At 45.0% G+C, this 144179-nt stretch overlaps 1 protein-coding gene and 1 long non-coding RNA gene across 7 annotated transcripts; one reads left to right on the top strand and one right to left on the bottom strand.

Annotated features, from left to right (window-relative positions):
* Positions 1-36203: 36203 nt before the first annotated feature.
* On the bottom strand, positions 36204-108064 carry mtss1lb (MTSS I-BAR domain containing 2b). 4 transcript variants are annotated; one of them, XM_052480440.1, is made up of 15 exons: positions 107514-108064; positions 94680-94741; positions 94400-94473; positions 52044-52128; positions 50226-50317; positions 49799-49873; positions 47849-48006; positions 47287-47394; positions 46785-46882; positions 45006-45138; positions 44020-44094; positions 43413-43562; positions 42755-42931; positions 42174-42339; positions 36204-41932 (listed from the first exon to the last, which is right to left on the bottom strand). In XM_052480440.1, the coding sequence occupies exons 1-15, from the start codon at positions 107580-107582 to the stop codon at positions 41157-41159; spliced, it is 2298 nt and encodes a 765-aa protein (XP_052336400.1). In that variant the 5' UTR covers positions 107583-108064; the 3' UTR covers positions 36204-41156. The 4 variants fall into 4 exon arrangements, with proteins under 4 accessions (XP_052336400.1, XP_052336395.1, XP_052336404.1 ...); XM_052480435.1 differs by having other exon boundaries at positions 45006-45225; XM_052480444.1 differs by lacking the exon at positions 43413-43562.
* LOC127912026 (uncharacterized) lies at positions 81548-82352 on the top strand. 3 transcript variants are annotated; one of them, XR_008080167.1, is made up of 4 exons: positions 81548-81622; positions 81884-81929; positions 82202-82247; positions 82311-82352. It is a non-coding gene; the product is annotated as an uncharacterized LOC127912026 (long non-coding RNA). The 3 variants fall into 3 exon arrangements; XR_008080169.1 differs by lacking the exon at positions 81884-81929 and adding an exon at positions 81969-82014; XR_008080166.1 differs by lacking the exon at positions 82311-82352 and adding an exon at positions 81969-82014 and having other exon boundaries at positions 82202-82267.
* Positions 108065-144179: the final 36115 nt, after the last annotated feature.

Raw genomic sequence — 144179 nt, forward strand, 5'->3', positions numbered from 1 at the left:
TGTTGTACTTTCATCTTTATTAAAGATGCGCAAAACTAACCACGTTGCATTTTGGTCTGCCTCTTTCCCCAGAAAACCATTACCTGTCTTCCCAATTTCATACCACAAAGCTATTTTAAGAAACTAGATTCAATAGTAACTCCATTTTTATGGGATAACAAGGCAGCCAGAATTTCAAAGAAGCATTTATGCAAGTACAAAATAGAGGGGGGCTTTGGCCTTCCTCACTTTAAACTGTATTATTGGGCTGCTAATATGGACATTGTGTCTTTCTGGAGGGAAAGCTTACCTACGATGAGACAGAAGGATATGCCTGCATGGCTTTTGATTGACCAGGCCTCCTGTCAACGTTCCTCACTCCCTGCACTTGTTAATAGCCCATCATATGTGAAGAAATCCACTTATGACTCTAACCCAGTCATTTGTCATACGCTTAGGATCTGGAAACATATGAGGTATTTTCTTAACATACCCACTGTATACATTGACAGCCCGATTTGCCTGAATCATGCTTTCCACCCCGCATTGGATGATGTGGTGTTTTCACAGTGGAGGGAGAAGGGGCTCACAACAATTGGTAATCTATACATAGATGGTCAGTTAGCTTCATTTCAACAATTACAGGGAAAGTTCAACATGCCAACAACACATTTTTTCAGGTACCTCCAAATCAGGAATTTCGTAAGGACACATATCCCACAGTATGACATTAAGCCAAATAGTCCTACATTAGATAGCTTGATCCTTGTCAAACCCCATTCAAAAGGGTCGGTCTCTAGACTGTATGATGTGCTACAGGCCCACATATAGGTATCCAGAGACACCATTAAAAGGGCTTGGGAACATCAGAAATCTCATGAGGACTGGGTAGAAGCTCTCAGGAATATAAACCACAGTTCAGTGAATGCCAGACACAACCTTGTACAGTTTAAGGTGATACACAGGTTACATTACTCAAAAGTAAAACTACATAAAATATTCCCGGACACCTCACCACTGTGTGAGAGGTGCAAGCAGGATGAGGGGACGTTGACCCACTTATTCTGGACATGTCCTAAGTTACATGTTTACTGGGCTCTCATTTTTTATTTCTTATCTAGAGCCTTTGATAGAGTTCTAGCCCCAGACCCATTGACCGCTCTGTTTGGTACAGTTGATGGGAATAACCACGAAGGGAAAGCTGTCTCTCTTTGTACTCTATTAGCCAAAAGGCTCATATTGCAATTTTGGAAACTGGAGACTGTACCTACCTTTGAAATGTGGTTACGGGATTTAGGGAATGTAATACATATGGAAAAGATTCGATACAATACCTCCAATAGAAGTCCAATGTTTTACAAAATATGGCAGCCAATACTGGATAAATGGTCTAGTCCCGCTTCATAACTGGGTTGACGATCTGCTGCTACTCTGTGCTGTACTCCACTCAATATTCATTTTTGGCTTAACTACACTGCTTGTAATGACTATATGCTGTCTTTTTATACATGTACCACCTAATAGGATTTAGTTTTATTTTGTGTATGTGTGAGTTAAGATTTGTTTTGTCCTCTAAATTGGCCATCCCATTCAACAGTACAATGAATGTCATTGTTAGTATTGCTGTCTTTTTTATTTTATTTTTTATTGTAAAATAATAAACATATTATATTAAAAAATAAGAAGAAGAGACTTGCTTGGGCCAAGAAACATGAGCAATGGACATTAGACCGGTGGAAATCTGTCCTTTGGTCTGACGAAGAGTAGGTGAACGGATGATCTCTGCATGTGTGGTTCCCACCATGAAGCATGGAGGAGGAGGTGTGATGGTGATCCAGAACGCCGCAGCCCGTCTGGTGTTCAACCTTCCCAAGTTCTCTCACGTCACCCCGCTCCTCCGCTCTCTCCACTGGCTTCCAGTTGAAGCTCGCATCCGCTACAAGACCATGGTGCTTGCCTACGGAGCTGTGAGGGGAACGGCACCTCAGTACCTCCAGGCTCTGATCAGGCCCTACACCCAAACAAGGGCACTGCGTTCATCCACCTCTGGCCTGCTCGCCTCCCTACCACTGAGGAAGTACAGTTCCCGCTCAGCCCAGTCAAAACTGTTCGCTGCTCTGGCTCCCCAATGGTGGAACACACTCCCTCACGACGCCAGGACAGCGGAGTCAATCACCACCTTCCGGAGACACCTGAAACCCCACCTCTTTAAGGAATACCTAGGATAGGATAAAGTAATCCTTCTCACCCCCCTTAAAAGATTTAGATGCACTATCGTAAAGTGGCTGTTCCACTGGATGTCATAAGGTGAATGCACCAATTTGTAAGTCGCTCTGGATAAGAGCGTCTGCTAAATGACTTAAATGTAAATGTAATGGTGTGGGGGTGCTTTGCTAGCGACACTGTCAGTGATTTGTTCGCTACACTCGCATTAACATCTACTAACCATATGTTTGTGACCAATAAAATTAGATTTTATTTGAGTGAAGGGCAAGAAAGGTCTCGTGACTCTGTGGTCGAGAAACTGCTCTCTTTGAGTGACAGGGCTTGGTATGGGAAGAGGCATGCATGCAGCAGGAGGTGAGGGAGAAAGACGACTCCAGTAGCAAATGGAGTAAATAATAAAAATGGACATCACACGTGCCAGAGTTGAGTATTTCATTTGACAGTCCAAACGTTGAAATACCGTTATAGAAGGTAAAGCAAAAATCCAAACCGGTCCGTGCATCAATACCGGTATACAGCAAAATAAGGTATACAGTCTCGCCCTAAACATGTCGTACCGTAAGGGCATTATCATATTTCTTTCACAATTTTCACAGTATTATTCTAACCTCATAGTGTGGATATATATATAAAATAATATATAACACAAGAAAATCAAGTTTTGACAGCACTGGGCCTTTAAGTGTTCTGTGAAAAATGACTGTCACAAACCAAACACAGAATTTTATTTGATTTATTATCAAGAAACTGAAAGCAGCACGCAATATCTTCATAAAACAAACAGAAACTGGCGCATAACCTCTCATAATGTGCAATGCTAATGCAAATGGCTAATGGCTACAACATGCAGAATTTCAGTACCACAGAATTTGGCTAAACACAAATGCATCAAACGTGAGCAAAACTGGGTTCAGTCCTATTAGCGTTATCGTACCAATTTCAACAACTTAGATTATAATTGAAGGTGGTGTACTGCTGTCCAAGTATCTGGAAACCTTTCATGCATTTACAGCATTAGTGGCAAAATTGGTCAATTCAGCCAGGGGTGTCTAACATCTGCAGTGTCTCTGATTTTAGAATAAACACACAAACAGATCAGAGAGATTTTAGATAGGAAATGAAATGAATGTGCTGTCAGCACTTCAGCAAGCTTGTGTCTGTGTGTGTGTGACGGGGGGTGGAGATGGGGGCAGGGGCGTGTGTGTGTGTAGAATTTGACTTATTGTGATTACGTGAGTACCAACCCTACCCACGTAATGCTGAATCTCTACTTTTCTCTAATCTTCACTCCTAGTTTATGCTGAGGTGGTGCATATACACATCAATCATCAAACGCAAACACACACATACGTCTGTGATGCATAGATAAAAAATAAACAGCTTAAATTCATTAATTATCTCAATAGTCAGAAGGCACAACTCTCTGTAAATACCCAACATGAGTAGAAAGGGCTGGATCTTGAATGGTTATCCTAGAAACACAGATCCTTTATGGTAAAGATATGTCAAACTCATTCCATGGAGGGCCGAGATGGGCGGCTCTGGCGGCTCCGGACAGGAGGGAGACTCTGGCGGCTCCGGACAGGAGGGAGACTCTGGCGGCTCCGGACAGGAGGGAGACTCTGGCGGCTCCGGACAGGAGGGAGACTCTGGCGGCTCCGGACAGGAGGGAGACTCTGGCGGCTCCGGACAGGAGGGAGAACCTGGAGGGAAGAGACGGAGAGACAGCCTGGTACGTGGGCCTGCCACAGGAGACCTACAGGAGGCCTGGTGCGTGGAGGAGGCACCGGATGGACCGGATTGTGGGGGAGCACTGGAGCTCTAGTGCGGAGCCTTGGCACTACTCCTCCAGGCTGGATGACCACTTTAGCCCGGACCCTCCAGAGTGCAGGCACAGGTTGAACCGGGCTGTGGGTGAGCACTGGAGATCTGGTGCATACCACTCACACCTCTCCCTTAGGCTCAATGCCCACATTCGCCCGGCACGGGCGGAGTGCAGGCATAGGGCGCACTACACCCTCCCAGCACCCCGGAGACACAGCACGCAGAGCCGGCGCAGGATACCCTGGGCCGAAACGGCGTACCGGAGACCAAACACGCTGAGCCGGCACAATACGCCCTGGCTGGATGCTCACTCTCGCATGGCACTTGCTGGGGGCTGGTCTATAGCGCACCAGGCTATGAGCGTGTACTGGCGACACCGTGGGCTTGACCGGATAACGCGGTGCCTGACCAGTACTGCGCTTCTTCCGGTAAGCACATGATATTGGCTCAGGTCTATGCCTGACTCCGCCAATCTCCCCCTGTGCCTCCCCCCAAAATAATTTTGGGGGCTGCCTCTCGTGCCTGTTGCGCTGCCTTACCTCATATCGCCGCCACTCAGCTTTCGCTGCCTGTAGTTCTTCCTTGGGGCGGCGATATTCCCCAGCCTGTGCCCAGGGTCCCTTGCCGTCCAATAGCTCCTCCCATGTCCATTTCTCCAGATATCGCTGCCTCTCGTTACCACGCTGCTTGGTCCTTTCTTGGTGGGTAGTTCTGTAACGATTGTCGTCGGGAGAAGGAGAAGAGGACCAAAGTGCAGCGTGGTACGTATTCATAATAATTTTAATAAAGATGAATACTGAACAAAAACAACAAACCGAAAAAAACAAACAGTTCTGTAAGGTGCAACAAAAACAATATACAGAAAATAACTACCTACAACCCATAGTGGGAGAACAGGCTGCCTAAGAATGGTTCTCAATCAGAGACAACGATTGCCAGCTGTCTCTGATTGGGAACCATACCAGGCCAAACACATAGAAATAGAAAACATAGAACACAAAACATAGAATGCCCACCCCAACTGACGCCCTGACCAAACTACAATAGAGACATAAAGAAGGAACTAAGGTCAGGACGTGACAAACAGTCACTAGTGACCAGGCCCTCCATGGAATGAGTTTGACATACTTGCTTTAAGACATGTTGGAAATCGAATTTAGTCACAAAGAAACCCATCTCATGAAGACATAAAGAAATGGGGCTTCTCTAAACAGAAAGGAAGCTTTCACCGTTTTGTACCTCCTGCATTACATCAATCTAAAACATTACATCAATTTAATATTCTCTGTGATATGGTCCAATAACAGAACTTTTACAGTTCTATGATAAAGTGAGGATGGAGGGACTTGTGGTGAGAACTTCTCGCAGGACAACTCTATGCATTGTATTGGGCACTATGTCCTTTTTGTTGTTGTTGTCCACTATGTTTTTATCTATGTGCAGATCTACAATAACTGTCGCTCTGTCATGAAACAACAGTTGGTGTTATTAAGAGAAAATACAAAGAGTGAAAAAGAAAAGCTAGACATTAATTTGATCAAAGTGGCTCTATCTGACAAAGTCAGAAACAAATTCTTCAACCTTGGCTTTCTCTGAGAGTGCATCTCACAAGGACACAGCCAGGGGAGCCTTCTGCAAGCAACTAAAGATGTAAACCCCAAGAAATAAATGACAAACCATACTCAATGGAATACCTCCTATCCAAAAGCCAATGAACCCAGAGAAAAGCTTTGGCTCTGTGCTATCATTCATTTGATCTCCAATGAGAAATCTCTTTGAAAACAGACACTCTTAACTCAAGGAGAGATTTGCACATTTCAAAAAGGATTTTAAAAAATTGAGGTTAGTCAGTTTAAATAATTTATAATATTATGTTTTTACTTTACTTATATTTATATATTTTTTACAGTACAAGTCACATGTTTGGACACACCTACACATTCCTGTCACTGATTCCCCTGGTACTGCTGCTCATTCCGTTCACCATCAGGAGGTCTAGTTCACCGGCCTTCTAGGCGACACTGAACTGGATCGTCACCAAAAACCCCAGCTGTTTTGTCTCATTAAGCACACCCCGGTTCCCATTCCCCCTGATTGTTTATTATTGTTCCATGTCTGTTGGTCTTGTGAGTATCTGTGCTCTGTTGTATCGGCTTGTGTGTTACCATGTTAGTGCGCTATTGTTATTATGTGTATTGTTATTACGGGTCTCGTCCCGTGTAATTACAGAGGTTTACACCTCGCTCTTTGTTTGGGTTACAGCCCTGTATTATATATATATATATATATACATATATATATACATATATATATATACACACGTGTTTGCTTTGGGCTTTGTCCCCATCATGTTCATGACGTACGCTATTTTGGGTAGAGAAATAAAATAAAAACATTTAGTATTCCTGCGCCTGTCTCCTATCATTACACAACGTGTCAATTCCAGATTTTTTCTTTATTTTGACTATTTTCTACATTGTAAAATAATAATGAAGACATCAAAACTATGTAATAACACACATGAAATCATGTATTAACCAAAAAAGTGTTAAACAAATATAAATATATTTTATGTTCTTCAAAGTACACCTTGATGACACTTGTGTGCCTTGTTAAAAGTTAATTTGTGTAATGTATTTCCATCGTAATGCATTTGAGCCAATCAGTTGTGTTGTGACATGGTAGGTGTGGTATACAGAACATAGCCTTATTTGGTAAAAGACCAAGTCCATATTATGGCAAGAACAGCACAAATAAGCAAAGAGAAACAACATTCCATCATTACTTTAAGACATGAAGGTCAGTCAGTGCGGAACATTTCAAGAACATTTCAAGAACTTTATGATGAAACTGGCTCTCATGAGGACCGTCACAAGAAAGGAAGACCCAGAGTTTCCTCTGCTGCAGAGGATAAGTTAATTAGAGTTACTAGCCTCAGAAATTGCAGCCCAAATAAATGCTTCAAAGAGGTCAAGTAACAGACACATCTCAACATCAACTGTTCAGAGGAGACTGCGTGAATCAGACCTTCGTGGCCGAATTGCTGCAAAGAAACCCCTACTTAAGGACACCAATAAGAAGAAGAGACTTGCTTGGGCCAAGAAACATGAGCAATGGACATTAGACCGGTGGAAATCTGTCCTTTGGTCTGATGATTCCAAATTCAAGATTTTTGGTTCCAACCGCCACGACTTTGTGAGATGCAGAATAGCATCTCTAGCGCCTGGTCACACCTCCATCCCTAGCGCCTGGTCACACCTCCATCCCTAGCGCCTGGTCACACCTCCATCCCTAGCGCCTGGTCACACCTCCATCCCTAGCGCCTGGTCACACCCCCATCCCTAGCGCCTGGCCACACCCCCATCCCTAGCGCCTGGTCACACCTCCATCCCTAGCGCCTGGTCACACCTCCATCCCTAGCGCCTGGTCACCCCCCCATCCCTAGCGCCTGGCCACACCCCCATCCCTAGCACCTGGTCACACCCCCATCCCTAGCGCCTGGCCACACCCCCATCCCTAGCGCCTGGCCACACCCCCATCCCTAGCGCCTGCATTATTGTTTGCCGCTTGGTCTTAAATTGTATCAATTTGTTTTTCTCATTTACACATGCTATTTCAAAATTCAAATTCATTGTGTCAGTAATGGCGGATTGATTAACTTCCAAGATTTTAGTATAAGTAAGTCAGTCAGTTTAATTGGAATCAAACTGTGGAATGTGGTGCTGAGTGTGCTGATGAAGTGAACATTCTGAGTAAATAGACGATTTGCAATCTTCATTTCAATGTCATTCGTTAAACCGTTTCACCATGATCACGGTTTTTCTTTTTGTTGGCATGGATGTAACATTCCTTCATATTTACTGTTGAGGCTGGGGTAGCTGAGAGGAGAGTAGACTAGGATGGAGAAGAAGAGAGGTATTTAGTGGGTGTTTTGTTCTCATTGTGTGCCCTGTCAGAAAAAAAACATTGACATATCCAATTAAACCCAAGGACGAGGGGACACCGTGAGCCACTATGATAAGAAAGTCTAGACAAGGTCATCCACAGTACCTCTGCTCTGCATAGCAAGGTACAGGCATAAACACCAGTGGAGGCTGCTGACGGGAGGACGGCTCATAATAAGGGTTGGAATAGAGTCAATGGAAGGGCATCAAACACATGGTTGTGTTCGATACCATTCCATTGACTTCAATCCAGCCTTATTATGAGCCGTCCTCCCGTCAGCAGCCTCCACTGATAAAGACCCATCCCAAATACAGGGGAGAGAGTAAGATGTATCACAATGTATCACACATCATGATCTGTGATACATTGGGGTATTGGGGTGGAGAGTTTGACTGGATGGCGGTTGAATATGTGGTTTAATGTGGCCAAGGAAGCAACTGGGACCTTTAGTTGGTGTCTCCAGCTCTGGGGGGCATCTGTTCTCTAATTAGCCCAATTAGGCAGACCCATTGACCATTAGCATGCTGCCGCTGTAGAGCCTACCGGAGCCTGCCTGCTTTCGGTTGGAGCAGCAAACACACCCAGAGATCTTCCTCCCTCTCCAGGCCCCATCCTCCCACCCTCTTTACCACTGCTGCCTCAAGTGAGGTTCTGATCCACCACCGGAGGTCATCATTATGAACCCGGCTCAAACGCTGCCAGGAAGCCAGCGAGCAACCACCCTGCATGTCTATTTATCATGGTCATCTATCTCTCTCTGTACCTCTCTCTCTCTCTCTCTATCCCTCACTATCCCCTCTCTCACTCTCTCTCTATCCCCTCTCTATCTCTCTTTATCTATCTCACTCTCTCCCTCACTGTAAACAGATTCCCTATTTGCTGACGAGACTGAGTGAGCATCACATCTGTGCACTGAACATCAAAGCGCACTTGTGATATGTAAATAGGGCAGAACTAAACGTCAGAAGTATTGTTGAATTATTTATTCCATCTATAGGTCTCTCTGAAGATGTGTGTATGGATCAAATGGGAACATAAATACAGCCGATAAACATACTGTCATATAAATTACTATTCTGATAATGCACAGCCTGCTCCTTTATGCAACTTACCACTGACACCTTTAATAATACTCTTTGAAGGAAGAAAGTGGGGCATTAGTGCGCACACACAATATGTCCAAGGTTTAGTTGTGAGCTGGCGTGTGTTGTGGCTGATGAAGCGTGCTGAGTTAGTGTATTCGCATCATTGAGACTGACACACACTGACTCACTCTGGAAATGAGCACTGGAATGGCTTCTCACGTGTGTCTTCAGCCCCTCAGCTCTGTGATCAAGTATAGTCCTGCTCACAGTCCCCATGGCTCCCTTTTAAAGATTGTGTGTGTACACAGACACACACACACACACACACACACACACACACACACACACACACACACACACATACACACACACACACACACACACACACACACACACACACACACACAACACACACACACACACACACAGACACACACACAAATATGAAATGCAGTATATGAGGGGCAGCAGTGGCTCGCGGGTCTACATACCCACATCCATACACACACATGCAGTCAGAGCAGACCCTAGCCTTCTAGGGGCCCTAAGTGAAACATTTTATTGGTCCCCCTCTTGACAGCAGAGAGAAAACACTTACATTTTAGAGTTAATTTCCTGCAATTCTACACATTTTGCCATGGGGCATAGAGAATATGTTGCAGTTTAAAAATAACTTTTCTGCAATTCTACACATTTGGCCATGGGACAGAGAGAAGATTAAGCAATATAACAAATGTCATCCAATTCTAATCATTTTGCCATAAAGTGGAGAGAAATCTTATGTCACGTTCTTACCTTTATTTCCTTTGTTTTGTATTTATTTAGTATGGTCAGGGCGTGAGTTGGGTGGGCAGTCTGTTTGTTTTTCTATGTTTTGGGGTATTTCTATGTTTCGGCCTAGTATGGTTCTCAATCAGAGGCAGGTTTTCATTAGTTGTCTCTGATTGAGAATCATACTTAGGTAGCCTGGATTGCACTGTTTGTTTGTGGGTGATTATCTATGTTGATGGCTTGTTTCAGCACAGCTCGCATTAGCTTCACGGTTGTTATTTTGTTTACTGTTTTTGTATAGTGTTTCAGTGTTCAGTTCTTTCTTTAATTAAACATTCAACATGAACACATATCACGCTGCATTTTGGTCCTCCGATCCTTCTCGCCTCTCCTCTTCAGATGAAGAGGAGGACGACCGTGACATCTTAGTAGTTTTTAATCTGGTATCTGAGTGAGAGTGACTAACAAAATCAAAGGGGCCACCCGGTCGGTAATTCGACCATGAAAGCTAAATTTAGATAGCTGGCTAGATTGGTAAATTAATCTAAAAAGTGTTAGCTGACTTGGCTAATTGTGTGGCTGTCAGTAACAGACGTAACAAATTAAATTAATTTATATAGCCCTTCTTACATCAGCTGATATCTCAAAGTGCTGTATAGAAACCCAGCCTAAAACCCCAAACAGCAAGCAATGCAGGTGTAGAAGCACGGTGGCTCGGAAACTCCATAGAAAGGCCAAAACCTAGGAAGAAACCTAGAGAAGAACCAGGCTGAGGTGGCCAGTCCTCTTCTGGCTGTGCCGGGTGGAGATTATAACAGAACATGACCAAGATGTTCATAAATAATAATCACAGTAGTTGTCGAGGATGCAACAAGTCAGCACATCAGGAGTAAAATGTCAGTTGGCTTTTCATAGCCGATCATTAAGAGTATCTACCACTCCTGCGGTCGCTAGAGAGTTGAAAACGGCAGGTCTGCGACAGGTAGCATGTCCGGTGAACAGGTCAGGGTTCCATAGTCACAGGCAGAACAGTTGAAACTGGAGCAGCAGCACGGCCAGGTGGACTGGGGACAGCAAGGAGTCATGATGCCAGGTAGTCCTGAGGCATGTTTCAAGGGCTCAGGTCCTCCGAAAGAGAGAATTAGAGCGAGCAATCTTAAATTCACACAGGACACCGGATAAGACAGTACTCCAGATTTAGCAGACTGACCCTAGCCCCTCGACACAAACTACTGCAGCATAAATACTGGAGGCTGAGACAGGAGGGGTCAGGAGACAGGGCCAAAGTACCCCAGACAGTACCCCCGGACAGGGCCAAACAGGTAGGATATAACCCCACCCACTTTGCCAAAGCACAGCCCCCACACCACTAGAGGGATATCTTCAACCACCAATTTACCATCCTGAGACAAGGCCGAGTATTGCCCACAAAGATCTCCGCCACGGCACAACCCAAGGGGGGCGCCAACAGGCAAAAAACTGCTGATGCACAACCAAATTTAGAAATTGCACCTTGTGTATTCTACTATTCTAACTCTCAACAGTAGGTTGAGACAGTGACTGAGTTTCTAAAAATTGTATTTTTTTTAATCACCAGGGACCTACAACAGGGGAGCCCTGCATTAAGGGATTGTATACACACCACGCACACTCTCTCACACACAACACACCATAACACAAACAACACAGCCTGCAGGCACACACACAGAGATGCCCGTGAGCACACACACACACAGCCACCCCCACTGTTATCAGTGCTACACTGACTAGCTGACTGCTCCTTTGTGTGACTCAATGTAAAATCAGAGAGATTAGACTGTTTAAAAAATGTCCAAGCACTGAGGCATGCAGGATCAAAACCTCAGAGCTTCACAAAAGCTCTCTCCACAAATATAAATACACACACACACACAACATTTTCATTCTTCGACATCTATGTCGAATCCCCTGCCGCCAGGAGTGATGAAAGCTCTGCCTATAATAACCCAACAATCAAACCGTCTCAGATAGAATGAGGCTACAGAATGAGGTGTTGAATTCCATTTAATCTCACCTGACAGAAAACATACCCCCCCATCCCTCCCTCCATCCATCCCATCTCTACCATCCTCCCTCTGCCCTCCCTCCTCCCCCATTCCATACACCTGTCCTTACTCACTTCACATCCACATTTTGTACCGTCTCTTCTTGCAACTTTCAACCCACCCCATGCTTTGTGGTACCTTTCATATCAGTAGTCTCTCCTTGGTCTTCCTTCCCAGTCTTTCTCCTTGGATACCCATGTCCCTCTAGTGTGCAGGCTCTGGGAATTGAGCTGCTCTTCCTGCTATTGAAAATCAAATAGCCTGAGATCACTTTTGTCAGATCGTATAGAAAGGAAAGAGGAGAATTCCATCACCAGGGATTCCAGGGACCTACAGCTGTTTCCATTGATCATCCAGTCCACCTGTGGTAAATTCAGTTGATTTGACATGATTTGGAAAGTCACGCAGCTGTCAATTTAAGGTATTACAGTTGGCAGTGCATGTCAGAGAAAAAAACAAGCCATGAGGTCGAAGGAATTGTCTGTAGAGCTCAGAGACCGGATTGTGTCCAGGCACAGATCTGGGGAAGGGTACCAAAAAATGTCTGCAGCATTGAAGGTCTCCAATAACACAGTGGCCTCCATCATTCTTAAATGGAAGAAGTTTGAAGTCACTCTTGACACTGCTCTAAAGTTCCTCTGAGGAGATGGGAGAACCTTCCAGAAGGACAACCATCTCTGCAGCACTCCAACAATCAGGCCTTTATGGCAGAGTGGCCAGACGGAAGCCACTCCTGAGTAAAAGGCACATGACAGCCCTTTTGGAGTTTGCCAAAAGGCACCTTCTTTGGTCTGATGAAACCAAGATTGAACTCTTTATCTTGAATGCCAAGCGGCAGGTCTGGAGGAAACCTGGCACCATCCATACGGTGAAGCATGGTGGTGGCAGCATCATGCTGTGGGGATGTTTTTCAGCGGCAGGGACTGAGAGACTAGTTAGGATCGAGGAAAAATATTAACAGAGCAAAGTACAGAGAGATCCTTGATGAAAACCTGCTCAGGAGTGCACAAGACCTCAGACTGGGTCTTCTAACAGGAAAAGGATCCTAAGCACACAGCCAAGACAACGCAGGAGTGGCTTCGGGACAAGTCTCTGAATGTCCTTGAGTGACCCAGCCAGAACCCGGACTTGAACCCGATCAAACATCACTGGAGAGACCTGAAAATAACTGTGCAGCGATGCTCCCCATCCAACCTGACAGAGCTTGAGCGGATCTGCAGAGAAGAATAGGATAAACTCCTCAAATACAGGTGTGCCAAGCTTGTAGCGTCATACCCAAGAAGACTCGAGGCTACCAAAAGGTGCTTCAATAAAGTACTGAGTAAAGGGTCTGAATACTTAGTTTTCTATTTTTGCTTTGTCATTATGGGGTATTGTGTGTATATTTATGAGGAAAAATTGAAAACATTGTAGAATAAGGCTGTCATGTAACAAAATGTGGAAAAAGTCAAGTGGTCTGAACACTTTCCGAATGCGCTGTATACCCTTTCATACATAGGACGCCACTACAGTAATGGGTCGATAACGACAATTGATAACCTTTCTATAAGGACAAAAGGCAAGACATAAAAGCAGATGCAGGAAGCAGATGGTTGAGCTCCGATATTTATTAATCCACCAAGGGGTAGGCAAAAGGTTGGTCGGGGACATGCAGAGTCCAAAACAGTACCAGTCTCGAGGTCAAGCCAGGCAGGGGTTCAGTAACCAGATCCCAGTCCAAACAGTACAAGGGGATAGGCAGACTTGAAGACAGGACAGGCAGAGTGGTCAGGCAGGCGGGTTCGGAGTCAGGACAGGCAGAGTGGTCAGGCAGGCGGGTTCGGAGTCAGGACAGGCAGAGTGGTCAGGCAGGCGGGTTCGGAGTCAGGACAGGCAGAGTGGTCAGGCAGGCGGGTTCGGAGTCAGGACAGGCAGAGTGGTCAGGCAGGCGGGTTCGGAGTCAGGACAGGCAGAGTGGTCAGGCAGGCAGGTTCGGAGTCAGGACAGGCAGAGTGGTCAGGCAGGCGGGTTCGGAGTCAGGACAGGCAGAGTGGTCAGGCAGGCGGGTTCGGAGTCAGGACAGGCAGAGTGGTCAGGCAGGCGGATTCGGAGTCAGGACAGGCAGAGTGGTCAGGCAGGCGGGTTCGGAGTCAGGACAGGCAGAGTGGTCAGGCAGGCGGGTTCGGAGTCAGGACAGGCAGAGTGGTCAGGCAGGCGGGTTCGGAGTCAGGACAGGCAAGGGTCGAAACCAGGAGGACAATGGAGACAATCACAAGGACAGGTGAAACAGATCAGGATGTAACACTTTCAGACAATTAGAAAATAAAAAGTGTGTTATCAGAAGCGTCTGTACCCTTTTCAGACAGTAGGATTGTGCTCCGGCATAGAATATTTAGTATTGCTTCCCTGACAAAAATAAACGTTATTGATGTGCTTTTTTATGGTAGGGTAGGTAGATGTGTTTTTTATGGTAGGGTAGGTAGATGTGTTTTTTTATGGTAGGGTAGGTAGATGTGTTTTTTTATGGTAGGGTAGGTAGATGTGTTTTTTTCTTCTACTAAATGTATTGGTAAGTCATTGTATTTAACAAACTTCAAAGTATTTTAGTTTGGAGTGAAGGGTCTGTGCGCAGACAGCAGGTAGGCAGGCTGTGTGCAGGCAGCTTGAGATCATTTGATTGACAGTTCTGGTTGGCTAGTGATGGACGCTAGTCCCGCTTCAGAAGCAGCATTGCTTACAGACAAGTTAAATGCCCGTTCTGTCGCTCTTCGAAACTCCAGAGTAGGTTACGTGGCGCATTTAAAAAAACATAGTGTACCCTTTCAGACATACAAATAGTAGTCCGAGTGCTTTCAAGGCGCCATATGTTTGAAAGGGGCAATAGACTGAACAGGTGAATCCAGGTGAAAGCTATGATCCCTTATTGATGTCTCTTGTTAAATCCACTTCAATCAGTTTAGATGAAGAGGAGGAGACAGGTTAAAGAAGGACTTTTAAGCCTTGAGACAATTGAGACATGGATTGTGTATGGGTGCCATTCAGAGAGTGAATGGGAAAGACAAAATATTGAAATGCCTTTGAACGGTAGTAGGTGCCAGGCGCACTGGTTTGTGAGTCAAGTATTGCCACACTGCTGGGTTTTTCACACTTAACAGTTTCCTCTGTGTATCAAGAATGTTCCACCACCCAAAGGACATCCAGCAACTTTACACAACTGTGGGAAGTATAGGAGTCAACATGGGCCAGAATCCCTGTGGAATGATTTGGGCACCTTGTAGAGTCCTTGCCCCAATGAATTGAGACTATTCTGAGGGCAAAAGGCGGTGTAACTCAATATTAGGAATGTGTTCCTAATGTTTTGTACACTTAGTGTAGACCCTAAAGTTAACTTACAAGACAAAGCATCAATCGTGGTGTGTGGGTAAAATCACTGGGTTAGCCAATCCAGAAACAAAAAACTATATTACAACCTGTGTTGTGATAATTATACTGTTTGCTCTATAACCTGTTCGTTCATATGCCTTGGCACCGTGAAATATGGGCCTAAGGCCGAGACAATAAGACACAGTGGAAGAATAAATTCAACCACACATTTGTTTCATCACAAAACCGAAGAGCATCATCTGTCCGGTGAACTACACAAAGCATATGGAGTGTAACTGCTGCATAGTCAATCAAAGTAAGGATTCCAACTTATTCCTACTGAACAGCTATTGATTTAGAAACGCGGAGAGGTACCGCAAGTCGCAAAGAAAACATGAGCCTCACTCCACTACCTTTTTTTACGCATACAAAGCTGCATATTCAAACTGACCCCATTTCATAGGAAACAAGCAGTCATTAAGATCAAGTTTGGCCAATTAGTGTGCACGGCCAACACACCTGAACACACTTAATTAACAAGATAAAGGATAGAGTTTTTTTGATGCAGGAATGTATACGTTTCAAAAATACATTCTTAGAATGTTTTCTGAATGTTTCGAAAGTTTTCTTGTGATTTTTATAGATGATTTTCTTATAGTCCTAACAACGGAATGTACATTTTTAAATAAGACTCTTAGAATGTTCTCTGAACATTACTAAAAAAATGTTGTGTTTTTTTATGGAATGTTTTCTTAACATTCTCTGAATCATTTGAGAACATGAGGAAACCTGTAGGACACGTTATGCTGAAGTAATGAAATTCTAACAGAGGAATGTTGTTTCTTAACGTTCTCTGAACTATTTGAGAACATTCCCAATGTCAAACCAGTGGAAGAGCTTTCCTAGAACATTGCCAAAATTAAAATGAAATGTAACCATGTTTGAGCTTTTCGGAAACTTTCTGTTAATAAAGTAATGAACGTTTTTTTTTGTCAAGTTCCTTAAATGTGCTGAGAATGTTCCAAAGTCAAACAATTATCCTGCACCATTTCCAGAAAGTCGTGAGAAGGTTTTTATGCCAAATAAGCATGGGACAACCACGCTCTCACCAAGCTCTAATAAGCATAAGGTTCTCAGAACATTATGTGCTACTGTAGCTAGGTCCAGTTTTTGGTTGGGTGGATATTACAGTAGTATTTACTGTAGTATTCTACAACATTATACAGTATGTACTACACATGATCGAAGGACACTACACTGTGTGATATAGTATATTACAGTTTACTATGGAATTCTATAGTAAGTACTGTACTATTCTATAGTAAACTGTACTATTTGTTCATGTGGGGCACTAGGCCTATACTGTATGATGTGGTCCATTCTCGTCTTATTGAATAAAAATACATTTTTACTTTATAACATGAATCACACAGCTTCCTTTACTTAGATGAAAGCTACTGTATCTCTGCCATTTAAACTGTAACCTACTTCTCAATCTCTGGTCAAAGACACATCTACCTTGCTTTGGTGAAGATTTACTTGCCTTACAAGAGGAGAGTAACCAATCACACAAATAAATGAAACTGAGGAGAATTACTAGCTCATCAGAACGACAATCCCTTGATCATTCACTCAATAAAGTGAGCCCACGGTGGGAGGGGATGGACTTTATAGGAGAGTGGTGCATCAGGCTAGAAGGTACTGCAGTATTGCTGTGATCTTGACTATATGAAGGAAGGATGAGGGGTTGTTGCTGCTATAGATTGAGGTCTCTGACTCAGTGTGAGAGGGTAATGATTGCCTGATAATTCAGCATCGACTTCAAAAGCCTGTATCGGATGAAGTGTTTCAATCTATGGATTCCAGGCATCACTATGCCATAAAAGTTCCACCCGTGAAGAGTAAGTAATCCAGGATTCAAAGTAACGGATGAATTACCCCAGTATTAAGCACAACATTGTGTCAAAGGAAACAAGTCGGATATCGGTTTCCAAAGGCCACGCTTTCTACTCCATAGATATTATTCTCTCTTCCCTCTGTCAGATTCGTTCCCATTTTACTAACGTCCTCATCTCAAATAGGTAACAGCCCTTTGTTTGATTAATCCCCTTTATGATTAGCATTATCAAATGAGAGAACATGATTGTACAGACTCTCATTAATTGTGAATGTGACCCCATTAGAAGTAGAGGCAGTGGCCAACAAGGGCTGAAAAGATGAACTTTGGGTCTGAGATGGGGCTGGACTCTTTTGAACAGAATGATTAATAAAGAGTTGAAAAGTGGGACTCCAGATGTTTCTCTTGTTCCAATGTCTTCTGGCTCCATCTTCCAAGGGCTGGAATCTATTCAATTATGTTCATAAATATAATATAATCTCACAGTTGACAAATATAGAATGGATTTGTATTATTTAAATGCAACCTGGGAGAAATGTGTTGAATAAAATTACAGCGAGAATATGCAAATTGGCTAAGAAGATTAAAAAGATCAGCGGAGGCTCCTGTAAAGTGGCATAGAGGGCTTTACACCAAAGAGAGTAGGCGGAGAGGAAGAGGAAGAGGAAACGAGAGGGATGAGGTGGGTGGAGCGAAATAAGGCAAGAGCAGGGAGAAAACAAGGTGGAGAATAAGAATGAGAGGAGAGAAAAAAGGATAAATGGGAGGAAAGAAAATAGGAGCAGGATTATTGTTTCAGGGAAAGAAAGAGGATAAGAATGATAAGACTGTAAAGGGGTATGATGCTGATTTCATCTCTGGCTCCATTGTCCACACTTCACCTAAACTTAATGAGGTCTTACCAAGTTGAACTTTCTCCCAATTAATTGTAATTAATCACAAACTTTCACTCCTCAAGAAACAATGATATTCCATAAATATTCTATAAATAAAACATAGCAAACTGTCAGTGAAAACATGCCTAATTCTCTAATCAGCTTCTCAATATCATTTCACTATTTCAACAATTCTTTTTGTGGCCATTTGAGGCGACTAAATGTCACTTTTTCATGGCAACTGTTAATAAAGTTCCCTATCTTGTCTGAGCATGGCTTCTCATTACCGTGATAACAATTATCCTAGCAGTCTGCTCCCTATCAGAGTGACAGATCGGATGGGATGATATCTGTTCAAAGCTTTCCCCAAAACAGAAAAATAACAGACGATCAGGCAAAGGGTGAAAATGATAAAGGAAATATTTATAAAAAAGACCAGCTATGATATTTAAAACGAGTTGTTCTAAGCCTAAAAGTTGCTATCACAACTATCACAGATATGGGATATTTTACTGAGATTTCCATAAAATGGTTGATTACAGAGTTGTTTGGGGGCCCTTAAACTTTGTCTAAGTTAAGGGTTCAGAGACTTGAGCTGCAGTTTAAATACTAGAGACATAACCTCCATTAACTTTAGGTTAAGAAAATTATACTTTGAAAGCGTTTCGGTAACACGTAATGGTAAGGAGCCCTTATTACACTGCAATTACATGTGTAATTACACTGTAACAAGCAGTGTAGTTAATTCTAATAATTCAGTTACATTGTAATAACAACATGTGACTGGTGGTAATTGCAATCTGTAATTACAGATGTGTAACAACAGCCATGTTTGTTACAAAATGGGCAAGATTCCACTACATTCACCAATTTAGTGTTTTGATTCTTCTCAGCTGGATCCGATTCAGTAATAACTATCACAAGGTTGTAATAATGGCGCCGGAGGAAATGGCTGCCGTTTTACGGTTCGCTAACCAATTGTGCTATTATGTGTGTTTTTTTGTGCTATTTGTAACTTATTTTCTACATAGTGTTTCTGCCACCATCTCTTATGACCAAACAGAGCTTGTAGATATCAGAACAGCGATTACTCACCCCGTACTATCTCTTATGACCATGACCAAACAGAGCTTGTAGATATAAGAATAGCGATTACTCACCCCGTACTGGAAGAAGATTTCTTCTTTAACGTGTCGGACGTGAAGGATTTACTCCATTCACCCGACAAGGCCCTCATCCCTGTCATTTGCAGGAGAAAGAGACTGAGATATCGGAGACGTAGGTCTGGGTGCCTTGTAAGGATTCGATTGCGAGTGGGTAATCTGCCTTTACCATCGGGTCCTATTAGCCAACGTACAATCACTGGATAATAAAATAGACAAACTACGATCACGTATACCCTACCAATGGGACATTAAAAACTGTAATATCTTATGTTTCACCGAGTCGTGGCTGAACGACGACTGAATAACATACAAATGGCGGGTTTTACGCTTTTTTGTCAGGATAGAACAGCAGCCTCTGGTAAGACAAGGGATGGAGGTCTATGTATATTTGTAAACAACAGCTGGTGCACGAAATCTAAGGAGGTCTCGAGGTTTTGCTCACCTGAGGTAGAATATCTCATGACAAGCTGTAGACCACACTATTTATCAAGAGAGTTTTCATCTATATTCTTCATAGCTGTCTATTTACCACTACATACCGATACTGGTGCTAAGACCGTACTCCTAGTGGCCGGAGACTTTGATGTAGGGAAACTTAAATCCATTTGAACTCATTTCTAGATTCCGGATCTCTAGCAGGACTCAGAAGTTTATATGAAATCCCGCTATGCCCTACGACAAACCATCAAATAGGCAAAGCGTCAATACAGAACTAAGATTGAAACGTACTACAATGGCTCCAACACTCATCGGATATGACAGGGCTTGCAAACTATTACAGACTACAAAAGCACAGCCGAGAGCTGCCCAGTTACACAAGCCTACTAGACGAGCTAAATTACTTCTATGCTAGCTTCAAGACAAGTAACACTGAAACATGCATGAGAGCATCAGTTGTTCCGGACGACTGTGTGATCACGCTCTCCGTAGCCAATATTAGTAGGACCTTTAAACAGGTCCAGATTCACAAGGCCGCAGGGCCAGATGATTTACCAGGACGTGTACTCCGAGCATGCGCTGACCAATTGTCCCTGACTGAGTCTGTAATACCAACATGTTTCAAGCAGACCACCTTAGTCCCTGTACCCAACTCAGGTAACCTGCCTAAATGTCTACCAACCCATAGCACTCACATCTGTAGCCATGAAGTGCTTTGAAAGTCTGGTCATGGCTCACATCAACACCATTATTCCAGAAACCCGAGATCCACTCCAATTTGCATACCGCCACAACAGATCCATAGCAGATGCAATCTCTATTGCACTCCACACCACTCCTGGACAAAAGGAACACCTATGTGACAATGCTATTCATTGACTACAGCTCAGCGTTCAACACCAAGGTGCCTAAAGCTCATCACTAAGCTAAGGACCCTGGGACTAAACACCTCCCTCTGCAACTGGATCCTGGACTTCCTGACGGGCTGCACCCAGATGGTAAGGGTAGGTAACAACACATCCGCTACGCTAATCCTCAACACGGGGGCCCCTCAGGTGTGCTTGCTCAGTCCCCTCCTGTACTCCCTGTTCACTCATGACTGCTGGGCCAGGCACAACTCAAACACCATCATTGAGTTTGCTGATGACACAACAGTGGTAGCCCTGATCACTGACAATAAGACAGCCTATAGGGAGGAGTTCAAAGACCAGGACAACAACCTCTCCCTCAACGTGATCAAGACAAAGGAGATGATTGTGAACTACAGGAAAAATAGATGTGGCCAAAAACATTTTTTGCGTGTGGCAAATAACATTTGATCTTATCTGTTGTGGCCAGATGCGCTGGGTTTCCCAAGATTACGTAGGCTCTTATTACCTACCCGTGAATGCACACTTCAACATTTCCACATCAATGTTGTTGCTAGCACTTCCCCCCCCAAAAGATACCATTTGATTGAGATAAGATAAGATGTAGGTCAACCTCACTGACGGGGGTCTACCATACGGGTGTCGTCCGCATGTGGATGTCACCCTCAAGTGGGAGGCACACCCTAGAGTTACATGTAAACTCTGCATAAGTAGAATCTAATTACTAGGTGTTAACACAGGATTTAGCTAGGTCAAATTATGTGTCTCTTGAGGGGTACATACGTGTAATTAAAGTGAGCTCATGTAGTACATTGTCCATCCTGACAACCTGGCCCTAATTGTAAAGCTTCTAGAAGCACCATCCAAGTCAGACCATAAACACGCTAGTACACCAGAGTACATGTAATATCTGCATAAATACATTATAATTACTAGGTGTTACACAGGATTTAGCTAGTTAAAATGAAGCGCATCTTGAGGGGTAGTTACTTGTAATTATTGTGTACCTACAAAGTATGTTACCCATCCTGACAATATAAGCTTCAGCTTCAGAAAACGCCATCCAAGTGAGAAAATATACACACTAGTACACCACAGAGTACTTATAGTGGGGAGAAGAAGTATTTGATACACTGCCGATTTTACAGGTTTTCCTACTTACAAAGATCTGTCATTTTTATTTTTATTTATAGGTACACTTCAACTGTGAGAGACGGAATCTAAAACAAAAATCCAGAAAATCACATTGTATGATTTTTAAGTAATTAATTTGCATGTTATTGCATGACATAAGTATTTGATCACCTACCAACCAGTAAGAATTCCGACTCTCACAGACCTGTTAGTTTTTCTTTAAGAATCCCTCCTGTTCTCCACTCATTACCTGTGTAAACTGCACCTGCTTGAACTCCTAACCTGTAATTAGGTTAGGTGTAGTGTACACCCAGCCTTAGTCAACTTTATTTCAACGGGAAAATACCTAATATTTTTTGCAAAATTACAATGATTTTTATTATTAGAATAATAATTGAATTAATTGGACTCAACAAATATATAGGCCTACATAATAACATAAAATAACTATTCTAGTGGTGTTGGGTAGTCATCTACAGTTGAAGTTGGAAGTTTACATACACCTTAGCCAATTCCCAATCCTGACATTTAATCCTAGTAAAAATTCCCTGTTTTAGGTCAGTTAGGATCACCACTGTATTATAAGAATGTGAAATATCAGAAAAATATTAGAGAGAATGATTTATTTCAGCTTTTATTTCTTTCATCACATTCCCGGTGGGTCAGAAGATTACATACACTCAATTAGTATTTGGTAGCATTGCCTTTAAATTGTTTAACTTGGGTGAAACGTATCAGGTAGCCTTACACAGGCTTCCCACAATAAGTTGGGTGAATTTTGGGCCATTCCTCCTGACAGAGCTGGTGTAACTGAGTCAGATTGGTAGGCCTCCTTGCTCGCACATGCTTTTTCAGTTCTGCCCACATATTTTCTATAGGATTGAGCTCAGTGGTTTGTGATGACCACTCCAATACCTTGACTTTGCTGTCCTTAAGCCATTATCCACAACTTTGAAAGTATGCTTGGGGTCAATGTCCATTTGGAAGACCCATTTGCGACCAAGCTTTAACTTCCTGACTGATGTCTTGAGATGTTGCTTCAATATATCTACATCATTTTCCTCCCTCATGGTGCCATCTATTTTGTGAAGTGCACCAGTCCCTCCTGCAGCAAAGCACCCCCCACCACATGATGCTGCCACCCCTGTGCTTCACGGTTGGGATGGTGTTCTTCAGCTTGCAAGCCTACCCCTTCTCCCCCAAACATAACGATGGTCATTATGGCCAAACAGTTCTATTCTCATTTCATCAGACTAGAGGACATTTCTCCAAAAAGTATGATTTTTGTCCTCATGTGCATTTGCAAACCGTAGTCTGATTTTTATATGGTGGTTTTGAAGCAGTGCCTTCTTCCTTGCTGAGTGGCCTTTAGGTTATTTCAATATAGGACTCGTTTTACTGTGGATATAGATACTTTTGTACCTGTTTCCTCCAGCATCTTCACAAGGTCCTTTGCTGTTGTTCTGGGATTGATTTGCACTTTTCTCACCAAAGTACGTTCATCTCTAGGAGACAGAATGCGTCTCCTTCCTGAGCGGAATGATGGCTCTGTGGTCCCATGGTGTTTATACTTGTGTACTACTGTTTGTTTAGATGAACGTAGTACCTTCAGTCATTTGGAATTACTCCCAAGGATGAACCAGACTTGTGGAGGTCTATAAAAAAATGATGCGGTCTTGGCTGATTTCTTTTGATTTTCCCATGATACCAAGCAAAGAGGCTCTGAGTTTGAAGGTAGGCCTTGAAATACATCCACAGGTACACCTCCAATTAATCTAACCTAAAAAAAAAAGAAAAGCCAGGAAAATAAAACTGTTGCCGGCCAAAATGCCTGGGAGAAAAAACATATTTAAAGAACTAATGCTTTAAAAAAATATATATATTTTTCTCCCCAATTTCGTGGTATCCAATTGTTAGTGTACTATCTTGTCTCATCGCTACAACTCGGGAGAGACGAAGGTCGAAATTCATGCGTCCTCCAATACACAACCCCACCAACTGCACATTGGTGCGGCTGGTATCCAGCTCGGAAGCCAGCACCAATGTGTCGGAGGAAACACCGTGCACTTGGCGACCTGGTTAGCGTGCACTGCGCCCGGCCCGCCACAGGAGTCGCTGGTGCGCGATGAGACTAGGATATCCCTACCGGGAAACCCTCCCTAACCTGGACGACGCTAGGCCAATTGTGTGTCGCCCCACGGACCTCCCAGTCGCGGCCAGTTGCGACAGAGCCTGAGCGCGAACCCAGAGCCTGGGCGCAAACCTAGAGTCTGAGCGCGAACCCAGAGCCTGGGCGCGAACCCAGTCTCTGCAGCTAGCACTGCAAAGTGCCCTAGACCACTGCGCTACCCGGGAGGCCCAGAAATTATGCTTTTTAATCATTGATAGAAATACCAGTTGATAGAAATACATTTGACTGTCATGCTTATTGGGATATATTTTAATTTGCATAATTTAATGCGATTAAATTGGCATTTCGTTAGTCATCGTATCTTATTTATCCAACTGTCACACGGGCACAGCATACAGAGCCTATTTTAAGCGGGGTTACTCCTGCAGCTCCTCAGCTGGTTGCTGCTGGAGGAAAATGTGTGTTTATAAGACAATTCATTGCGAGACAATTTTAAATGTCTTCCCAATTCTAAATGTCTTTCAATGGGCGTTTTAGTGTTATTATTGCATTTACAAAACCACTAAATACTTCGTCATTTTATTTCAAGTCTGTAATTGAAGTCGCCAACTTTCACACTTCTGAGACTTGAAAAACGACACATAATTGCAGTGCACACAACTTAAACATAAATCCAATTAGCTACGTTACCTACTTGTAAAGTAAACGGTGTCCAAATAAACACTTCTTAATTACACTCAGAAAACAAGTCTTGGATGAGATAAGAGGCTAATTCATTCAGTTTTTCATTATGTTCTCCCAGTAAATCAGAACTAAAAGAATGATAGGTCCTATCCTTCTGCCAGACAAGAGGTCAGCCTCTGTAGTCGAGTGGCTTGGCAGTCCTTTCTCCAGTTTGGATAGATACCAGTGGATAATGTAACGTCACTCCAGCAACACCCTACATTCCTCAAGAGGGCAATGAGAGCCCATTGGCCTCAGTCTCCCAGCATTCACTGGAGCCTTGTGAAAACATTGCTCACCCAATGAGAAGTCTCCCACTGCTCGTCAGCTTTAGAGAGGCTGAGGCCTCAGATCCACTCATCTCATAATCGGACTGTAACAGCGGCTGTGGCCACACTCAACCACTAACCCCATGGCTAGGGTATAGAGCAGAACACCACTCACAGACTGAGAGACTGATCAGCTGCAGCCTTTCGGCATTGGCTCGGTGCTATTGACAGTGGGCTCTCCACGAGGGAGACGGCGTCACATAGCCAATGTAGCATGCTCTATATGAAATCAATGTTTCAAGAAATATTAAAAGCCCATGTGTAGTCACTGACAATATCCCTTCATTACGGTCTTCAATACCAGTGCTGAACCAACCAAACAAAGAAAATACGCACAGGAATGGAATATAAACAGGGAGAAAGTGGAAAATGAAGAGTTAAAGATGAATTTAATCTAATTAAAGGCGCTTGGGTGTCACAACACTTGGGTTCCTCTTCCTCATTGAGAGCTGAGAGGTGAGCTGCGCTAGCTGCATAGTGACCAGGGACACACGGTATGGTGTGGACAGGACAGGGAGGGAGTATTGATATGCAAATGATGCTCCTCATTAGCTACAATTAATTAGAGGCAAGCTGCTGTGGGCCGCTGTGCTAGCAGTCAGACCAGCCAAGCTGTTTATCTGGAAACAAGAGATGCACATGAAACCATGTATTCTGGAACTGATGAAGGGAGGGGAAAGAGAAAAAACACTGGAAACGAGACGGAATGAAAGGAAGCGAGACGGCAAAGAAAGAGAATGAGATGGATACAGAGACAGAGAGCGAGAGAGACAGAGAGCGAGAGAGCGAGAGAGCGAGAGAGCGAGAGAGAGAGAGAGAAAGAGACAGAGAGAGACAGAGAGAGAGAGAGAGTGAGATAGATACAGAGACAGAGACAGAGAGAGAGAGAGAGAGAGAGAGAGAGAGAGAGAGAGACAGAGAGAGAGAGAGAGTGAGATAGATACAGAGACAGAGAGCTAGAGTGAGAGAGAGAGAGAGAGAGAGATACAGAGAGTGAGAGCGAGACAGAGACAGAGAGAGAGAGAGAGACAGAGATGTGGATAAGGATGGAAGGAATTGTGTAGCAAGGCGAGAAAGGGAGGATAAGGTTGAACACGAGTGTATTGCCTGTGGACAATAGGGAGAGGTGAGAAGAGAGATGTTTTGACTGCTCAGTCCAGAGGTGGTGGCATGTCACACCTGAGAGATCTGACCAGCTGACAATGACTTCCTTCCTAGGCAATACTCTCGGTAAGATGGTGTGACAAGAGGTCAGAGTAACACACACACAGAGAGCAACTTGAAAAAGAGATGCCCACCAGACACAGAGCAAGGGTATTATTGTGGACCACATAATAACAAAGTGACAAGCCAGTCAGACCCTGATATAGGGGCTGGGTTATGGTGTGAACTATATCGAGCAGGGCAGAAGTTACAGTATATTGCTCTTATAGATTTCCAAAAGACACAAAAAACGTTTTTTTTTCCATTCCGAGCCTCATGACAGCTGAAGCCAGCAAAGCAGAGAGAGGAAGGTGATGATGGGATGTCAGCGCACTCATTTCTCTGTCTTCAGACTGGCCGCCATAGCTTTGCACTGGGGGATTCCTCCGCTGTCTGACTACAACCTTTCTCTTCCTCTTGCTCTCTTTCCTCTCTACTTCCATCCTTATCTAAACCGCTCCACCTTTCACATACTAGCCTACATTCTCTCCCTATATAATTCAGTCACTCTCCCTGTGATGCACAACCTATGTGCACAGTGCACACCATTTCTTCTTCCTGTCCCCATGCTTCTCTTTTAGACTCTCAGTAAGATAAGGCATATTGCTAGTTTCACAGTGAGCCAATATATTCCATTGTTCTGTATTAATATTTTAAGGACTTGCAGGGAAAACAGCCACCAATCTCTGCTAGCATGACAACTGTGTTGTGACAAACAGAAAAGGCAGAAAAGTGCCTGACATTTTTCTGTCATCTTTTCCGATTCCCACACTCAAGGTTTCCTTTCATCTCTCAACCTTGCTTTCTCTATCTTTTCTTCTTCAATAATGTATACATTTAAACATGATTTTATCCTGAACCATTATAATAAGTCCCGATGCACCATGTCATTTTGTGGCCTTGTGGCTGGGCCAGTTGTTATTCATTTTGTCAGGATGATAAAAGTGTCTGTCTGTGTGTGTCTCAAATGGGCTGAAATAAAGTGTTTTAATGGAGAATGTGAGAGACATACCATACAGATAAAACTGCCTTCTACATCAGAGAGACGGGCAGACACTGAAAGAACTGACAACAACTTAGACAGCTTTGAGAGCCAACTGCTATTTAAGAGAAACTGGGAGTTTAATTATGCCTCTTATCATTCCATAGCCAGAGCCGCCTGTAGGGCAGGGTGTTATTATGAAGAGATGCTATATTGTCATGAAGAGATGCTATATCTGGTTTATGATCTTTTTAATGTCTGTCTGGAGCTCAGAGACATATATGTAGCAACAGTGTGGAGAGGTTAGGTATGCGTATGCCTACAAGACATCTGAACCATTATCTCAAGTAAGAAACTGTTGTTACTGCTCTGTACTTATGAGACATTGATCCAAAGTAGGAACACCATCAGTTGAAGTTAAAAAACAAAATAGTATTTCTCAATGTAGATAACCTCACAGTTGGCAATGTAGCATATGAATTAAGTTAATCAGAAAAACACCTGGGGCCTCATTTATAAAAACTGACTTTTGAGCGATTTTGATTTTAAGTATGACTTACGCAGAAAACCACGTATAAGTAGTTATTTATAAAACCTTACTTTGACGTGGAAATGATGTTATCTCTACGCAAAGTCTAGACTTATTTTCTAGCTGGCTATGTAGGGGTATTGCAGTTTGGGGCGCCTACGTGTCCAGGCCTGTGGTGAACTATGCATTAGCTTTATGAACAGTTTGTTAGGAATTATCAATTAAAGGTGTGATTAATTCATTGGCAGACAAAAAGTGTTTTTGAATTAAAAACAGAATGCGATGTTCTATAAATCTGAAATATCCAAGATGGCGTAGCAGTAAGTCGTCCTGTCGTATCGTCTCTCTGTATATATAGTCTCTTTTTCGTTTTACATATTTTTCTTTGCATATCTTTAAAAACATTTTGCTAAACCTAAGCTTCCAAATACTCTCCTGCAACCCGCCTCACCCAATGTAGCTACTTTTTCCTAAAGTATTTATATTTACTTCGGAACCGGAACCCCTCAACTGAAGCTAGCCAGCTAACCACCAGCTATGCTAGCGGTCTTCAGCTAACCGGTCATCAGCTAACCTTTAGCTCGGAAAGCTCTCGCCAGTTCGAACAACGCGACTCTAACCAGAGCATAACGGACCTATTTATTTTTTATCCCCGGATTCCCACTGCAAACAGAACATTTTTCAGCTGGATCTTCACAACTAGCTATTGAGCTAAACCGCAACCCTGGTTGATTACTCCTGGCTAGCGTTTCCACCCACGTAGCTTGAAGATAGCCCGGCCAGAGCCCCTGTGCTGCCACCGTAGCATACTCCTGGGCTACAATACCCGGACCCACGACCGGTCTATCGATGTCACCGCATGAAGAGGAATAAACGGACTCACCCCATCGTGACGTCCCCCAAAGGCTAACTCTCTAGCCCTCGCTATCTCCTTGCATGCTAATTCGGCCTGCTAACTGCTAGCTTGTTTAGCCCAGGTCCGCTAACTGCTACCTTGTTTACCCCGGCCTGCTAACTGTTAGCTTGTTAGCACAGGCCTGCTAACCGTCTGCATCGCCGCGTCCCAAACACTCAGTGGCCCATATGTACTTTCTATCTCTTCCCGATTTAAGTATTTTTTTGTTTATACCTTCCGGAAACCTGCCTCACCCAATGTGATACGGAAACGTTATTATTTTTATAACACACTCAAGAACCTCCAGAAGCTAACCAGCTAACTAGCTACAAGCTATTTAGTCATTGTTAGTTTTTTAACCTGGATAACACTCGCCAGTCCAGCTCCCCTGCCCCATCCACCGCTGCCCCCTGGACACTGATCACTTGGCTACATAGCTGATGCACGCTGGACTGTCCATTAATCACGGTACTCCATTCTGCTTGTTTGTTTTATGTCGGCCCCGTTGCCTAGTCAACGCCATTTTACCTGCTGTTGTTGTGCTAGCTGATTAGCTGTTGTCTCACCTACTGTTTTAGCTAGCTTCCCCAATTCAACACCTGTGATTACTGTATGCCTCGCTGTATGTCTCTCTCAAATGTCAATATGCCTTGTATACTGTTGCTCAGGTTAGTTATCATTGTTTTAGTTCACAATGGAGCCCCTAGTCCCACTCCTCATACCCCTGATACATCCTTTGTCCCACCTCCCACATATGCGGTGACCTCACCCATTACAACCAGCATGTCCAGAGATACAACCTCTCTCATCATCACCCAGTGCCTGGGCTGACCTCCGCTGTACCCGCACCCCACCATACCCCTGTCTGCGCATTATGCCCTGAATATATTCTACCATGCCCAGAAACCTGCTCCTCTTATTCTCTGTCCCCAGCGCTCTAGGCGACCAGTTTTGATAGCCTTTAGCCGCACCCTCATAACCCTGATGTCCTTGCCGTGTCTGAATCCTGGCTCAGGAAGGCCACCAAAAATACAGAGATTTCCATACCTAACTATAACATCTTCCGTCAAGATAGAACTGCCAAAGGGGGAGGAGTTGCAGTCTATTGCAGAGATAGCCTGCAAAGTAATGTCATACTTTCCAGGTCCATACCCAAACAGTTCGAACTACGAATTCTGAAAATTACTCTCTCCAGAAATTAGTCTCTCACTGTTGCCGCCTGCTACCGACCACCCTCAGCTCCCAGCTGTGCCCTGGAAACCATTTGTGAATTGATTGCCCCCCATCTAGCTTCAGAGTTTGTTCTGTTAGGTGACCTAAACTGGGATATGCTTAACACCCCGGCAGTCCTACAATCTAAGCGAGATGCCCTCAATCTCACACAAATCATCAAGGAACCCACCAGGTACAACCCTAACTCTGTAAGCAAGGGAACCCTCATAGATATCATCCTAACCAACTGGCCCTCCAAATACACCTCCGCTGTCTTCAACCAGGATCTCAGCGATCACTGCCTCATTGCCTGTATCCGCTACGGTGCCGCAGTCAAACGACCACCCCTCATCACTGTCAAACGCTCCCCTAAAACACTTCTGTGAGCAGGCCTTTCTAATCGACCTGGCCCGGGTATCCTGGAAGGACATTGACCTCATCCCGTCAGTTGAGGATGCCTGGTCATTCTTTAAGAGTAACTTCCTCACCATTTTAGATAAGCATGCTCCGTTCAAAAAATGCAGAACTAAGAACAGATACAGCCCTTGGTTCACTCCAGACCTGACTGCCCTCGACCAGCACAAAAACATCCTGTGGCGGACTGCAATAGCATCGAATAGTCCCCGCGATATGCAACTGTTCAGGGAAGTCAGGAACCAATACACGCAGTCAGTCAGGAAAGCTAAGGCCAGCTTCTTCAGGCAGAAGTTTGCATCCTGTAGCTCCGACTCCAAAAAGTTCTGGGACACTGTGAAGTCCATGGAGAACAAGAGCACCTCCTCCCAGCTGCCCACTGCACTGAGGCTAGGGAACACGGTCACCACCGATAAATCCATGATTATCGAAAACTTCAACAAGCATTTCTCAACGGCTGGCCATGCCTTCCGCCTGGCTACTCCTACCTCGGCCAACAGCTCCGCCCTCCCCGCAGCTCCTTGCCCAAGCCTCTCCAGGTTCTCCTTTACCCAAATCCAGATAGCAGATGTTCTGAAAGAGCTGCAAAACCTGGACCCGTATAAATCAGCTGGGCTTGACAATCTGGACCCTCTATTTCCTCATGCCTTTTGCACACATTGTATATAGACTCCCCATTTTTTTCTACTGTGTTATTGACTTGTAATTGTTTACTCCATGTGTAACTCTGTGTTGTCTGTTCACACTGCTATGCTTTATCTTGGCCAGGTCGCAGTTGCAAATGAGAACTTGTTCTCAACTAGCCTACCTGGTTAAATAAAGGTGAAATAAAAAAAATCTAAAATAAAAATAGTGTGTCAAATTAGAAAAAAAAGTAACCATGGCTGTTCTTGTGTTATTGGAAGACATTGAGAAAACCTTTTTTGAGAACGGAGAGTTTTCAGAGACCGGAATTACTTTTTTTGCACATGATGATCCAGGGGTCTCCCAAGAAATGTTCTGTTAGATTTGTGCGCAGATTTAGCACCTAATCTGGAAAGGAAGACATGCTGTAATCAGGTATATCATTCAGCCGCATCCTGCCACAAGTGATCGAGCCGATTCTACAAGTATTGTCCACGAGATACATTAGCTTCCCATTTACAGCGTATTGTGCATGTAGCACGAGATACATTTGTTTCCCATTTACAGCTGATGAACAGGTACATAAAACCAAGTTTGTCCGCTCATTTAATTTCCCAGGGGTCATAGGTGAAGTTGACTGCGCGCACATTGCCTTACGCGCACCGTCTGTAGATGAACATGTACAGTACACTACCGTTCAAAGTTTGGGGTCACTTAGAAATGTTCTTGTTTTTGAAAGAAAAGCACATTTTAGGTCAATTAAAATAACATCAAATTGATCAGAAATACAGTGTAGACATTGTTAATGTTGTAGATTAATTGTAGTTGGAAACAGCAGATTTTTTATGGTATATCTACATAAGCGCACAGAGGCCCATTATTAGCAACCATCACTCCTGCGTTCCAATGGCACATTGTGTTAGCTAATCCAAGTTTATAATTTTAAAAGACTAATTGATCATTAGAAAACCCTTTTGCAATTATGTTAGCACAGCTGAAAACTTGTACTGATTAAAGAAGCAATAAAACTGGCCTTCTTTAGACTAGTTGAGTATCTGGAGCATCAACATTTGTGGATTTCATTTCAGGCTCAAAATGGCCAGAAACAAAGACCTTTCTTCTGAAACTCGTCAGTCGATTCTTGTTCTGAGAAATGAAGGCAATTCCATGCGAGAAATTGCCAAGAAACTGAAGATCTCGTATACCGCTGTGTACTACTCCCTTCACAGAACAGTGCAAACTGGCCCTAACCAGAATAGAAAGAGGTGTGGGAGGCGCCGGTGCTCAACTGAGCAAGAGGACAAGTACATTAGAGTGTCTAGTTTGAGAAATAGAAGCCTCACAAGTCCTCAACTGGCAGCTTCATTAAATAGTACCCGATAACACCAGCCTCAACAGTGAAGAGGCAACTGGCATGCTGGCCTTTTCCAATAATCAATTAGCCTTTTAAAATGATAAACTTAGATTAGCTAACACAACATGCCATTGGAACACAAGGGATGGTGGCTGATAAAGGGCCTCTGTTGATATTCCATAAAAATCTGCCACTTCCAACTACAATAGTCATTTACAACATTAACAATGTCTACACTGCATTTGATCAATTTTATCAAAATATGCTTTTCTTTCAAAAACAAAGACATTTCTAAGTGACCCCAAACTTTTGAACAGTAGTGTATATGTTAAGTGTTCAGATCTGCGATGCCCATGTGCAACTAACTACTCAATGTATGCTCCACGCACGACTTGTTCATTCTGCGCCACAGCAGAGTAGGCCCACAGCAGAGCAGGCCTACAGCAGAGTAGGCCCACAGCAGAGCAGGCCCACAGCAGAGTAGGCCCACAGCAGAGCAGGCCTACAGCAGAGCAGGCCTACAGCAGAGTAGGCCCACAGCAGAGCAGGCCCACAGCAGAGTAGGCCCACAGCAGAGCAGGCCCACAGCAGAGTAGGCCCACAGCAGAGCAGGCCCACAGCAGAGCAGGCCCACAGCAGAGCAGGCCTACAGCAGAGTAGGCCCACAGCAGAGCAGGCCTACAGCAGAGCAGGCCCACAGCAGAGTAGGCCCACAGCAGAGTAGGCCCACAGCAGAGCAGGCCTACAGCAGAGCAGGCCTACAGCAGAGCAGGCCCACAGCAGAGCAGGCCTACAGCAGAGCAGGCCCACAGCAGAGCAAGATTGGTTGTAGTACACACCAGACTGCTGAATGACAGGTGTCATTGCCTAGAGGCATCAGGTGGACAACTTCTCTACAAGCCAGAAGGTAACTTCATTTAATAAAAATAGAAAAAAAAAGTTGACTTGCAACATACCAACATTTTATTGAAATTGCACACCAAGGTTCTGGCCAAATAGTTAACTTGGCCCTACAGTTACTGAGATGTCACCTTGAAGCTTAAGTTTTGTAGCAATGCTAGTGTACACTAATGGAATCAGCTAAGTCCTATCATTGCCCGTAACATTGCAACGAAACGTGAACAGATTAAGGGGACATCTCAGTAACTGTAGTGCAAGTTTGACAAGAACATTAGAGTGTGCAATTTCAAACATAAAAAAGGTTTGCCTGTTTAATGAATGGTTTCCCTCCCCAGTCAAAGGTGACACGCATAATACTGGCATGTGGTGTGAGCCACAACATAGCCCTAAGGCATGGAGAGTAGAAGAGACACCCAAGAGCCTCATAACCCACCACCCAATGGAGCACCTGCCCCAGCTGATGCAGTGAGAAGGAGATAGATAGCTCAGAGATTTGAGATAAGAAACAGAATGCCAGACAATATACAAAGCATAGTTTTTTTTTTATTAACGTAGAGGAAAACAGTCATCAATTGCATTATGTAAATGAAGTAAAACCCTGTGTATTCTTCCAACTTCAGTCACAATCTGCCCAACCAATGCGTTCAAAACTTCCTGGGTTTGCAGGACTGAGGTGGTCAACACACAAACTGTAGACGTGGACAGACCCTCAACCCCTGTGGCCAAACATTCCCTCACTCATGGCATCTGCGATGCTTGGGAACCGGGGCCTCACGGATTGGGAACCGGCACACAGACAGTTTGAGAGTTGGAAGCAGACATTACAGATGCAGTCGTAGGGGATTCGCGTGCCGACTTCACCGTTTCCGATGTTACTGCTACACGATGTAAAAGTTGGGATTAAACCATATGACAAATAAAGCAGAAGAGCTCAAATAGAAGAAACACCTTTAAAAAAACTTTATTTTTATTTTTTTTACTGTCGCCATCGGGGTATGTGCCAGTGTATGCGCTTTAACCAATGAGTGCCCCGATGCACTCGTCCATTTGGGAGAGCTCCGGCGTGCCAGGCCACCCTCCCGTTGCCTTAATGCTGCGGTTATGTATGGCTATTATTTTTCCCCCCTTGCAGTTTAAGGTCAGACCATTTCTCTTTCACATCAGCCACAGTTCTGTCTTGCTTCCCCACCTCGTTCACTGCAGCGGCGACACAAGATACCCGTTTGGCTTCGTCAACCCTCTATTAAATCCACCGAATAATACGTGTTGCCGGTCTTCAATCTCCTACCACCGCCCTGATCGCGAAGTCCAAAAGGTTAGCTTTTCTCTTTTGGTCCATGGCTATTCCTGACTAAACCCTCATTTGTGCTAGCATTCTATAAGAGGGAATCGCTGATTGTAAGGCACGTTCAGGTGCCATCAATTCTAAGTCAATTTGAGATTTATAGATCACAGGTGCGTAAGTTACAAATGGCTTCTTAGAACCTGCGTAAGCAAGGTAGTTTATGCTCAGTATATTTTATGAATCGAATGTAAGCACGCCGTGAAATGATCTTACGACAAAGTTCAAGTATAAATCTAAGACGTTGTTTTATGAGACCACAGAAGATTTTTAAAAAAGTAAACAAAGTGTCTCGCTTGATCAGGTTTGGTTATGAAAGACGTCAACTTGCAGGGTGTGGGCTGTATTACTGATATGCATGACACAATGCAGCATTGATTCCTCAAGTTGTGATATTTGAAGTAGTAGGCGAGACGTAAGTTTGAAGTCTGGCAAAAAGCCTGTTGTCGCGAACTTTGAATGTAGTTGTAAAATATATTTTTTGACAAAGCATCCCACAATTACTCCCCCTCTCATGGTCTTCAACTACAACAACGAAATACCTCATTCAATATCTCCTCCACCAGCTTGCTATTAGTGAAGCTCAACTTGTACCTTTAAACATTTAATTAGTTTCAACAAAATGGGAAGCAAAGAACAGCAGACATGAAACCCCATAGTCTCACTCAGGCGGAGGCCCCCAAGTCCCCATGAGTTTCAAAGTCGGGCGTTCTCAGCTTAATTGTGCCCCACTTATTTTTAATTAAAGTTCCCTTTGTGTGGTTTAAATGGTGGCTAGGGAGATGACATTAAGTAAAGGGGATTCGTCCTTGTTCCGTCAGTGGTTTAATGAAGACAGACTGTTTTTTTCCATGTACTGACGTCACAAACGCATGTGGAGTCCAGGATTTTTTTATTCATTCATTATTTTACCAGGTATGCTGACTGAGAACACGTTCTCATTTGCAGCAACGACCTGGGGAATAGTTACAGGGGAGAGGGGGGATGAATGAGACAATTGTAAACTGGGGATTATTAGGTGATGGTCAGATGGTGTGATGGTCAGATTGGGAATTTAGCCAGGACACCGGTGTTAACTCCCTTATTCTTACGGTAAAGTGCCATGGGATCTTTAATGACCTCAAAGTCAGGACACCTGTTTAACGTCCCATCCGAAAGATGGCACCCTACACAGAGCAGTGTCTCTAATCACTGCCCTGGGGCTTTGTTTTAGACCACAGTGAGTGCCTCCTACTGGCCCTCCAACACCACTTCCAGTATCATCTAGTCTGACCAGGACCAACCTTGCTTAGCTTCAGAAGCAAGCCAGCAGTGGTATGCTGCTGGTGATGAGCTTCTGCATGATCTCCTAGCAGTAACACTGGGGTGACATATATACCAAATAAACCAGACAGACCAACACTTCAGTATTCTGTCCCTCTGGTCATTCTGTTATTTCAAGCTACACTGAGCATCGTGTTGGCACAGGAGGCTAGACTTACTGCTGAACTTAATTGAAGTTTTGGGTGACATACACGCATCAATTGGCGCTACCGACAGACATCCCTCTCCTGTAATCAGAATCTGTCTTGCTGAGTTCTAAAGCATCCTCAGTGTTAGTCCTAGCAGATCTCTGGCGCCCCCTGTCGACCAAACACGGAACAAAGGCTTGGCTCCACCTATCAACCTCTAACAGTTTTATTTTACCTTTAGGCAAGTCAGTTAAGAACAAATTCTTATTTTCAATGACGGCCTAGGAACAGTGCCTGTTCAGGGGCAGAACGACAGATTTGAACCTTGTCAGCTCGAAGATTTGAACTTGCAACCTTCCGGTTACTAGTCCAATGCTCTAACCACTAGGCCACCCTGCCGCCCCTAACAGCGAGAGCTGTTTATTCCGCTAAAACACATTTTTAAATACCAAATGAAGGACTCGTCTCTCAAACTCGTGCACAGTTTAAGTACATATTTTATTAATACTGGAATCATCACAGTGCGTTTTGTTACATTAGCAGTGACTAAACCAAATTGAAAGGATGAATAATATAAAAAGAAAAACTTATCAGCGAAAGAGGCAAAACAGCCTCGGAGAAAAGGGCACAATAAATTAGAGAAGAGGAGAGAAATTAGAAGACAGAAAACAGCACCTGTAGCGTTACGTGACTCCATTGGAGGGGGTTTTGTACAAAAAAAACATATGCGCACATATCTCTTCACAATACCGTAATGAAAATAATGACTTCATAAAAACTGTGGCAAGGGTCATGTTCATAGATGCATTGGTTTAGCTTTAATATTGGATTGGGCTCTGGGAAGAGGAAGAGCGAAGAAACCACAGAGAATCCACAAGTGATAAGACATTCAGTTCTGTTACCATGGCACCTGGAAACGCGAGTCGTCACCTCCCTGCCTGACTACATCTCAGGAGCTGACAGAGTTGAGTTAACGGATGGTGACATCGTTGTGGGGTGACTTGGTTGGTCTTTTTAAATAGATGGGGACAGGCTGTGTGTGGGTGGGAGAGTGGGCGTGTAGCCACCTTGTGTCGAGGCAGAGTCCGTTTCTCCATCAGTGTCAGAGATCCTCAACATACGTCAGGGCAGACTTCACGAGCACGAAGACACACCAACGCAACACCTGTAGACAATGTAAACACACTACTCCTAGACCACGTACAGTATAACCTCCATACATGACCTACACCCCACAGCTACCCAGCTTGATTCAATCTTTGCCCTGACATATGCTTGAACATATGAATTATAAGCTAGTTAAAGGAAGAGGAGCTTGGGCTGTTTGGCTACCTTACAACGGCATAAAGTGATTTGCAAGGTCACACTGGTCGGACACTAACACCAGCCTAGACTATAAAGGCATACAGTCATCCACTTTCTAATGTTATTACAGTAATAAGACTGATTAACCAAGCTCTTATCCAGGATTAAGAGGGGAGGACAGGTTGACCTGTGTTAGGCAAAGCATCATGGAGACCCAATGAGACCTATAGACTGCTGTTACATATCCAGTATCCTACATTATGAATGAGTTCCATTGTTATTTCTATATAGCTTAGCGGGGGGAGTATTAAATCACACACAGTGAAACTCACAAGGCAATGAAAGCACATTTTCTCTATTATTGAAATTGTGAAAGTGATCTGCATAAGTATGCAAAAAGCTATTTAAATAAGTGTCATTTGCGACCGAGGCTGTTTTGCAGAGACACGGAAGTGAAAAATACATCTCTACACAGCACTGTGCAAACCTCACTCGACATGAAGAGAAAAGTGTATTATGCTGAAACACTCCCGTCAACCCATTTGCTCCATTCCCCTCACGACAGCGCTAACACTATGGACACACCGCCCGTGGTAAGCGCAGCAGGATACACAGACAAACAACTCACCCGATTTGAGAGAGAGAGAGAAGTCACATGGGCACTTATCGCAAATTAACACTCACTTAGAGTGAAGCTAAGGTTTAATTTAAATGATTTCATTAGCTATAATCCAGCCAGCATGAGACATCATATCATGTTCTCATGGAAGTGTTGTTCTTCTAATGTGAAACTAGCATTTTATGTTACGACACAGTTATTCCCTGTCCTTGCATTATTAGCACCCAGCGGGAAAGTGTTTCAGTCAATGTCCTGTTGGGAGTTTGGGTTTGGCTCTGGCTTAAGAGCTGATGCTGAGGCAAACTATGGGGTGAGTTGCTAGTAGAAGTTGGGGTTGTGGTGGATAAGAGGTTAAAAAGAAACACGTTCATTTATTGAGAGTATAAGTGGGGGTAGCCCACTGGGCAAAATCTGGTTAAATCAACGTTGTTTCCACGTCATTCCAACCCCCCAAAAAACGATGCGTTGACGTTGAATCAACTTTGAAAACTAATTGGACGTGCAAAAAGTCATCAACGCCAGGCCATCCGTCTTTTTCGCACCCAACTTTTAACATACATTTTTTTATTTGATTTAATGTTGAATTATTGTTAGATGAAAACTCAACCAAATGTAAATCGAAACTAGACGTTAAACTGACATCTCTGCCCAGTGTGAGGATGGCGAGAAGCAAGTGATGGTGAGGAAAGAGGGAGAGACCTTCACATACCCAGAGACAGCCCAGCTGTGGGGGTGTGAGGGAGTGAGGTGACTGCTAGTCATCCACCATGGGGTCTTGGAGAGTGTCACCTCATCCCAGGCAGAGAGACAACCAAGACTGACATCCCTGTAGTTCCTCTGTAGGGGTCCTCTCAGTCTAACACACACTAGCAAACGGCCCAGTCTCACTCGGTCTGTCTGTCTCTGTGCCACATCCTGTCTTTCTCTCGCTCTAATGCTCGGATAGAAGTGATGGTTACATAGTTGGGGTCTCGGGAACGGTAAGGAGCATCACACACAATCAGAATGAAGCAGAGTAATTCAAGCATGACAAGAAATTGGAACAGAATAATTGCCAGAGTTAAGTCTGCACAGTTAAAGACAGTAAACATTTCTTCAGTAATGTGAAGTAAAGTGAGTTAAACTTTTTTTTTTAATTCTAGCAATTTGACCTGTACAATTAGTGTTCAACTTCTTAAACAGTATATGTATGTATATATGTATATATAAATATACATCGTTCTGACCTGTGCTTTGCAGACATTCTCTGGATGAGCATCCTCTGGTCGAGAATGCACTGTGACACGGGAGGTCACATCCACCCTGGGCCACGCCCACCAGACTGCTGGTCTCTCCCCTTCCTCCGCGTCACACCCACACCCACCCTCTTACAGAGCCCCTTGCGGAAGTACTATTTCAGCACTCCAGCAGATGAGCGATATTCTACAATACCAGGTGTTTCTCTCATCTTCTCAAAGCAGACCCTCGCTTTAAAACAGCCACAGGAATTTCTAAAACAGTGCTCTATTTAAGCAAAATAAATTAAAACATTTTTTTTAACAAAATAAGCATCGAGATACATTTTGCAATGGTCATTGTCGTCAAGGTGAGGACATCAACATTCACTGCTAGGGAGCATTGGGCAGACATCCATGAAGTTCATCACTACCCTACAGTACAAAGGTCAGAATAATGCTCTCTCTGCCTGCTCAGATCCTATATCACTGTGATTCATTGTTCTCTGGAATTATTATTTTTTTCATTGACAAAAGTAAGACTACAGCATAACATTATTGCAAAAATATGGCAACATAATTTTATGAAGGGTTACTATATATTCATACAGTTTCTAGTCTTGACTTCCACCTGTGCGTCTGACTCTTGACTCTTGAACGAACAGGCAGTGAAATGCTCATTCCATCTCTCTGCGCTGCAGCAACTCTCTTCCAGCTAACTCTGTAAACATAAATATCCGCCTTCTTCTTCTGGCAACCCCTTACATTATCCAAACTGTTTCTCTCTGGCTATAGTCACTTTCATTCTAATGTCTTTAGCAAAGCCAGCTCCCGAGTAAGGCTGCACATGAGCTATGGATCTCATGTTTGAGACTCACAACAGGTAATGACTAGTACAGCAGCTTACCATCCCACTCTTTACATAAATGTTATGATCTACATTATAAATCAGTTTTTTTTTTGGAATTCAACCTTTTCAGCATGGAACCATTGTACATAACCATATCTCCAATGGCGTAACCTTCCGTTCCCATTTCCCACATTTCTTCATCACTTCCTTTTTCGATCTTCCTATTCTCTCACCAATTGAACTGCTTCACTCACTGGTCTGTGGCACGCACTCAGCACACCGCATGACAACCAACTGTCTCACTCCCCCAGCACCCTCGTCTCATCACATAGCGTGACCACACTGACTCCTAGTGGTCACACTAGAAACTAACCTTCAAAGTGCTTCAGTTTTCTAGGATTTTTCTGTTTTTTTTTTAACACATCAGGCCAGGACTTGAGAAAAGCCAATGGCCAGAGTTAGACAGCCACTGTCATGTGTACTTAAGCATGCCTGATGATGCCTGAAGAGAACCTAAACCTAAGATAACAGCTTCTGTTTCTCCTCCACTCCGCAAGCAGAAAATAAAACACATTTATTGCTCCATTTCTTATTAACATGTTCTCTCTGGATTTAGAAAATATATACGCCTGGCTTCATTTTGTAGCTTCTCATACAGTGGGAACAGGAAATCAAATATCACAATAAAAACAGTCCACTGGGCACAAACGTCAATTCAACGTCTATTCCACGTCGGTCCAACGTCATTTCATTCAAATGATGTGGAAACGACGTTGATTTAGCCAGTGTGTGCCCCGTGTGAGGGTAACAACAAATGACACAGAGGAGAGAAGCCCCACCCTCAAATACAACCGGCTGACCTGCAGCAGAACTCTGCCCACCTCTTACACGCGTGCACACACACACACACACACACACACACGGTTAGCCATGGTTTAAAGCTAACAGTGCATTGTCAGAGCCTTGTGGCCCAAGCTAAAGGGAGAGATGGGACCCCCTATTGACCCCACTTTTCATCTGTCTCTCCGCCACCTGCTTCCCTCTGTTTTACTCTAGAATGGGGAGGGGGTTGTGGGAGGAGGTGGAGAGGGTGGCTGGAAGTCCAGGTCCCTATAAACAGTCTCTCTCTCGGCAGTCAGTCCAGACAGAGTCTCTATATACAGTCTGAGGATCCCATGGTGATGGTGGTGCTAATTAAACAAACATGCGCCCAGACACGACAGAGTTATAGTGGCCAGAGCCTGTCATTATTATTCATCCTTTACTTTTTCATTATCAGCATTATTATTGTTATTTGTCATTTACTTCTAATTAAAACTTTTTTTTTTTTTTTGTAATCTTCTGTTGTCATATTCACTTCTTTACTACAGTGTCAGTACTGTATGTAGTGGTTGGGGCACCACGGTGGGTGCAGGCTGCGCTCCCTCCGCTCCGCTGTGGACCATCACAAAATCCTGGGCGCTGACCTGTCGTTGGAGACGGTCTTGCGGAGCCGCACACCCCTGCGGATGGACACCAGCACGTCGGTGCCTGACCCGGTGGCCTGGAGGTCGTGCTGGGGGGCCGGGCCAGGTGGGGGGTCATCAGGAAGGTTAGGGAAAGGGAACTGTCCCTCCCCAAGGGCATGGGCACTGGCCACCAGCTCTCCTATCTTCTCCACCAGGCTGTGGCGGTTAGCGGCTATCATCTGGTCCTCCTCAGAGCCGTGCTGGACATACACACTCATCTCCATCGCTCCCCCAGACCCCCACGCTGTGTTGGGCAGGCTCAGACGCTTGGGAGAGGCCTTCACATACTCCAACGTGTTGGGGGAGGAGTCATCCGCCACGTAGAACACACACTCCTCACTGCCCACACGTACCGGAGGCCCGGGGTACCCCCCAGGAGCATCAGGCACAGTGGGTGTCTTCACTGGCACTATGGGGGGGCGGATGGGGATGGGGCCCGCGTTGGACAGGGTGCGCCTCACACCCGGCTTGGTGGATGGGGTTCGGCGGATGGTGGCAGTCCCAGGGGTCCCAATGCCCCCTCCCCCTCCAGGCACTCCGCCCTGGGCCCCACTGGGCAGACCAGCGGTGCTGGCCGGCCTCTTGGTCTGGATCATGCGGCGGTAGTTCTGGCCGATGTTGCTGTGGCGGGGGATGGTGGAGGACTTGTCAAAGTCAGTTGACGCCTCACCTTCGGCATCTCCATTCACAGAGTAGCAGTCATAATCCGACCCTGGGGGAGAGAGAAAGACGGGAGGGATGTGGTGTGCTATTCAGAGTGTTGCATCTCGGTGGAGAGCTACCAAGTAAAGGGATGTGTGTACTCTTTAAGTTGTGAGTGGGTATAGTACATGTCTGTTACCTTGAGAGAGGACAGTGAGTGCATTCTCTGTTGGTTAATGTAAGTGAGGTTGACTTCTGTATGTATTGGTGTTTACTCTACGAGAGAAGAAGTGTACGTGTCAGAGTGGTACCCTGAGAGGGGATAGTGTCCTCGGAGCAGGAGGGCGTGGTGGTCTGGGTGCTGTAGCCACTAGAGTACTGCAGGGAGTCCCTGTTGCTCTTCTGCTGCTCCATGCTGAGACCACGGGTCAGGACCATGGCCAGGTCACTGGCTGCTGGAGACACCTCTTCGCCGTGCTGGGAGGAAGCAACAACGCATTGTCATTTAGCAGACGCTCTTATCCAGAGCAACTTAGAGCGCGTACATCAGAGTACTTTTCTTCATACAGGTCCCTCATAGGAATTGAACGCACAACCCTTCCTCTGAAAGCTTCATGCTCTACCAACTGAGCTACACGTGACTAGTGGACTAACGCATGATTAGGATGATAAATAAGTTCAAGGTTTCCAGAATCGTTTTGCAATCTAGGATCTAACCCTATCGCAATCAATTGCCTTAGAAAACACATCATACGGTAGGAGCACGGGACCACTACCAAGCACAACGGACAGACTATAACCACCAAAATCCAATTTGGGGTTAAAATACAACAGTTGTGATATAGCTGAATGTGTCTTGTATTCACACCATTGTGAGGTAAATCTCTGTTACCTTGGCAGCGATGGTGGCGGGGGTCATTCGGGGCCTCTGGACATCGTCTGGGTGAGCACCAGCATATCCCTGGGAGCCCGGGGATACCTCGCTCTCCCTCAGCCTATCCAGGGGCTCCTTCCGCCGCTGAAGCGTGGCAGCCAATGGCTGCTCATAAGAACCTGCCTTGGACCAATCCTGAAGAGGTGGGGGTGGTTAATAAGAAGCAGTGAAAAGCAACAGAGTGAACTCTGTAATGAGAGAGACCCGTCCACTATCCAGCAGTTTGACGCCTTTCATCTGGGTACAGTGTGGGGGCGGGAGATTCCTCATTGTGTGCGAGTGAGTGTTTGGTATTGGGCCAAGTTGATGAGTGGGTTTATTGGTTTGAAGCCTTTTGAGTTTGTGAGACTTCGAAAGGTGAAATGGGTTCCACCCATGGCCTGCTCAGTTTAGTAAATCATCACACATGAGATTTGACACCAGGGGGTGAGACTGTTGGCCAACGACAACACAAAAGGCACACAGGTTAGGGAGCAAAGTAATGAAGTCATGAATGAGTTAAGCAGATGGTGAAATGAAAAGAAAAATCTGGTGAATAAGCGTTAACTCAAGAAACACAAACCAAAAAAATAAATAACCAAAAATTGCAAAGTAAAGTGTGCAGATGAAAACAAACCTTCCAGCAAGGAACCTTTGATGTGGGAGAGGTAGTGTTGGATCCAGGGGAGCAGTTATAGGGTGGGGACGCAGGAAGTATGACAGAGAGAGGCCTGATGGAGCCAGTGTGAGAGAGAGCAGGACGGAAGGTAGCGAAGGACGAGCCAAACTGCGGAACGGAGAGACAAGATCGTGATCGTCAGAGCGTCCATCAACGCCAAAGGCTTATGGGAGGAGCCTTTGTGATGTGACCTCTGGGTCATACCGTACATACATACACACACAAACACACAGGTGCATGCACGCAAGTACGTGCATCTGCAGTCCCAAACACACACAAAGTGTATGAGTAGCAGAAGAGGGCAAAGACGAGAAATCAGCGGTGACAGAGCAGATGACCACAAGTTCCCCTGGGCTGATGAAGTACACATACTTAGGGAGAGAATCCAGCTGGTCAGTTTTACCAGCTTCTCTCATACACCGTATACGGCAAAACATTACAGTACGCAAAACCCAGACAACTAAAATGAGCACGGCTATAGTGTATTCGTTAATCGTGTGACAGAATGAAAGAAACGGGAGATCCACACATTGCGACAGGAGAGCGAGGGAGCCGTTGTACTTACCGTTGTGGGAGAGCTGCACTCACTGACTGACTGGCAGGTCTCGGATGCCTCGGAGGATGCGGAGCTTGATGACTTCTGCAGAAAGGGAGAGAGGTCAAGAAGGAGAATGAATGCAAAACCAAGAGACGTCGGGCAGAAGAGTGGAGGAAATAAAACCAAGGAGGGGGCGGAGCTACGTTTCAGCACTGCAGCGACGGCAGTCACACCATACATATCCGTGGCGGCAGTCACACCATACATATCCGTGGCGGCAGTCACACCATACATATCCGTGGCGGCAGTCACACCATACATATCCGTGGCGGCAGTCACACCATACATATCCGTGGCGGCAGTCACACCATACATATCCGTGGCGGCAGTCACACCATACATATCCGTGGCGGCAGTCACACCATACATATCCGTGGCGGCAGTCACACCATACATATCCGTGGCGGCAGTCACACCATGCATATCCGTGGCGGCAGTCACACCATACATATCCGTGGCGGCAGTCACACCATACATATCCGTGGCGGCAGTCACACCATACATATCCGTGGCGGCAGTCACACCATACATATCCGTGGCGGCAGTCATATCCGTGGCGGCACCACCACATATCCGTGGCGGCAGTCGCACCATACATATCCGTGGCGGCAGTACCATACATATCCGTGGCGGCAGTCGCACCATACATATCCGTGGCGGTGGCGGCAGTCGCACCATACATATCCGTGGCGCACCATACATAGTCACACCATACATATCCGTGGCGGCAGTCACACCATACATATCCGTGGCGGCAGTCACACCATACATATCCGTGGCGGCAGTCACACCATACATATCCGTGGCGGCAGTCACACCATACATATCCGTGGCGGCAGTCACACCATACATATCCGTGGCGGCAGTCACACCATACATATCCGTGACGGCAGTCACACCATACATATCCGTGACGGCAGTCACACCATACATATCTGTGACGGCAGTCATACCTGGCTGGTGATGTCAGAGGGCATGGGCGAGGGAGGCTTGGAGTAGACGTTGGCGTCCTGTGATATGAAGCCGGAGTCGTGGGAGGAGACGCTGCTGAGGCGGTGAGCGTTCCCTGGTGGCGGCTGGGCCAGGCTGCGGTAGCGATAGGACGAACTGGGTGAGTGAGTCTGAGAGCCTCCGGAGGAGCGAGAGGCGCTACTGTGGGCGCTGTTCACACTGCTGCAGGGGGGTGGGGCCAGGGTGAGAGGGTGGTGAGGGGGCAGGGAAGAGGGTCAGGCAGGGTGAAGGGAAGTGTTTAAGGTATGGGGATATCATATAAACCACATTTATGAAGTAAGAGGTGGAGAAGGTAGGAAATTGAATGATGGTGTGTAGAGATGGATATGGGGAGAGTGTGATGAAGTGAGACGGAAAGGGGAAAAGAAGGGAGATTGATGGTAGTGAGGTACAGTGATGTATCGGCCAGAGGAGCAGAGCAAGCAGTGGGTAGAGTTCATATGAGAGAGACGGGTGGTTTATATGATGGGTAGAGTTCATATGAGAGAGACGGGTAGTTTATATGATGGGTAGAGTTCATATGAGAGAGACGGGTAGTTTATATGATGGGTAGAGTTCATATGAGAGAGACGGGTGGTTTATATGATGGGTAGAGTTCATATGAGAGAGCCGGGTAGTTTATATGATGAGTAGAGTTCATATGAGAGAGCCGGGTTGTTTATATGATGGTCAGAGGTTAAGATGAGGACATTTCCAAGTTGAAGTTGAAAGTAGAAAGCAGCAGCAGTGAAATAGGGGAACCCAACCAGAATAGGGGGGAAGGAAGCACAGAGTGGAGAAGCCAAACACACAGGAAGAGAGAGAGGCCGTGCAAATACAGAGGAATAGGAAGTGATCAAACCACAGGAAATAGAGAAGAGGCCAAACACACAGAACACCAAGGGTAAGTGTGAATGTGGAGTGGAGAGATTGGGAGACACGCATGCAGGGATGGGGATAGACATGTTGAGGGTGGAGGAGGGGGTCAGAGGTAGAGGGTTGGGAAGGGAGGAGGAAACATTGAAAGACAAGTTAAGAACATGTGAGAACCAAGCATGGGTAGATTAGACACACAGGGTACAGGGCAGAGTTGCTGGCATGCCCAAAGACATGGCCTCCCAGACAGTGACACAAGCGACACATCAGAGCACTATCGTGACAAGCCTGAGAGATACTTCTTCAGAATAGAAGACACCACTTCAGACCTAATAAGTGTCCCACTTCACACATGGAAACAGGGATTATTTTGAAAAAATCTCTAAAATCTATCATAAATGTTATGTGCTATTCGTTATCATCAAACAAGTCTGTTTTAAGTTGTAATTTTCACCACTAAGAGAAGAAAAAGAGACTTTTTTTAGTGCACTGAGTGTTGCAAGCCATATGGTGCCATCTGTGATTAAACTGTGAGGACAGAGGACACAGTAGGACAACAGACACATGGACCAGCAGACAGACGCTCAGTAGACTCTCATACAGACAGACGTGTGTAGCCATGCAGGGGCGCCTCTTTTGCTAAGACACGACACATATCTGATCGCCACCTCTCACTGACACTTTCCCTGTCGCCTTTTATTGTCAGATATACTGCATGATCACACTCACATAGCCTACAACATATCATCCACACACCTTGGATCAAAACAAAGAACCCCCCGTTTGTTGATCAAATCAAATGAATCCAGGTCAATACAAATGTCTGTATTTCTAGTCCATGTGTCCTGTCTCCCTCTGGTTCGTACCTGCACATGCTGCTCTTCCTGGAGCCAGAACTGCTGGGGGAGGAGGGAGGGGTCTGGTAGGACCAGCTGTAGTCTGAACCCTTCAGGTCTTTAATCACCTGGGAGAGAGCGAGGACAAACCAGTCAGCACCATATAAGACTTATACCCCTGAAAGGCGGGAAATATGAGAACGATTCACACGGACACATTAGCATTAGCTTAAGTTGTAATGCATGAGCTGGTAAACTGCATGCTTCCCCTATTGGAATTCCTAGGCATTACTAATCAAACTCTGTACAAACAGACATTTTTATCACATTCAGATAAATGAATAGCATATTGCTTGCTGGTACACATTATGATGCTATTATTGATATGGCACATTTCACTCTATCACACAAGCACTGTTCCACCGAGCATTTCATGACCTCTGTCTAGACAGTGGGACTGAGAGATGGTGCATTATACTAAAATACTAGACTAAAAATAATACAAATATATCTTAGAAGAGAGCGTCGGCACCTGCTCGCTGGCGGGGGGCAGTTTGTGGGGATCAGTGGTGAGCACAGTGAGGTCATCAATAATGGCCTGGAGGTGAGTGATCTCTCCCAGCATGGCAATCTCTCCATTCTGATCAAAACAACGAGACTCACTTCAGTCAGTTAGTGTTATTATTTATGGCAATAGCGCTGGCCTTATGTGAATGACTACAACTGTTCAGCTTTGACTCAACACTAGAGGGCAATGTCAATATATTTTAGCTGGTGGCTTATTGACTCCCCCCAAGCCCCTGACAAGTCTCCCCTCCTCCCGTTTCATATTCACTCTTGACCAATCCCAAATCGTCCCCTAAACACATGATAGGATTTGATTGGTATGATCAACCTGGTAATAGCTCCACCTCACCCTCTGATAGGCTCGATGGAAGTTTTACCATATTGCTTGCACCAATCAAAACCTCTCAGATCTCCACAAGTGCATAAAGCGTAGGGATGACGGGACGATTAGGGATTGGTCCTATGTCTCACCCCAGCTCCCTGGTGTTTCCCTCCCCATACGGCCCCCGCCTCCCCTCCAGTCTTACCACTACAGGCTGCAGGAAGCCGATGAAGGTGCAGAAGCGTCCCCTCTCCTCCACCAGAGCGCGGCGCACCGCCTGCTTCTCTGTCTCCTCCATCAGCAGGTACATGTCATTCACATCATGCATGGCACTATCCAGCTGGGGCTGCAGGTCCCCTCGGCCTGGGAAGCCAGGAGGAAGAGCACAGGGGACAGGGTGACAGGAACAAGGAGCAGGGAAAGGGAAACAGAGGGCAGGGACATAGTATACAGGGAGTGGCGGGGATTGGGAATGGAGAGAGAATGCAGGGAGCGGGACGAGGATGGTAGAAGGACAAAAGCAGGAGAAGAGGGTAACAGAGGGCACAAGGGAAAACCCAAGTGTGACACACAAGAGAGAGGAGAAGGAGAGAAAGAAAAGATTAGAAAATGTGTGGTGTGTCTGGGCTTGAAGGGACAAAATGTCGCCCCTCCCCTCCTCCCATCCCTCCCTTCTCGGTCCCCCAAGCCAATAACAGACACCATGGACACAGGACAGAATGATCTACAAATACTACACTGGTACAGCATCTACATGAGATAAACCAAATAATGAAAAAAAAAATGAACAAATGAAAGTGTCTTCAAAATGTCTTGTAATGTTAAGTCATGCAGCAGGGAGTAGTGTCAGAGATGCCCATGGTAGAGAAGCATGGAGGGGGAGGGGGGGTCTTAAGTCAACAGCAACCAGTGCTGTGAGCAGAAAGCAGAAAGAGCTTTAGAACAACAGGTCATGCAGGAGTCACAAATGTCACAGGGCAGCTTTCCAGAGGGCTCGGAAAGAAGACGTTTAATGGTTGCAGCTAGCGGGCAAAACTACCTGAGGATGAGTGTATCAGGCCAAATGCATTATAGTGATGTAAATCACGTAGCCATTTACTGTCTCCCAATAGTCCTTTTTTTGGTCATGGGAAGCCCCTCTACACAAAATACATGTAAAGAAGAAGCTGTAGCATTGCATAGCAGTGTTGTGGGACGAGAACCACATACTTACCCTGGATTTCTACAGAACGGAAATCAACCACAGACAGAGAGGGAGAAAGGAGGGGAGAGAAAAAGGAGGAAGGGACAACAAAGATGGTTGAGAGGAGGAATTTGGGGGACATATAGAGGGTCAGAGGGGTGACAGGGGTAAAGGAGAGAGAGCAGAGATCGTTGAGCTCATCGTTAGGGTTAGTACAAGGAAGCCATCACAGCTCAGTTCACAGCCAAAGTGCGCACGGTTAGAGCAAAAACACCGTTGCAGCCAAATCAAACACCAATTCGACCCAAACATCAATGTCCACCGGTTTTCAGATTAAATACACCTCAGTTCATCATTTTAGATTCTTGCATCTGCCTGGCAACTGTCTAGAAACAGCCTTAAATAGACAACAGTATTTATTGGCTGCTGGATCAGAGTGAACTGTTTTATCGCGAATGAGGGAAGGCCTGTCATTATCATCCTGACCACCAGGGGAGAGTGTTGCTCTATAACTTCAGTCTTCACTAACATGGAGTGGAGCTATGTTCTCACTGCGGCTTCCCTCATTTCACCCCCTTCTCTGTAGTGATTTGAGGCGATGGCCCTTTTAAAGACCAAACTGTAATCGTCAACAATCTGCAAACACACGTCAGCTATGTCAAACGCTTTAAAAAGAAAACACACAAAAAAAACACTGATATAGTCAGAATGCCTTGGCAAAGGATCTCACCTTGAGAATTTGACCTTGACATTTTCAGCACTACTTCTAGTACTACTGTAATGTCATGCTGAAGGGAAGCCACAGCTGAGACCGTTACGTAACAGAGAATGCCTGGGTTAACCTATAGTTATCGAGCCCAAACAAAATGCACAACCTGCTGTGATAGAGCGCTGGATCGCCGGAGAGGGCAGTTTGGAGTGTTCAGCCATGCTAGCTGTCAGCCGGAGAGAGCGAGAAGAGGAGCAGCCTACCTTTCCGGGCCTTCTTCTGCAGTTTCATGGTGTCTGAGGACTTCTTCTTGATCTCATGACGAGATCTCTTGTACTCTGGAGGAGAGAGAGGGGACAGAATGTCATCCACTTTGGACAGCGGAGACAGAGGGGAATATGATTGGCCAGAGGTACCCTGCCTGTGTCCCACCTCCATCATGATGTTTTCATTATGGCCACCTAGTCATCCCCCCCTCATTCCTACTTGCCATACATCACTCCTCACCTCTCCACCATGCTCGCTGATGTGCAGTGAGCGCTCTGGCACAACAACGGTTGCCAAGCATCACCCAGGTTGGGTGTCACACATTTGGTGGTGGATGAAGCGAGTTTCCCCCCTTACTATTATGTAAAGCGCTTTGAGTAGAAAGGCACCATATAAATCCAATCAAATAATATTATTATTCACCTTTGGCATGGTCCTTGTCCAGCTGGTTGGCGGTCTTCTTCCAATCCTCAATCCTGTCCTGGAGAGGAGTGATCAAGCTCTCCATCAGAGCACTGGGAGGACAGAGGGAAAGAGAAAGCGCGAGGTACAACGGGTGTGTTAATTAACGGTTATAATAACGATTTACTTGGATTATTATTTGGGGGGCGTATTTATTTTTACTTTTTTTATTTTTGGTCCTTCTGTAGCTATTTATTTTTACCCACTTTTTCTCCTCAATTTCGTGATATCCAATTTACGATCTTGTCTCATCGTTGCAGCTCCCTAACGGGCTCGGGATGAGGCGAAGGTCGAGTCACTGCCTTAGACCGCTGCGCCACTCGGGAGGCTATAATGATTTTCTTAACCATTTAAAATGTAACAATGTGGCTTCATCTGGCACACGTCACATGGAACACGTGGACAAAATGAGTCTTTGCCATGATGAATTCTAAAAATGATATGTTTTTCTTATGAAACCATGGAAAATATACGCTCTAAGGTATGAGATCTTTAGAAAGGGAAAGCGGTTATATAAATTCTCCTTCGTGGCTCGTCCCACTTCACTATTTCTGGTATGTGACACATCTGCACACCCCCATCACTCCAGGATGAGCTGGGAGTCCCATGGTGGAGTGTGGAAACGGCAGTCTCCCAGGTCGACCAATCACAGACTGACAGCACAGTGCTGATGTGGACTCCAGCCCTGTTTATAGTGTGGCGCAAAGTAGACGGGTTAGGAGACCGGTGTTGATGTGCCACCACAGGGTCAGAAAACTTTTGCTCCCAGAAATGCTTTGTTAGGAATGTAAACACCCCCCACCAAGACACCACCATCCTCATCACCACAGACACCACCATGTTGGTAATAGCTTCTAATTTGGAAAATAAATCATTCGAGACTGCAGACATAATATAATGGATTCCTTTCTTTGAGATTTACTGTGTGGTCTAGAACAGAGTGGGCTGCTTGCTGCTGGTGGTTCCATTCATTTAGTCTACGTGTCCGAGAGAAGAGTCTACAGACGTCCTATAATGAGGTGCTTGGGATTTGGGGAGAGGGGAGGGAGGGAGGAAGATGGAGGATGGGGAGATGGAGGGTTTTTGTCCTCATATTCTGTTTTCACCTCCCTCCGTCTCCTGTCTGCATCACACATTTTAGGGAGAGAGGGTTCCAGTCTAGATAGTGTGTAGAATAACCAGTCTGAGGTGATCTTGTGTCTAAATCACACACGCACAAGTGTTCTGCACTGCTATTTCCACATTACCACAGACCCGACCCAAACACTGGGATAGATTTACATGGAAAACCCATGACCGGTAGCTCACTCAGTGGAGGATGACACGTGTGAATTCCCTCTCCCACCGTGAAGAGAGTCTGGGCGGCAGGTAACCTAGCGGTAAAGAGTGTTGCGCCAGTCGTCAAAAGGTTGTTGATTCGAATCACAGAGCCGACGAGGTGAAAAATCTGCCGATGTGCCCTTGAGCAAGGCACAACCCTAATTGCTCCTGTAAGTCTCTCTGGATAAGAGTGTCTGCCACATAAATGTACATTTAGACCTGCCACCTATTCGCATTTCCATACGGTTGTAGCTTCTGAACCAAAAACAAGAGTCACAGTTTGTTTGAACATGGATGGGATGACAGCTACTACTCATTATTGTTGGCTACCATCGTCAAAGATACGGTTTACACAGAGCAGTGACTGACAGTTCACAGGACCAATCCCCACCAATGGAGTGATAGCAGGGACAGAGCTAGGCCTATAGGAGGATGCCTGTGTAAGAGGGCGGGACTTACTTGGTGAAATGGCGCAGTTTGGCCTCGATGCTGCGATGCCGCATGCACATCCTGGTAAGAGCTGATCCAATGTCTCTGGTGGCGCCTGAAAGAGAGCACAACACAGAGGTTAGGCAAACACTCGGGAAAACGGTCAGTCAACGTAATGTATACTGCAGACCGACAAGCCAGACAGACCACCAAACAGACTGAGGTGTGTTTAATATTCACTCCAACAGACAGCAGCAACCTGGAGGTAATATACACACTCCTGCCCTAGTCCAAATAAAGATATTAAGGACAGAGGCCTACGCAGTGTGTGTGAGTGTAGTGTACAGTATGTGTATAGTGAGAGTGAGACTGTGAGTGAGTAACCTGGAACTCTGATAAACATCAGGCTATTTTTAGCCGAGGAAGAACATTTGGAAAAAGCTGATCCCGGACTCCGAGAGGGCCACTTCACTTGCTCCCAAAGAAGCTGAGCCAAGCAACCACCGGTGTTACTGGCTTAGAAAGAGCCTCAGAGTATACACTCCAGTGAAGAAACACGCACTCCAATTCAAATCTAATTTTACTTGTCACATGCGTCGTAAACAACAAGGTGTAGACCAACAGTGAAATGCTGACTTAACGGGGCTTTTTCCAACAACGCAGAATTAAAAGACAACAGAAATTGAAATAGTGACACGAAGAATAAATAGAAAGTGAATAACAAATAAAAATAACATAAATACAGGGAGTACCCGTACCGAGTCGATGTGCAGAGGTACAAGGTGATTGAGGTAGCTATGTACATACTGTAGGGGTAAAGTGACTAGGCAATATGATAGATAATATGAGAGTAGGAAGAGTCACATCTGGAGTTCTAGTATCTAATACATGCAATCTCTTAGTCTGATAGCCTCTAACATCAGGGTTAAATCTCACCAGTGCTGTCAGAGGTATGGCTCTAGAGAGCTGAACCCAGATTTCACCCAGATTTCTGGACAGCGTACAAGGGGTTTAGCTCCGACGGGATTTAACCCTCTACTCCCTAATCCTGGTGCTCAGGGGTTATCTGGTCAAACCCCACCCTATCCACACCCCTCCCTCTCCCTATACCCAGGGTTGGCTCGGACTACACCCCTGTCCCTACACGTGCCCCAGTGGGAGGGAGAGGGGTTGCCCCAACTCCGTCTGATTACTCCTGTTGAACAAGCAGACCCTTCAACCTCAGATTAAGTGCAGAGAAGCTAGCTCCTTCACCTAAGTCATATCATCATATTAGTCCTCCCCGTCTCCCAGTCGCTCATTGACACTGTGTGTACACACCATGAGAGTGACCTGGACTGAGAGACAGCAGGATCCTATCTGAGTCAATCTGAGCATCCTGCCCCCTGGTCCACCCCATTCCTATCGGTATAGCCATCACCCATCTGGGGCTCCTGTGACCTTGGCCTCATCTTGGTGAAGTCATACCTATAAGACCGGTGAGAGAGATGGGCTCCTAGTATTCAAATGTATACACATTGATTACATACAGAGAGGGACAAATGAGAAGGGGGGAACTTGTTCATTTGTGAAAGTAATTTTTGCCAAATGACGTCTAGAGATGAACCAAACTAAGGACTTAAGGTAAGGACTTATTATTGACAATGCCGGTAAAGCTATCTGCCTTCTGTACTGCTGGGCCCTCCTTCACTTGGATGCCTAAAGTCAAATCAGTGATTACTGCAGAGAGACAGAGAGAGACTAAAAGGCCAGTCTCCGTGAACACACACTGTTAAAATACAGAGAATGTCTATTCATAATTAGAAACTGGGTGGTTTAAGTCCCGAATTCTGAGTGGCTGGCAGCTGTTGTATACCACGGGTATGACAAAACAATTATTTTTACTGCTCTAATTACGTTGCTGACCAGTTTATAATAGCAATAAGGCACCTTGGGGGTTCGTGGTATATGGTCAATTTACCACACCCCCTCGAGCCGTAGTGCTTAATTACCCAGCAACCATGTATTAATCCAGCCCAGGGCAATGCCCCCTAACCCTACACCCTCCTCCCACACACAAATCCATACGGAAAGGAGTGGTGGCATTTTCTAACCCCAATATGAAATAGTGCCTAATGTCAGGCCAATAAAGCACCTTGAAATTGAAAGTTAAAGTTGAGAGAGCGCAGGAGAGCGAAACAGAGTGGGAGAGAGAGGTTGATACCTAGTGACAAAAAGAGAAAGGAGAGAAAGCGAGAGAAAGAGGCAGTGCTGAGAGGGATCTCCTCACACATTCTAAAGAGCTAACTGCTGGGGAAAGAATGTAACAACCTGTGTGTGTGTGTGTTTGTTTGTTTTCCCTCCTTTTAATATATTCTCTTCCTGTTTTATATTCTTATGAACTTCCTCTCTCTCTCACTCTCATAACAACATCCACAAGGAAAAAAAGGCTCACATCTGGGAAACAAATTAGGCCAGCGTGTGTCTAGCTCTGCGTGTAGCTAGGTGTCTAGCTAGGTATGTGCAGCTGTGTGTGTGTGTGTGTGTGTATGTGCAGCTGCGTGTGTGTGTGTGTGTGTGTGTGTGTTGATCCTTTCAGACACGCACGTTTGCTCCCTGCAGCTAAACAGGGGCTCAGAGAACAGACGGACTGAATGACTGACTTTCTAATGACACACACACACACACACACACACACACACACACACACACACACACACACACACACACACACACACACACACACACACACACACACACAAAAAAGTATTTAGTCAGCCACCAATTGTGCATGTTCTCCCACTTAAAAAGATGAGGCCTGTAATTTTCATTATAGGTACACTTAAACTATGACAGACAAATTTAGAAAAAAGTCCAGAAAAATCACATTGTAGGATTTTTAATGAATTTATGTGCAAATTATGGTGGAAAATAAGTATTTGGTCACCTACAAACAAGCAAGATTTTTCTGGCTCTCACAGACCTGTAACTTCTTCTTTAAGAGGCTCCTCTGTCCTCCACTCATTACCTGTATTTAATGGCACCTGTTTGAACTTGTTATCAGTATAAAAGACACCTGTCCACAACCTCAAACAGTCACACTCCAAACTCCACAATGGCCAAGACCAAAGAGCTGTCAAAGGACACCAGAAACAAAATTGTAGACCTGCACCAGGCTGGGAAGACTGAATCTGCAATAGGTAAGCAGCTTGGTTTGAAGAAATCACCTGTGGGAGCAATTATTAGGAAATGGAAGACATACAAGACCACTGATAATCTCCCTCGATCTGGGGCTCCACGCAAGATCTCACCCCGTGGGGTCAAAATGATCACAAGTACGGTGAGCAAAAATCCCAGAACCACAAGGGGGAACCTAGTGAATGACCTGCAGAGAGCTGGGACCAAAGTAACAAAGCCCTACCATCAGTAACACACTACGCCGCCAGGGACTCAAATCCTGCAGTGCCAGACGTGTCCCCATGCTTAAGCCAGTACATGTCCAGGCCCGTCTGAAGTTTGCTAATGAGCATTTGGATGATCCAGAAGAAGATTGGGAGAATGTCATATGGTCAGATGAAACCAAAATATAACTTTTTGGTAGAAACTCAACTCACCGTGTTTGAAGGACAAAGAATGCTGAGTTGCATTCAAAGAACACCATACCTACTGTGAAGCATGGGGGTGGAAAGATCATGCTTTGGGGCTGTTTTTCTGCAAAGGGACCAGGACGACTGATCCGTGTAAAGGAAAGAATGAATGGGGCCATGTATCGTGAGATTTTGAGTGAAAACCTCCTTCCATCAGCAAGCGCATTGAAGATGAAACTTGACTGGGTCTTTCAGCATGATCCCAAACACACCGCCCAGGCAACGAAGGAGTGGCTTCGTAAGAAGCATTTCAAGGTCCTGGAGTGGCCTAGCCAGTCTCCAGATCTCAACCCCATAGAACATCTTTGGAAGGAGTTGAAAGTATGTTGCCCAGCAACAGCCCCAAAACATCACTGCTCTAGAAGAGATCTGCATGGAGGAATGGGCCAAAATACCAGCAACAGTGTGTGAAAACCTTGTGAAGACTTACAGAAAACGTTTGACCTCTGTCATTGCCAACAAAGGGTATATAACAAAGTATTGAGATAAACTTTTGTTATTGACCAAATACTTATTTTCCACCATAATTTGCAAATAAATTCATTAAAAAACCTACAATGTGATTTTCTGGATTTCTTTCCCTCATTTTGTCTGTCATAGATGAAGTGTACCGATGATGAAAATTACAGGCCTCTCTGATCTTTTAAAGTAGGAGAACTTGCACAATTGGTGGCTGACTAAATACTTTTTTGCCCCACTGTATATATAGAAAGGTGACAAATGTGAGTAAAATTAAGCATGTTTAATCTGCCAGTCTGATGACCTCCCCCCCACACACACACACAGTATTTGTACAGTATGGGCAGCCAATAGCTCAGTCACTATACCTTGTTTAGCTATAGGTCAACCCCTAATAGAGACATCTAGTGAACTAATCCTGAAAGGAACTCTTCTCCTCTTTGTAGTCTGCTGTCATCCCCATCTGCTCCTGCCCTAACCCCAGCACAGCCAGCCTGTGTTTACTGTTAGCCTCCCTGCCTGTAACCCTCCTCCCTGCAACGCTCCCCTCCCGCAGTGAACCCACAGGGAGCCAGCACATATTGATTTTTCCCATGACATTTAGTCAACCAACACCATGGTGAGGGAACAGGCTGATATGAGAGAGAAAGGTGGAGGGAGAGAAGGAGACAGCAAGGAGTGGGTGCATTGGGTGGGTGTGAGAGGGAGTGTGGAGAGAGAGGAAGGCAGAAGGAAAGAGCGATAGAGCAGGGCGACAGAGAATGACAGGCAGGAACAGAGTGATCAGGCATCTTCCGCTGGCATTCGTGTTCCCTCCATCTCTTCCCCCCACTGATTTCCTCAACCACACATCCTGTCAGGCTACAGACACCTACAGACACCTTTAGGCTGCTAATACAATTCAGCATGACAGTCTACAGTCGTGGCCCAAAGTTTTGAGAATGACACAAATATACATTTTCAAAGTCTGCTGCCTCACTTTGTATGATGGCAATTTGCATATACTCCAGAATGTTATGAAGAGTGATCAGATGAATTGCAATTAATTGCAAGGTCCCTCTTTGCCATGCAAATTAACTGAATCCCCCCACAAAAAAAAAACATTTCCACTGCATTTCAGCCCTGCCACAAAAGAACCAGCTGACATCATGTCAGTGATTCTCTCGTTAACACAGGTGTGAGTGTTGACGGGGACAAGGCTGGAGATCACTCTGTCATGCTGATTGAGTTCGAATAACAGACTGGAAGCTTCAAAAGGAGGGTGGTGCTTGGAATAATTGTTATTCCTCTGTCAATCACAGTTACCTGCAAGGAAACACAGTCATCATTGCTTTGCACATAAAGGACTTACTGACAGCAAGGATATTGCTGTCAGTAAGATTGCACCTAAATCAACCATTAATTGGATCATCAAGAACTTCAAGGAGAGCGGTTCAATTGTTGTGAAGAAGGCTTCAGGGTGCTCAAGAAAGTCCAGCAAGCGCCAGGACCGTCTCCTAAAGTTGATTCAGCTGCGGGATCGGGCCACCACCAGTACAGAGCTTGCTCAGGAATGGCAGCAGGCAGGTTTGAGTGCATCTGCACGCACAGTGAGGCAAAGACTTTTGGAGGATGGCCTGGTGTCAAGAAAGACAGCAAAGAAGCCACTTCTTTCCAGGAAAAACATCAGAGACAGACTGATATTCTGCAAAAGGTACAGGGATTGGACTGCTGAGGACTGGGGTAAAGTCATTTTCTCTGATGAATACCCTTTCCGATTGTTTGGGGCATCCGGAAAAAAGCTTGTCCAGAGAAGACAACATGAGCGCTACCATCAGTCCTGTGTCATGCCAACAGTAAAGCATCCTGAGACCATTCATGTGTGGGGTTGCTTCTCAGCCAAGGGAGTGGGCTCACTCACAATTTTGCCTAAGAACACAGCCATGAATAAAGAATGAGAGCAACTTCTCCCAACCATTGGTTACATAATTATACTTCAGTATTCCATAGTAACATCTGACAAAAATATCTAAAGACACCGAAGCAGCAAACTTTGTGGAAATTAATGTGTCATTCTCAAAACTTTTGGCCACGACTGTACTACACGTCTCGCTCTCCTCCCCTCCCTCGGTGAGACTATCGAACGGTAGAAGTAGAGGATGGGACTTATTTTCATTCTTTCCTGATTTATCAAAGAGGGAACGTCGGGGTCATGACAGCCTGGAGTATTTCCTTGCAGATGAGAGAGGATAAGACAAGTCGCCACTGAGAGAGAGTGGAGTGGCCACTGTTCAAACACACACAGTGGTGCTAAAAGCTAACATCCACACGGCCCTGCAGACTCTGACCTGTGGAATCAACACTCGGGCCTAAACAAACAGCAATAGGACTCAACGGGATTCAATACCACACCGAGACATCAGACCTCCAGCCACGTGTTCTCCGTAGCAGTAGGGAAGTGTGTGAACGTGCAATCCCAGTTGCTAATCGTACATCCCGATTCCTGACCCGGTCTTTTCATCTGTTCTGTGGGACAGCTGCTAGGGGTTTCCCAGATCTCCTCAAGTGTATTTCCTGGAGATAAGGCACGTGTGCCGACCGCAGAAGCAGAAAACCAACCCAGACACTGTTGCTAGTCTCTGCCCAACCCACTGCCTCAACAAACACAGACAGACACACAGACATACCCCATATTCACAGCTCCCTGTAAAATACTGCAGTATGCAACCAGCCTAAACAACATACCACACACCATCTTATATAATACACCACTGCCAGTCCAAAACAGTAACACACATATCTCAGGTCTCATACTCTTACCATGGGGATAAGTTAAGGTGAAGCACGTTTTGGGAGAGAGGAGGAAGCCAAGCCAGTCTGCACTGCATATTTATGGAGCTCTATTAATGCCCTGATGAATTCACTGGTTGGAGAGCAGTAGATCCACACACACACACACACACACACACACACACACACACATCTTTGGATGCATGTTAGGGTTTGCATATGAAATAAAATGCAGTAGGAACTTAGTAGGCTGCATGCTATGGCAGTGGGATATGGACATGCTCAATTCGTGAATCATTCTCCGCACTGCCACTCAGCCCTCTCGCTCTCTCCGTGTGTGTGTGTGACAGTAAAGAAGGTGTAATTAGTACAGCCCCTGCTGTGGGCGCCCCAACCTCCTCCACGGGGACTCCCCGTGGGATATCCCTCTATTCCCTCTCATCCCTCGCTCTGCCTTTTCTGACATTGCTCAGCTTCCTTTCTGCCTTTCTCCCACCCTGGGACACAGGAGGGTCACTGACCTGCCATGGAGGCTGCATTATAGGTGGTGTGCCCACTAGTAAAAACACCCTGTCGTGTTAGTTATGAACACTATCCTGTCCTTTGTGTGAAATGTTCCCATTCGTCAGTCTTTGAGAGACAGTGAGTGAACAAGTGAGAACCTCATTTTCATTCCGTCTGCACGGTTGATGAACTTTAGGAAATAAGTGGATAAATACGGCCAGTTGCCTGGCAAGACTCCAATACTGCTCACTAGCTTAAACCCAAATTAGACCTCTGTGGAGGCACAGCAAGCCTTTCTAGCAGGTGGGTTCAGTTTGAGGACAGCAATGCAGGTAGGAGCGTGTGGTTAATGCACAAGAACACTGTTTTCCCATTCCGCTTGTTGGAGAGACACAGTCAGAAGAAAACACGCAGACACAGGCTCCTCGTTCCCTGCCTTCGTTCCCTTTCCAAATCAATCAGCACCCCTCAGACCGACAGTCCTGCTGGTTGCCGTGACAATGCAGAACTAGCACTCCTCGTGACTGTCGGTGGGGCTGTCTGTTGCTAAGGTCACTCTGGCAGAACATTATTTAACTTCCACTCCTCTCTACCTAATATAATAGTACCTATCTAATACCAGTAACTCGAAAGTGTTACTGTATGAAAATAAGCCTACATTCACATCCGTATCATAGTATCACTTTGGCAATGGATTAATAGACTGTTGCTTATCAGTGCTGGATCTTTCTTGATCACTGGGTGTCTCTCTTTCTCCTCTTCCACCTCCTCCCGTCCTCAGTCACAACCTCTTCCAGCCATTTTCTGCTCTGTCACAAGGTGGGTGGCTGTGGTTTCACATGCCATCCCATGACTCTTTATGGGGCTCCTGGAAATGTTCCACATTTTAGAAATGTTTGCTTTCAGGGCCGCAGTAGGCCCACAGCCCTTCACATGCAAGTCACAACACTCAGAGCATTTGATCAGAAAATAGCTTCAAGCTTTCCATTGGGAAAGGACATTGGGACTGTGGTGAGAGGAAAAAAAAAAAGAAAAAAAGAAAAAAAAATACTGAACATTCTAGTGCCTAGGCCAGTGGTTCTTAACCTGGGTTCAATCGAACCCCAGGGGTTCGGCGGAGGTCAAGACAAACATCCGATTCATATGATTCGTGATGACACGCTCCGCTTGGCCATCATTGGCTGCAGGTGATCACGCTACATCGCTTGGCCTATCTGTGCTGCAGGGAATTTGATGCGCTCAGTTTGTGACTGTGGTGATGGTAAGTCTTGTGATTTCTTTCTTAATATTTTAATCCCTTCATACTTACTATGTCGAGCAAAAAAAAGAAAGTGGTCGGACGAATATGTACAATATGGATTTACATGTATAACCGAACGCGATGGGAGTCAGTGTTCTAACTGCATGATTTGCAATGCCAAGTTGAGCAATTCTAGTCAAGCACCGGCGAAACTAAGAGAACACTTCCTTAAGCTGCATGGAGATGGAAAATACAAGAACACAACGCTCGCTGAATTCAAGGTGAAGAGAGCCATATTCGATGAAAAGGCTACTCTGCCTGTTCTCGGCTTTGTACCCATCAACAAACCGATCCTCACAGCATCGTACGAAGTTGTTTACCTGATCGCAAAGCAGGGCAAACCACACACCATTGGTGAAACACTCATAAAACCAGTTGTGTTGAAGATGGCGAATATCATGCTGGGAAAAGAGGCCGAAGTTATCCCAAATTCCTCTTTCAAATGACACCATCAGCGACAGAATAGAGGACATGAGCAAAGACATCTTGGCTCAAGTAGTTGCAGATCTGATTTCAAGCCCGGCAAAATTCAGCCTTCAACTCGATGAGACCACAGACGTTTCCAATCTAAGCCAGCTTGCTGTATTCGTGCACTATGTGAAAGACGACGTGATAAAGGAATCATTTTTATTTTGTAAGCCTCTTACAACAACAACTAAGGCAGCCGATGTGAAGAAACTTGTGGATGACTTCTTCAAAGACAACAATCTTTCGTGGGATATGGTTTCTGCAGTTTGTTCGGACGGAGCTCCAGTCATGCTGGGAAGAAAGTCTGGTTTTGGTACGCTAGTGAAAGCCGATGCACCACACATTGTTACGCATTGGATTCTGCACAGGCATGCGTTGGCAAAAAAAACCTTGCCTCCAAAACTGGCAGAAGTATTAAAAATTGTAGTGGAATGCGTGAACTATGTGCGAACTAGTGCTCTGCGGCATCACATCTTCAGTGAGCTGTGTAAAGAAATGGGCTCTGAATTCGAGATACTTCTGTACCATTCTAACGTTAGGTGGTTATTCCGGGGACGGGTGCCGAATCGTGTTTTTGCCGTGCGTGTGGAATTAGCCCTGTTTTTGCAAGAGCACCAACATTGTCATGCAGATTGCTTCAAAAATTCTGAGTTCATTCTCATTTTAGCATACATGGCCGATATCTTCGCAGCTCTCAATCAAAAGATGCAGGGAGGTGGAGTCAACATCATCGAAGCGGAGGAAAACCTAAAGGCTTTTAAAAAAAGCTACCGTTATGGAAACGACGAACAGAGAACAATAACATTTCTGTACCCGCTGAACTGAAGCAAGCAATTGCCACGCACTTAGATGAGCTTGCAAAGTCTCGACGGATAATTCCCTACAAGAGAGTCATATCCAGCATGGGTGAGACAGCCGTTCACGTTTAGTGTTGAGACAACAGATGTCAATGATGAATACCTTGATGAAATCATTGAAATTCAGCAGAGCCAGGTTCAACAGCAACTCTTCAGAACAACAACGCTTTCAACGTTTTGGTGTCAACAAATGGTAACGTACCCTGTTATTGCTAAGAAAGCTCTGGAGATTTTCATACCGTTTGTTACAACATATCTTTGCGAGCAATCCTTTGAGGATGCTGGACATAAAAACGAAGAAAGGGAACAGACTTTGTTGCGAAAATGACATGAGAGTGGCACTTGCCAAGGTGAAGCCGTGCATTTCTGAACTGGTCTCTGAAAGGCAACAGCAGAAGTCACACTGATTTGCAGTAAATATTCATTATTATGTTTTTGTTTTTGTGTGAAAATGATAATCTGTGTGAAAATGTTTTGATGATTTTGTTCTTTGAACACAGTGATGTTGATGCACGGTTCATTTTGTGCACCAGTCAAATATATACCTATATTTTGATTTTGATTTTTTTTTTCAATTAAGAAGGGTTCGGTGAATGCGCATGAAACTGTTGGGGTTCAGTACCTCCAACAAGGTTAAGAACCACTGGCCTAGGCAGAGACTTAAAAGTGGAACTGACAGAATTTTAACAAGATTAATTCTTATTCAAATCTGTTCATATACGGTGCAGTCGGAAAGTATTCAGACCCCTTCACGTTTTCCACACTTTAGAAATGTTTGTACATTTATTACAAACAAAAAAAAAAATAGGGTTAGAGTTAGCGTTAGGGGACCTTCAATGCTGCAGACACTTTTTGGTACCCTTTCCCATATCACATTTACATGTGTATTCAGTACTCAGACCCTTTATTCAGTACTGTGTTGAAGCACCTTTGGCAGTGATCACAGCCTCAAGACTTCTTGGCGGAGGATGCTACAAGCATGGCACACCTTTATTTGGAGAGTTTCTCCCATTCTTCTCTACAGATTCTCTCAAGCTCTGTCAGGTTGGATGGGGAGTGTCACTGCACAGCTATTTTCAGGTCTCTCCAGAGATGTTCAAGTCCGGGCTCTGGCTGGGCCACTCAAGGACAATTAGAGACTTGCCCTGAAGCCACTCCTGCGTTGTCTTGGCTGTGTGTTTAGGGTCGTTGTCCTATTGGAAGGTAAACCTTCACCCCAGTCTGAGGTCCTGAGCAGGTTATCATCAAGGACCTTTCTGAACTTTGCACCGTTCAACTTTTCCTCGATCCTGACTAGTCTCCCAGTCCCTGCCGTTGAAAAACCTCCCCACAGCATAATGCTGCCACCACCATGCTTCACCGTAGGGATGGTGCCAGGTTTCCTCCAGACGTGACGCTTGGCATTCAGACCAAACAGCTCAATCTTGGTTTCATCAGACCAGAGAATCTTATTTCTCATGGTCAGAGTCCTTTAGGTCCCTTTTGGAAAACTCCAAGCGAGCTGCCATGTGCCTTTTACTGAAGAGTGGCTTCTATCTGGCCACTACCATAATGGCCTGATTGGCAGAGTTCTGCAGAGATGGTTGTCCTTCTGGGAGGTTCTCCCATCTCCACAGAGGAACTCTGGAGCTCTGTCAGTGACCATCGGGTTCTTGGTCACCTCCGTGACCAGGGCTCAGTTTGACCTGGCGGCCAGCTCTAGGAAGAGTAGATGGTTCCAAACTTCTTCCATTTTAAGAATGATGAGGCCACTGTGTTCTCGGGGACCTTCAATGCTGCAGACATTTTTTGGTACCCTTCCCCAGATCTTTGCCTCGACACAATCCTGTCTCGGAGCTCTACAAACAATTCCTTTGACTTAATGGCTTGTTTTTTTCCCTGACATGCACTCTAACTGTGGGACTTTATATAGACAGGGGTGTGCCTTTCCAAATCATGTCCAATCAATTGCATTTATCACAGGTGGACTCCAGTTTTGTTGGTTTAGTGTTTTCCAATTTTCCCCAATGTGGTTAGATTCTATGGTTTCTTCAATTACATTTCTGGCATGCTGACTCCAATCAAGTTGTAGAAACATCTCCAGGATGATCAATGGAAACAGGATGCACCTGAGCTTAATTTCAAGTCTCATAGCAAAGGGTCTGAATACTTATTTAAATAAGGTATTTCTGTTTTTACTATGGTCATTATGGTGTATTGTGTGTAGAAAGAAATTACACTTATTTTTATGACAAGCATGCACTTTGTCATTATTACGTTTTCATCAATTCTTAGAATGTTTGAAAATTAAGTACACGAAGGCGTTTGTGAAAATTCGATGGCAATATAGAGTGGGAAAGAGGCCGTGCATTTGGACAGTTAGACACTGCAGTAAGTAAAACATCTCTCTCGCCCAGGACATTCAGAGCTAGAGTAGGCCTATACGCAAACAAGCCATTTGCCACAAGGGCCTGCCATCATACACTTTGAACTGGACTGTGTGTTTACAGGCAGTTGCAACAGCGTGACATGACATAACTGGAACGCATTCGGCAAAAGTCACAAAATGCACTTGATTGGATTGCTGCACATACAGTGTCAGACACCAATTGTGCAAGTTCTCCCACTTAAAAAGATGAGAGAGGCCTGTTAGCTTCATTAGTTATTGTGCACTCTGGCACACTTAGACCAGAGTGCTCTAAAATCAGAGTAGATAGCTAGCCAGAGTGAATTTCCTAACACAAGAAATGTACTAACTGTATAACAGTAGTTTAGCATAGCGAGCTAGCTAGCAAGACGATTCACATCTCTTGCTAGCTAACCAAATGACACCTGCATCTCTAGCTGAAAAAGTCAGGTCACCCACCCACTAGCTACCTATCTAAACGTTAGGCTCTGTGTTTTTAGCTTGCTACATAAATAGATATGCTAGCATATTAGCCACGTTATGACTGACTTGTCAATATAATCAAACTAGCAAGGGCAATGATTACATTCCCAGCCAGTCCATTTTTGTCCAAAATATTGAGTCATTGAAACTGAAACAGTGCATCCCGAAAGGAGACAGCAAACAACGACCCAGGCCAGCTGTGATTTACGACCTGATAGCAATATTAGTTGGACTTCTAAGAAATGTATTGGTGAATGATATTGATCATGCAATTAACCGCATCCATCTATTCAGCTAACAATGCATTAGTGTACGACATGGAATGTTGAATCAAATATAACCTATATTTAAAACCTCTTATAAAGTTGTTTTTATAGCATAAACTGGGAATTCAATATTTTTTACTCATATTATGATTGTCTGTTTGTTTCATATCTGCAAAGTGGTTCACATTGTGTCAGTTCCACTTTAAAACCCTGGATCTGATAGTCTTATTTGAGGCTCTATATTTATCCCATCAAGGAGAAGTGTGTGTGACAGATCAGGGAGGATGGCCCAGCCTGCCATTGTGACTGACCCTTCCCTTGTGTCAGACCTCCTCTCCTCATTTGCACACTAACCCAATCAATGTCTGCACAGCTCTACACACACACACACACACACACACACAACACAACACTACATAAAGAGAGACCTAAGACATAATACAACTAATACAAATACTGCTACAACTACTAATACAGCTAATACAACACCCCAATCAGCATTCTGTTACGAGAGATGGGAAAATAGGTCACACACAAATACATGCCATGCACATACACCAACTTATAAAAGTGCCTAACACACACCGACTGCATGAGCGCTCACTCACAACACACTCTACTTGAGTGCTAATCACACAAGCACACATACAGCTTATACCCACACACACACCCATGCCGTGACTGCAGCATACTGTGTCATAAACTCAACATTCATAATTTAGTGATTACCGCATGGGCAGAAAATAGCTCTTTAGCACACACATCTGAGCCAAACTCACTGGCCCTAAGCATTTTTACTCAGCCCATCTCTGCCTCCACTTGGCTAAGACATCACAGAGTAGGAAGGCTTTCACACATACAGTCATGGGAGAGTTCTACACAGCCTATTTCCCCTCCCATATAGTCCCATCAATTTACACTAGAGCTGTCCAGACGTGAAGGAGGGAGTGATGTGGTTTCAGGTGTTAATTTCGATATTGACAGGGTTTGTCGTCTGATCGTTATGGTGAGCAGGTAAGTAGGGTGAAAGGGATGGCTGATTTCCCCAGAATGAAATCATTCTAGTGCAGTGGGGGTGGAAAGCGGTGTGGACGTCCCATCACCCCCGAACAAACCCCTTCACTCAGAGAGAAGGAGTGAGAAAAAAAACAAGTGTTTGAGTGAGAGAGGGGCAGACAGACAGACAGACAGAGCTCCTCTAGCAGGCCTGTTTACCACGAACACACCCAGCAAGGGCTGCTTTCCTTTCCCAGAGAATATCAATGAGCCTCTTTAGACTTTCTGCTCAGTAATAATAGTCCACCATCACCACTTCCTCCCTCTCTCCTCTCTCTTTCGCTCTCTTACTCACACAAGCATTTTCCTTTTCTCTGTGCCTCAGGCTTTGTGGCCTTCCCACCAGAGCATCTCCATGGCAACGGGAGGGGATGAAATCTGCAGGGGGATTCGTCAGCCCCTTTCACTCGCTCTATTGCATCATTCACACACACACACACACACCTGTGATCCCACAGAGGAATCATCTGACAGACTCATCCACTGTACATCCTGTTACTTCCTGTATCTAAGGAGGGAGTGTGAGTGAGTCATGTACAAGTCGTTTGGTAAATACCATTTGGACGGCATTAATGAATGAGAGAGTTGGGGGCACTCTGCTCTGGTACTAATTACCCCCAGGATGCCTCTGGAGGATTAGGAGAGTTTTAATAGTCCTGTTTTATGAGTTACAATCCTGCTGGGAGACACATGATTACACTGGTACTGAGAGACCATACACACACACCTGATACAGAACACATTAGGCCCTCTTGCTTATACACACTGACAGATCTAGAACTTCAGAAGTACAGACAGCTGCCTCATGATGTAATCATACATTACTACATGCATTATGAATCTCCCAAACCTCAGAGTGGGAATAAGGCAATCACAGGGATTATGACCCAGCAGCCAAGGTATTCTCAACTCTCTCTGCACCTTCATCACCTAGTTTGTGTGTAATCTCAGTCAGACAAAGTGCATCTCTGTCCCTTATGATTGGATGGGCATGTCCCAGTGGAATCCTGGCTGCTCAGTCTGTCTAACAGTCTGGCCTAGTTCTCAGGCAGGCTGGCCCAGCATATTCCACAATATACCCCTCTGAGGCCCACATGGCTTCACCAGGGCTTCTTCACCAAGCCGGGTGCCCTGCCAGCATAGCCTCAACACACACACACACACCAAAACACACACCATTACACCCACATGCATTGATGTGCGCAGCCGCGCACTTACGCACTTTGACTAACGCACCAAACATTAGCACCAGAGCAGAGGGCACCAGGGAGCACCAGGGCAGAGCAGAGAGAACTGGCCACTCCCTGTATGAGCAATCACAACGCTGACATGACTGGCCCACGTACTGGAGCCAACTCACCAGCAAGGGGATAGTGAGCGCACACAAACACACACACACACACACACACAAACATGCAGACGCACACTCATGTCTAGCAATATATAGACAGATACACCTTTCCATAAAACTGCTTACACATCCAATAGACTAAGCACCTTCCTACATCCGCCATACTGTACTGTATAGCCTTTTAATCCCTGGTCAATCTGAGCTAAGATGTACACAAAACACACACGCAGGTCCTGATCTGTAATACCCACTATGGCCCACGTATAAAATGTCTAGAGTCCTGAGGCATTGGCCCAGATCAAAGAGATGGACAGATTAGATGAGAGATGTGTCAACATAGGATTGGAACATACACTGCATGACCAAAAGTATGTGCTCGTTGAACATCTCATTCCAAAAACATGGGCATTAATATGGATCTCGACAAACCATTTCTGTATGGACCTCACTTTGTCTTGCTGAAACAGGAAAGGGTTTTCCCCAAACTGTTGCCACAAAATTGGAAGAACAGAATCATGTAGGATGTCATTGTATGCTGTAGCGTAAAGATTTCCCTTCACTGGAACTAAGGGGGTGTAGCCCGAACCCTGAAAAACAGCCCCAGCTCCACCAAACTTTACAGTTGGCATTATGCAGTCGGGCAGGTAGCATCCTCCTAGCATCCACCAAACCCAGATTTGTCCATTGGACTGCCGGATGGTGAAGCAGTCCAAACGAACAGTTACTGTGCTGACGTTGCTTCCAGAAGTAGTTTGGAACTCGGTAGTGAGTGCTGCAACCAAGGACAGAAGATGTTTTATACGCCACGTGCTTCAGCACACGTTCCCATAATGTGAGCTGGTGTTGCCTACCACTTCGTAGCTGAGCCGTTCATTTACAGTTGACAGGGGCAGCTCTAGCAGGGAAGAAATTTGACGAACCTATTTGTTAGAAAGGTAGCATCCTATGACGGTGCCACGTTGGAAGTCACTGAGCTCTTCAGTAAGGCCATTCTGATGCCAATGTTTGTCTATGGTGACTGCATGGCTGTGTGCTCGACTTTATACACCCGTCAGCAATGGGGGGAAATGGACAACGCCACTAATTTAAAGGGGTGTCCACATACTTTGTAGACATGGTGTATCTGTGCCGTAGATCACACACACTGCCTGTCCCTGGAGACAGGTCTCCTCACTTCCATACTACTCTGGTACAGCATTCCATGGGTCATGTTTCAAATGGGTACAGTGTTATTTAGTTGAGTCACTATGATAGGGGAAAACCGAGACACGAGCATGGCAAGTCTTGCTAGTGGCCGGCCCTTGTGTAGTACGTAGACACACCTCTCTCCCAGAACTCCATCCAGACAGGCAATGAAGAAGATGGGAAAGGGGTGAGGGGAAGTGGAGGAGGAGGGGGAGACAGAGTAGGGATGACAGAGCTTTTGGGCTTGAGTGGGATAATGAGGAGAGGAGGGTATTGCCATGGCAGGTGTGACTTTGGTTGCCCGGGTTACCGCCGTCTGCGGCAGAGAGCGATCAGCCCACGACATCGCAACAACGTGAGAGGGATGAGAGAGAGAGGTGGAGGGGGGTAGACAGAGAAATAAATAGAGATAAAGTGTGAGAGAGAGAACGAGAGAGAGAGGGAGAGAGATGAGAGAGCAAGACCGAAAAAGCGAGCGAGACAGAGAGACTGCAGCAGCAGCACACAAAACAGAATCATTCATGGAGGCCTGGATTCCTATCCCAGCATGTGTCCATGCCTGTGAGCCGCAGCCCCAAAACACAGCACCGCCGTCATTACACACCAGACTGGATTCATGCATACTGTGGCGCAAGATACTGAAACATGGATAACATGTTACTGTGCTGCAGTGGATCGAATATAGCCTGAACCACACACACACACAATGCAGAGGAAAATGGAGGATGGACAAAATTCTAGCTCAAAACGTTCTGAGAACCATGTTTCCACATGGTGAGAGCGTATTTGTCCTATCTTTATCTTGCATTCGACCTACCACTACTATTTGGGAATGATGCTGGATAGTGGCTTGGCTTTGGAACATCCTCAGCACTTTAAGGAACCTGACAAAAAAATAAACAGTATTTGTTGGCATTTCATTACTTTAACAGAACGTTTCCTAAAAGTTTAAACTTGGCTAAATTCAATTCAAATGTTGGTCATGGTCTCCAACAGGTTTGATATTGGGAATGTTCTCAAATAGTTCAGAGAACGTTAAGAAACAACGTTCTTCTGTTAGAATGTCATTACTTCAGCATAACCTGTAGGACACATTTCCTCGTGGTTCTATTTAAAGTAATGTTCTCAAATTGTTCTGACAACGTTAAGAAAAAAACACAAAAATGTAGTAACATTCAGATCTAAGAATGTGAATGTGTGAAAAGGTTAAATAACACACAATCATTTCAAACTGAAGCTGTAAAACTGCAAACAAGCTGTATTTTTGTTTAGTTTGACCTTTTTTCAATGTACATTTCTTTGTATACATCCATAAAAACGATGCCAGCTGATTCATGATTTCGACTGTCTGAGAAACGCTGTCTGCATGATTAAAGCCTACATGATTAAAGCCTACCCTTTATCTGGGTTCAAAAAAGTTTACCCCAAATAAGCTAATGTCTAACTTCACTGATCGAGTGCGAGACCAAGAACGTCAAGTTAGATTGTACTGTGCTGAATAGCTGGCCAGCCAGTCCTACCCACTGATCTGGACTATTCAATTGCTAAAAGCCAGGGGAGAGCTGGGAATGTGCACTCTATTTAAATGGAGATGGAATGGCATGGCATGGGCTGTATTCTAGGAATGGAGAGCAGGCTGAGAACGTAGTCAGGGCGACATGGGACACCCAGAGCATTAAACTTCTGCGACTGAACCTAGGTCAATCAGTAGCTGAGGAATGAGCAGAGAACAGGAAGAGCCTCTGTCTTAGCATCTGGTCCTAAATCAGTTCACACAGCCGTGACTGGTTACTCATGTAAATTTGAGTTATTTATATATATATATATAGACTGGCGTCTCCAAGGCTTTCTCCTGTATGTCAGGGTTCATTTTCCATTCTGGATGTACCGCGACAGTAGCTTGGCGGACTTCAAGTTAGGTGTCAGCCAGACTACCGTGACAGGACATCTCTGAGCCATGTAGAGGTCAACCAGTCAGCCTATAACATTCTGACATGCGTTTAAACTGTACACTAAAACCATATTCTTAGGTGTTATTCTATTCACCACTTTCATGAACTATGACCTTCCTTGTCATTCATAGCAGAAGCCGGTTTCCGTTTTCCAGTTAAGCTGTGTTTACATTGGAGCCAGGAGATAGCTAGCTATAGTAGCGAGCAGGTAAAAGTTCAGGTTAATTCGTACAAAAATATTATTTAACAAGCAATACCAACCATTGTGACCGAGCCGCATCTGTCTAAGCTAACGGAATGGGTAGATGACATGACAGCGATGGCCTGACGTTAGCTAAACAACCATGTCTAACTACTTCGTTCTCTCCGAGGGTGTTGATGGCGAAGAACTAAGAAATTCTAAAAGCACAGAAGCCTGTGTAATAAAACCAGCAAAGTTTTGTGCAAGAGACATGCAGACTTTCCTGAAAGCAGAGGTTGGTTGAGCCCAGTCAGAGCGTCAACAAACCAAAACAGACGGCTTGGGTAACAGAGAGGCAGTGGCATCATCGAAACAGTCGGTTGCTCGTGTATTGCAGGGTTAGGGAAGTTCTGTAGCCATGCAGCAGCTATCTTGTGAATGGTATTAGAGTGGCTAGCAATTTTATTGACAACCATTAAATCAATTTGAGGTATTTTGCATGTGATGTTTTCTTGAACTTGTGTAATGTTATTTGTCCAGGCTTTTTATGATGTAAAGCTACCTTGAGTTTGAGATAAGGTGCTAGAATAAACATTATTAGTATGAGCAGGGACATCCAAGAACCTTGTGCCTAAACGTCTTTAGAGTCTGGTCAAGGCTCCTACTAAACCGCTCTTTCTCCTCAAAAACAGTTTACCGGAGAAGTGATACAATGCCTCTCCACCAGAAGAACAACAGAGCAGGGAAAATAGTGCAGTTGATGGAAGGAACTCTGAGCCACATCAAAACCGTGATGATCTGAGTTATGAAAAATACAAGGCATTCTACCAGGATTACATTGAGGTTCATGGTGAACAAGCTGGCAAACTAGAATAGGGAGGAAAGTGCATCTGAAAGTGCATCTGTGTGGCACAGTTCAAGGAAGATTAGAATTACAGTCAGCTCAGCAAAAAAGGTGCCTGTACGTGCAGACTCAAATAGAGGCAAATTCTTGTGTAAGCACCAACTATGCAGAAAAAAAAAAGAGCTGACAGCCTGCAATCAACTCAAAGAGCAGGGAATAAACATTACACACAAGGGTACAGTCATCATGATTTTGATGTGCTTTTATCATTTCTTAGGCAAGAATCTTGGCTAACAGCCGGTCCAGATCGAAGCATTGACTCTAGCGAGTTCCTAGATATACAGTTGAAGTCGGAAGTTTACATACACTTAGGTTGGAGACACTTAGGTTGGAGTCATTAATACTCGTTTTTCAACCAATCCACACATTTATTGTGAACAAAATATAGTTTTGGCAAGTCGGTTAGGACATCTACTTTGTTCATGACACAAATAATTTTTCCAACAATTGCTTACAGACAGATTATTTCACTCAGTGTCTCACAATTCCAGTGGGTCAGAAGTTTACATACACTAAATTGACTGTGCCTTTAAACAGCTTGGAAAAAGTTTTTTGGAGAAATGTCCTCTGGTCTGATGAAACAAAGATATAACTGTTTGGCCATAATAACCATTGTTATGTTTGGATGAAAAAGGAGGAGGCTTGCAAGCCAAAGAACACCATCCCAACCGTGAAGCACGGGGGTGGCAGCAACATGTTGTGGGGGTGCTTTGGAAAATTGCGTGGATATATTGAAGCAACATCTCAAGACATCAGCCAGGAAGTTAAAGCTTGGTCTTCCAAATGGATAATGACCCCAAGTACACTTCCAAAGTTGCAGCAAAATGGCTTAAGGACAACAACATCAAGGTATTGGAGTGGCCATCACAAAGTCCTGACCTCAATCCTATAGAATATTTGTGGGCAGAACCTAAAAAGCGTGTGCGAGCAAGTAGGCCTACAAAACCTACGAGTTCTGTCAGGAGGAAATGGGCCAAAATTCACCCAACTTATTGTGGGAAACTTGTGGAAGGCTACCTGAAATGTTTGACCCAAGTTTAACAATTTAAAGGCAATGCTACCAAATACTAATTGAGTGTATATGTAAACTTCTGACCCACTGGGAATGTGATGAAAGAAATAAAAGCTGAAATAAAATCACTCTCAACTATTATTCTGACATTTCACATTCTTAAAATAAAGTGGTGATTCTAACTGACCGAAGACGGGGAATTTTTACTAGGATTGTACATGTCAGGAATTGTGAAAAACTGAGTTTAAATGTATTTGGCTAAGGTGCATGTCATTTTTTTCAAAGCTGTCGCCTGAATGGTTTCCCTAGGAAGCAATGGGATAAGGTATCTTGTGACCTCCAACTTGTCAATCTAGTATGAGATGATCTTACTGGCCATGCTATCTGATACACAGAATCATCAACTAAGATCTATTGTGAGGTTCAATTTGAACTTCATCAGTATCAAGACTATATGTGACTCGTTTCTGGAAACTAGGCGTATGTCACACGTCACTACTTCACAGGAGAAGCTTCTGAACGTAAACATTTGTTTTGTTAATCAATATGTATTTTCGCCTAAATGACTTCTGGAACATGTGAACTTTCATGTGCCTTAATAACACACGTGTATGCCATCTGTAAATACAAATTTAAAAAATAAATTACGAGCCTTGTCGGTTTATCCACGGACAAAGGCAGGAACCTTCCCGCTAGCCATGATTGGCTGAGGTAATGAGTGGGCTGTAAATGCCGAGAGATGAGTTCGGATTGGTCTACCATGTAGCACGCTTCTGTCTATAACATGCGCTGGTCAGTATGTGTAGGTAATCCTTTCTAACATGGCTTTTTTTTAAAGATATCACATAGTAGAAATGCAAAAGTATTGATCTCCACTTTCTGGAGGACCACGTTTTGAAATCAGTGGAATGCCCAGTGGAATTGGAGTATGATGGCTAAGAAAAAAAAAAAGAAAAGATGGCTAAGTCAAAAAGAAAACACAGAAGGCTGTTGTATAAAACACCTGTCTCAGGATTACATCTTCAAACTAAGGGCAACCATGGCACCAATGACAGCGGGGGAACAGCGTTTGTACTACTACTATGGCTAAGTACAAGATCATACAAACAAAAGCAGCTGTCCCCCTAGCTAGCTAACAGTAGCTAGAGACAACAGTACACTTAGTACTAGTGGCTTGGTAGATGATGCAAGGACAACAGCATTAAATGCAGTATAGATTTAAAAGCCTGGGCATAAACATACAAGGCGCGTCGTCTTGGTTGTTGGGTTGCACGTTGTCGCTGTCAATAGTGGAGGACATCTGAGTAACCCTGGGCTAACCTTCGCCTTTTCTTTGGATGGGGTTGCTCATAACCGAGGGATAATTCTGGGTTGGGGTGCAACTTAATCGTTTTTAATCAATGAAATTAAAAGAAAAAACATAAACCCTCTTTGGTGGATATTTTAACTTCAGTGATGCGAGCCATGCTCCATTTGTCCCATCGTTCCTAAGCCTTGAATGTAAGGCGTAGGGTGCTGGCCACGGACATCGTTTTTGAGTCTGTTTGTGCTCCAAACAGACTTCTTCTAAAAAACTCCTTGAGTTGTTACAACCGAACGGCACACGTTGAACCCGAAGGCATTATTATATAAAGACATCACTCCACGACATCTGTGTTGATTCATTTGGAATTGGTCGTTTTTTCAGGAACATTGTAAATTGAAAGCAGAAGCAGTGATACAGAGAAGTAGAGTACCATAGCTGAGTGAGGTCAGCCTCGGGAATCAGACGTGACTCATGAGTCACAACACCATCCCACGCTGCGTGGTGGCCAACTACGCCACGGACCCCACGCTAAGTCTGCTAAATGACTCAAATGTAAATGAAAACACAGAAGCCAAAGCTTGGGCAATTTCACTTCCTGTCACCAGTGTTAACTCGTCACTGCGTTACCATGGAGACAGGGCAGAGGGTGGCCATTGGCTACCTGGGATCACATACTCTGTGAATGGTGGATGTAGGCAGTGGGTGAGAGTGTGTTTAGCTGAGCAGCAGCACATCATTGTTTTCTTCGTCCCATCCACTTGATTTATCATATGGAGATGACACGCCGATGTCACATATGCGCACATACATGCACACTCGCATACATACTCACACAGATGCACTAGTATTAGGGATGTAACGGTTTATCAAACCCAGGGTTGGTTACATATTGTGGTTGTGTGGTTACGGTTAGGTTACGGTACAGTGGGAAAATGAACTGCCAACAGTTACTTTAGTACATTTTTGTTTATTTGGCAAAAGACAACACTAAAAAGCACCCCATTTGTGGTCCAAGTCCTGCTTCTGTGACAGCAGTCACAATGTTCCTGGAATTGTCTGTTGTGACAAGGATTGTTATTTTGGGCCTCTCAAGTAGAGGTCTTCACAGTTCCTTCCAAAATGAACCTGGGGCTTTCCCAACTGAACACAATATGCATCAAATTATTTCCAAATATAGAGACCAGTTCCGAACAGACCCAAGGACATCAAGACTAGTTCTGTCTAGACCTGGTCGGATCCAGACCCGGCCGAATCCGAGTGAGGGAAGCAGCAGAAAAGTTGTAAGCTACTTTATTAACCTTGAGTGATGAAGGGAGAGACATGCTGTGTGTACTGTGAGCGAGTGACACGGTGAGCAAGGAGGAGGGAGAGACAGACAGATAGCAACCAACCATCCAAGCCTACTCGTGCTAGTAGACTAACTTCTAGCTTGTCATACCTACGATCTAGGTCATTTATCATTTGATATAATTACGTAGTACCTGCCTTGACTGCATCAAACAGAGAGAAGCTTGTTTTAGCTAAGCTTGCTATATTAACTAGCTAGAAAGGCGGCAGGGTAGCCTAGTGGTTAGAGTGTTGGACTAGTAACCCCCGAGCTGACATGGTACAAATCTGTCATTCTGCCCCTGAACAGGCAGTTAACCCACTGTTCCTATGCAGTCATTGAAAATAAGAATTTGTTTTTTAACTGACTTGCCTAGTTAAATAAAAAGGTAAACATTTTTTTAAAACATTGAGGCTGCAATCGGCTTCTCCCTGTCCTACAGTTATAAATAACAACGCCTCCAATCAGATGAATAAGTAGTTGTTTGCTCTCGGTCATTGTAACACATCTTTCTAATTGAGCTATTAATTCCATCATTTTAATTTCATCTTTTATTGATTAGATAATCTCCTAACTTGCTTTGTCACACACGGAGGCTCTATGATAGTACCTCGTTGATGACTTGTGACTGGCCGAGAACAACAAGCTGCATTGGCTATTCTCGTTGAGCAGTGGCGACGCACTGTTAATGTTCTCTCTGTCCATCGCCATTGTAATCTACTGTGAAGACAAAATCTCCAGCCAAACTGGAGATTTAAACAATGATGGAGGATCCACCTATTCTGGTTTATCGACCCTACCACTCGTCATCGTACAGAACTAGCTCCCGGCTGCTCCTCACAAACGGATAGTATGAAATGTGGCAATTAAGATTCCAATTGTGATTACAACGTGCGCATAAGCTCTAGTTGTTTTAACGGAATAGCCTTAAATGTTTTAATCAGCTCAGATTTACTCAAGAGGCTATGGCATACAACTCAGTGTACCATGACACCCCTATCTAATAGTCCCACACTGTGACCCTGCGTGATGAGGACAGTGGCCTAGATGCCTGTCCTGAGATCACTATCAATTGAAATGCTGGGCTCCAGCTATACCCACACAGCCCAATTACCTGGACACGGACCATCAGTTCCTCACAAAACAGACATCATTAACAGGACACAAATCTACAGTGGGGATACAACACGTGTTGTTAACCCCCCACCCAGCCAGAGGACTCAGTAAGGGGGAAGAGTGAGTTACATCCCCTGTTGACCACCCACCCAAAGGGCCCCAAACCTTGGGATGAAATAGCTGCCAGGCCTGGCTGGAGAGAGCAGAGTCTATACCAGGGACCAGGCTGTAAGTGGGTCAGAGCCCTAATCTCTCTGAAGCACTCTGAGACAAAACCATCTCACACATGAAATATTGATGGTGCTTTTGATAGGTGAAGGTGAAGGGGAAGAGAACAAGGCCCAGACATGGCCAACCCATACTACATCACTTCCTTTTATAAGAAACGCTAATGTGTTGAGAATTCCTAATTGCTTTGCATAGTCAACTTACACACAGCTCAGACACACAAACTTACCTCGCCAGACATGGAGTAGCTGCTGCTTTTGCAACAGCTAATGGGGACCCTAATCAAATACCAAATACCCAAATACATAGTCCAAGATGGGTTGACATACATAGCCTGCTCACTAACAAAGTGATAAAGCCTACACTCCACTATCAGTCTGCAAGTACTTGTGTGTTCAGAGGTCCTAATTAGGACTCCTTATGGGAGGAAGTGTATTTCACTGTATTAATGTTCCACCACGAGATTGTTTCATTAGGAGGGTCAGCTCAGAGTGAAGCCATTTCATTGGCAGGCCATTTCAGCGCGAGGCTATTTCATTGGAAGGCAATCTAAAAATGGAGGCCAGTTCATTGGAAGGCCATTTCAGTGGAGGCATAACAAATGCTCCCCAAAAGCTAATCTCACCTAAAACAAACCGTGGGAGCTGAATGCAGATTAAAGTACGGTTTATCTTAGGAGAAAGCCAGTCTATGGCAAACAGGTTATAGTCACTGCAGATTCAGACCTGTGTTTCTTTACCAAGCTGTACCCTCTCCCTGAAGAGATGATTGCCTCAGTGTTTTTTTATTTCTCGAGCTGACAGAGAGGAAGACAGCATGATTGGCGCTGTGTGGTCTGGGGTTAAGGGTCAGACGGTGATCTGGTTACACGGTGGCTTAAGAAAAGGCTGACTAATGGAGACACATCATTGGCTCCCTGACCAAACAGTGGCTGGCCATGTTCACACGTCCAGAGCAGCACAGTGTGTAAGAGAGGATACCTGCCAGGCAGCTGAACACACTAGGCATACGGAGGGCAGTGGAGGCCGCTTGGCTGGTGGCCATCACTTCAAAGAGCTAGCTTAAAACGTTAAAAAACAAGAGCGGAGGAAGTCCATTGGTGCATTCCCAACATCCTTCGACCAGTGGACCAATCGGCAGGCAGATTCTGAATAGTGCCGGGGCCATGGAGAAGAGTGGAATCAGCTGTGCCTGAGAAAGCATGACATTCTCTGGACTTGATTAAAGAGCATTTATAGTGTCTCCTGGGTCTAAGGGAGGGTTGGGAGATGACTGGGCTAAAGTCCTCCCTCCATATTTACTCCAAAAAGGAAGTTCCTGGCAGGGGACAGTATTACTGCTAAAAATACCCCACCACTGCCACTGCCCAACCAGACGGGTTACTCATTACAACCATTACAAGGAAAAGGAAAGCGAGAGGAAAGCTATCCCCTTACAGCCACTACAGAACGAGAAACAGGACTCTGCCTCACTAGCTCGCTCCCTCTCATTTCCTCTCTCTCTCACGGATGGATGCCAAGGTATTTATGGAAAGCCTCTGACTTCATGGCTAGAGCGGAGGCTCTTTGCGTGTACAGTAGGCTACGTAAACAAGGCCCACAGGACGTGATCTCACCATCTCCATCGCAAAGAAAGCGCCAAACTTACAGGCTCTGATCGTATCACCTCCACAAATGCTATTGAAAAGTTTCCCCAAACAATACTTCCCTGGAACGCACCCACTCCCATGACAGGAGGGGGACTTTTATGTCAAAGAAATGATCAGATAAATTCAGATTCATTTCAATCCCTCTTACCACAGCATACTTCTTTCTCCCCCTTTAATTCCAAACTAGAAGAGATTTCATTCCACATCAGTAAAGCACTCTTAAAAACATTTTTTTTTCTTTTTACTTGTTTTCCCTGTAACTAGCCCCCTTTTAACATCTCTGATGTCTGACGTTAGTGAACACAGTTCAATGTGAGTGTTGGCCCCAGGACACTAACGATTTAACTGTACGCTCCGCTCTGGCTTCAGACAAAACATGATCTCTAAGTAGCACTGAGACACTCACTGCCGTGACAAGTACTAAGTGATTCCCCAGTGTCTAATAGTGGTAAGATTACATAGCTTGTGTGTGGGCTAGATATGTGAGCAACTGCGTTTATACACTCCACCCCCAGTGTGTATATAGTTTGTGAATGTGTGTTTGAGTGCATGTGTGACTGCTATGTAAGGTTTTGCTGGGACTAAGCACACACTCAACACACACCTTCCAGATTTACAAGCTGGTCTGATGGGCTTGGTCTCAGTATCCACACTGCAATGCCACACAAGAGACAAACTGCTCTGCTCTGAGGGGAAGCCCATGGGATTGATTATTAGCCTGTCCACTTCCTGTACAGACCAGCAGTTCTAGTCCTGCTACTTTGATAAATCTCCACCCATCACTGCCCTCCGTCGTACTCCTCTCTTCTCCTTTCCTCTCCCCTCTCCTCCTCTCCTGTCAAGGTCCCTGAGGTTGGGTGGGTGGGGAGAAAAGCCTCCAACAGGAAAAGGGGGGGCTGCTTTCCTGTCCTGTCGTCTCTCCAGATATCCAGGCCTTGAACTTGACTTCCACTAGGATTCCCAGGTTGATGCTCAGGGGGACTGCTGGGGGGGGTGGAAACATCTGTCTGCAACCAGACCACCTGGACAAGAGAAGTGCTGACCGTGTGGAAAAGAATGACAACTCACTGGCTCCATAAGAATGACAGTCAGTTCAACATCTAGTTTTGAATTACATTTGGTTGAGTTATCAACTAACCTGAAATCAACAAGACATTTCACCATGTTATTGGATTTAGGTAAAAAATTTGGGTGAAAAAAAATGATGAAATGCCCTTATGCTGATTATTCTTCACAAATCCAATTAGTTTTCCACGTTGATTCAACATCTTCACACAGATTTGGGAGGTTGAAATGATGTGGAAACAACGTGGATTTAACCAGTTTTTGTCCAGTGGGTTGGTTCTGTGGTTCTTGGTTCTGAGCAGAGCCAATCCAGCCTTATTAAGGGCCTCAAATCGGCTAACTCACAGTTACTTAATAAAACATGAAGGGAACAAAAGTGATCCCACCCCCCACCCAATAGGGAGATAACAGCTAAATCACATAAACAAGCCTGTATCCCTCCCGCTCCCTCCACTGAGTGCTAACATGTACTTCCAGGGTGACAATCTGTATGAAACATGTAAACCGTTTGAGGACAGGACTCAGGAAGCTGTGGGTCTCAAGAACGTTGATCAGCTGAGGACCAATAGAACCAGTAGAGTGTCAAAACTGTTCTCTATGGCCCTTCACAGAGAGCGACACGAGCCTCTGGCGGTGCAAGAGAACACTTGTATTACCTGGCTAATGCCACTCAATCAATGCTAACCTAGTCTGTGGCGTGAAGCCGGGGCAAGCTCTCTGTCGGAGCAGGTAAGGAGCTGGGGACAAACACGCTGCATATCACGTGAGATCTCAGACCAGATCAGGGACAGGAGTGCACAACGTTTTAGAAATGTAATGTTGGGTGGGAAACCAAAATCAGACACAGACAGGAAGCTGTAGCCTGAAGCACGTTTCACAAGGGGAAGAGCGCGCAAATGTTTACTAACGTTATCTCGCGCTGGCGAACACAATTAAAACGTTCACACACACACATGCCAACAGCCCCAAGAGGTAGTCCGCGGCGAACACAATTAAAACGTTCACACACACACATGCCAACATCCCCAAGAGGTAGTCCGCGGCGAACACAATTAAAACGTTCACACACACATGCCAACATCCCCAAGAGGTAGTCCGCGGCGAACACAATTAAAACGTTCACACACACATGCCAACATCCCCAAGAGGTAGTCCGCGGCGAACACAATTAAAACGTTCGCACACACATGCCAACATCCCCAAGAGGTAGTCCGCGGCGAACACAATTAAAACGTTCGCACACACATGCCAACATCCCCAAGAGGTAGTCCGCGGCGAACACAATTAAAACGTTCGCACACACATGCCAACATCCCCAAGAGGTAGTCCGCGGCGAACACAATTAAAACGTTCGCACACACATGCCAACATCCCCAAGAGGTAGTCCGCGGCGAACACAATTAAAACGTTCGCACACACATGCCAACATCCAAGAGGTAGTCCGCGGCGAACACAATTAAAACGTTCACACACATACATGCCAACATCCCCAAGAGGTAGTCCGCGGCGAACACAATTAAAACGTTCACACACATACATGCCAACAGCCCCAAGAGGTAGTCCGCGGCGAACACAATTAAAACGTTCACACACACACATGCCAACATCCCCAAGAGGTAGTCCGCGGCGAACACAATTAAAACGTTCACACACACACATGCCAACATCCCCAAGAGGTAGTCCGCGGCGAACACAATTAAAACGTTCGCACACACATGCCAACATCCAAGAGGTAGTCCGCGGCGAACACAATTAAAACATTTCACACACACATGCCAACATCCCAAGAGGTAGTCCGCGGCAAACACAATTAAAACATTCACACACATACATGCCAACATCCCCCGAGACGTTCACACATACATGCCAACATCCCCAAGAGGTAGTCCGCGAGACGTTCAACACATAAACACGTAGTCCGCCGAGACACACACATACATGCCAACATCCCCAAGAGGTAGTCCGCCGAGACGAACACACATACATGCCAACATCCCCAAGAGGTACACACACACATGCCAACATCCCCAAGAGGTAGTCCGCCGAGACGTTCACACACATGCCAACATCCCCAAAACGAGACGTTCACACATACATGCCAACATCCCCAAGAGGTAGTCCGCCGAGACGTTCACACATACATGCCAACATCCCCAAGAGGTAGTCCGCCGAGACGTTCACACACACATGCCAACATCCCCAAGAGGTAGTCCGCCGAGACGTTCACAACACATGCCAACATTAAAACGTAGTCACGTTCACACATACATGCCAACATCCCCAAGAGGTAGTCCACGGCGAACACAATTAAAACGTTCACACACACATGCCAACATCCCCAAGAGGTAGGTAGTCACATACATGCCAACATCCCCAAGAGGTAGTAAAACGTTCACACACACATGCCAACATCCCCAAGAGGTAGTCCGCCGAGACGTTCACACATACATGCCAACATCCCCAAGAGGTAGTCCGCCGAACACATACATGCAAACATCCCCAAGAGGTAGTCCGCCGAGACGTTCACACATACATGCCAACATCCCCAAGAGGTAGTCCGCCGAGACGTTCACACAACATGCCAACATCCCCAAAACGCCGAGACACACACACATGCCAACATCCCCAAGAGGAGGTAGTCCATACATGCCAACACAGAGGTAGTCCGCCGAGAAAACATGCCAACATCCCCAAGAGGTAGTCCGCCGAGACACACATACATGCCAACATCCCCAAGAGGTAGTCCGCCGAGACGTTCACACATACATGCCAACATCCCCAAGAGGTAGTCCGCCGAGACGTTCACACACACATGCATCCCCAAGAACAGCATGCCCATCCCCAAGAGGTAGTCCGCCGAGACGTTCACACATACATGCCAACATCCCCAAGAGGTAGTAAAACGTTCACACATACATGCCAACATCCCCAAGAGGTAGTCCGCCGACGTTCACACATACACGCCAACAACCCCAAGAGGTAGTCCGCCGAGACGTCCACACACACACCAACAGCCCCAAGAGGTAGTCCGCGGCGAACACAATTAAAACGTTCACACACACACACATGCCAACAACCCCAAGAGGTAGTCCGCCGAGACGTCCACACACACATGCCAACAGCCCCAAGAGGTAGTCCGCCGAGACGTCCACACACACATGCCAACAGCCCCAAGAGGTAGTCCGCCGAGACGTCCACACACACATGCCAACAGCCCCAAGAGGTAGTTCGCCGAGACGTTCAAGTAAGTCTATATTATTTACATATGTATTGCATAACTAAACGTTAAACATTATATGTGTTGCCCCTAAGGGTGGAGCACTGTTCCCTAGCCTTAGTACTGCAACAGAACATGAATGTACAGCAAGTCTGCCTAAAGCAGAAACCACACCACGACAACAGCAGATCCAATGTATCTATTAGCCTCTCTTTCTGTCTACCTCTCTGGTGTCATCATTCTGTATGTTTCCCTCTCCACACACACACACACACACACACACACACACACACACCTCAGCTGATTGTTCATGATGGCACAATGGCCTCACGCTCTGCATGTTAAACACAGGTAGCGTGTTCTATTCATGGACGGTAGCACATACGTCTTCATCCACATCACGTACACATGCTTGCACACACACACACACACACACTACTACGCCCTGTACAGATGGTTCCTACGGTAACATGCCATCTGCCCAGCAGGAGGACTAGAGCAGCTTACAGGCATGATGCCCCGCCCTCTCCACACACACACACACGTTTGTTTTACTATCCTTGTGGGGCCCGAAAAACCCTACACCCTAACCTTAACCCTAAAATTAAACCTAACCTTAACTCTTAACCATAACCTTAAATCTAACCCTAATTGTAACCCTAAACCTAAACTCTAAGCCTAAAATAACCTTTTCCCTTGTGGGGACCATCCAAATGTTCCTATCCCTGTGAGGAATTTGGTCCCCACAAGGATAGTGAAACCAGACCACACACACACACACACACACACACACACAAACCGATCCACGGCCACACAAGGAAAATCGGAAAGAGGATTACACACAAACAATACACACACACTCTCTTCACTACAACTACCACCATTAACTCTCATAATCTGCCATAAACCTCATGTAAATCTTTCCATGACCCAAACAATACCTGAATGCCTCATGGATTCACACACATGTTCATGACTGGTACACACAAACAATTTGAGAGGAGAGTCTGGAGGAGAGGCTGTACTGTAGGTGGGTGGGTGTTTGGCTGACCCGGCCCAGGGCCCAGACACTCTGCTGACTGCGCTAACACAGTAGGCTAATACAGGATATAAGCCAGGGACAGACAACGCCGGAGCCTAAGGAGGCTCTTACACGGGGCACTGTGCCAAGGAGCAATACTAACATTGTCGCTCCAACTTTCAATTAGTTTCCACACTCACTGGCACATCTTTGACATATCACCTCCACTGCACACACACACACACACACACACACACACACACACACACACACACACACACACACACACACACACACACACACACACACACACACACACACACACACACACACACACACACACACACACACACACACACACACACATCTCGTTTCACCATCACAGCATAAGGCTGGATAACAGAGCTTGAGACATCATTGTACTTTTTCCGTCTGTATCATAGAAACATGCAATGTCCTCTAATCCCATTTGGTCTGTTGTGCAGAGAGTGTGGGTAGGGAGGGGCTCACAGTGAATTATCAAAACCTAGACTATCATACACATAAGCAAAACACATAAACAAAACTATGCTGTATCATCCACTGCAGAGCAAATAATTGCTGGTTTCCCGGATAGTGTCTTCATCCTGTGTCCTCTGTGTATGTCTCTGTGGGCCCATGACCTCGCGACCCTTGGTGTCACCCCAGGCATCCAGCATGCGTCATACCAAAAATGTGGCCAGGGCACTGGGGAATTTTGTGAAGATGAGAGAGAGAGAACGGACGTTTGGGTTAGGGACTCCATCACTCTTCCTGTCAGACATGGACAAGGAGCAGTGATAGGCTGTTCTCGGCAGAGCAGAGATAGATGAGAGAGAAAGAGAGAACGGAATGATAAAATTAACTAGAGAATTGTAGACGGAGGAACTGTAAGTCAAGCAGGATCAGATCTCAGCTGACACACACACACACACACACACACACACACACACACACACACACACACACACAGAGAGGGGAGAGAGAGGAGAGATTTAGTAACAGTTCACACCAGAACATCCAGCAGTCAGAGACGCAGGCAGAACAAGCAGAACAGAACCCTTAGCTCCGCCCCCTCACAGCTCCCCTGTGATAGGTCAGGGGGCCAGGCAGCGTCCCTGAGAACAGACCGGCTTAAAGCAGCCCCTGGCTGGCCGCCCTCCAGAGTCTTTCTACAGGCTGTGGGAAACAGCTTAGCACTCCAGACCAGTCTAATCATTTCATCAGGCCTGAAGAACAGCAGCTCCCTCTGACCTTTCGTGTTCTGCGTTTAAAGCACTGCGGGACAATGGCAGCACACCAGTAGTGAGAAAAGAGGGCCTTTCTAGGCCTCCTACCCCCCTGGAGGAGGACTTTGTATTGCCTCCCAACTCCTCTTCATCTCCACTTCAGGAGCTCCCCGACTCCCCTGAGGGTGTGAGAGGGGTTACCAACACCAACGCTCTCCCTGACTCACTCCCCTCCACAGCCAAGTTCAAATCTCCCTCCCAAACAACCAGCACATATCAAAACAGTCCCCTGTAAAAGTAGAGCCCCCACACTGCGAGTCTGCTTCGCTCCCTTTCCACACAGACCAGAGAGGACAGGCTGGACTAAAGCATGAAGGGCGGGAAGACTAACTAGCCCTCTGCAATGATGACTAAGGACTGGTATGCAGAGCATAGACAGGGCAAGAGAGACAAGAGAACAAGAAAGGCCTACTGTTGTATTTGGTTCATCAGTAAGAACAACAAAAACAGTGACAAAAATCAATCACAGTGCACACAACAACAAAAGAGCAAATGCATATTATGACAAATGCTGTGTCACAAATGGAAACAAAGGTTCCCAATTAAGACGTCAGAAAGACGTGCGAGGCAGAGTGTACCCAGCCGCTACATCTGCATCATAAAATAAAGCCACGGTTGCTATGTCAACACAACCAGAGGAATAGCTACGTAGATGTGAGCACACACTAATGGCTTTAAAATGAGCGGGAGGGAGGAAGGGGGGGGACGGGGGACGGAGAGAAGGGTGGATACGAAAGGGAAACAGAGGGGAAGAACGATAGGGTGAAAATAGCAGGAATGGAGACCAAGATGGAGTGTTGGTTGAAAAGAAGGGGGAGCAGAGAAAAACAGACAGCCATTTAGGAGATCAAGCAGCTATAAATATTGTCCTTAGGGACAGAGTCGAGAGAGGCAGACGGAGACAGAGCTATAGAAGGAGATACGACTACCGCCTTTTTACACACTGTCTAAACACTTTCATACTGTACCCACCAACTAATCCCTTCACTCCCCAAAATACAGCCCCCATTACAGAAACCATTTCCTCTCCCTGTGGCCACCGAAGAGAAACACCTGATGCCCATCGCTCAGACTGTTTATAGTGTATTCAGACATTTATGGACAATGCTCTGTGCTGGTGTGGTCTGGTCCCCCTTTCCCAGAGGCCTCGGGGACTGGCTGGGGTGAAGGACGATAGGCACAACTGGCCTTGGTCTCTAAATGTCCCTTTATGGGCAGAGAGGAGCGCCTACGGAACAACACCCAGCCTCTGTGTGTAAAACGTGGAGTAGAGAAATAGAGGGTGTAAACGGTGTATGTGTGTTACAGGCGTGGTGTCGAACAAACAGGAAGTAAGGAGTGGGGAAGAAAGAGAGGGAGAAAGGAGCGGAGTGAGTGTGGCAGGCAGGCAGGCAGGCAGGTGGACGGACAGACAGACAGACAGAATGCAGGCAGCCAGAGAGAGCAGGGTTAATGAAATGAGTGATGATAGCACCAGCTGAGCCAGCAGTAGCAGCAGCAGTAGGGAGATCACGCATGATTACTAACACTTAATACCCTGGATTACTCTGGTACTGGCCTGGCCTGTCTGATCCTTCACACACACTCTCTCTACCTCCTACTTCCACCCCCTGTCCAGCCAGCCACCACCATAACCTACTATCCATACACTGTCCTCACCCCCACCCTACCACCACCCCCTGTCTAGCCAGCCACCATAACCCACATAGGCTGGGAAGCTGCCGTTTGACTGGCCTGGTCTGGACTAGGCAGGGCTGGGCTGGAGACGGGACACTGGCCCACAGCAGTCAGGCATGACTGAACACTGAACACTTTCTATTCCACTGATCAAGCTGACCTGGATGTAGGACAGATCGATAAGGCAATGTCCATGCAACACAAACACAATAGACAGTCTCTCTCCGCAATGACCACGTGACCTCATTGGCTTGATCCGAAATACAATTCAAGTTTATTATTTTCTTAGGATTGTGTCTATTGGCATTATTCAGCATTTGTTGACAGAAAACAACAATTAAAGGACCTGGAACCTAAAAACAAGCGGTTGTCAATGAGGTTAAAGAGGTCAAGACATGATAATAAACATGGCCTTAGTATCGCTGTGGCCTTTGACCCTTTCAGCCCTGTATTAACCGTGGATCTGAGAGGAGCTAACAGCACCAACCCTATAAAACCTGACGGGGTAACAACCTGCATCAACCAGGCCCAGCGGTGATCACAACTAATCATCCCCAGCCTAAAGGCGGCTCAACCTGGGGCCGTGCTGTATAACACACACTGTCACACGGGGAGACAGCAAAAAACACACGGACCGGAACACAAAGCCTACTAGCTAACAGCAAGCAAAACAACCTCGCTCTATCCCTCTCTAACTCACCTCACACACAACAACTCTTCCATTCTCTCTCGGTCTTCTCTCTCCCCCTTCTATGTAGGCCATCTCCACCTTCCTGAGATTGCCTTTTGTTTTGGAGAGAGTGGTACAAAAACAACATTATTGGCTTTAATGAAGCCACAGTAACAATGGTCATCTCGCTCTCCCTCCCTCCCTCCCTCCGGCCACTCTGTGAGGACACATCCTGGTGTCACAGTCCTCCTTTGTCCCTCAGGCGGCCAGCACAAGGCCAGCTCTATGTAAGTGGGAAGCGGAGAACACCTCCACGCCAAGGCCAAGTATCCTCTTAATGAGAGAAGAGACTGCTGCTGGGAGACAGAGAGACAGAGAGAGAGAGCTGTTTGGGACACGCCACACATCCTCCTCCCACATCTCCCCTCACCAGCCCCCAGGCTCAGCCCCAGTCTGCCTTTCTCTTCTTAGGCAATGGACAAATCAGTAAAGGCACTAAACCAAAGCCAATGACTAAGAGGGTGCTATAAGCAGGTTGTACACACTGAGGTTGGAGCCTTGGAGGTATCCATAAACACCCAGTAATCAAGAACATTCTATTCAGACCGACCATTCACAATCCCTATTTCATATCGCTTTAGAATTCTACATTTCACCACGGCCGACCTATCTATTGTAAAATAGTGGATGTCATCTCTCAAATTACTCCTCTCAATTGGCAACACAGCTATTTTTCTGCCATCACGCTCTCTCTCTGTTGCTTGGCAACTGGGCCTGCGATCCACCTCTTCTCTGGTTGGTTGATTGAAAGCACAGAGAGCGAGAGAGAGAGAGAAACTCCCATATCCATTAGGTGAAATACCACAGTGTGACATCACAGCAGCAAGATTTGTGACCTGTTGCCACAAAAAAAGGGCAACCAGTGAAGAACAAACACCATTGTAACTACAACCTATATTTATGTTTATTTATTTTCCCTTTTGTACTTTAACCATTTGCACATCGTTACAACACTGAATATATACATAATATGACATTTGTAATGTCTTTATATATATTTTTAAATAGTTTATTTCACTGTTGTATACTACCTCACTTGCTTTGGCAATGTTAACACATGTTTCCCATGCCAATAAAGCCCCTTGAATTGAATCGAGCGACAAGAGACAGTAATCCTCCAGATCTGTCACTTGGTAAAGGATTGGCATGTTTCAGTTGCCATTGACAAGTCCTTGCCCCGCCTCCCCCTATCCGACAGGGATTAATGTATTATAGCAAGCATGCTGACCATATTGTTCTGTCAAAATCGTTAGATAGAGAGATAGAGAGAGATATCCCACTGCTGCAACCACAATGCATGCTTGGCTTCCTTCCTGTCTCCATTATGTTTCTATGAGGAGCGTTGGAGGTTGAAATCCCACCAACCTCTGCAGACTGTTCCTCCATGGAGAAAGACCACTAACACACACAGTAAGGCCGGGTGTACACTACAACGACTTTCAAAATCCCAACCTTGCTGAGCCTTAAACGACCGGCGTTCCTGTAGCTTCTTCCTGTCTTACCAACGCAGTGGTGAGCACACTAAACGATCTGGCACAGACGGGGGACACGCGCTACAAGATTCTTCACCATGCCGTCCCACGAAAGCAACGAGGTGATGTGATTAGACGAGTTAAAAGTAGCTAGATCGATCTGTGGCTCAGAAGCAGCCTCACAGCAGACATTCGCGGTCACCACGCGGAGTTGAAATCTCGAGCCAAGACATTTTGACTTGAACAACATCTCGCTCGTGAACTACAGAGCTGTAACGATTTGACACTTTGGCTTTGGTTAATGAAGGCAAGTACAAACGCATACGAGTGGCAGGCATGGCCTCTGCTGGAGGGTCGACACATCCTGGGTGGTGTGAAACCACCGTTCTCAAAACGCGTCGTTGCACATCTCACACTACAAGAGCGTCGCAGATCTGTTGCCGGTGAAATCAAACACGTTTGAAAATATCAGGATCGGTGACCCTAAGACTGCGTCTCTGACCCGCTCACATTAATTTTTAAAAAACGAGTGTCGTGCTCCCCAGAGTAGGCAACGACATTGGGGATTTTGTCTCCGGTATGAAAAACGTGTCTAGGACAGCTAAATCAGGGAACAGACATCGTGTGGTGTACACCCATCTTAAAAACACATGCACACGTTGTTCTCCCCCCCCCACATTTAACACCCATCAGCACTTTTCACGGCAGCTACACACTAACAAAAGCCAGGAAACACAGAGTCAATCAACCTATGGGGACAGGAGAGTGGTCTTTCCTTAGAATCCTGTGATTCTTGCTCATTCCTTTACTGCCCTCTGGGGGGCATGTCTGGTCTGACCCACGAGGAGTCATCATGGCCTCTAAAGAATATCCACATCACCTCCTCGCCTCAACATAGCACTCACTAACCTCGGATAAGTTGCTAACCAATGGAGGCTGCGGAGGGGAGTACGCCTCATAATAATGGCTGAAACGGAGTAAATGGAATGGCATCAAACACATGGAAACCATGTATTTGATACAGTTCCACCGATTAGAATGCAAAGTATAGCTACAATGTGTCCAAAAAGAGTCAAAGAGCTGAAAGAAATGTGTTTTTGCATTGACAGCCGTACTACACACTAATACACTACCAATCTACGACAGGCTTATTTAGTCTGTATGAGAGAGCGGTCTCACCCACAGTGTACACTGTTGTTTCTTCTTTACCCGGGTGCTGTGACAATAATCCCTGGTGGGTCCGTGAGAAGGTTGTGTTTAGTCTCCGTCTTAATTGTGCTCTGATAATAGGGTGAGCTGCCCAGGACGATGATGCCTCAGACTGCTGATCCCAGCATCGACTCCCTCTCACAAGGGAGTCGATGTTCCCTAGAGGGGGGTGCCATGGAGGAGCTGAGTCAGGACAACTGATCATGCCAGCGGTATTAACTGGTCCTTGTGTAGCCCAGGGAGTGGAGTGTTGAAGGAACAGACAACCAGGGCTCTAACATGGCCTGAGGACACACACACGGTCAATGTCCCGGTCAAGACACACACACATCTTGCCATGTCCCGGTCAAGACACACACACACTCCATGCCATGTCCGGGTCAACACACACACAGGCTAACAACCTCCAGGGTCCCATCTTGAACTTGACTCCAGCCAACAGAATGTTCTGTTCTTGTTCTCTCTCCCAGTCTTTCGCTCCAGAAATAATTTCACAACATCCTTCTCTGTCTTGATCTGAGCCAGCAGCAACAGCAGACAAAATGCCTTCTCCCTTCAAAATCAAATGACACAGACCCAGTCTGTGCCTTTTGTAATCATCCCTTTCTTTGCAAATTAATGTGTTCTTCATTTTCACGTCAGTCTAAGTGCATTCCAGTCACCAAGCCGCTATTGAAAGATATAATGGCGCCTAGCTACACTGGGTATCAGCTTTGGGCATTGAAATGAGATGTCTAACTGCTGAAGCAGTCAAAAACGCACCCCGTTCCACATTTTGTGATGTCTTCGACGAGATGCTCACGAGAAGAGTGACTGTCCAATGTCAGCCTGTATTTAGCGTCGAAGATAATATTAATATGGTAGAGAGAAATAAAAACAAATACAAATCTTTAGAGATCACACACACCGTTTTGCTCCTCATTCCCTCCATTAGGCTCCACGCTATCATTTGCTGAGCTGGCAGCCATGTATTTTTTGCCTTCTAGGGAGAGTCATTTTGCCCCCTCTCGTATGAATCAGATTTATGATGTTCATTATAGGCCTTCCTATTCAACTCATGCAAGCAGGCCGTAAAACACCCAGATGAAGTCGCGTACGAGCTCATCTTGCGCAGAGCACATCTGAGTGGACTCTTTATGACCAGGCTACTTTGTGGGTAGCGAGGCTTTTGGGATAACCCCCAGGTTTTAATGCTTCTACTGTGGGGGCCAAGAATGGAGAGAGAAAGAGAGAGAGAGAACAGAATATGAGCCAAAAAAGCTTTTGTCATTTGTATTCTCTGAAATGAATTAAGCTTTTTATCTGACAGAAAAAGGCTATCAGCTTCGAAAAGGACCCTACACACTGCATCCAATGTCAGTGGTGGCCATCAATAATTCAGCCATTCAGTGGTCATGTCTCACCCTGGTACTTATTATAGCTCTCAATGAGTATCATTCCACGAGACGGTTTGGCAAATTATATTTGTTTTGGAAAAGAAAGAGACTGTGCAGTCAAAATAATTGGTAACCGCTGTGTGTGAGAGAAAGAGAGCAGAACAGTGAATGTGTAAGGGGAAAGCAGCTGGGTGGAGGAAGATGAGGAGTAAAAGGCTGCTCAATGAGAGGCAGAGGACAGGTTATTAGAGACAGGAAGCATGCCCCCCCCTTTACCCTACCCCAAACCACCAACCCCGGACCACAGCAGCCCCCCCACCAGCAAGATGAAAGCCTGGTTTGTGTTTGTTTGTTTGCTTGTTTGACCCCACCTCCCTCCCCTCCCCAATGTTTTGCTCTGGGGAAAGTGTGAGGTAGTGAGGGCAGAGGGGCACATCTGAAAAACACAAACTCCTCTCCCCGCAACTTTGCCCCTTGTCGGGGAGTTGACACACTTTTTCCTTCACTCATAGTTCCCTCTCTCGCCTCATATCGCCGCTCTCTACTCTCAACATGCAGACATGTACCCATATCTTCCATATCTCCCTCCCTCTAGGTCCTGTCTGCAGTCCAGTCTAGCCTGTTTGATCCTGCAGTCTGTTAGTTGGCAGTCAGTCTCCTCAGAGAAGAAGCCTACAAAGGGCCTGTTAGCCCGTGCTCGCTCCAGCACCAATTGGAGCGAGCAGGGGCTAACAACTCTACAGAACACCTGTATGCATTCCAGCTGGATCTGAGCAGTTCCGCCCACACACACAGCATTCTACAGAACATCTGGATGTGTTACAGCTGGACCTGTGGGGATCGAAATCAGGTTTAGCAAAGCATCTGCCTCTACGCGACCAGCATGGCTATGGAGCAGGGAACTGGCCTCAGCAGCTCCACATGGACCTCAGGCTTGTTCTTTGCTTTGTTCTAGAACCTAAAACCGCAGAACATCACCACTCCTTCAGAGAAGAGGCTGGTGTTCTGTCGCATGGACCACAAACCAACTATTTCTATGTTCTGTATGTCTGAGAACAGAGCACGGGAGGGAGGGAGAGAGAGAGAGGGAGAGAGAGAGAAAGAGAGCGTCTTCACCCTGTGGGGCTGAGACAGACAGAGCCTGTTCCTGTAATGGCTCTCTCTCGCTCTCACACACACACAGAGTCACATTCTAAATGGCCAGAAGAGACAATTACTTAGAGACACCACACCATTGAACTGGTTTCATTCATGGGGAAGGTCTATCAGAACACACGAGGCAGTCAGAGGGATAATTGTGCGTTCGTATAGAGTCACTGCATTGAGAACGGTTACTCTACTGTATGTTGTGGTTACCACACACCTCCTCCATCACCAGGAGAACTGCAGCGTGTTGGACCACGTGGCAGATAAACATACTGTACAGATGTGCCTATCTGCTGTGTGTGTGTGTGTGTGTGTGTGTGTGTGTGTGGTCATGGATGAGGGGGGTCATGGATGAGCCATGTGGAGCCCACAGGTCTGTGACCAACATCCGATGGGGCAGCGGTGCCCCAACGGTCCCCACCACAAGTCTCCTATAATCACAACTAGCATCTGCCACAGTCACGGCCACAACTGAGCAGCCATGCAGACACGCCCACAAAGGAATAACAGACACGCGCGCACTGGAGAGTTCTCAACTCTATACATTACTGCTGAATCCGCACACTCTTCTACTACAACAAAAAGAGAAGATAAAAAAAAAAAACATTATCGTCCATCTCCTTCCTCTCCCGTCTGACATAATACATTGTTCCATCTTGTTGTGTCCTTGAAGAACCTCCCATCTCGCTCGCTCTCCTTTCCTACAGCTCCTCTCCTACACTATCGTGTACTTCCTCCCTCTGTCCCCGGCGGTGTGTGTCTGTGTGCGTGTCCTGCCCTAGGTGGGCCCCTGTGGTCTCTGGAGGATGTATGATCATTAGGATGTGCCCCTCACTGCTTTTACAGGCCAGACAGGAAGCACCCAACCCTGTCAGCTCAGTAAAAATGCCAAAGCCTGGTGTGGTCACACACACACACACACACACACACACACACACACACACACACACACACACACACACACACACACACACACACACACACACACACACACACACACACACACACACACACACACACACACACACACACACACACACACACACACACACACACACACACACACACACACACACACACACACAGTACAATAGTCACACCCAATAAGATCCAGCATTCCATATCCCTAGAAAATGTAGCTTCACTATTAGACCTACAGTCTGTATTGTTCATCTGCTCATGCCGTAAAACAAGGCTGAGTGTTCCCCTTAGTAAGTCTTCTGAAAGGAGCTCAGCACAGTCTCCTAACACTGCCCCGAGCCCCCAGCCAAAAAGAACCCTGCTGCCCAGACTCTTGCCATATCGTCTCTCTCTTGTACCATAAACCAAGCCTTTGTTCTCCACTCCTCACATTATCCGGCGGGATGATTCTCTGCTCCCTAAACACAGCTAATTCAGGGATGAAGCCTCTTCAAAGTTCTTAGAGAATGTAACTTTAGGCACAGTATCAAACGCAACTCTTTTTTAAAAATGTATCAGTAAACAAATGTATTAAAGCATGTCCAAGTAGAACTGATGTGGATACTTTAACTGGATGCACAACAATCTGTTCACAACAACAGGAGGAGTGATCCCCTAATCACAAATCTGTCTGTCTATCCTCCTCTGGAAAGGCTGCCGTCCAAAAGATTAACCCAAATCATCTGGGATACCCTCATCCCCACACTCATGCAAAACGTACAATACTCTACACACACACACAAACACACATATCAACTCCCGTATCCTCAGAGCTCGCTCGCTCACACACACACACACACACACATCTGGAAGCTCACGTACCTCTGGTGTTGGTGGCCATGTCCGCCACCTTCTGAAAGGCATCCAGGAAGGCCACTGCCGCCAGCACTGTGGTCCTGAGAGCAGAGCAGAGCGGGACAGAACAGACACAAGATTGGCACCAGTTCACAAACCACAGCCATTTCAACATAAACAAACATATTCAGCAGATCTGGCGCCTCTGAACAGACAGCGGGGGATTACATTGTTATCAATGGCACTGGCTGGGATACTCATTGATGGGTACCGCTCTAGTACACACAGGACAGTGGCTGGGGCTTACCGGAGCTGGGAGTGCAGTTTGGTGGCCTTGGCACTGAAGTCCTCCCACACGGGGTATGAACACTGGGAATAAAAGGGACACGTTAGAATCTATATTTTAGGACATTATGCAATACAACTAGTGCATTGTCTGTACAAATATCTGACAGGTCTGACCTCTGTGTTTTCACTCACAACACCAGTCAACATTACATGCTCCAGACTTGTGTTTGAGCACGACACTAAAAGGTGCCATCTCCAATAAGGTGCTGTCTAGAACCTAAACGGGTTCTTCAGCTGTCCCCATAGGAGAACCCATTGAAGAACACTTTTTGATTAAAAAGGTCTACCTCGAACCAAAATGGGTTCTAGCTGGAACCAAAAATGGTTCTCCTTATGAGGACAGCCGAAGAACCCCTTTGGTACCCTTTTCTCAAAGAGCGTAATATAAAATGAGCACTTCACGTGTTGCATTGCACCTCCCATGAGGAGGTTCCGGGTAAAATAATGTTACGGTGAACAGGCAGGAAGACAAAAATGTCTGCTATGTTCCCTGGTCTGAGTCATCACTGTCTGTGATTGGGCGACACATCCTCTGTTTCCACCAGCCCTTGGCACCGGCAGATATCAAAGGAAGCAATGAATGGCAACGCAAATCAAACACTAGATTTCTACCCCAAAATGACTGCGTCAAGTTCTCTTCTTCTTTTGCCCCCTATATAGGTGTCCTTTCTCTTTCCCCATTATCACAAGTAAATGATCCACAAGGTAAATAGTAGTAAATGCAGTGGAGGCTGCTGAAGGATGGCTCATAATAACACCTGGAACATGGAAACCATGTGTACCATGTATTTGCTACCATTCCACCCATTCCGCTCCAGCCATTACCACGAACCCGTCCTCCACAACGGTGCCACCAACCTCCTGTGAGTACATGGTGTTACAAGTAGACTATAACATCTCTTCTACCTGCAGGGCAGAGTGTGTGTCCAGCCCTCCGTGCCTCTCTCTGCCTTTTGTTACCCCCCCCCCCCGCCGTCTCCAAACCCCCAGCATCCAGGGAGAGAGAGGGCGAGAGGGGATAAGAACCAAGGAGATCGTGGGAGGGGAAGACAAAAAAAGAGACTGGAGAAAAAGGGGGATACGGTGGAAAGGGAATGGGAGAGAGGGAGACGGAAAAGAGAGAGGAACAAGGATGCAAGGACCCAACCGGAGCGGAGGAGCAGGGATGTCACGGGGGCGTCTCGTCCTTTGATCTGACGTCTCATTCCTGGTGTTTGATGTCCGTTAATTTGGTCTGAAATCAGAGCAGCATTTCCCTGCGTTCCCCCGTCTGTGTTTGAAGTGCTCTAATCTTGCAATGTTGCAAGCCTGACGTCTATCAGGAGAGGCCTTGGGAGATAAATGGGAGACACGAAGCGGGCGACGCCTCTCCATTGCAACCACACCAGCCCATCCCTCATTAACATATTGGGGAATTCTAATCAAATAGAGGGGATCCTGGCGGTGCCCGATTGTGTAACGATTGTTTATTAGGTTCATTGTAGGCCTGGGGATATTTTATTTCCCATCCTCCTCACTCACTCCTACTCGACTTGCAACATGACCCGCAACATGACCCACAAACAATGGGATAAGTACCGCTCTCAATCCATCCATCCGCCTGGATGGTTCCCAGGTAAAGGGAGCAGGCTATTTTCCCTTCAGCTTAACCAAGCGGAACAACAGAGCCATTAAAGGTGCATTATCAGAAAAAAATAAAACAACCCAGAGGCAGACTGATAATGCAGAGTAAGGACAAAAAAAAAGTAAGGAATATCATTTTTCTCCTAGGCAAGTCAGTTAAGATTCTTCTTTACAATGACGGCCTACCCATGCCAAACCCTCACCTAACCCTGACGACGCTGGGCCAATTGTGCGCTGCCCTACGGGACTCGCGATCACGGCTGGTTGTGATACAGCCCGGGATTGAACCTGGGTCTGTAGTGATGCCTCTAGCACTGCAGTGCCTTAGACTGCTGTGCCACTCAGGATCCACATTGCATGACATTACAGCATTGACCGGAGCTCCCCTGATGACAATGGCTTTCGACCTTCGTCTCTCTCGAGCCCGTACGGGAGTTGTAGCGATGAGACAAGATAGTAACTACTAACAATTGGATAATACGAAATTGGGGAAAAAAGGGGAGGGAAAAAAATACAAAGTAAATAATAATAATCATCTGGAGCTGGAAGTCTGGAGCGGTGTTCTCCTCAAAGGCCACTCAGCTACTGATAACATGCTATTGCATCACTGCTTCCTCTTCTGCACGTAAAGACATCCTCACAGTAGTGACAGCACACAGAAAACTCCACATGACTACGCCTGCATGTCTAGGGGTAGTCATGCAGCGCATCATCTTTCCCGTCCACCAGCTCTCGCTAACCCCTCAAAAGGTTAAAGGTTATCGGTTACATGATGGGCTAGCTAGACTCTGTGGAACACTCCAGTGAGTTGACAGTCCATTGGCCAATATCTGTGCTCAGTGGACTAGAATTCTGTTCTAGTGTTTAGCGAACCAAACATGTTTACTTGATTGAATGAAAAGCTCACAGCTTCATCACTTTGTTCCTTTGTTCTCTGGAGGATGACATGAACCACAGATTCAAGAGTGGATTAGCCCAATTTCAGCTCTTTAAAAATCGGGCCAATTCAGACTTTTAACGAGAAATAAAACCACGCAATCGAGGCTAATTTCACAGTTCTTTACGCTAAAAGCATAGCTCCCATTTTGGATGTGCTGCAACAAATACTGTATACATTCCCTCTACAGCAACTGTATGAGACAAGGAACCAATGGTGGGCCCCTAGCTTATTAAGAAGCCCCTTCACAGGCTGTCGGAACAAGGACAGGGCACAGGACAGGCAAGGGCAAAGGGTTAATAGATGCATACGCCTAAGCTTAATTAAGTAAGTAATCGGAAGCAGAGCTACACGTACAAAAGTGAGTACTCACAAAGTCTACCACATGGTGTTGCATAATCTCCAGATCAGGGGAGCTCCTGCTACTTAGATCCAGGAAAGTAGACTCCTCCAAGGGCTTTAGTGTATCAGTGTTCAGCTGGAGTGCTGGACGCAGGCAATGCCCATGACATCCGTTTGATTGAACGGAAATGTTTAGTCAAACTTGGTGGCACCTTAACTGGGGAGGACGGGGCTCGTGGTACCGGCTGGAGCAGAATCAGTGGAACGGTATCAAACAAATCAAACACTTGGGTTCCATGAGTCCATTTGCTCCTTTCCAGACATTATTATGAGTCATCCTCCCCTCAGTAGCCTGAGTGTTATGTCTAGTTTCAGGACTAAATATAACATCTCCACTACTGATATGAACAGCAAACACTGGATTGGAGCAAGTTCTCAGTAACTTTAACATTACCGGAGGATAGATACTGTACAGAATCTCAAAGTGCCTGTGAGCTGTTCTTATGGGACTCATGTTAGATCCTCGCCCACCGAACACTGACTGACAACCGGGCGTCCATGGACGTTGAAACCTCGTTGAACTTTAGTCAGTCCGCCCTGGCCGGACAAAATCTGAACCAGTCATAAATGTCTGTGTTTCACAAGTTTGGAGAGTACAGTACAATACAGTGCAGTACAGTGGAAAACAGTACAGTACAGTATAGTACAGTATAATGTACTCTATTGTACTGAACATATCTACTTTACTGTACAGAACTCTACTGTGCTGTGCTCTACTGTGATGTCTATGTTTCACAATTTTGGACGTCTATGATAGTTTCAGATTTGGTCTGGTCCGGACCAACCAAATGTGGTCTTGTTTGGGGGCAGAGCTCCTTACAATCACAGCTAGTGTGTAGAATAATATCCAAATATGCAAAAGAAGGATATTGCATATTTCTACCTTTCCATACCTATTCAGGATACATCACCATGAAGCAAATGCTTTTCATGTCCATAATTATGCATTTGTGTTTAGTACACATCAGGGACCCATGATGTAGTTGCGCTACAGTAATCATGTTACTGGATGTAATTCCACTTCACCTACTGTAGTTCAATAACTCAAGGGGTTAAGTCATAGCTGACTGTAGTTCAATAACTCTACAATTCAATAACTCTTAATAGACGTAGCTGGTAAATTTGCAGAATAACTGACGAATTTACAAACGCTCAACACCTGTTGAATATGGCCAATGTCAGTAAATGTTGGCAAAAAAGCGTAATTAAATTGTTGCTAGCAGCACAGTTGCAGTCACCAACGCTCTGGATAACCAGCTCTGCTAGGGAGAGTAAAAATGGTTAGTGAACTGTTCTCTCATTCGTGTCTGGAAGTAGCTAGCAAGCTAGCAAACGTTAGCCAGTTAGCCTGGGTGCTTGACTGCTGTTGTTAGGACAGAACGCTCAGATCAACACTACTCCTCGGCCAGAGCGTCCAGTGTGCGCTCGGAATGCTCCGAGAGCAAAACGCTCTGAATTTACAAAACTGACAATCTGACAAAACTCTTGAGTTTAAGGGCAGGGCTATAGCTTAGCAGGGTGTGAACGATGCTGAATGAGTGTAGACAATGAAGGGCTCTCCAGTAGGTGTACCAAAACATTCAAAGGCCATTTTCTCAAAAGTGAGGTTACAAGTTTATCAGCTTTCAAAGTTGAATTCCTTCCCATTGTTCCTCAACTATAGTGTACGATATGCCATCTTCTAGCTCGGAGTCTACTTTTATCCAATGTAAAAAAACAACTGCACGAGACCGAATCGAGCCGGTCGGTCACAAATAACCTCTGGATCCAGCCTTCTCCATCCCCTGAACTGTACATGAATACTACCAACTCTGTTTCCACCGTTGCTGCTACACACCAACTAAGCAGACTGCTGGGTTCTCTCCAGATTCACATTATCCGAGGATAGATACACAAATATACACCTTAGGTTACGTTTACATCATGTTGGCAAATCATTGCTCTCAAATGACATTAGGATACAGGCAGCAAGTTGAAAGACTTTGTGTTACATAATTTATGAGGAAGAGGATCTTACTAATCTAAACATCATAATAAAAACAAAACTATCCTGCCCAGCCTTTCTGTCCAACCTTTCTGCCATGGGACAAGGTTAATCATAGACTCTGTTGATGTCTTGAGCATTTTAAAATATGTGAAAACATTTGCTACATTTTCCTGAACTTGACCTTATCTGTTTGTGATGTCTGGGGAAGTGTAAGACCCAATGCTCCCACTCATTTCTAGTTCCTAGAGGGGGAGTTAAGGTAACCAGAGGGATGGAGGGATGGCCGGTGGGCTGTTCAATGTGTCTAGGTCGTGTCAAGCCCCTTCCAAGCTCTTGATAAAAATAGCAGGTTTGGTTCAATCTCATATCCCCACCCACACAGTACATCTCACTCACTGGTGTGAATGAATGAATGAATGAATTATGGAGGGGGGGGGGGGATAATCTCCCTCTTCACCATTTTACCACAGCAGCCTGAAGCCTTGCAGAAATGAATCATGGAAATCACTTAATACGAGAGGCACAGCTTCTTCCTCCATGTCCGTCTCTCTCACTTTGTGCCTTTTCATTCTCTCTCAATCTGTCTCATATGCTCTCTCAATCTTTCTTACTATCATCTCCCTTATTTGTTCTAGTCATCCATCTCGCTCTCCATCCCCGGTCTAGTTGTCCCAGGTCTCCACAGTTGTATTTGTGTCGTGGCTGTGGTCGCACCACTCAGCCTAATTGAGATGGGACTCCTCACTGGAGGTTCTCCGTGTGACTGACTGCCACCCCTCTGAGGTACTGTATATAGTGGCATTAAAATACATTGCAGGTCTGTGATTGAAAAGCAGGTAGCATTTTGTAGCACTCTCATTGGTGGGGATGCTCGCCGATGGATGTCCATCATGCTGAGACAGTGAGGAATGCAGATGTGTCTTTGAGGTTGGGGTGTCCTTGAGGACATGGGTAAGCATCATCCTCCTTTTTGCCTGGACCCAAACCAAACATTGTCAGTAAGCCCCATAGTAAAATCGAGGTGTCTAGTGAATGGAAAACCATAGTAAATACTTCTGCATGAGAGGACAGTGGATTTTGTTCCTCCAGTAGCTTGATCTTTTTTTTAACGGTCAAAGAAATATTGATTTGACACTATTTCGTTCCCCCGTTCATGATTATCAACGCGCTGAGTGGCTTTACAGTCAAGAAATGACTGTGATGAGATGAGTTTGACAGGCCCGATAAAGCCTGCACTGTGAACACCTGGCACTGTCCCAATATGATTTCTCAATCTGAAACCAGTCGAATTGTCTCTAATGAGCCTAACGAGAGACAAGAGAACAGGTGCTCATTTAGAGAGCCAGGGCCCTGCACGTTGTCGTGGCATCAATGGCCCCTACGAAAGGGATGAATGTTTTGGGGGAGCACGGACACACAGTCACGAGGATGGACGAGGATGGATGTCCTCTCTGGTCCTCTGCCTCTCGGCCCAAAGGCAGTGTCCGGAAATGGGTCACATGTGCAGCTGTTAACAAGCCCTCTGAGCAATGCTGTGGGATCTCCCCAGGTTAGCCAGACAACAGACACACACATATTGTGCCTGTAAGTCAAAGGAAGAAACTATGCATGTCTTTTGGAAAGCACAAGCTTTGTGGTTCATCCCACATTCATCTGTTTGTTTAAGGATCCAACCATTTTTTTTTTCACCTAAAATGACATACCCAAAGCATATTCTTGATACCGTTTGAAAATAAACACTTTGAAGTTTGTAGAAATGTGAAATTAATACATTAGATCTGGTAAAAGACAAAACAAAAAAACATGCGTTGATTTAATTTTTTGTACCATCATCTTTGAAATGCAAGGTTAGGTGGGGTTTCAGGTGTCTCCACCTTCCACCTTCCGGAGACACCTGAAACCCCACCTCTTTAAGGAATACCTAGGATAGGATAAAGTAATCCTTCTCACCCCCCTTAAAAGATTTAGATGCACTATTGTAAAGTGGCTGTTCCACTGGATGTCATAAGGTGAATGCACCAATTTGTAAGTCGCTCTGGATAAGAGCGTCTGCTAAATGACTTAAATGTAAATGTAATGTAAATGCAAGAGAAAGGCCATAATGCATTATTCCAGCACATGCGCAATTATATTTTGGCCACTAGATGGCAGCAGTGTACCCGTATGTGCAACGTTTTAGACTGATCCAATGAACCATTGCATATCTGTTCAAAATGTTGTATCACGACTGCCCAAATATGCCTAATTGGTTTATTAATACATGTTCGTAACTGTGCAATCTCCTCAAAACAATAGCATGGTATTCTTTCACTGTAATAGCTACTGTAAATTGGACAGTGCAATTAGATTAACAAGAATGTAAGCTTTCTGCCCATACCAGATATGTCTATGTCCTGAGATTTTTGTGTTTGTTACTTACAACCTCATGCTAATCACATTAGCCTACGTTAGCTCAACCGTCCCACTGGCATAATCTACGATGAGTCCAGCTGGCAAACAGGCCACGTTATGGACTTCTCCTGCCTCCAGTCTTCACTCTAGTCCCAGGTACCCCCTGACTCTGTCAAGTCTCTACTGGCACTGCACTGAGCGTGTGGTCAGCATACACCGGGCCGGCCTATAGAGAGACAAGCTGACCAAAGAATGTGACCTCCTGTGCTTTCAAATCAAATCACCTCACATAGCCCGGAGGGATGTCGCCTACACTGCCAGACAGCCCACCCCCCAGCTTGTGTATGTAAGTCACACACATATATACCCGTCTGTGTCTCCTTAAAAGGGGATTACACCCCCCTATACATTCTCTCTTACACATTATACCATACGGTGGGGGGGGGGGGCTCTCTCTGGAGAACAGAGGGTGAGACGGGAGTCTCTTTCATGTCATTGTGGTTGTAATGTACATTCCTTTCAGTGAAACATCTGACTCTTGTACTGTATGCTAATTTCAGAGAGGCCTCCAGCCTCGCTCATCATGGCACTGTGCTGTATTGCACTGTACCAAACAATTCAGAGGTGGGCTGACGACATGTCTCACCGACTGTCTCTTTAGTGCAGTTGTGTTGCCAGCTATTGTACTTACTGGGCATGTCTACTGCAGTGTGAACAAAGAGAAAGCCTGGTAGACGGCCAGTGATTCTAGGAGAGGAGACACATATGAGAAGTGACTGTGCATGCCCTATGGGGGTGTCAATCCCCCTGCAACAAAGGGACCGTGAGGGAGAGAGGGAGGGGAAAACATCCTCCAGTTGAAACACTTTACTCGGACATGGATAAATTGCATGGGTACGTAAACATGACCCATCACACATGACAAGGAATTGCATTCCTCAATGAGTTAAGTCTATAGTGAATCATTCAACATATTTGCATTTCATTGCTCAGTGAAGAGATGTTTTGTCTTCATCCGTCATGGGGGCACATATTGGGGCGGCAGGGTAGCCTAGTGGTTAGAGCATTGGACTAGTAACCGGAAGGTTGCAAGTTCAAATCCCCGAGCTGATGAGGTACAAAATCTGTCGTTCTGCCCCTGAACAGGCAGTTAACCCACTGTTCCTAGGCCGTCATTGAAAATAAGAATTTGTTCTTAACTGACTTGCCGAGTTAAATAAAGATAAAATAAAATATCAGCTGGAGAGGATAATCATTGTTCAGAGATCGCATGACAGAACTGAAATTACTGTTAACTACTGTGACAGCATCACTAAACACTGGTATGTCTAGTGCAAATAACATCTTAAGCATAGCCAGCCATAAAGACACAAATAGCTGAGGCCCTCCTCGCATGTCAATCTCTGTCCAACAACAGGGCATCCTAGGGTCTCCATTCGTGTGTGTGTTTTCCTCTCTTCTGCCACCAACAATAGCAGTCCTTTGAGAGGTGGGTCATTAGTGACAACATGAGGTTGTCATGAGGTTGTCTGGGGTTACATGAGAACACAGCAGTCAGCCAATAGCTTAGATCTTACCATGTGGCATCTCACTCTGCTGTGGGGACACCCACTGAAGACTATTGGAGCGGCAGGTAGCCTAGTGGTTAGAGCATTGGGCCAGTAACCGAAAGGTTGCTGGATCAAATCCCCGAGCTGACAAGGTACAAATCTTTCATTCTGCCCCTGAATAAGGCAGTTAACACACTGTTAACCGGTAAGAATTTGTTAACTGACTTGTCTGGTTAAATAAACAATTAAAAACTTTTTAAGACTACTGCAATGACCAACCTGAGACTCCAAGTGACCAAAGGAGGATGGATGCTGCTGAAGTTACTGTTTGACCCATATTTTATTATCCTCCATCATGGAGTAAGAGATCAGATGAAGACCATGGGAAATGTCTCTTAAATAATTCATGAGATGAGTGTGTCCAGGAGAGAGAGAGACAGAGGAGAGAGACAGAGACAGAGGAGAGAGACAGAGACAGAGACAGAGGAGAGAGAGAGAGAGAGAGAGAGAGAAAAATGGGGGATGTGGGGGAGAGAAAGAGCGAGAGCGATGCAACCATGAGAGTAGGGGCCAGGGGGTGTCACGGGTTCTTAGTTTAGGATGTTGTTAATCCGAGGTTGCCGTTTGACGTGTCCCCAGCTCCTTCAAAACCCTGTGATGTTCACACAGATAGATGGTCCGTGCAGGAATAATAACCATGCAGAACACCAGCTTCACTTCAATCTTATTCACATGAGACTGGGACTCGGATGACGTAGAAATCCCTGGACGTAGCTTCAAACCCATGATTTCTCACACAGTGGAAAGAAAGGCACAGATGGTCCTTCTGTGGCTCAGTTGGTAGAGCATGGCGCTTGTAACGCCAGGGTAGTGGGTTCGATTCCCGGGACCACCCATACGTAGAATGTATGCACACATGACTGTAAGTCGCTTTGGATAAAAGCGTCAGCTAAATGGCATATATTATTATTATTATATTATGATGAGATGGCAACAACGGTAGTCGTGTTTCCTGTTCAAAGAGTAATACTGTCCACATACTAAGTACGCCAAATAATCTGTTGGTTAGTCACAGTGGGTGTAGCTAGGAGTCTGGCTCACAGTGAAGCCAGTAGACTACCCAGAGAAGAAGGCCAGACCATACAGCAGGCTAGGCCTACACCATGAGCCATTCAGACAGACACAGTGGGTGTAGCTAGGAGTCTGGCTCACAGTGAAGCCAGTAGACTACCCAGAGAAGAAGGCCAGACCATACAGCAGGCTAGGCCTACACCATGAGCCATTCAGACAGACACAGTGGGTGTAGCTAGGAGTCTGGCTCACAGTGAAGCCAGTAGACTACCCAGAGAAGAAGGCCAGACCATACAGCAGGCTAGGCCTACACCATGAGCCATTCAGACAACCACAGTGGGTGTAGCTAGGAGTCTGGCTCACAGTGAAGCCAGTAGACTACCCAGAGAAGAAGGCCAGACCATACAGCAGGCTAGGCCTACACCATGAGCCATTCAGACAGACACAGTGAGTGTAGCTAGGAGTCTGGCTCACAGTGAAGCCAGTAGACTACCCAGAGAAGAAGGCCAGACCATACAGCAGGCTAGGCCTACACCATGAGCCATTCAGACAGACACAGTGGGTGTAGCTAGGAGTCTGGCTCACAGTGAAGCCAGTAGACTACCCAGAGAAGAAGGCCAGACCATACAGCAGGCTAGGCCTACACCATGAGCCATTCAGACAGACACAGTGGGTGTAGCTAGGAGTCTGGCTCACAGTGAAGCCAGTAGACTACCCAGAGAAGAAGACCAGACCATACAGCAGGCTAGGCCTACACCATGAGCCATTCAGACAGACACAGTGGGTGTAGCTAGGAGTCTGGCTCACAGTGAAGCCAGTAGACTACCCAGAGAAGAAGGCCAGACCATACAGCAGGCTAGGCCTACACCATGAGCCATTCAGACAGACACAGTGGTGTGCACTGCTGGACGCATGATGACTGTCGAGGTTCTCATGCTTGGCTCACACAGTCTCTCTAAAAATCAGCTTGGCAGAAAATCAATGGTGCTGCTTTCTACAAGAGGCAGAACATCGGCTATCTTTCTCACACAGCCTATAACAGCCGTTTTTCATCTACAGCACGGAGAGGGGGGATCATGGGGCATGTGAAAATCGCATGGTTAAATCTGACAGTTCAACATACATTTATTTTGTGTTAATAAAAGCTGAATACATCCACATTTTTTCAGTCATAAATTATCCATATGGTTATAATCCATATCGTGTTTCGAATGCACATGCTTACCCTAACACACACACACATGCTTACCCTAACACACACACACACACACGCTTACCCTAACACACACACACACACACACACACACACACACATGCTTACCCTAACACACACTTACCCTAACACACACACACACACACACACACATGCTTACCCTAACACACACACTCACGCGCTTACCCTAACACACACACTCACGCGCTTACCCTAACACACACACTCACGCGCTTACCCTAACACACACACACACTCACGCGCTTACCCTAACACACACACTCACGCGCTTACCCTAACACACACACTCACGCGCTTACCCTAACACACACGCATGCTTACCCTAACACACACGCATGCTTACCCTAACACACACGCATGCTTACCCTAACACACACGCATGCTTACCCTAACACACACACACTTACCCTAACACACACACATGCTTACCCTAGCACACAATCATGCTTACCCTAACACACACACATGCTTACCCTAACACACACACACACACACACACACACACACACTTACCCTAACACACACACACACACACGCTTACCCTAACACACACGCACGCTTACCCTAACACACACACTCACGCGCTTACCCTAACACACACACTCACGCGCTTACCCTAACACACACACACTCACGCGCTTACCCTAACACACACGCATGCTTACCCTAACACACACGCATGCTTACCCTAACACACACACATGCTTACCCTAACACACACACACTTACCCTAACACACACACATGCTTACCCTAGCACACAAGCATGCTTACCCTAACACACACGCATGCTTACCCTAACACACACACATGCTTACCCTAACACACACACATGCTTACCCTAACACACACACACACACACACTTACCCTAACACACACGCACGCTTACCCTAACACACACGCATGCTTACCTAACACACACGCATGCTTACCCTAACACACACGCATGCTTACCCACACACACACACACGCATGCTTACCCTAACACACACGCATGCTTACCCTAACACACACGCATGCTTACCCTAACACACACGCATGCTTACCCTAACACACACGCATGCTTACCCTAACACACACGCATGCTTACCCTAACACACACACACGCTTACCCTAACACACACACACATGCTTACCCTAACACACACACACATGCTTACCCTAACACACACACACACATGCTTACCCTAACACACACGCATGCTTACCCTAACACACACGCATGCTTACCCTAACACACACGCATGCTTACCCTAACACACACGCATGGATTCATAGCCTACACGATGACTAGGTTTAACCTGATCTATGCAGAGTAAACCAACGCTCTGACACACACAAAGCACATGCAATGGTTATCGAGCAATTGGATTCAATTATAGATGTCAAAGCAACATTTCCAAAGCAATGACGCGACAAATGCGCAAACCTTGCTGGGGGAAGTTACTATCAAGTAGGTGCTGGCTGGGTAGGTAGCCTATCGCCGCACTGTGACAGAATAACGGTTCCATGTCCTCGAGGGTGAAAACAAGCAGATCATCCATCCCCTTTTGAAAATAATAGATACATGTTGCGAGCGATAATGATGCCCGACCTACCTTCATATCATTGACAATCGCCTGGAATAGTCCACCTAACGCCCCGCACTCCTTCTCCACCGTCTCCATGTTCACTAAATCCAGGGTTCACCAAATACGGACAGGGCACAAAACCCCACCAAATGTATTTCCACGGTAGAAATAGCGATGCGGAGCCTTCTTCTTCTTCTTCTCTCTGCTTCTGTGCCCAGCGTGAAAGACAGAATGAGGAAGTTTGCTTAAATGAGAAAGGATACACAAATACCGTACAATTATTGTCGTCGACTGTCGGCTCGCTCCCCGTGTCCTTGGAACACCAAGTTAGTGATGATGAGAGAAAAGAGAGGTTGCTCTCTCTCCCGTCCCAGCTGCGGGTCTAGAGCCCGAGTTAGGAGGTAAAGCATGCAGAGGGCACCGCGATGGACACTCTCATCTTCGGGTAGCAAGGAAAAATCGAGTTGTGTTGATGCGCGTTTATAGCTCCGGAGTGATCTATCAAAATGTGAGACAGTAGGTTGGTGAGTAGACCTACCAGGGGAGCGCGAGGCTGCCCGTGATTGGAGCAGAGGCAGTGGGGCTGCGCTGCGGAGTGAGCAGAGCCGGTAATTCGATCTATGGGAATTGAAAGGGGCCGGACAACTCTCTTGTCACTTGGAGGTGGTGTTTATGAGGGAGGGGTTATGCGTGCGGGGGAACGCGCGCGCGCGCACACACACACACACACAGACAGACCCCCCCACACACACAGACCCACTATAACACACTAGCCCATCAAATATTTCAGTGCGATAGAAGAGAAACATAAAATAGATGTATCTACCAGCAAACAATGGCATGGGGGTGCATGCCTACCACAATGTCAATGAATGAGACACAGGGCAAACAAATGAGCAAACATCATTTCTAATACAGAGGAGGGTTGACTGTGTGCATACTGTATGACCGGATAATGTTCTCTATCCAAGAACGGATGAGATGATCACAATATAGTTATGCAGTGGTATGAATATGAATTCAGATAGTACACTGTAGTCTAATTAATCACGGTCTAACGACCAGGTTTGTCACAGATAGCATATTTTTGTTTGTTTAGTTTGAATCATCCAAAAAGCTACTCAAGGCCCCATTGTTGTTGTTTTTTAATTGATCCACAACAACTGAGCCATCACAAAGCCTTTCCCCAGCGCACAAAGGCTTTGTGATGGCTCAGCTGCTTTGGATCAATTCATTAGAGCATTTCACACAATATGGCTATTACACAACACTACAGGATCAACAAATATGCTTTCTATAGTGTTTGATTAAAAAAACAATAAAAAAATACATTAAATAGTAGCCGCAAAACACCCGTCTCAACATCAACAGTGAATAGGCAACTCCGGGATGCTGGCGTTCTAGGCAGGAATCAGGACAATAGAATGATGGTCAGATTTGCCAATGGAGGGCAAGCTTTGTACGTGTCCTCTGAATGCACATGTGACATGCTGGTAGAAATGAGGTCAAATGCATATACGTTTTCCTGCATTTTACAGTCCCCGTCACTAGGAGCAACACCTCTAGTTGATCATTCTCTTGTTTGCTTATGTCCTTATTCAACTCATTGAGTGTGGTCTTAGTGCGTGCATCGGCTAGTGTTGGTAAATAGACAGCTACAAAAAATATAGATACAAACTCTCTTGGTAAATAGTATGGGCTACAACTTATCATGAGGTGCTTTACCTCAGGTGAGCAAAACCTTGAGACTTCCTTAATATTAGAGGTCGCACTCAAATAGACACAGACCACCATCACTCGTCTTTCCCGAGGTAGCTGTTCTGTCTTGTCAATGCACGGAAAACCCAGCCAACTGTATATTATCCATGTCCTCATTCAGCCACGACTCAGTGAAACATAAGATATTACAGTTATTAATGTCCCATTAGTAGGATAGTCTTGAATGGAGCTCATCCAATTGATTCTCCAGTGATTGCGCATTCGCCATCTCATGACTTGACTTTAACATTCATTTGAAGAATGTTATTTATCTAATTACCTAACTATGTTTAATTGTTACCCAATTCAATTAATCATGTAACAATTAACTCATTAGGATCTGGGGCACCACGAGAGCAGTTATTTAAAGAGTTACCATCTCCCGAATTAAACTCTAAAAGTTATTTACCTATCACATTATAAACAGTCCACTTATTAATCACAACCTCGTATCATATCATCATTCTAAACAGTCGTAACCTCCTTGCATCTGCAAAAACACAAGCCTTACTTATGTTTTAGTACTACCCAAATGTATTTAATTATTTATTTACTAGCTTATTAAATGGGAACACAGGATAAACATACACACTTAATATGTTAAAAACAGGTCCCTAGCAGAATGACAACAACGTGGTTGCTTGTTACAAAAGAGATGGAGAGGGAGGGAGAAGGACAGAGACCCTTAACATTGGTACTTTCAGAAACTACTCTCACTTACAGTAGCCATATACTTTGCACACAAACCGCCGCCCACTTTGAGTAAGAAATCATGTATGTATTTACTTGAAATGGCTTGGTTCGCCGGATCTCTCTAAGGGGACAGGGCAGCCTTGGAAAGGGAGTTGGGCACGCTTGTAAGGCTCTGATTGTCCAAAAGGGTTCCAACAAGTCTTCTACTGTTGGGCCTCCCAGCTGTGCCACCAGAGACTCTGGGTTCACGCCCAGGCTCTGTCGTAACTTTGTCTCTCCCGAGCCCGTACGGGAGTTGCAGCTACTTATTGGATACCACGAAATAGGGCTAAAAATTATTTTAAAAACAACAACAACAAAAAAGTATTCTACTGTTGTTCATCTCCGTAGTTGTCCGATATCCGGTGTCTTGTCGTGTAGTCCTGAACAGAACTACAATGTTTATTTTCCTTCCATTCACTCTTTAAGATGTTTCTTTGAAGATAGGCCAGACAGCCATATCGATGGTTCCCAGTTGGGTGATGAGAGTCGCTTAATATGACAGTTTGAGCAGGTCCTACTTAAATTCTCTTTTGAAGATACTTTACTTAGGACAGCCATACCAGTGTCCAGGAGGTGAGTTTATCATCTGTACCTCGTGATGTTATTCAAAGTTCAAATCACTTTAAACGTGCAGCTGCAACGTGACACTTTTCTAGTCTAGTATGTTCATTTCTTGACTCATAATTTATGCAGTTTGTTCGAAAGGGCGGTTCTGTCAGGCTGACATGCTCTCTGACCTCACTCGGCGGTGTGACTTGTCACTTCTACAAAGTGATGAAAAACAATTATCTCTTATAGTTTCTCAAATCACATCCCTCTCTTAACAAAAACACTTTCATAATTGTTCATATTACATGCACAACGCATAGTATGGAAACTTTGTACATGTAGTGGGTATACGTTCCAAGTTATTGTTTTTCCTTCATATTTTTTTTAAATTACATCACAAAATAACAAACAAAATGACAGTAGTGTTCTATAGATCCCCTCTGACCATTCCCCACATTCTATGTTCTAAATATTGTTCCAGTATTCGCTTTTGTACATGTTAGAATTTTGGTGGGAAAAATCTCTTGAAACAAAGGGCATTCCTTTGATGAGTGTTGGTGAGGGAGACATGAATCTTATGACCTATTTGGATTCTCGTGTACAGTCATGACAGCCAGTAAGACGGATGGTAAAGACATACTATCCACTGCTGATGAATTCTCACCAAGCACCCGGATCTGCGCCCCCTGTATCAGAGCCTCCTCTTCATACGAATGATTGGGATTTGGGCCTTGTCTGGGAGGAGCTGTAAATCTTTCGCCTCCGATTCATTAACAACTAAAAAGTGTCCATCCTGTCCATGGTGAGTAATTGCTGTTCTGATGTCCAGAAACTCTTTTTGGTCATAACAGGCTGTAGCAGAAACATTATGTACAAAAAAGTTACAAACATTGGGAAAAAATACATGGAATAGCACAGTTGGTTAGGAGCCCTTAAAACGGAAGCCATCCCCTCCGGCACCATTATATTAAAATGTATTGATGTGATAAAAATGGATGTAATAACATACATTTTAAATACATGGCAGTTAAGCACTCATTTTGCTATTGAATTGAACAGTAAATATTAATTTAGAGGTATAGTTGTATAGTGGTTTGCTGAAGGGGATAGATAGCCTTTTAAACAACACAACACAAAGCTATAACAGTTCCGTGAATTCAGAGTTACACCTATGTCTATGACCCATATACAGTTGAAGTCTGAAGTTTTACATACACTTTGGTTTGAGTCATTAAACCTTGTTTTTTAACCACTCCTCAAATTTCTTGTTAACAAACTATAGTTTTGGCAAGTTGGTTAGGACATCTACTTTGTGCATGACACAAGTCATTTTCCAACAATTGTTTGTAGACAGGTTATTTCACTTATATTTCACTGTACACTAAGTTGACTGTGCCTTTACACAACTTGGAAAATTCCAGAAAATGATGTCATGGCTTTAGAAGCTTCTGATAGGCTAATTGACATAATTTGAGTCAATTGGAGGTGTATCTGTGGATGTATTTCAAGGCTTACCTTCAAACGCAGTGCCTCTTTGCTTGACATCATGGGAAAATCTAAAGAAATCAGCCAAGACCTCAGAAAAACAATTGTGGACCTCCACAAGTCTCGTTCATCCTTGGGAGCAATTTCCAAACGCCTGAAGGCACCACGTTCATCTGTACAAACAATAGTACGCAAGTTTAAACACCATAGGACCACATAGCCGTCATAACGCTCAGGAAGGAGAGTACTTTGGGGCAAAAAGTGCAAATCAATCCCAGAACAGCAGCAAAGTACCTTGTGAAGATGCTGGAGGAAACAGTAAAATGAGTCCTATATCGACATAACCTGAAAGGCTGCTTAGCAAGGAAGAAGCCACTGCTCCAAAACCACCATAAAAAAAGCAAGACTACAGTTTGCCCACTGCACATGGGGACAAAGATCGTACTTTTTGGAGAAATGTCCTCTGGTCTAATGAAACAAAAATAGAACTGTTTGGCCATAATGACCATTGTTATGTTTGGAGGAAAAAGGGGGACGCTTGCAAGCCGAAGAACACCATACCAACCGTGAAGCACAGGGCTGACAGGATCATGTTGTGGGGGTGCTTTGCTGCAGTAGGGACTGGTGCACTTCACAAAATAGATGGCATCATGAGGCAGTAAGATTATGTGGATATATTGAAGCAACATCTCAAGACATCAGTCAGGAAGTTAAAGCTTGGTCTCAAATGGGTCTTCCAAGTGGACAATGACCGCAAGCATACTTCCAAAGTTGTGGTAAAATGGCAAACAAAGTCAAGGTATTGGGGTGGCCATCACAAAGCCCTGACCTCAATCCCATAGACAATTTGTGGGCAGAAAAAGTGTGTGTGAGCAAGGAGTCCTACAAACCTGACTCAGTTACACCAGCTCTGTCAGGAGAAATGCGCCAAAATTCACCCAACTTATTGTGGGAAGCTTGTGGAAGGCTACCCGAAACGTTTGACCCAAGTTAAACAATTTAAAGGCAATGCTACCAAATACTAATTAAATGTATGTAAACTTCTGACCCACTGGGAATGTGATGAAAGAAATAAAAGCTGAAATAAATCATTCTCTCTACTATTATTCTGACATTTCACATTCTTAAAATGAAGTGGTGATCCTAACTGACCTAAGACCAGGAATTTTTACTAGGATTAAATGTCAGGAATTGTGAAAAACTGAGTTTAAATGTATTTGGCTAAGGTGTATATAAACTTCCGACTTCAACTGTATTTCATTTCAGTGCCAAAATTGTAATGAGATACGCCATTATGAGCTCTGGCCATGACCGGTCAAGCTGTAAAGCCATGGTATGCAGAAGCTGGGGCCCCTGATACAGTGTTAAAGGACAGGGTCACGACTATTGAGTGCCCTCACTCTGAATGACAGACAGGAGTCAGGGATGGTGGGGCCGTCCTGGTGTCCACCGAGAGCCAACAGACCTCCCTTCTCCCATGAGCTGGCAGGTCTCATTCTCTGCCTCCTGCTCTCTCTCCTCTCTCTGCCACATTCCTCAGTATGCCCTAAATACACAGGCTTCAGCATCCAACGTCCACATCTCCATACAAGCAGCTCAAGCATGGCTCGGCCTGTTTCATGTCCTTACTTCACTTCTTATTGTTTTTATTTAGTCTCTTATAAATGTGACCCTTCGCTTTATTCTCATCTCTCCAAGTCTATTTTTCTCTACAGTCTTCCATTGTGCTGCTCCTCTCCTCCTTTCGGGTCCACCCTGAATGGTTATGGGGAGCAGATGGACAGAGGGGGGAAAACACAGGGCCAGGGAGGAGGGTAATGTGATAACATATTCTGCACATTCTATTGAAGTTTCTAACAGATCACACACCAGGGACCCATGACAGTCAAACAGACAGACAGAGAGCGAGAGAGAGAGGAAGTGACAATTATGAGTAAAGACTGGTCACAGGCCGCCTGTGCACAGTCTGTTGTAAGTATGAGGAGGCTGTCTCCTAAGATGAAAGAGATTCTCCAACACTTTTATCCAGTAGTTCTGAAAGTAGCACTCACGAGCCAAAAGTGGTCCCTGAAAATTGCTACTATAACATATGTGCAGATATGTACACCACTTCATTGCTCTCTCGCTCTGCTGTGTGTGCATCTTGCTAGCTGTCACTCAAATGGTGAGGGGCTGAGGCTCATTGGCTAGAACTCGAATTGCTAGGAGTCTGGCCTCGTGGGGGGAAATGTAGGGAAAATGGAGCAGCACAGCTTTAAGAAAAGCTAGGGATTTTGTGGCTAATTGAGGTAAAACGGCAGTTCTGCTCATAGATTATGCATGTATGAACTACACATTGACACATCCAGCCCAAAGTGAGAGGTTTAAAAAATGCTTAATAGTCGCCAAAGTTCCGGAGCATGTCTTTAAGGAGAGGTAGGATGATAGGTAAATCAGACAGATACAGGTTCATAGTGTAATTACAGTATATACACATTCATTTGTGGCATGTACAATGGTGAGACCTGCAGGTAAACATGTTTAAACTTAATCAATGGTTGTAGAGCAAAGAGTAAAAAATAATGTTGAACTAAAGAGAGATAGAGGAGTCCCAACAGAGCAGCTGGTGTATTGCACCGGAAAGGAGATTGTTCCTGTGATATCATGCAGTGTCACAGTAAACCTTGAGTTAGAGGAAGCATCCTTCCTCATGTCTGTTCCTTTGAGCAGATGATGACACGAGCACAGGAGCATTACACAGTCAGGACCGGAATTAACACGAGCACACTTCGACAAAACTGTCACATCCTCCAAATAGAGACTTCAGGGGATTCAGAGGGAGAATAGTTGTAACTTAAGCCTGTCTGAAAATCGAATCAAAATGTATTGATCGCTTACACAGATTTGCAGATGTTATCGCAGGTGCAGCGAAATGCTTACGTTTCTAACCAGCAGTACAGTAATATCTGGAAATACAATAACAATACACACATAATCCAAAATCCTGAAGGAGAAAAAACAAGAAATTAAGAAATAACAGAACAAGCAATATTAGAACGAGCAATGTCAGAGTCTGGAGTATATGAAAATGGTGTGTATAGACAATCTCTCCCTTTCAAGAATATTCAATACGTATCTAGATATATGGGCTCCAAGACGACACAGGAACGATACATTTTAGTTTGAAACGATTCGGTGCGATTTGGTTCGATAAGAGAAACGAATCAATGCGATTTGGTACAATGTGATACAATTCGATGCACAAAAATTTGATGAGTAAACATATTCCTTTTCCATTGTAAATGAAAAATCTGCTGCTGATGGAGATCATGGGCTGGATCAATGGTTTAGACCAGTGGTTGCCAAACTTCTCATAGTCCCGTACCACTTCAAACATTCAACCTCCAGCTGTGTACCCCCTCTAGCAGCAGGGTCAGTGCACTCTCAAATGTTGTTTTTTGCCATCATTGTAAGCCTGCCACACACACACTGTACGATACATTTATTAAACATAAGTGTGAGTTTTTGTCACAACCCAACTCGTGGGAGGTGACAAAGAGCTCTTACAGGACCAGGGCACAAATAATAATAGAATAATAATCAATCATTTGATTTAGCCATCTTAAATATAAAACCTTATTTGTTCATCGAAAATGCTGAATAATGAGAGGTTAATGAGAAGGGTATGTTTGAAAGGATGCACATAACTCTGCAATGTTGGGTTGTATTGGAGAGAGTCTCAGTCTTAAATCCTTTTTCACACAGTCTGTGCCTGTATTCAGTTGTCATGCTAGTGAGGGCCGAGAATCCACTCTCACATAGGTACGTGATTGCAAAAGGCATCAGTCTCTTAACAGTGCGATTTGCCAAGGCAGGATACTCTGAGCGCAGCCCAATCCAGAAATCTGGCAGTGGCTTCTGATTAAATTACATTTTCACAGAACCGCTTGTTGCAATTTTGATGAGGCTCTCTTGTTCAGATATTGGTAAGTGGACTGGAGACAGGGATTGAAAGGGATAGCGAATTCAGTTGTTTGTGTCACCCGTTTCGGGAAAGTACCTGCGTAATTGCGCACCCAACTCACTCAGGTGCTTCGCTATATCACCTTTTACATTGTCTGTAAGCTTGAGTTCATTTGTACCAAAAAAGCATACAATGATGGAAATACCTGTATGTTGTCCTTGTTAATGCAGACAGAGAAGAGCTGCAACTTCTTAATCTTAGCCTCAATTTTGTTCCGCACATTGAATATAGTTGCAGAGTCCCTGTAGTCCTAGATTCAGATCATTTAGGCGAGAAAAAACATCACCCAGATAGGCCAGTCGTGTAAGACTCGTCAGACAAGTGAAAATTATGGCCAGTAAAGAAAACTCAAAGTCAAAGAAATGTGTCAATACTTTGCCCCTTGATAACCTGCACACTTCTGTATGTTGTAAAAGTGTTATATAGTTGCTGCCCATATCATTGCATAGTGCAGAATACACAAGAGTTCAGGGGCCTTGATTTAACAATGTTAACCATTTTCACTGTAGTGTCCATAACATCTTTCAAGCTGTCAGGCATTCCCTTGGTGGCAAGAGCCTCTCAGTGGATGCTGCAGTGTACCCAAGGGGCGTCGGGAGCAACTGCTTGCATGTGCGTTACCACTCCACTATGTCTCCCTGTCATGGCTTTTGCGCCATCTGTACAGATACCAACATGAGCAGCAGCTACGTTTGGCTACATATGGACAGTTTGTGGAATTCCCGCAAGAGAGTAAAGGTTAATAAATGTGATCAGATGTAAATTATTTGACTAGGCTACCTGTATTTGACATTGTGTTGTTATTTTGTTGAACACTAGATGGCTTGATTTTATTTTTGGCAGGGAAACGATGCTACTCAGGCGAGAGAAAAAAAACTCACCCAAATGTATAGATTGGAAAATATTAATGGACTGTTTGAAAATGCGAAGAAAAACGTGCACCCCAGTTTGGGAAACCTGGTTTATTCCATTTGGAAGTTGATGGAATCGGAGTGAACTTCTCTTCTCCTTTCGCTTCAACCATGCAATGTCAGTAGCATGTAGCCTACCTACAGTATATAGCCAGATTAGAGTTGTGTCTCCAGCGCTAGCTTAGGCTACTTTCATTCCAGTAAAACACAATTTTCAAAAGATTTTTGATAAACATAACCTAGCAAATGAAATTGGTTGCCACTCAACTAATAAAGTTTAATATTGCGCAAGCCATTTTACAAACATTTGAATTCTGAAGGTAACACACAGATGTGCCAGATCAGGAATAGGAATAGCTGCACACAGCATGCTGTATGACTAGGCTACTGATATTGCCTGGGGTTATTAGGCATGCAAAATTAACATAATTGAATGCTTACATGAGGGGTATTTTCGCAAAGTAGAAATAAAATAATTTGAGCAAAATACATTTGGAACCTACGATTCATAACGCTTTGATAAATTTTCTGACCATTGATGCACCTGTACTGTGTAGGCCTTCTAGATGGTAGCGGGGTGACCAGGCCGTGGCTTGGGTGGCTGAGGTCCTAACTCTTTGGCCTTCCTGTGACATTGGGTGCTTTATATGTATCAGGCGGTGATACAGCATGACAGAATGCTCTCGATGGTGCATCTATAGAAGTTTATGAGGGTCTTATGAGCCAAATTTCTTCAGCCTCCTGAGGTTTTTCACCACATTGTCAGTTTGGAAGGACCATTTCAGGTCTTCAGTGATGTGCACGTCAAGGAACTTGAAGCTTTTAACCCTCTCCACTGTGGCCCCGTGAATGTGGATGGGGGTGGTCACTTTCAGCTGTCTCCTGTAGTCTTTGCTATCTCCTGTAGCGATCAGCTCCTTGATTTTGTTGATGTTGAGGTAGAGTTTATTTTCTTGGCACCACTCCGCCAGGGCAGTGTGCAGTGTAATGGGGATTGCGTCATCCGTGGATCTGTTAGGGTGGTACGCAAATTGTATTGAGTATAGTGTGTTGCGTAAGGTGACTGTGATATGATCCTTAACGAACCTATCAAATCACTTCATTTTTACATTACATTTAAGTCATTTAGCAGACGCTCTTATCCAGAGCGACTTACAAATTGGTGCATTCACCTTATGACATCCAGTGGAACAGCCACTTTACAATAGTGCATCTAAATCTTTTAAGGGGGGTGAGAAGGATTACTTTATCCTATCCTAGGTATTCCTTAAAGAGGTGGGGTTTCAGGTGTCTCCGGAAGGTGGTGATTGACTCCGCTGTCCTGGCGTCGTGAGGGAGTTTGTTCCACCATTGGGGAGCCAGAGCAGCGAACAGTTTTGACTGGGCTGAGCGGGAACTGTACTTCCTCAGTGGTAGGGAGGCGAGCAGGCCAGAGGTGGATGAACGCAGTGCCCTTGTTTGGGTGTAGGGCCTGATCAGAGCCTGGAGGTACTGAGGTGCCGTTCCCCTCACAGCTCCGTAGGCAAGCACCATGGTCTTGTAGCGGATGCGAGCTTCAACTGGAAGCCAGTGGAGAGAGCGGAGGAGCGGGGTGACGTGAGAGAACTTGGGAAGGTTGAACACCAGACGGGCTGCGGCGTTCTGGATGAGTTGTAGGGGTTTAATGGCACAGGCAGGGAGCCCAGCCAACAGCGAGTTGCAGTAATCCAGACGGGAGATGACAAGTGCCTGGATTAGGACTTGCGCCGCCTCCTGTGTGAGGCAGGGTCGTACTCTGCGGATGTTGTAGAGCATGAACCTACAGGAACGGGCCACCGCCTTGATGTTAGTTGAGAACCACAGGGTGTTGTCCAGGATCACGCCAAGGTTCTTAGCGCTCTGGGAGGAGGACACAATGGAGTTGTCAACCGTGATGGCGAGATCATGGAACGGGCAGTCCTTCCCCGGGAGGAAGAGCAGCTCCGTCTTGCCGAGGTTCAGCTTGAGGTGGTGATCCGTCATCCACACTGATATGTCTGCCAGACATGCAGAGATGCGATTCGCCACCTGGTCATCAGAAGGGGGAAAGGAGAAGATTAATTGTGTGTCGTCTGCATAGCAATGATAGGAGAGACCATGTGAGGTTATGACAGAGCCAAGTGACTTGGTGTATAGCGAGAATAGGAGAGGGCCTAGAACAGAGCCCTGGGGGACACCAGTGGTGAGAGCGCGTGGTGAGGAGACAGATTCTCGCCACGCCACCTGGTAGGAGCGACCTGTCAGGTAGGACGCAATCCAAGCGTGGGCCGCGTCGGAGATGCCCAACTCGGAGAGGGTGGAGAGGAGGATCTGATGGTTCACAGTATCGAAGGCAGCCGATAGGTCTAGAAGGATGAGAGCAGAGGAGAGAGAGTTAGCTTTAGCAGTGCGGAGCGCCTCCGTGATACAGAGAAGAGCAGTCTCAGTTGAATGACTAGTCTTGAAACCTGACTGATTTGGATCAAGAAGGTCATTCTGAGAGAGATAGCGGGAGAGCTGGCCAAGGACGGCACGTTCAAGAGTTTTGAGAGAAAAGAAAGAAGGGATACTGGTCTGTAGTTGTTGACATCGGAGGGATCGAGTGTAGGTTTTTTCAGAAGGGGTGCAACTCTCGCTCTCTTGAAGACGGAAGGGACGTAGCCAGCGGTCAGGGATGAGTTGATGAGCGAGGTGAGGTAAGGGAGAAGGTCTCCGGAAATGGTCTGGAGAAGAGAGGAGGGGATAGGGTCGAGCGGGCAGGTTGTTGGGCGGCCGGCCGTCACAAGACGCGAGATTTAATCTGGAGAGAGGGGAGACAGAGGTCAGAGCACAGGGTAGGGCAGTGTGAGCAGAACCAGCGGTGTCGTTTGACTTAGCAAACGAGGATCGGATGTCGTCGACCTTCTTTTCAAAATGGTTGACGAAGTCATCTGCAGAGAGGGAGGAGGGGGGAGGGGAGGAGGATTCAGGAGGGAGGAGAAGGTGGCAAAGAGCTTCCTAGGGTTAGAGGCAGATGCTTGGAATTTAGAGTGGTAGAAAGTGGCTTTAGCAGCAGAGACAGAGGAGGAAAATGTAGAGAGGAGGGAGTGAAAGGATGCCAGGTCCGCAGGGAGGCGAGTTTTCCTCCATTTCCGCTCGGCTGCCCGGAGCCCTGTTCTGTGAGCTCGCAATGAGTCGTCGAGCCACGGAGCGGGAGGGGAGGACCGAGCCGGCCTGGAAGATAGGGGACATAGAGAGTCAAAGGATGCAGAAAGGGAGGAGAGGAGGGTTGAGGAGGCAGAATCAGGAGATAGGTTGGAGAAGGTTTGAGCAGAGGGAAGAGATGATAGGATGGAAGAGGAGAGAGTAGCGGGGGAGAGAGAGCGAAGGTTGGGACGGCGCGATACCATCCGAGTAGGGGCAGTGTGGGAAGTGTTGGATGAGAGCGAGAGGGAAAAGGATACAAGGTAGTGGTCGGAGACTTGGAGGGGAGTTGCAATGAGGTTAGTGGAAGAACAGCATCTAGTAAAGATGAGGTCGAGCGTATTGCCTGCCTTGTGAGTAGAGGGAAGGTGAGAGGGTGAGGTCAAAAGAGGAAAGGAGTGGAAAGAAGGAGGCAGAGAGGAATGAGTCAAAGGTAGACGTGGGGAGGTTAAAGTCGCCCAGAACTGAGGTGAGCCGTCCTCAGGAAAGGAGCTTATCAAGACATCAAGCTCATTGATGAACTCTCCGAGGGGACCTGGAGGGCGATAAATGATAAGGATGTTAAGCTTGAAAGGGCTGGTAACTGTGACAGCATGAAATTCAAAGGAGGCGATAGACAGATGGGTAAGGGGAGAAAGAGAGAATGACCACTTGGGAGATATGAGGATCCCGGTGCCACCACCCCGCTGACCAGAAGCTCTCGGGGTGTGCGAGAACACGTGGGCGGACGAAGAGAGAGCAGTAGGAGTAGCAGTGTTATCTGTGGTGATCCATGTTTCCGTCAGTGCCAAGAAGTCGAGGGACTGGAGGGAGGCATAGGCTGAGATGAACTCTGCCTTGTTGGCCGCAGATCGGCAGTTCCAGAGGCTACCGGAGACCTGGAACTCCACGTGGGTCGTGCGCGCTGGGACCACCAGATTAGGGTGGCCGCGGCCACACGGTGTGGAGCGTTTGTATGGTCTGTGCAGAGAGGAGAGAACAGGGATAGACAGACACATAGTTGACAGGCTACAGAAGAGGGTACGCTAATGCAAGGAGATTGGAATGACAAGTGGACTACACGTCTCGAATGTTCAGAAAGTTAAGCTTACGTAGCAAGAATCTTATTGACTAAAATGATTAAAATGATACAGTACTGCTGAAGTAGGCTAGCTGGCAGTGGCTGCGTTGTTGACTTTGTAGGCTAGCTGGCAGTGGCTGCGTTGTTGACACTACACTAATCAAGTCGTTCCGTTGAGTGTAATAGTTTCTACAGTGCTGCTATTCGGGGCTAGCTGGCTAGCTAGCAGTGTTGATTACGTTACGTTGCGTTAAAAGAACGACAATAGCTGGCTAGCTAACCTAAATCTCTCTAGACTACACAATTATCTTTGATACACAGACGGCTATGTAGCTAGCTATGTAGCTAGCTACGATCAAACAAATCAAACCGTTGTGCTGTAATGAAATGAAATTAAAATGTGATACTACCTGTGGAGCGAAGCGGAATGCGACCGGGTTGTTGAGTGCGGAAGTTCTATTCAGTAGACGTTGGCTAGCTGTTGGCTAGCTAGCAGTGTCTCCTACGTTAAGGACGACAAATAGCTGGCTAGCTAACCTCGGTAAATTAAGATAATCACTCTAAGACTACACGCTCTAAACTACACAATTATCTTGGATACGAAGACAGCAAAGACAACTATGTAGCTAGCTAACACTACACTAATCAAGTTGTTCAGTTGAGTGTAATAGTTTCTACAGTGCTGCTATTCGGTAGACGGTGGACGTTTGCTAGCTTCCAGGAGAGTCCCTAGCAACTGCTTAGCAACAAGTAAACAATTCTGCTAGCAATTCAGCTAGCTAAGATAACTGTACAATTTTATGAAAAATAGTTAATTTTTCAAAAGCCTGTCTTTTTGGTTTGTTCCTTGTTTTGTCTTCTATTGAGTCTTGCAGTTTTCTCTTGATTTTTTCGATGTACTTCACTCTAAAAAAACATTTAAATCTCAATATATACAGGAGCTCATTTTTCAGCAGCTGCTCAATTTAGAACTCCGGAACATTTATTTACTTCATGATGACAGAAGTGTGTGCTATGGGGCAATAGTCATTTGGTTTGGTTACATTCACTTTCTTGGGTACAGGAACAATGGTAGACATCTTTGGACACTGTGTTAACTAACCTCTAGACGAGCTTCAATGCCATACAACTCTCCTTCCGTGGCCTCCAACTGCTCCAGCATCACTACTCTGGACGGTTCTGACTTAGAATATGTGGAGAACTACAAATACCTAGGTGTCTGGCTAGACTGTAAACTCTCCTTCCAGACCCACATTAAGCATCTCCAATCCAAAATTAAATCTACAATCGGCTTCCTATTTTGCAACAAAGCATCCTTCACTCATGCTGCCAAGCATTCCCTTATAAAACTGACCATTCTACCGATCCTCGACTTCGGTTATGTCATCTACAAAATAGCCTCCAACACTCTATTCAACAAATTGGATGCAGTCTATCACAGTGCCATCCGTTTGGTCACCAAAGCCCCATATATACTACCCACCACTGTGACCTATATGCTCTCGTTGGCTGGCCCTCGCTTCATAATTGTCAAACATCACTGCAGCCGGAGACTCATATTTCCCTCACTAGCTTTAAACACCAGCTGTCAGAGCAGCTCACAGATCACTGCACCTGTACATATCCCATCTGTAAATAGCCCATCCAACTACCTCATCCCCATACTGTTATTTATTTATTTATTTATCTTGCTCCTTTGCACCTCAGTATCTCTACTTGCACATTCATCTTCTGCACATCTATCACTCCAGTGTTTAATTGGTATATTGTAATTACTTCGCCACTATGGCCTATTTATTGCCTTTACCTCCCTTATCTTACCTCATTTGCACACACTGTATATAGACTTTTCTACTGTAGTATTGACTGTATGTTTGTTTATTTCATGTGAAACTCTGTGTTGTTGTATGTGTCGAAGTGCTGTGCTTTATCTTGTCCGGGTCGCAGTTGTAAATGAGAACTTGTTCTCAACTAGCCTACCTGGTTAAATAAAGGTTAAATAAATCAAATGAATAAATAAAAATCTTCAAGCAAGTGGGGACATCATACAAGATATTGGGATAGGGAAAGATTGAATATGTCCTTAAACACTCCAGCCAGCTGGTCTGCTGGTCTGAACATGTGTTGGAGATGATAGGTGGAAATGACCAGCAACACACATCATCTGGAATCTTTTCTTCTGAATGTAACACCAGAACTTTGAGGGTTAAAGTAGACTTCAGGTAGCACACTCAATATCCCACCTTGATAAATCAATATTCACAGGTCTCTCTGAATTCTGTTACGGTGAATTGGCTTCTTCGTCTGGACATTTTAAAAGGCTGAGTTCCTGGAAGGCCAGTTCCTCTCAGCTCTGGGTGAATATGAGAGCACTTGACTAATGAATTTGGACTAGATGTTAAATGGATGTTTAATCAAGTGGTAGAAATATGTTGGAATGTGCTGGAACAGGCAGGAACTGACACCTAACCTTTATATCAATGGTGAAATATTGGAAATATGAATCACTTGCTAGTTAGGTTTAAGAAGGGAAAATACATTAGAACAAAGCAACATTGTACTGTATAATGGTTTTCCTCCATCAAATGATCATCATTTTATATATATAATTTTGTCAGCATGAAGACAGTCTATTTAAAATGCTTTTTGAACAATTTCTGGAGTCTTAAATAGAGATCCCTTAAGTTAGATATGTCTAGAATATCAAAGATGTCAGTCTTAGGTTTCAGACTTAAACATTGTGTATATATTTGACCTCACTATCTCATTAAAAGCTATGTGTGTGTATGTATGTATGTATGTATGTATGTATGTATGTATGTATGTATGTATGTATGTATGTGCGTGTGTGTGCGACAATTTTCCAGAGCAATGTTTTTAAATCCTCGTCCTGGGGAGCCAAAGAGGTGCACATTTTTTATGTTGCCTTAGCACTACACACCTGATTCAAATCATCAAAGCTTGATGCAGAAACGGAAGTTGAAGCCAAACATCTCACTCGCTCTTTTTTTTCAGGTGGAAAAATAACTAAGCAGAAAAGACCCAGCTTCTATCGCATTGGTGCCTATGGGTGAGCCACAACTTAACTTTGTCACACCCTGATCAGTTTCACCTGTCCTCGTTATTGTCTCCACCCCCTCCAGGTGTTGCTTGTTTTCCCCAGTGTATTTATCCCTGTGTTTCCTGTCTCTGTGTGCCAGTTCGTCTTGTATGTTTTCCAAGTCACCCAGTGTTTTTCCCATTCTCCTGCTTTTTGCATTTTCCTTTTTCTAGTCCTCCTGGTTTTGACCCTTGCCTTTTTCTGGACTGTGTACCCGCCTGCCTGACCATTCTGACTGGCTTGACCACGAGCCTGTCTGCCACTCTGTACCTCTTGGACTCTGATCTGGTTTGACCTTTTTGCCTGTCCACGACCAATCTCTTTCCTACCCCTTGGGATCAATAAACATTGTAAGACTCCAATCTTCTGCCTCCCGTGTCTGCATTTGGGTCTCGACTTGTGCCTTGATACAGTTAAACGACATGAGGGGGCATCTTGCTTGATGATGAGTTCATTTAAATCAGCTGTCTAGTGCTAGGTAAAAAATCAAAAATAAATGTGCACCCCTTTGAATTCCTGGCACCTGGATTAAGAAACATTGATCTACAGACTGCTTGAAGTGTCTTCCCAATCATCTATCAACTAATCAATCACTTCATGAAATCTACTTATCTAGTTAAATCCCATGAACTCAACTCCTTTTCATACACATTGATCACACATATTCACTTACACACAAACACGTTTTTGCATAGTTGAGTCAGATCAATTCTGACTGCAGAAACACCATCTCCAGACCTCACATGTCCATAACCTGTTAAAAGACTGCATTAAATGGATGGGGAAAAGTAATAAAAAAACAATTTAATATGTCAAGAATTTCTGGGAAATGGTTCAAAGCGTGTGAGCCAAAGCAAACCTCAGTCTCATTTTGAGGGTCGTTACCACAGTCTTTGTGACACTACACAGACAGGTCACTGACTGGCCTCTAGCAATCAGACTATTTATGGAATATGATATCACACAAGCTATGATTAATCTCTCCCATGATATTTCCCAGCAACACTTACAGTGCGTGCATTTGGAAAGTACTCAGACCCTTTGACTTTTTCCACAGTTTGTTACGTTACAGCTTTATTCTAAAATTGATTAAACATCAAGGATCTCACTGTACTTTGCTCCGTGCATCTTTTCTTCAATGCTGACTAGTCTCCCAATCCCTGCCACTGAAAAACATCCCCACAGCATGATGCTGCCACCACCATGTTTCACCCTAAGGATGGTGCCAGATTTCCTCCAAAAGTAATGCTTGGTATTCAGGCCTTGGTTTCATCAGACCAGATAATCTTGTTTCTCATGATCTTTTAGGTGCCTTTTGGAAATCTCCAAGTGGGCGGTCATGTGCATTTTACTGAGAAGTTGCATCCGTCTGGCCACTCTACCATAACGGCCTGATTGGTGGAGTGCTGCAGAGATGGTTGTCCTTCTGGAAGGTTCTCCCATCTCCACAGAGGAACTCTGGAGCTCTGTCAGAGTGACCATCGGGTTCTTGGTCACCTCCCTGACCAAGGCCCTTCTCCCCGATTGCTCAGCTTGGCCGGGCGGCCAGCTCTAGGAAGAGTATGGGTGGTTTCAAATGTCTGTGTTAAGAATGATGGAGGCCACTGTGTTCTTGGGGGACCTTCAATGCTTCAGACATGTTTTGATACACTGCCAAAGGTCTGTGCTTCGACACAATCCTGTCTCGGCGCTTTATGGACAATTCCTTCAACCTCATGTCTTGGATTTTGTTCTGACATGCGCTGTCAACTGTTGGACCTTACATAGGCAGATGTGTGCCTTTCAAAATCATGTTGAATCAATTGAATTTGCCACAGGTGGTCAATGGAAATAGGATGCACCTGAGCTCAATTTCAATTTCTCATAGCAAAGGGTCTGAATATTTATGTAAATAAGGTATTACTGTTTTTTACTTTTATAAATTTGCAAACATTTCTAAAAACGTTTTTGCTTTGTCATTGTGGGGTACTGTGTGTAGATTCATGAGGATTTGTTTTTATTTGATCCATTTTAGAATAAGGCTGTAACGTAACAAAATGTGGAAAAAGTCAAAGGGTCTGAATACTTTCAGAATGCACTGTATTATATTATTATTGTCCTCATGAGGCAGTTCATGTATTATAATGTAATGGTTTTTGCTCCCTGGTTTTACCACAACCCTATTAGGGGTTATGGTTGAGTGAAGAGAGCAGTAAGATGGCACTTTGACAGGGTCTTTGCTCTGCTCTTGCTTCCGTGTCTCTCCTCTGTTTCCATTTGAATGTCTATTGCTGGGAGGCGAAGATACAGGCTGATTCAGCAAGGGGCCTCAAGGAACTTTAATAATGCTTCAGATATACACTGACATACAGTATCATATGCAAAACCAATGGTAAGAAGGAAAGGCTTCAAATTCGAACCATTCACCCAATTACAAGAAAATGATTGTAAAAGAATATGGTTGTGAGTCAGTTGCACCTCAAAATGTGTACTTTTGAAGGATGGAAACTCCTTTTCCTTCTTTCTGCATGAGTAGGAAACAGGCTGTATTACCATATTTCAGCATTATCCCAGCTTACCCACCTCACGGTGTTAAGTGGGTCAGGATGAGTCACCCAACCAGCCCTCTCCTCTCCCCTCCCATCGCCTTTCTTCTCTCTAAGGCTTGGTGGATCCCTGGAGGAGGCAGCACTAGAGAGCCAGCCAGACAACACACACCAATCCACAGCCCCCAGACTCAGAGTGGCAAGTACAACCCACAACAGAGGGACCACTCTATTGTGACAGTCGCTATGTTTACTGTCTAATGGAATCAATCAGAAAAATGCGTAAAGGATAGTGTCTTAGGTATACATATAAATCAGCTGGGGATGCTCAACCTCATGTAAATGATATGGTTCAAAACAAGGGATGACAATAGTGGTGTTACTATTTCACTACTGCATCCATATTACTTTACTGCTAACACCCAAATCCCAACAATTGCAGTACATTAGCCATTCCAAACGCAGACCTGAAGGGCCTCAGAACCCTGTTTGATGGTGGTGGTAGTGATGGTGGGCGTTAAAACAGGAGCAATACAGAAAGCCATCACCAGAAATGCAGAGTAACAGTCTGCACACCAAATGTTTATATCTCACTAGACCAAAGCCCATGACCCACAACCAGTTGTTTCCTATTCCTCAACACTAGGCAGCAATGGAAAATCATCCATGAAATAAAGACAACCACTTATTCTAACAACTCAGTCAGTCACTCAACCAGCATGTCTCAGCTGCACAGTACGCATCAGAAGGTGCAGGCCTACGTCAATACTGTGAGTGAAATGATACAGTACGTCAAAGGTTCCTTGTGCAATTGTTTGAGTGTATATTTTAATTTATTTTGTGTGTTACAACACCTTGTGAGATGTACTATATCTGTTTCAACAAGTACCACTGCTAGTCCCACAGAGTGAACGATAAAAGGCACTAAAAGGATTAAGTCTTTCTTCGAAATGGGAGCAAAACATGTTTTGTGAAAATATAGTCCCCCACTTCCCCTCTGCCAGCCAGGAACGCTGAATTATTTAGTTTATTTTTTTATTTTGGATAAGTAAGCACTTTAGATTTCCTTTATGAAGACACAGGTTCTTTACTTTGTTATCATGCTGTTGTCAACAAAAGGTGACCCGATTCAGGAAACTAGGTGTATGTCGCAAGTCACAACTTCAGAGGAGAGCCATTTGAACATTTAAAAAGAAATCATCAAAATGTGTTTTTTGGGCAGAAATGCCTTCTCGAACATGTGAACTTGCATGTGCCTTAATAACAAACTTGTATGCCACCTGTAAATACGAATACAATTGTTAAATTACGAGCCATGTTGGTTAAGCCACAGAAAAATACTTTCCCACTAGCCATGATTGGCTGAGATAATGAGTGGGCTGAACATGCAGAGAGAGGAGTTTGGATTGATCTGCCATATGGAGGGCTTCTGTCTATTTGAGCTGGTCAGTATGTGTTGGTAATCCTGTCAACGCGGCTTTTATGAAAAACATACTGTGTAGGGGGAGCTGCATAAGTGTTGCTCTCCACTATCTGGAGGATCAAGTTTTCAAATCAGTAGAATTAGAGTATGATAGCTAAAGAGACGGAGAAAACACTTGTCTCCGGATTACATCTTCAAACTAAGGTCAACCGTGGCATTCGTGACAGGGAGACGCGTCCATCATGCATGAGGATGTATACAGGTAAGATAGTCTAGGGTTAGCTAGCTACATTTTCTGATATTACACGTTTCTAATTTTGACAGAAAGTGTTTTCATTTCAAGCTAAAATGTATTGTTAGTTAGCTAGCTAACGATTGCTGGCTGTCTCCCTAGCCGACCTTATTATTCGTATCCCAGAGCCGTTTGCTTTTCTAGTTAGAGCCTAATGTTAGCTCGTTAACATTGAACCTGGTTGGTTAGAGCCCAGCATATTCATGCAGTGTAGTAATGACTTGGATTTGCACTGTGTTCATTGTTGTTTAACTAGCTCACGTTAGCTAGGAGGCTCGTTAGCTTATGTGATGTGTGTGATATTACATGTTGGTTACCTACCTAGGTTCATTGTTTACCTAGCTAGCTAGCTACATGTCTTAAGCTAGAGTGTACTGTCAGCTAGCTAGTGAACGCTAGCTGGCTGGCTCCCTAGCTGATGTTATTATTCGTATCCCAGAGCCATTTGCTTTTCTAGTTAGAGCCTACTGTTAGCTAGCTAACATCGAACCTGGTTGGTTAGCTCCCAGCATATTCATGCAGGGTAGTAAAGACATGATTTGGCACTGTTCAATGTTGTTTAACTAGCCAACGTTAGCTGGCTGGCTCATTTGCTTACGTGACGTGTGTGATTTACACGTTGTTTACCTAGCTAGGTTCTTTGTTTACCTAGCTAGCTACATGCCTTAAGATAAAGTGTACAACACCTGTCGAATATGGCCGGTGTCAGTAAACATCTACAAAAAAGCATAATGAAATTGTTGCCAGCAGAGCTGGTTAGGCTGTTTTCATGTTATCCAGAGGTAAACAAATCATCCGCCAGAGTGTCAAGTGTTCTCTCTAAATGCTCCGAGAGCGAAATTAGATGGGTGGGGCTAAAGCTTAAGAGGGTGTGAACGATGCTGAATGGGTGTAGACAAAGTAGAGCTCTGCACTAGATACCAAAACATTCAAAGGCCATTTTCTCAAAAGTGAGTTTTTAAGTTTATCAACTTTCAAAGCAGAATTACTTTCCCATTGTTTCTCAAAAAAGCAGTGTATGATATTCCATTTTGTAGCTCTGAGTCTGTTCTTTTATCCAATGTAAAAAACACACCATTACAAATTTTGCTACAGTGAGTCACAAATGCATTCTTCAGAATTGTCCATGTAATAAACATGATGGATTTGAGACCACGGTCAGGTTCAAAAGCTCTTCAAACGATCTGTCTGTACCAGAAAAATGATATTCAATTCATGATATTTGGACCTGAAATATCCAAAATCAGACAAGCAACAAACCCCCTCATTGACCTTGAAAGGCTCCAACTTGGCCAGTTAGAGTAATTCACCACCTTTGGCACTTTGATCTCTATACTAACTCTCTGAACTCTGACCTAGTATTGACATCTGTAACTCACATCAGAGTCATTATAGGGCGACACAAACAGCAAGTGAGGATACTGGGGGTGAAAGGTAAGAGGCCAGCTGACCAGAAAACCCATGACTTAACAATTCCCCTGAGGGGAAGATATCACATGATTTGACACATCTAAAAGTGATGGGAGTGGTACTCTAAACACACCAAGAGAGACTGAAGTAAGATACTATGGCTGACCATCTGTCCATCTGACCTCTAAGATAACCTCTGACAGGAAGTGACATCACCGTAGGAGAGGTGGCGCTATGGGTTCCATCCTGTCGTGGGCTGGGTTGGAAGGGACTCACAAGGAAAGGAGTACAAGGAAGAATGAACAGACTTCCTCAGCCCAGGGGGTGACAGACACAACACCTGCTACAGGACAGGAGGCAGAGTCACCTTCGTACGGCTAGTCCCCTGGGACAACGGGACAGATAAACTCTCTCCTTCTTTGCTAATTTCTTATTACACATTTTTCTTTGCATCAACTACACCGTCTAGCTGTTGTTCTCTGAATCTGAAATTTCCTGTTTTCTGCTTTCCTGTTTGTCCTAATCTTTAATGCGTAGGCTACATCTGTGAGTCATATTCCTGTTTATCAATTCTGAGAATGGAAATGGACAGGGGCGCAAGTTTCATTGGGGACGGAGGGTACATGTCCCCCCCCCACACACATTCTTAAATTGCATTTTTGCCCCCCCCAGTGTTATCATTGGAATGTGATACAAAACGAGGCAACGGTATGCTTTAGGGCCATGCATACGCCTCCAAGCGTCAGGTAGGCTGTTTAGAGTGTTTATCCGTCTGTATAAAAATATATATTTATTTATTTATTATGTCCCCCCCACTTCTAGAACCAAAGTTGCGCCCCTGGAAATGGAGGAGTACTGCCAATCTGTCTGATATGAGATGCAAAGATAGGTTTGTCTGTGTCCCCTGTGATTGACATAAGAGTGCATCTCTCTCTCTCCCTCTCGCTGCCTGCTGAGTAAGTCCGACAGTAAGTCCCTCGGACAGTAACCCCTTGGACAGTCAGTCAGACAGTGTGTGGAGGAGTGGAAAAGAGGTAGGAAACACTCTCTCTGCCCCCTCCCTCTATCTCCACTCCCTCCCTCCATCCCTCTGCAGAATGTAGGTCTGTGCTCGCCTACAGCCATAAGCAGCAATCAGTTCTGCCCCAGTTACTGACGTATCACAGAGACCAAACACACACACACACACACACACACACACACACACACACACACACACACACACACACACACACACACACACACACACACACACACACACACACACACACACACACACACACACACACACACACACACACACACACACACACACACACACACACACACACACACACACAGAGACAAGGAGCAGACACAAATATATAATAATTTAACATCCTGTGTACACATCTAAACTCATTCATATATCACACATCCAGCAGCACATAAAGTCTCATAGACGCACACAGAGACCCAACACAATCACTCACACACAAGGAAACAGACGATGTTCGGTCAGACAAAACAAATGTGTCAAAGACAATAGCGTGTGTTCATGTGGACGATATGTACATATTTTGCCATAAATAGAGCCTATGGTCAAACATACAACAGTGCAGGCAGCTCCTTTACTGAGCAGCTGTACTGGAAACACAGATAGCTGTTGAACTGTGATAGAAAGAGACAGGCAAACCAGGAGTTTTCACATAGAAATACACCTCCGGCAGGTGCTTTGAAACTCAGCTATACCACATAATATGGTTCTGTTTAGGATGTATCCCTCTATTTTCTGCAGGTCACTGTCCTGGTTTGGCCCTTTGTGTGACTGTCTGGGTTGGTCCAGTCCAGGTACCTAAACAGGGACCATGTATTTCTGACCAGCCAGTTAGTCCGGGGAAGGAGTCATGGGGTTATGATGCATGATACCTGAATGTGTCCCCCTCGGTCAGGTCACTGATGATTGGACTGGGTAAAGGGTCAGCCCATGTGGACACGACTCTCCAAACATGACAGAATTATTCTCAGGCGCATTGACGCAGGGCAGAGTGGTAGACCAATCATTCTAAAGTATAATAATAGCCATCTGCCTAGGCTTTAATTAAGCAACAAGAACATACTGGAGAATATACACTCTTTTCCCCAAAAGCACAGAATATTCCGGGCATCTGTGATTCAGCGCCATTATTTAAGCAAATCACCCACACATTTCCTTGAATGCTACAGAATGCGTCACTCTCTCCGAGGCTTTGCTCACTGCAATACACATCACTGACTGTTGTTGAAATGTTGAAGAGGAAGATCTGCTGTTGAGCCTCCATGTCCGAGCCAGGAACAACACAGTATTTACTAACATTAGCTCCATACAGGGGGGTCAGTGGATGCAGAGACAACACACATAAAGGGGGAAGAAGAGGAGGAGGAGCGTTGCAGAGAAACTGCACTCATTAATCTTTCACTTTCATTCACTCTGAATTATTTAACCAACCCCCAGTCAGTTGTTTTATGTTGCAGTGCTGTCTGGGCTCCTTTCTTTGATAAAGCAGCCCCATCCAGCCCTAATCTGGATGGGCCACTCCTGAGGTATCTCTCCTGGGATTCATCCCTCTCAGATGGGATACGCTGCCTGCCAACCCCCCCAACCCGCTCCCATGCGCCGCCATCTCAGATTAAAGGGTAAGAGGTGTCAAAGCTGCTACACTGCACCCCCCCACTCCTCATCCTCCCCCCAAATTCTGACACATAGTTATATTTTGAGATGGTTATTCTCTCTGTTAAATAATATAACACACACACGTGAAGCCATATCCTGTTAACGTGAAGCTCCCAGAACGATTACATCTAATGACATTCTTCTCCAGTTTCACATTATTAGACGTACATACTAAATGTGTCGTTCACATGCCCAAAAAACCCATTCACTAATGCCAGGAAAATTCTGTCAGTTCTGCGGTATCGTTGATAGATTCTCCACATGTCTCCTGTACTGTACTGTATGTTGACTCAACATACTGTAGGCCTGTCGATGGAGGGAACATGTTAAGATGTTATGACCTGTGGCCTATTGAGATCGCCGTTGGGAGCTTGTCCTGACATCACGCTCTGACTTGATATGGTCCTTACAGTGAATTACAGTAGTGGAGACCCCCTACTGTACCAACCTCACAACTCATCTTACACACGCATGCATGTACACACACACACACACACACACACACACACACACACACACACACACACACACACACACACACACACACACACACACACACACACACACACACACACACACACACACACACACACACACACACACACAACCAACACGGGGCAAAACAGACCTGGTTAGCTTAGATTGTTGACAACATGTCAACTATATGTTGTCTACAACCTTTATTGAAAACATAAACATAATCCCCTAATCCATCTCTGAGACAGGAGGAATAGGGTGGATAGAAGTGGACTGGTTACAGGAGTAGCGATCAAGGACAGAGAGAATAAGATGGTGATGAGAGAGGATGAGAGGGTAACTGACAGACAAATGCCCACTGCTTTGTAGGCATTTGAACAATACTGCCTCTCATAGCATCATTTCACTATTGACATATTACTTTCAACCAATCCACAGTATTGAACATAGAAGAGTTAAGAAAGCTAACGTTGTATAACAGCCTTCTTTTTTTTCTTACCGTCCCCAGCACCATTTTGGGATAGTGTGTGGGTTGTGATGCAGAAATGTATCAAGTTCCAAGAAGGCTGTAGAATTAAAAACAAAAACACCTTGTTCAGATGTCTGCAGCATGGCCTAGATACATCTCTGCTTCTTGATATCAAATGGGAGCATGGGATCTGATCAAAGTGTTCTGAGAGAGAGAGAGGAAAGGAGAGAGAGCATGCAAAGAAATAGCGTGAGAAAGAAATTAAAAGTAGACAGAAATTGAAAGAGGCAGGGAACATCTTAAGAGTGAGAAAGGGGGAGAGAGAAATGGGAGAGCAACAGGGAGACATAGAGAACAACAGGCAAAAGAGTAAAGAGGACACTTTACAATCCCTGAGCACAACTTAATAGGAGCTCTCAAGTATGGAACAAAGCGTTTAGAGGTGTCGTGTCTTTGGCTATGCCGGATTAAGTGATATGACATGCTATTCTATAAAATAATTTCTCCGTAATTAATATTACCTGATTGAGCTAATCATGTAAATGTAATTAAGTAGAGAGTCGGGGCACCACAAAATAATATTTATAGAGCTGTTATCTTCCGAATAAACTCTTAAAGACCTAGTAATATTTTACATCAATAGCAGTCCATATTAATCGTCATCTTAATTCAGTCTCATCTGAAAGTTGTCCATTTTTGGTTATCTGCACGAACCCTGGCTAACAAGTTGAATCAGCAATACAACATTGGGTTTAATTATTTTTTTACTAAATATCTAATACCTAATACCTAATACCTAACTAATCACACAGAATTACACATACACATAATTAAATCATAACTTGATTACAAATTACGTCATAAAGGAAAATGTCCCTAGCGGGCGGAACAGATATGACAGCTGGTTACACAAAAGAAAGGGGCTGGGTTTGAGTGAAAGAGCGGGAAGACTGAGGAACAAAGGGCGAAGCTGTGCTATCGTAAATACAGTATCTTATGCAATCTAAATTACTGTCCATTTGGAAAAGGAAAATGCAATAAATATTTACTCTGAGCTGCGCGTCAGTAGGTTGGTGGTAGATGCAATGCCGTGTTGCCAAACCGAGTCCTTTGTCCTTTGAAGAATGTATCTTCTGGTAAATTGAATACGTTGTAGTAACGTCGTTGTGTGGTAGACGGGATACTCTGTCTGTTCCTTCCTAACCTGCGAATGCAGCTGCTATTGCTAACTCAACGGCTAGGAGGTATCACTTCTGTAGTGAATAAGAGTTCAAAGTTCATACCATTCGCAACCAAAGCTCACGCTGATGTTGGCTTCGTTCTGTAGTTATTATCTGAACCATTCTGACATCGGACCGTCATCCTCACGTCCTCAGAACAGCAGGTTATATTGTCGTCAAGGCTTTATATAGGAAGGGAGAGGAGGTATATAGCTCATGTCCCTTCACAGGGACGGGCAACTGATTGAGCAGAGCCTTACCTTATGAAAACCCAAATCTCACATTTTAGAAGCTAAAATCACATTTCATCCCATCACGAATAATTTCATATTCAAACATTTAAATTGAACAGCAAATCCATGTGAATCCGATAACTCTGATGTGTAGACTTTCCACTGTAGAGTTTATGTCATCTTATCATTGATGAGAATGTCTCAGATGACAACCAAACTGACATCATATTCATTAAGTACCACCGCATATGTTCCATTGGTCAGATTACCAGAATATAGTTAATTTCCCCCCACCTTCTGATGTTCCCAGAATCTCTTTGTTAACCAAAGGTTTTGCAAATGTAACATCAGTAGGGTAGAGAGAGGTAAAAGGGGGGAAGAGGTATTTACCCCCAAATCTACCCCCAGGCCAACGTCATGACAGAGGAAAAGGAGAGTGTTTCACTTGTGTTTCCCACCTTCATCTCTCAGTCCATCACAGCCATGTTAATGAGGCCAGCTTGACGGCCTGTGACCTTCCTCCTTGTTCAGTCAACTAAGAAATGATATGCATCTTAATGCAGCAAACCTCCAACCTTGGGCTATCCTCTTCAGTCTCCCTCTCTCTCTTAGTGTGAGAAAACCTGGGGCCTCTTTAAGTGTCCACTCAGGAGAGGAAACGCTATTTAACTTCCTGAGGGCTGGAAGAGGAGGCTGCTCCAAGTAGGTCCACAGAGAGAACGTTATTCTGTCAGTGTATCCCAGAGAGGAGACTAGAGGGAAAGACCCTGTATTCCCTGGAATACACAGGGAAAAACAGTTTAGTTAGTGGAACACATCTATTTGTAATTGTAATTTGTAACTCATTGTAAATGAGAACTTGTTCTCAACTTGCCTACCTGGTTAAATAAAGGTGAAATAAATAAAATAAATAAATATTTCAGAGTAGAACCAGATTATCCCAGTTCTGACTCAAAGCCAAGAAAGATCAGGAGCGGGTCCTCTTTTTCCCTATTTTTTTTTATAACTTACCAGTGTTATTGTATTCTCATTACCTGCTAATATGGAATGTATAAATCAGGGATCCTGATTGAGCGGATGGTCGGGGGTCTGGAATATAATTACAAATCATTTGTAGACTGCAAATTGACCGCAGGAAGGCCAAACACATTTAATATTTGACAAAATATAATAATTTCAAATCATCACGTGTCTCTCTATTATGCGTGGGGATACTTGGGATCAGATTCCACAGATTAAAATCACTTGGAGATTATTTCCTGGTGTTTTTACAGTCTTTTATGTCCCCGAAATGTTTAAAAAAAACGTATTTACTTGTCTTTTTACTTAAATCACCCGTTGTCTGCCAGTTGGGGAATCCTGGTATAAATCACTAACAGGGAATGACTACACTATGTCTCTGTCACTTATATCCATCGTTCTCCAACTGAATGCCTGAATTTAAACAGGAACATACAAACCCACAGTGCTGAGTAGCATGTGCCAGAGCTAATGCAGTAGCCCAGATCCAGAGAGGCACCATCTGCCAGTCAAGAGTCCCCGTGTCCCTGAGTGACAATAACGTCCTCCACCTCACTGCCATCAGAAGCTCAGAGTCTGGAGCAGCACGACACAGCTAAGACACACAGCTGCACAGAAAGAGATGGGGACAATGTCATCACCAAAAAAAACATGCCTAATATGTATTCGCTTCTTTAGTACTATGTAATTCCTGGTACACATCTCTATGACATTTTCTGTGTTATGCAGGTGAGGAGCAGGTTATATGACAGCATCAACTAACTCCTCCTGGATCCACTCAGGGTCAAACTTAAGTCAACATGACTGTTAGTAAGACAGCATCCAGTATGATGTCACTCCATGCACACAATCCAGAAACGCACCCTCCACGCCAGGGAGTGACTGAAGGTTCCGAACCCTAAGCAGAAAACATGGAAAATAAGTTACACAGACTGAGGACTGAGGAGGCTTTGGCCTGGGACTTAACTAACTTGGCTGCTAGGGCAACTCTCTATGCCTAGAGGACATGGAAGGTGCCCCTGGAGAAATAGATTAAATGAACTTTAGTTTCTAATGTCAAAAACATCTAATTAAAGGACTCAATAGGAGTTGAAGTCTCTTATTGCACAGCAGAACCTTGAAGCATAACCTTGGCAGCAGCCACAAGCTTTATTTAACTGAGAGAGGTGTGGTCTGCTGACTGTCAGGGGGTGGAGGAGCTTAAGACGGCATCCTGCCCTTTCCGGTCTCTTCACAATCTCGTTCATCACATTAGTATTTGGTTCTATGGAAAGAACCAGGTCTTAGGATAAAATAGGGTATGTACAGGGAAAGAAAGGTTCAAGCCTGTATTTGGATACATTCACTGTGGAAATGGAGAAAAATCAAATACTAGAACCCATGAGTGAAAAAAGCCACTAAATGCCACTTAAGAATAAGGACTTCAATAAACTAACCAAACTCTCTATCAGATCCAAAGCCTCCACTAGGAAGAGGGAAAATATGTCCTTAATCAAGTGTTCACATTTCGAGACATGCGGTTTCCCTGTTTACCCATACCCACGTCTCCTATTTCTGCTCAAAGTCACGCTGACCTCAGAGTCCAAATATTTAGCAGGAGTGAGACCTGTTTACTGCACTTTGCACCACAGACAATATAGAGGGGTGTTAAAAACAGTCTACAAAAGGGATGATCATCCCCAAATGAAACCTGAGAGATACATCCCATGGAGATACAGGCTGCAAACAACTTCCTGCATAGAAGACCAGTGCACTGTCAAAGAACAGGCAGCCTCTTCTGGGGATTTTCCCTCAGATTGTAGTCAGGGGGCAAATATGATTCTGGAGAAAGAGAGAGAGAGAGAGAGAGAGAGAGAGAGAGAGAGAGAGAGAGAGAGAGAGAGAGAGAGAGAGAGAGAGAGAGAGAGAGAGAGAGAGAGAGAGAGAGAGAGAGAGAGAGAGAGAGAGAGAGAGAGAGAGAGAGAGAGAGAGAGAGAGAGAGAGAGAGAGAGAGAGAGAGAGAGAGAGAGAGAGAGAGAGAGAGAGAGAGAGAGAGAGAGAGAGAGAGAGAGAGAGAGAGAGAGAGAGAGAGAGAGAGAGAGAGAGAGAGAGAGAGAGAGAGAGAGAGAGAGAGAGAGAGAGAGAGAGAGAGAGAGAGAGAGAGAGAGAGAGAGAGAGAGAGAGAGAGAGAGAGAGAGAGAGAGAGAGAGAGAGAGAGAGAGAGAGAGAGAGAGAGAGAGAGAGAGAGAGAGAGAGAGAGAGAGAGAGAGAGAGAGAGAGAGAGAGAGAGAGAGAGAGAGAGAGAGAGAGAGAGAGAGAGAGAGAGAGAGAGAGAGAGAGAGAGAGAGAGAGAGAGAGAGAGAGAGAGAGAGAGAGAGAGAGAGAGAGAGAGAGAGAGAGAGAGAGAGAGAGAGAGAGAGAGAGAGAGAGAGAGAGAGAGAGAGAGAGAGAGAGAGAGAGAGAGAGAGAGAGAGAGAGAGAGAGAGAGAGAGAGAGAGAGAGAGAGAGAGAGAGAGAGAGAGAGAGAGAGAGAGAGAGAGAGAGAGAGAGAGAGAGAGAGAGAGAGAGAGAGAGAGAGAGAGAGAGAGAGAGAGAGAGAGAGAGAGAGAGAGAGAGAGAGAGAGAGAGAGAGAGAGAGAGAGAGAGAGAGAGAGAGAGAGAGAGAGAGAGAGAGAGAGAGAGAGAGAGAGAGAGAGAGAGAGAGAGAGAGAGAGAGAGAGAGAGAGAGAGAGAGAGAGAGAGAGAGAGAGAGAGAGAGAGAGAGAGAGAGAGAGAGAGAGAGAGAGAGAGAGAGAGAGAGAGAGAGAGAGAGAGAGAGAGAGAGAGAGAGAGAGAGAGAGAGAGAGAGAGAGAGAGAGAGAGAGGGGTAGAGAGAGAGAGGGAGAGAGAGAGGGGTAGAGAGAGAGGTAGAGAGAGAGAGAGAGAGAGAGGGAGAGAGAGAGAGAGAGAGAGAGAGAGAGAGAGAGAGAGAGAGAGAGAGAGAGAGAGAGAGAGAGAGAGAGAGAGAGAGAGAGAGAGAGAGAGAGAGAGCACCGACAGAGCAAGGTCTACAGGAACAATGTAACATTCTTTGGGAATACAGCATCAACTGGGCAATCAACATCAACTTTCAGAAAACCAAAGTTGTGATCTCCCAGAAACAGGCCAGGAATCAGATCAGCAGACACTTCTTCAAATGAGGAAATACCATGGTTGAACATGCCCAAACTACCTGGGACTAAAAAATAAACATGTGCCTCTGGTGAATTTGGTCTGGCAGTGAATGTCGTAAAGAAAAAGCCTGCAAAGCATTTTACTCCCTAAGAAGAAAATTCTCAAAAATAAATATTCCAAAATATTCAATAGTGCTCTATATGGAAGCAAGGTTTGGGATCCAACCTGTAATTGCGATTATAAGCAATGGAAGAAAAACCCAGATGAAAATCTACATACAAAATTTGGCAGAATGATCCTAAATATCTAAAAGACAGTGCCAAATAATGCATGCTTATAATTCAAAGCACTGGAAACCCAAGAGCTGAACCCTGAAAAGAGTCCGCTATGTCAGCTGCTAAAAACACAAAACAACCATATTATCCAAACAAAAAAAGGAAGTCAATCAAATTGTTACAAAAAAGAAAACCTCCTGTTTGACAAATTGGTCAAATGAAACAAAAACACAGAATTAACTCAATGTCTATTTTGCCCTCAAATTTTTGTACTTTTTATTTTTAATTGTACCTTTATTTTACTAGGCAAGTCAGTTAAGAACAAATTCTTATTTTCAATGACAGCCTGTGGGCAGTGGGTTAACTGCCTGTTCAGGGGCAGAACAACAGATTTGTACCTTGTCAGCTCGGGGATTCGAACTTGCACCCTTTCGGTTACTAGTCCATGCTCTCACCACTAGGCTACCCTGCCGCCCCAAAAAGAGAATACAAATTGGCATAATATCTTTACTCAGTCAGAGATATAAAGCAGGGACAGATCCTGACCAAATAGCTCAGTGACCACCAATTGGCTGTAGAAAAAGGAAGACACAAAAAGACATTGCTACCCAAAGAGGTGCGTTTATGTGGCCACTGTACGACAGGGGAGGTAGAGACAGAGATGCACATTTTCCTCTACTGTGAGAAATACTCCCAAATAAAGATCATATTTTTTCAAGAAAATCTCTCAGTCAAATCCCAACTTCTGTGCATTTTACTAATGACGTAAAGCTGGGAATAATTCAGGTTGAGGGAGAAGCTGCAAATGTTACTGCCAGATATGCATATGATTGCCATAGCCTGAGGGACATCCCATGACCATTCATTCCTTAAAGTGTCTACATTGTATATAACTTACAAGTAATACAAGTAATAATAAAAATAAAAAAATGTTTATTTGCAAGCTATTTTTTCTTTTTATAAACTTTTTCTTTAATTAAATGTATCGACTAAAGGTTTCACAATACAACAGCAGTAGTGTTGTACCTGTATACATGATTATATGTACTATTATTATTATTATTATTAATACTACTGAAATTAACTGTATTTCATTCACTTCATTGCATTGTACTATATATACTGAAATGCTGTACCACTACACTCTTGTAAAAAAGGGTTCCAAAAGTGTTCTTCGGCTGTCCCCATAGGAGAACCCTTTTTGGCTCCAGGTGGAACCCTTTTTGGCTCCAGGTAGAACCCTATTTGGTTCAAGGTAGAACTTGTTTGGGTTCCATGTAGAAGTTTCTACATGGAACTCAAAAGAGTTATCCTATGGGGACAGCCGAAGAACCCTTTTAGGTTGTAGATAGCACCTGTATTTCTATGAGTGTATATTGCTTTGGCAGTATTACAAATTGTATTTCATGCCAATAAAGCAATGAGAGAGAGAGAGAGAGAGAGAGAGAGAGAGAGAGAGAGAGAGAGAGAGAGAGAGAGAGAGAGAGAGAGAGAGAGACTCCATGTGGACAAAGAGACACAATATGGCTCTTGGGAGATCCATGGGGAAATAATGATTGACAGATATTCAGAGTTTCCTCTATGGCCATGATGTTTTAATAAGTCCTCTGCATTTCGTGGTAACGTTTCTCTTTATTGGATAGTTAATATTTCTCACATTTTACTGGGAAGCCAAGCGCACACACACACACACACACACACACACCTCCTAGAGGTGAACGTGACAAATGACATATAGCCTCTACTAACCGACAGGAAGAGAGGTGGAGGCCAACCAGCTTAATGCTGGAGCCAGGATTTCCTTTCAACCCCAGCTACATCTGCCTCTCTCATCCCCTCCTTCTCCTCTCCTCTCCCTTTCATCCACCTCCTTCCCTTCACACTCTCCCTCTGTCTCTGTATCAGCTCAGAGAGGATGTGACTTCTTTCATAAGAACACCAACACTCGTCTGCACCATGAAAGACCAGAAACACTGCTGCTCAGTGCTCAGTTTAACATTCCAACCAGCAGACCCTCGTAGAACAAACACAGTGTCTCTCATGCAGCCAGGCACTTCCTCTCACCCTGACACACACACACACACACACACATCCTACGGCATGCAGCTAGGCCAAGGAGGCAGTGCAGTGTCGTCATGACAACTGGCAAGAATGCGGAGGCCATCATCAGCATGCGTGTCCACATCTCTGTCTCTATATTTCTCTCCCTCTCTCTGTCTCTTGGAACCCTCCTAGCACTACTCAGCCTTTAAGAGCTTAATGATAGGTCTGTCGGATGAGGACTGAATATTGCTCACGATGTGTCTGTGTGTTTAGACATGTGCACTGAAGTGAATCTGAGTGCCCATTATTGCCCATTAGTGTATGTGTATGTGTATGTGTATGTGTATGTGTATGTGTATGTGTATGTGTATGTGTATGTGTATGCGTATGCGTATGTGTATGCGTATGCGTATGCGTATGCGTATGCGTACGCGTATGTGTATGTGTGTGTGCTCCTGAAAAGAGAACACTGGGACTGCTGAGTGAGCCTCACCACACCCCGGGGCCACCTCCATGCACCCCCCCCCTCCCCATGAACAGAGAGGACAACAGGAGACAGCAGCCCAGCACTGCAGAGACAAGGAGAGGCTGGTCCACTGTCAGGGTGGAAACATCAGACTATTACGGGTCCTGACATGGTTTCCCTTGCTGCTGTGACAATGAAACAATTCAACGTGAGGAACCCTTATGATAAACAGCAAACCTGGACCAGCGAGTCGTTTCACTAGGTACTATCACCTGCAGATGAAAAAGTGGCAATAGTGAAAATATCTGTCACCTGTAGCCCTATACTATGCGTTCTGACCAACAATTCTGTCATCTGTCATCTGTCTAGACCAGAGGGATGACCGAAGGCCACAGTGGGGATGGTCAGGACCAACAGGTAAGGACTAGAGGTAAGGAAGGGTGTTATTCTTAAAACTGGACTCTCTATCTGTGGGTACAATAGGTCCAGTCTGAAAGACCTCTGATGACACTTTAGGAAATGCAAGCAGAGAGAGTAGAGTAGACAGATACAGGCCTGCTAAACACAGTCATAAATCAGACGTGAGCGAGAGAGAAGGAGGGGGGGGAGGGGGCAGGGAGAGAGAGCAGAGCTCCCACCACAGTCCTTTGTTGAGCTTCCCTGTCCTGTCCAGTGTGCAGAGCCAGAGCCCCCCACCACCGGAGCCCTTATTCCCACGATCATTTAGTGGACGCTTTTCTCAACTGCAGTAAGACACTAGTGAACTCTGACCCCTTTAGCCCACCGCTTCCTACCAGAGCAGAAGTTTACAAACAGTTGAGGGTCCGGGATAGGGGCAATTCACTTCCACAACACAGCCATCCTTCCCTTCTACCCTACAGAATGCAAATACACACTTTGCATACCCGTGCATTTTTGGAAATATGTTTGAGGCGGGAACATAATAAAGATGTATAACACAGTTTCGGGCCAACTATATGGGCACCATTGCAATTTTCTTTAATAATTCCCTATTTCTTCTAAAAGAAGTAAACAACATAAATAAAAATGATCTTTGGGTCATCACACCTTGTTATTGGATTTTCAACACTGCAGAACCTATTTTATTTTTTGTAAATTTAAGATTACAATCTTAGTTTAGATAATAACACAAAAAGGCATGGGCAAAATGATTTACACACCGGAGCTAGTACTTGGTTACACAGCCTTTGGCCAAGATAACTGCAGACATACGCTTCTTGTTGCCATCAATGACCTTGCTACACCTTTCTAATGGCAAGTTGGAGCACTTTCAAACCCAGAAGGACCGTGTTCGAATCCTGGCCAATGCATCAATCCTTTTCAGGAATAAAACTAGGGGATCCCATTGACAATGTCTAAACACTCATTATTCCTGGAGAAGATGGTGTAGGTGGAGTAAAAAACACAGTAGTGTGTGTATTTATTCAAATTGTAACAACATGGCAGTGTACACTACATATGTAGAATAAGGAGTGTTCTACTAAGACACATGTTTATTACTCACACCACACAGAGGTCAAAAGTAAACTGACCAAAATAAGTTCAACTTGATTTAAGTTGTCAGTCAAATAAATTCCACAAGGGAATCCAATCAGTAGCATTGTTGTTTATCTAGTTTCCCTGCGGAGATGATCATGCTAGTCATCACACTGACACTCCCTATGCACTTGCATTGACACACCACCAGAGGGTAATGCTAACTAACACTGGAACAGTTTCTTCCTTAACAAGTTTCTGCTTTCTATCTCAACAGACACCACTCGTCAAATTTCTCTCTCTTGAATTCACAGTCTGCACCTCAAGACCACACCTGTCAGGTGGAAAGGGGTGGAGACGTGGAGAAAGCACAGACGTAGAGACTAAACAGTCATAGCCGTGTCACTCATTTGAAAAGGATATGCAGTTAGAATCAGCAAATCTGGTGAATCACAGGTGTGGGGGGAACAAAAGATTAGTCATAGTTTTACAAAAAACGAACATCCACTAACGGGCCATCTACAGTTGAAGTCGGAAGTTTACATACACTTAGGTTGGTGTCATTAAAACTTGTTTTTCAACCACTCCACAAATGTCTTGTTAACAAACTATAGTTTTGGTAAGTCGGTAAGGATATCTACTTTGTGCATGACACAAGTCATTTTTCCAACAATTGTTTACAGACAGATTATTTCACTTATGATTCACTGTATCACAATTCCAGTGGATCAGAAGTTT

This window comes from Oncorhynchus keta, chromosome 2, assembly GCF_023373465.1.
Source record: "Oncorhynchus keta strain PuntledgeMale-10-30-2019 chromosome 2, Oket_V2, whole genome shotgun sequence".
In the NCBI taxonomy this organism is placed as follows: Eukaryota; Metazoa; Chordata; class Actinopteri; order Salmoniformes; family Salmonidae; genus Oncorhynchus; species Oncorhynchus keta.

What these genes read in the sequence shown, in the direction of transcription:
- mtss1lb (XM_052480435.1), bottom strand. Translation starts at nt 107,582, where the DNA reads ATGGAGACGGTGGAGAAGGAGTGCGGGGCGTTAGGTGGACTATTCCAG. An exon ending in CATGGCCACCAACACCAGAG is followed by an intron (nt 52,129 to 94,399) that starts GTACGTGAGCTT and finishes GCTCTCTTTCAG; the next exon opens with GCGCCACCAGAGACATTGGA. An exon ending in CCGCCACCATCGCTGCCAAG is followed by an intron (nt 42,340 to 42,754) that starts GTAACAGAGATT and finishes GCTTCCTCCCAG; the next exon opens with CACGGCGAAGAGGTGTCTCC.